The following is a 121,896-nucleotide window of genomic DNA, read 5'->3' as shown; positions in this document are numbered from 1 at the left end:
GATGAAAAGATCCACCTCGGGGTGATTGAACATCTCATAGAGCCACTGGAAAGATGTCATTTGTAATCCATTCCATGGAGATGGGATGGAACCGAGACAAACTGTCCGCAAAGACACTGGAAACGCCCCATACATGGACTGCACGAAGAGAAACCTCGAGAATTCAGAAGACAAGCCATTCAGTGTCCAGCACCACAGGGGATAGGACCAAAGAGGACCACATTGGTCTGTTGAAACCAAGAGCACCGAGCTGCCTGGTGATGGCATTCAGTCCTTTTGGATTCTAGCTAGTTTTGTGTGTGTTATATACAGTATTTTGTTTGAATTGCTATTTGCCATTTTAGTGGTTTTTGAGTCTTGGGCACCCAGCTGTTGTCTGTAAGGTTTCACTGGCTTTCTGGATGCTTTCTCAGTGAAATGGCAGTCATTAGTTTTCTGCTCCTCGCATGAAGGGGGCCAGGTTTCGTCTTTGGTAAAACCAAATGAACTCGTGCAACTAATGTGACTAGAGCAATGTTAGTGAGATAGCTACAGGAAGCCCCCTAGAAGTTTCCCAGGAAATGAAACAGTTTATCTGGCTTTGGAAAACTATAGCATATTGTACATTACACATTGAATACATAATCTAGCTAAAGGTGGCACTTCTTCCTGTAATCAGACTTGAACAGTTTTATTTTAATATGCAAATTCAAACTGCAAGGATGGGTTTCTTATATACTGTATATATCTTGATATAATTGAATAGTCCATCACATAACATAAGGATGGTTATAAACAGAATTAGCACTGTTTTAAAATTATGTACTGATAGAATTCATCAATACATAATAGTTTCCCTTTCAGAACAGGTGTGTTGGCTTTTCTTAGCTCGTCTGTTGCTACTTCCACAAAGTCCCTTAATTTGTTAATCACACTAGTATATTAGGGAAGAAGTTGCTTGTTGCTGTAGTAGGGAGGTATGATGTGGGTAGGAGTCCTCACATAGTGGATGACTGGTAGGAATTAGAGCAACAATAATTTCCACCGAGGTGTGGGTTGCATATATGGTTTAAAACCATCTGTACTGCCACACTCAGAGCCTCAAATCCAACATGCATCCTTTCAGAGCAGTGCCATGAAAGTTGGCCTGGGAATACTGAAAATTTTGGAAGATAATTTAGATCGACATTTTCAGCGTATAATTTTATGCAATCTGACCTTGATGCATAAGCTACAGGTAAGAAGGAGTCCCATATTATTACCCCAGGTGCCTGTAGGTCAATCTGTGCATTTAGAAGCCACTCCAGGATATCATTCGTCTGTTGAGTGAAATGTCCCTTTCCACCTGCAAAATACAAAAATGAATTGACTAAACAAAACTACTGTAAATCAATTTTACAATTCATACAATTCATAATCAAGCAAAATTTTGCTCTAAGCAATGATGAATGGATGATGTTAAGCCCAGGAGACTATCTAGTACCATGTGTGGTGCACAAGTCAATCATTCATAAACGTTATTCAATATGCTAATACAAGAGCAAACAGGTATAAGATGTAGAGTGTCATAGGTATTGGCTTCACCAAGAGACAATGAAGCAAAGGGACATTGGGAAAGCCAGATTTACGATTATTCTAAAGATTGGGATAGTGTACAAGGTGCAGAGTAAATGGAACTATAGTTTGGATAGTAAGGCACAAGTCTTTGTTCTACTGTATTAAATTTCCATGAGTTTCAATCTATGATCAATATGCAACCTAGCCAGAGCTGTTCCCCCCACACCTGTTCTGATGGTAGCAAGAAGACCTCCAGCGGGTGCAGACATTATGGATGACAGGGTAGAAGTTAGCAACAATTTATTTCTCTTTGATGATGGAGACAATACCAAAATGTTTTTTTATTACCATGGAATGAGAAGTGTTAGAAAGATTCCAACGCCATGAAGACAGGGTGGGGGGGGGGGGCTGACAGCTGAGTGGACAGTGCTTTGGATTCGTAGTCCTGAGGTTCCGGGTTCGATCCCCAATGGAGGCAAAAACAAATGGGCAATTTCTTTCACCCTGATGCCCCTGTTACCTAGCAGTAAATAGGTACCTGGGAGTAGACAGCTGCTACGGGCTGCTTCCTGGGGGATGTGTAACCAAATGAGGCCTGGTCACAAGACCGAGCCTCTGGTACATTAAGCCCCGAAATCATCTCAAGATAACCTCAAGACAACACCATAACAAAATGTTGGCATGCGAAAGGTGACTCTAGTAGGTGCACAAAACTGCATAAAGCTCCATCATGAAAATGCTCTTTTCTGGAAGATGACAACACAGGTTTGTTTAGTGTTTCTGAAAACAAAGGACAACAGCCTTGAGCCAGGCCTCGGGGGACAAATACAGAAACCCAAATTTGGTTAAAATATGAAACAGATACAAAGTGGGAGATGGCAGGGCATCTCTTAATGAATACTTTCGCGTCCTACTGCAGTGGAGTAGCAAAGGAACAGAGTAGACTTAGTGGGGGACTTATGGACAAGAAAGTTGGGATGAAGGTAAGGACCTGTACTAATGGCTGAAAAGTGTGAAACTAGTTGATTTGTAACTAATTCTAAGAAGGGGGGAGTCCCCTTCCATTATAACATCAGGCAGTGATGATTTTTCCGGGGTACTCTCTCTCCTACATTTTGCAGGCATACCACTAGGACTTGCTTATGGCTTGCTGCTTGATTTTCTCACTATAAAAGGTTCCATAGAGGATTGTTTTTCCTTCGTTGTAACACTTGTCTGTAGTGAGGCATCACATTGTCATTAAAAAGGTTAATGCAACAGCCTAATACAGCTTGTTATGGGCGAGTCGTTTCAACAAAACTTTGCATTTCTTCCCACAGCCTTCACCACTTCCTAATTGTTGAGGAAGGGACATTCTCTACTGCCGCCTTCTCCCCTGAAGACACTTCCTCAGCTGCCTCTTGTTGCTGCTTCTTGTAGTCATTCTCACATGTGTTTTCTTGGCTTGAACCTTACCATTGACTTTCTTGGGATCAATGGTGATATATATAATAACAAATTTCATGTTCAAATAGCTCAAAATCTGAAAAAAATGCAATTCTTTCCAAAGAATTCAGGCACGATTGTTACTAGGCAGGAGGCACTGGTAAACTGAGGTGCGATCGCTGTGCCACCATGCACTAGGTCGGCTATGCACGTATCAACAAACTCGTTTCCCAAGGCAAAGTTCGTAACCCAATTCAAATTTTCCGAAGTAATTGGCGTAACCTGAAAAGTTTGTAAATAGAGACATTCGTAAGCCGAAGTGTCACTATAGAAATCTAGCACCCTGTGTTCAATTGGAGCCCATCATCGTCCTTGGTGACTACAATTCTGGGCACATAAACTCTGGTAATTCTTGCTTCATATAATAAGAATGGAACCAACTTCTGTTGCTACTAGTCACAATGATGTATAAACTGTGGTATCTAAAGCTTTTCAATGAAGAGTCCAAATGGGAATTTATTTGTATCGAGTGCTTAGTAACTTGAGATCATAATGGTAGTAAAGTATTAGTACTCTTGAGATATAAATCCTCAGTTTGTTGAATTTCACAAGGAAGAGTACAGTTGTTCCCATATACAGTATTGTATTTTCAAATATTTATAATATTAGTAGACTTGATATTGGCCTACAATAGTTTGTCAGCAATTTCACCACCTTTGTGTACTGTACTGTACTCTGTTTTCTTTAATTATAATTTTCAAGGATGGTTACGATAGGCAGAACTGTGGATATAATACTGTAGGTCCGAAAGATAATACTATGAACATGTTATTTGATAAAGGTAGAATTATGGGCATGTCAGTTGCAAGATGTAGCTCTGAAAATGTTAGTAGCACAAGAAAGCATGATGGACATGCTAGTTCACATGTTAATTGTGAAAGAACATCATTAAAAACACGTAGCTTACTAAAGTCATGGCTGACGTATTCTTTGAAGGGATCAGGAAGAGCCCAGACAACAGTGGAACGGGAGGCAAGGTGATGCAATAGGGGCCGCAGCGTGGTCATCACGCTTATGGCTGCCTCATCTATCTGCTGTAGCACAGTCGGCTTATGTTGCATCAGCTGCCATGCACCCGTGTCTGAAAGCAACTTATGAACTTTAACCCAAATCTCAGAGGCAGAGGCCAGGCAGAGCCTGGCCTCTGCTCTCAGTATCTAGTAATATATTAGTGCCTGGGTTGCTATCCCTCTCACTCCTTTCCCCTCTCTCTCTGCTCTCCCAATCTCTCTCTCTCTCTCTTTCCCCTCTGCTCTCCCAATTTCTCTCCCCCCCCCCCCCCCCTCTGCTCTCCCAATCTCTCTCTCTCCCTCTGCTCTCCCAATCTCTCTCTCCCCCTCTGCTCTCCCAATCTCTCTTCCCCTCTGCTCTCCCAATTTCTCTCTCCCCCCCCCTCTGCTCTCCCAATCTCTCTCCCCCTCTGCTCTCCCAATCTCTCTCCCCCTCTGCTCTCCCAATCTCTCTCTCCCTCCCTCTGCTCTCCCAATCTCTCTTTTTCTCTGCTCTATCTGTGTCTTCTCTCCCTCTCTTTTATCTCTATGCACCTGTCTTTCTGTCTCAGAAAATGTAATAGTACTGTAACGAGAATTAATTCATTCATCGTTTTCAAGTAAACCATGTAAATGCACAGTGGGTAAATGGTGGGACTAATCATTAAAAATACAGACAACACATCTGCAGTTTCATTTCAGACTTCATGAAAATCGCATGGGGGCAGCTATAGATGCCGATATTTTGTAATTGGCGATGGCACTTAGGCTGACCCCGACTGACCTACTACACTCCCATACTCCCCATGTTTCATGTTGGAAAGTCGGGAGAGGCTAGCCCCAAGCATCCGGCCTACTTTAGACAGACAAAAACATTCTATTTTACAGATTAAATTTCTTCCAAAGCAGCAGAGTAACAAATGTAACAAATTATTGAAAACTTTTGTTTTAATTAATTTGCTACATTTTGGTAAATTTTATGCATTCTTACTTACAGATTATACTCTTCATCCTGAGTATACAGTTCAGTATTCCATGGCAGTGATCAGTGGAAATTGGGTATAGTTATCTAGTTCCCTGCATGTTCATCTTTTGGCTGACAATGCCTGCCCCTCATATTTCCAGTCCCTGACTAATGTCACACCTGCTCCTCATACTCCCAACCTTTTTTATCATGACAATCATATCTTTTCACTCATAACCACATTTTAGCATTTTACCTCAGACTTTGCTGTACATGTCAACTTTCTTAATTCTTTTAGATTTGATGCTATTATATGGTAAAGATAAAAATAAATTATTTTGTTTATAAGTTGCATGCAACTAAAATGTCAAAATTTAATGTTAAAATAAAAAACACAAAGGTGAAACCCACTTAAAATGATAAGATCAGGTATCTGGTCACTGGGCGCCTCGAGCCAGCGGTGGAGGAGGTCGAGTGCCCCAATCTTAGTCGCCTCCTCCCCGCTGGGGGGTTTCTCTCCCTTGTCAATGAGAGCTGCCCAGTGGAAATCCACGATGAGACCAAATGCCCTAGTGCACTCAATGCGGAAGTCATGCTTGTACTTCTTCCAGTTCTTTAGGCCTTCTTCTCCCAGGAACTTCTCAACAGTGATCACTTCGCCCTAGACAACACACAAACAGCTTTATCAACTAAAGACCTTAACAACATTTTGATTTTCATCTTTTTATTTTATATAATCAATAATATTCCCTCCAACTTGACCTTAATTTAACACATGTTGTACTAAAGGTTGGATTTGACAGCATCCTACACAACAATACAACTTGTATCAAAGAAATTTTGTTAAAAGAAAGCCTTGCTTGTAAAGTAGCTATTACTGTGAATAAGACTTGAAACAGATAACCAGCCATCAATTCCAAAGTTTGATATTACCATGGTTCATCCTGCTGCTGCCACAGTTATGGACTGAGAGATGATAAAGTTTCTAAGGGATAAATATATACTTCCTACTCATAGTAGAACTTAGTAGACTTGGTAAATATATTCTTGTATATACTCAATAATATAACCTATTGACTGGCCAAGTAGTTGATGCAATTCGGTTCCAACATCATCGTTTTGCATGACTTCACTTCAATCTCTTCTTCCCTGTCTTGTTTTGGTTTGCAAGTTGTTGACCCTTATTCGGTTCTTCATGTACAGGCCCAACAGTGCTTATGGCTGTTGAGATTTAGCTCTCTGATAAGCATGACCAACTTTCACAGTAAAATTACAACAAAGAATTAAGAGATAAGATAAAGTTGTTGAGAACAACACAAATACAAAGCTAAAGATAAGGATAGGGGCAAGTGATCAAGACAGAAGGAGATAAAAACAAAATCCTCTATTCTGTGAGTCAGAACTAAACTTACACATCTCCACAGAGAAGCAGCCACAAGCCCAACAAGTCGCAATGTAACACGGAAAACAAAGAGATGCTTTTTAACCCATAGGGTTTAAACCCATGGAATCATTTATCTGTTGAAGATAAAGTTAACCTGTTAAATCTGTTAATCTGTTAAAGATAAAGTTGAAGATAAAGTAAGTTTGGTTAAATGCCAAAACAATAGTTCAGTTTAAAATTCAGCTGGAAAAAATCCTTATAATAAGAAGAGAACTTTTGACAAGCCACTGTCTTCCCGTCCCGGTCAAGCTCACTAGAGGTGGCGTGGTGGCCCTTAGATAAATTCAGGCACGTCAATCAACTGGTGTACAGATTCTCAAGCATTTTGGGACTACTTTTCACACCTACATGTGAAGCTGTAAGTGAAATCTGCCTCCAGCATTAAAATTTTTAGTACTGTATATTGTACATACTTCGAACATCTTTGACTCACTCAGGTACTTAGTTTCTCCATGTTCCCTTATTCATTAATCACCAATTCTTACTAGTGTGTCATTACCAACTCTATTTCCACAATAATTTTGCATGTAAAAAGCATGTCTCTGCTGACTTCAATTTGCAAGTGAATGGAGGTTTAACTACTTTAGTTTCAGCTCTTTAAATCATACCTCTCAGCTCTGGTACGTGTCTGGTGGTATACCTCTGGACTTTCTCTACCTTCGTTTACCGTTTTATGAGATATAGAGTCCTCACTGGTGCTGCATATTCTACTGTAGTAATGGTTTATATGCGATATACAAGGTCCTAAATAACTCCCTATTTAGATAACTAAGGGCAGTTCTTATGTTAGCTAACCTTGTATATGAGGTTGATTATAGCTAAAGTAGATTTCAGGAGACAGGTTCAGTATATTATAAAATTCCAAATACTTTTCTCTATCCAATTTCTGGAGGGTTTCAATTTCCGTTTGGTAACATGTGTCCAGTTTCTTGTTCCTAGAATGTTCCTGGGACTTGAGTTAAACTCTAGTACGCACTGTAACGACCATTCTTTCAATTTGTCAAGGTCATCCTGTAGTTTCTTGCACGCTATCACCCTATCCTCAGAATTGCTGCATCAATTCTGATTGAATTGATTGAACTGCAAACACTGAAAACATGGAATTTGTTCCTTCCGGGAGCTTATCTACATACATCAGGTAGTAAACATGACCTAGTACTGATCCCTGAGGGACCCCACTAGTAATATATCACCACAGCGTCTTTGTTCTCAATGCTACTGTCTTCTGTTGGTTAGGTGCTCTTGTTCACCCCGTCACTCAAGCCCGTTTCATCACCTTTTTCTTTGCTGTAGATTTCCTCCCGATATGTATACAGAACTGCTAGTGTTGGGATTTTGCCTCTGGGCCTATTGGACATTACACGCTAAATTCAAGCTACCGTGAAACGTGGGAAAATTCTCATGTTTTTACAACAGTTTTCCACTCTGATTTCACAAGAATTATGCTTGTATTGGGAAGGTTAGGCAAGTTCGGCAAGATGTGGGGCCTTACCAGATGGGTTGTGATTTTGGGCTGGAGGTGTCGGATGTGGTCGAGAAGCACCTCAACATGTTGCCTCACACGGGAGTCCCCCACGTAGGCAATGTGAGTGGAGCCTACCGTTTCCCGCCGCCTCTGAACACAGATGCGGATATCCTCGTCCCGCAATTCCCGCAAGCGGCATGCCAGGTGAGGCAGCTGACCCTTCGTCTGCTGAAGTCTCCATGTCTGAATAAAGGATACGAAATGACCTTTCGAATGTTGATGCAACATAAGTATATTGATATTGCAGGAACATTATATGCGTGTTTCTGTTGACCTGAGCGAGGGTGGTGGTGGTGAGGGGAGGCACTGACCTGAGCGAGGGTGGTGGTGGTGAGGGGAGGCACTGACCTGAGCGAGGGTGGTGGTGGTGAGGGGAGGCACTAACCTGAGCGAGGGTGGTGGTGGTGAGGGGAGGCACTGACCTGAGCGAGGGTGGTGGTGGTGAGGGGAGGCACTGACCTGAGCGAGGGTGGTGGTGGTGAGGGGAGGCACTGACCTGAGCGAGGGTGGTGGTGGTGAGGGGAGGCACTGACCTGAGCGAGGGTGGTGGTGGTGAGGGGAGGCACTGACCTGAGCGAGGGTGGTGGTGGTGAGGGGAGGCACTGACCTGAGCGAGGGTGGTGGTGGTGTGGGGGGGCACTGACCTGAGCGAGGGTGGTGGTGGTGAGGGGGGGCACTGACCTGAGCGAGGGTGGTGGTGGTGAGGGGAGGCACTGACCTGAGCGAGGGTGGTGGTGGTGAGGGGAGGCACTGACCTGAGCGAGGGTGGTGGTGGTGAGGGGAGGCACTGACCTGAGCGAGGGTATTCATGTAGGTGGTGAGGGGGGGCACTGACCTGAGCGAGGGTATTCATGTAGGTGGTGAGGGGGGGCACTGACCTGAGCGAGGGTATTCATGTAGGTGGTGAGGGGGGGCACTGACCTGAGCGAGGGTATTCATGTAGGTGGTGAGGGGGGGCACTGACCTGAGCGAGGGTATTCATGTAGGTGGAGAGGGGGGGCACTGACCTGAGCGAGGGTATTCATGTAGGTGGAGAGGGGGGGCACTGACCTGAGCGAGGGTATTCATGTAGGTGGAGGGGGGGGGGGCACGGACCTGAGCGAGGGTATTCATGTAGGTGGAAGGGGGGGCACTGACCTGAGCGAGGGTATTCATGTAGGTGGAGGGGGGGGCACTGACCTGAGCGAAGGTGGTGAGGGGAGGCACTGACCTGAGCGAGGGTATTCATGTAGGTGGAGGGGGGGGGGCACGGACCTGAGCGAGGGTATTCATGTAGGTGGAGGGGGGGGCACTGACCTGAGCGAAGGTGGTGAGGGGAGGCACTGACCTGAGCGAGGGTATTCATGTAGGTGGAGGGGGGGGGGGGCACGGACCTGAGCGAGGGTATTCATGTAGGTGGAGGGGGGGGGGGCACTGACCTGAGTGAGTGTGACGTTGGAGTGGTTGAGGCCGGAGCCGTCGGCCACCTCGCGAACCATTGATGGCATCTCGTAACTCACAATCTCATAGAATGTAAAAGGAGCAAACATCTTCATCTTCCTCTTCTTCCTGATCACCCTGACGGCCAACTCCATCATGCTCGACATATTTTCCGCCCTTTCGCCAATTTCAAATATGTCTGTGCATACTCCACCGTCGCCTTCAGGCGATCTGGGGACTGGTTGCATAGTGATGGTTGCACCAATCATGAAGCCAAACGTTGCCAGCGTAACAACAACGATTACGAAGATTCGTTTCGATATTTTCTTGGTAAACTTCATCTGATCATTTGCACATACGCCAGGGAGGAAACACTGCCCCTGTGAAGTAAAACATCCAAGAAAACGTTACGCTCATTTGGCTTTTGTACATATAAAATAGGTCACGAAAATTAAAATGTTGACCAGTTAGTACTGTAGGATCAGTGTGTGTGTGTGTGTGTGTGTGTGTGTTTCATTGAATATGACTGCATATTTCGTGTTGATTATTTTCCAGTTTAAGGCTTCTATCCCTCTAAATAAAGATCTTGTACCTTGGTTTAATCGGAAGAGGATTTCTCCAAATGTCATATTTGTTCAAAGTTGACGAAAAGAACATAAACAAACTGTATAGCGCATTATACTTATTAGAATTTGCACGGCGTTTTGAACCTACAAGTGAGGTAGGACAAGACATGAGGAAACATCTAATTTATAACACTGAAAGTCAGCTGCATACAAAAATTATGTCATAGAAATAAGAGTAGAAGAAAAGTGGAGTGAATGACCAATAAACTATGCATACAAAATTATGTCAGGTGATAGGGTAATGAAAACTTAGGTGACTGTAGTGGACATGGCGTTTTGGGCAGTGACGTCATCGTTGGCGTGTTCGAATTCAGGTCTTGCATATTAATTAGTTCCGAAATCTTTGGACCCCATAGGCAGAATTTAGGTCTTGCATATTTATTAGTTCCGAAATCCTTGGACCTCATAGGCAAAGTCACACAACTAACTATAGATCACAAAACATTCTCCGTCCACTCCTAATTCCTGTAAATAACTGTACAGTGGCCTACCTTGATTTGCGCATCATATTACATTAAGCACTAAATTCTGATATGCAAATATCATAAAATTGTATAAGAACTAAACATAATACAGAACATTCTCATATTCAAATGATACGTTACATAGCCTCCTGGTAATGAGACTATGCAAGATATTAAATATGCATACAGCAGGCCGCCCCAGTAACTTTTTAAGTAATCACTAACTCTCTGTATGCAAATTACCTATGTAAATAAACATAGGCTATTTTAAATTCCTATTATGCCTAACCTCGTCCATAACCTAAGCTTGCCACTAAATTGTGGCATTACATAGTGCCAAATGTAAACATTTCTATAACTAAACAGTCAAAGGTCACTAGTTGATAGGACAAGTCTCATACTTCTGATGATTCAAGTGAATGAATTAGCTAAACATCGAGTAAACATCGATGACATCACGCAACACCGATGGTTAACAATGCTGTTACTCTAACACCTTCATATTTTGTAACACTTTACACTTAACCCACAATAAACATTATTGCTGCAATAAGCATTACAATAGCACTGATACTAAACAATAATTTCAGACGAACACGGCCAAGGTAAACTGCCGCCGTAAACATCGCTACTTGAATATTTTCAAACCCTCTCAAATATATCTAAAACACTAAGCTGACATATACATCTATATATCTATATTATGCATATATATTTTGTATATTACGGTATATATATATATATATATATATATATATATATATATATATATATATATATATAAATATATATATATATATATATATATATATATATATATATATATATATATATATATATATATATATATATATATATATATATATATATATATGACAGTGTCAGACCACGGAGGAGAATTGAAAGAAAATTGAAAGACCTATAAAACCACTCCTTCTGAAGATGTATTAATATACGAAAGTACTTAAAGAAATTCCTCTTTCAATTTTCCTCCGTGGTCTGACACTGTCACATTTTTTAATCACGTGTTTATTTTTCGTGATTTACACACACACATCACACACATATATATATATATATATATATATATATATATATATATATATATATATATATATATATATATATATATATATATATATATATATATGGATGCTGCTTTTTTTATAGGCATCTATGTTAGTGCTAAAGAGTCATCAACGCCAGCAATTAAATAATGTGACGAGAGTCATTCGGCATGTGCTTGGAGTACCTGTGAATAACGTCCAGAAGAACCGTCACCTGCCGTTGGTACTCCCGCCTCACTGGTCTCTCGGGGCCGGGTCTGCCGCGTCCGCGTCTCTGTCTCCGACACTGGTCATGGAGGACATTTTTCTTGTTCCTTTCCTCCTCCTCCAAGTTACCTTCGTTGCGAAAGATACTTTATTTTCGCGCGATATTGTCTTAACTCTAAAATTATTAATGGTGACTGAATATTTTGTTTTAGGAGGATATGACGTCGCTACTTGAAAGCTGGGGTTTTAGAGAGCCTCCCCACGTCAGCAGACCCTCTGGACCCTCTCGTTGCGTAACTCTATATGTGCATCAATTACTGTCATTAGGAAGATTATCAACGCTAATTACGTATTATTGTGATTTTAAAGATATATTTTCATGTCTTATATTTCATTTCTTTACATATTATCCCCTATTCTGGATGTTTTTTACAGTGTATATTTTCGAACAAGTTTCCTGCCCATTAGGATATATGGTAGTTTTATCCTCATCCACGGATATGTGATTTACCTTTAACCCACAGATCGAAGAGAGTGTGAAGACTGCATATGTATTGCAATTGATGAAAGTAAACATGTAACTTATAAAGTACAACTTGCAATTTATGCTGGACCCGGATCATGAAGTCAGGCTGGACCCGACTCATCAAGTCAGGCTGGACCCGACTCATCAAGTCAGGCTGGACCCGACTCATCAAGTCAGACTGGACCCGACTCATCAAGTCAGGCTGGACCCGACTCATCAAGTCAGGCTGGACCCGACTCATCAAGTCAGGCTGGGCCCGACTCATCAAGTCATACCGTTTAATATTTCATCAGCCAAATATTAATTTATGGACACAATAAACACAAGAGGCGAGGCACCCCTCCTTAAGGTATGCCACTTGGAGCCTCTCACAGGAAGGAGCCATTCCCTCTCGCTAGTGTTCTTGCTCAACGTTCATTAAGATCTTGTTGGTCTTTCAGGGAAACCTCGTTGGCCTTTCATTGATATCTCGTTGGTCTTTCATCAAGACCTCGTTGGACTTTCACTGATATCTCGTTGGGTTTTCATTATAACCTCGTTGCTCTTTCGTGAAGATCTCGTTGATCTTTCATTGTGAAATCGTCGATCGTGTGTGTATACTTGCGTCCGTGGATTTGTGTGTGTGCGTGCGCTCTCTAGAGTGCGCGCGTGCGTGACTGAACCTATCCGTGCCAGTGCAATTTCAACTGACAAATGACAAGCAATATATCCGCAACTTATGTTGAGATCCACGACGCTGTTGTTTACTAAGAGGTATATAAATGCTTCGCAAACATCAACAGAGGAGAGCATCAACATTTCCCTCTTGCCAGAGGGAAATGTACGCACTTGTCTCCTCGTTGTATATTGCCAGAGCAGGATCATGTTACCATGGTCCTGCTTAAGTCGACAGCCCGATCAACACTTCCCAGGATATCCAGAGTGGGACATTCAGGTCAACACTCCCCAGGATATCCAGAGTGGGACATCCTCCTAGGCTATCCTCCCGGGAAGCCTCTGATGGCCACTTTAACACAAACTACGCTTCCATCACGAGAGGGAAATAAACATCAATTACTAACGAGGATTTCGAATGAATGAGCAACTATCCCGTCCTTTCAAGTAATAGGTCTTGTTGTTTATTCGTAACCAACGTTACAAATGCAACGTGTTCAGTAACGGCTTACAAATAATAACATTTTCTATGCATCGGATTCGATAGGTTAAGAGGGTTGCTTGGGTACGTGCGTTTCTGATTAGGATGAACGGTTGTAATTTTTACGGAGAGTCAAATCGAGAGAACGAGCTGGTTCACTAGTAGTTACTCTGGGGAATTATTGGAGCACGCAAGAGAGGCTTCGCTTGATATATACTTAAACCCACAGGCAAAATTTTCCTGAGATTTTATTTTGATTATTGGTCTGGCGCCTTGTTTATTGTGCACCCCATGCTTTTTTATCTTTAAGAAAATACAATATAAATCATATATACATAAGTTTTACAAGGCAATACTACATTATAATTCTCAGTGAACAAGTGTTTCATTATCACAGAACATGATCTTTAAAATCCCTGAATGTTATACTTATTTTTCTTTAAATGATTTACAAAAAATGGAGATATATTTACATTAATTTACAAGGGAAATTATTACATTTATATATATTTTATATAATTCTCAGTAAACAAATTTTCCATATCACCACCGAACATGAGCCGTAAACCCCAAATGTTATACCTGATCCTGCCTCGCAAGGATTTCAATATTTTGTCTACTGAGTATACTCATCCTGTAAGGGGGTAGTTTATTGTGCATCCCATACTCATCCTGTAAGGGGTAGTTTATTGTGCTCCCCATACTCATCCTGTAAGGGGTAGTTTATTGTTCACCCCATACTCATCCTGTAAGGGGTAGTTTATTGTGCTCCCCATACTCATCCTGTAAGGGGTAGTTTATTGTGCATCCCATACTCATCCTGTAAGGGGTAGTTTATTGTGCACCCCATACTCATCCTGTAATTGGTAGTTTATTGTTCACCCCATACTCATCCTCTGTAAGGGGTAGGTTATTGTGCGCTTCAACTTATAAATTAACGTGGTTACAGAAGAACTCATATAGAACAGCTCTTAGTTTCCAGAGAGAGAGAGAGAGAGAGAGAGAGAGAGAGAGAGAGGGAGGGGGGGGGAGGGGAGAGAGTGTGAGAGAGAGAGAGAGGGGGGCGGGGAGGGGAGAGAGAGTGAGAGAGGGGTAGAGTGTGGGGAGGGAGAGAGTGAGCCAGGGCGCGGAGCAAGCGCCTGGAGACTCAGTGTGTGTTCAACAGTGGTGATGATAGCCCGTCTCGTCAGTTCGCACACTCACCCCACCAGGTAAGCCGCCTACCTGCTTAATACCCCTGCCCCTGCGGACCCGCCAGGAGAGAAATTGAAATTGAAATTGAAATAAGTTTATTGAGGTAAAATACACACAAAGGGATGAGGTAGCTCAAGCTATTCTCACCCCGTTCAGTACAACGTGTTAATATATACATATACACACATCACAAATAAACACATTACCAAACATTCTGAGAGGTAAAAATATACATTTCCTCCCTCACAAGGAGTATGGTATCAGACGTACACACAAATACTTTTATGACCTAGGTATACTGTATAGCCAGGAGAGCGCCCTTACTCTCTCATTCCTACTTCGCTTTTTACCTCAATTCAGCTTCACTACACTTACCCGACGAGGAATACCTTATAACCAATATCTAATTTTAAGATATATTGTCGTGCTCTTGTGAGTGATTTAACAGTTCTGTATTGCCGCTCCAGTGTCTAGGTTGCAGCGTTTCTGGCAATGTGCGCACCACAATAATTCTATGTTGCATTGAGTGTTGTAGCGAGTAGATTATCCCAATAATATACTCGCTCCAAATGCATTGTTAATATTCCTGTCAACCTTTGGAGATGAATGAGGTGAGGCGTTGCCCAGGCAACACGGTGAGGTGTTGCCCGAGCATATAAGCAGCAGAATAGCAAACATTAACCCACCATTTGGTCACCATTTGGTCCGGGAGACATCTCCCGTCACGCAGGGTGCAGTTGCGCCTCCACAGATCTCCAGTATCATCTTTTGATACTGGTAATGGCTCAAAAGGGCCACCACTTACGGGCTATTCATGCCCGTGCCACCTCTTGGGTGGCTTAATCTTCATCAATCAATCAATCAAACATTAACCAGAGTCTACTTTCAAGTGTGGTCTAGAGCAGACACTTGCGAGATACTGTACCGACGCTCAGTGCGCTCAACTCACACCAAAGTATCACCTGTGTACTTCTGTATATTCGACCAAATATATATATAGTATCTTAGTGTCTGTGTTTATTTGTCACCATACTTTACGTAACAATAGAAACGTTACATTGGTGACCCCAGAGAGTTTCGACGATACCCAGCCACGATGGACTACAACATGGACTCTCACTGGACCTCTGCTGCTACTGTTTGCTGTGATGGAACACTGCCAACACCCTCGCCACAGCTATGATTTTCATCGCGTCCATCTCTGCATTTTCATCTACTACGGCTTGCTGCTCCACGATCGTTACTCACTCATCTGACAGCCTCATCAATGATTACATCATGTTGGATCTACAGCTTGTCCTGCCGACTCTCCGTCGTTGCCAGGGCACTGCTTGTCCTACGCCCACGACAGCTGCTCTGTCATCAGATTCATCTACACGTTCACTGCATTTTGATACTCGGCCGACTCAAGCCCTTTGCGCAGTACAGGACTTACAGCTTGCGTTTCCGACACTTCGTCGCCTTCAGGACAATTCAGCTCTAGATGTGTTTACCTCGTTGTCCTAACTACGTGCCTACATTACCTCCTAATGTCCTGGTGCCCGAGCCCATCCGCCCCGGATCTAAATGCTCCACCAGCGACCCAAGGACGCAACAATTATGCACATTCTTCTTTCCTGCTACACCGAGCTTGTCCACACACTGCCTACATCTTTTGGTACCAGACTACAATTTCCAGTCAACAATGTAGTACTCGGCGTGTACAGTCCTAATCAACCCAAGACGCTACAGCTTCGACACAGAGCAGACAGCAGACTACGACCGCATCGAGCCGCCACGCTCTCGCTTCCCGAGTTCAGACACTCACAATTCTCAATCGAGCCACCACGCTCTCCCACATAGAGCTCCACGACTCCGGCCTCACTCAGCTCTCAGCTGCTCTGCTCCAGGCTTCGTCTCAAACGTCTGCGACACTGCTAAATCCAGAGACACATCCGCCGACTACGCAGTTCACTTTTCGACCACAGTTACCAGCAGCACCGCCACCTACGACAACGGACGATCCTGTACGACCTCCCACCCTACAACCCCAGTTACCAGCCGCACCACAACCTGATCCTACGACGACGGACGATCCTGTGCGACCTCCCACCCTACGACCCCAGTTAGATGACATCAGCGAAGAGGAGGAAGTTAACTTTGATGGTTATGTAACGCGAGCAAGGGCGTACAATTCACCGACCAGCTAAGTTCCTTGATCAAGTATTTTTCCTTTCATCCCCTGGGAGGGGGAGTTCTGTAGCGAGTAGATTATCCCAATAATATACTCGCTCCAAATGCTTTGTTAATATTCCTGTCAACCTTTGGAGATGAATGAGGTGAGGCGTTGCCCGGGCAACACGGTGAGGTGTTGCCCGGGCAGCGAGGAGTCTACTTTCAAGTGTGGTCTAGAGCAGACACTTGCGAGATACTGTGCCAACGCTCAGTGCGCTCAACTCACACCAAAGTATCACCTGTGTACTAATGTATATTCGACCAAATATATATATAGTATCTTAGTGTCTGTGTTTATTTGTCACCATACTTTACGTAACAATAGAACCGTTACAGTTGTGTTTACGCTGGCGAGCGGCGTCCTTACCAACTCCGGATTATGTCTATTACATCACTAAACTTCATTTAATAACTATATGCCTGTTAAATAGAAGATTTTAATTGTTAATAGCATTATATTGTCGTTTTAATATGGAACACGTACACATATGCGAAACGTCTAAAGCTGGTGTCCGAAGTGGTAAAAATATTAGTGTGCGATGTTGTCAATGTACGGAGTGTCTTGTATCCGAGTCCATAGGAATTACCGTTTGTCCTGGCGCCATCTATGTTTTGACAGCAGTACTACTAATGTTCCCACGTTATGTGATGATCGCTAGACGGGTGTTACGGTCAGTTACTCTTCTATATATGTTTATGGACAACGTAGGTGATTTGAGGCAATTTGCGGCCAGAGTGAAATAGTATCCACGCGGTGAGTGATGGAGGAGGATATATACTGCTGTGTACTCGACCAGCGGGTGAGAGGTAAGTTATATCAACAATTATGGGGAATAGATGGGTTATTTTAAGCGTAGAATGTCAGGTAACCGGTAACTACACAGATGGGGTAGTGTTTTTTTAAGTCTTTATTTACTAAAGTGGAACATTACATTATGCCTTTAGCTGAACAAGTCTACTGGTGGGGAAAGTAGACGGGTTTTATGAAAGTATTTTACCTAAATATTTGTATTTGGTTAACTAGTTCAGCCGTTACCAGGGAGGGTGTTCCTTTAATCTAATCTTAAAAATTCTAGCCGGACAAAGTGATTAAATAAAGAAATTGAATAGAACGAAGTGGTTTGCCAGGGTGCTTAACATTTAGTTTAGTTCACTTACTATGCAGCCCATGCTTAAAGAATGCAAGTTTATCATATTGAATTTACCGTAGTTTTACTGCATTTAATATACCGTTTTTACCCTATTTAATTATGTCGGGTAAAGGCCGGTCGTGGAAAGTTCCTAATATATCGAGTTTTAAAGGAAAAGTTTGAGTTAACTTTTAACGCTTAAGTTGGTGACCAATTAGCTTAGTCTATTGTGAGGAAAGTTACTAGAATCTAACATTGCAAGTGCCATTTCTCTACTCTTTTTTGAGAAACATGACTAGATACATGAATCGCATAGTTTTATTACTAAATGTTCATGGATTAGGTTGCATAGTTGAGGAAATGGTGATAAGGTTTGTGATTGTGTACCTTGACTTCAGCAGAGATTTTGATAGTGGCGCAAAATTGATAGGGGCCCAAATCATTGGGAATGCTGACTGAAGTTGAATAGGTCATGGCTATACCAAAGGAAATTAGTATAAATGGGGTTAAGTTGGGAGAAGTGTTGTAAGTAGTGCCTAAAAGCTCTCCTTAGACCTCGGTTATTCGCAAGATTATGGTTTAGACTGCAATAGTTTCAGAATTGGCAAATAAAAAAATAACGATGCCCTATATAGTTTTGAAATGGTTAAGACTACCAGATGCAGTTTAATGCTGACAAATGTAAGGTTTGGGGGCTAGGTAAAGATGAGATAGATGTTGTAGATTGTTAAGAGTGTTAAATTTTTTGCAGGTGGTAAATTCTCCCCGAGCTGGCACTGCTCTCCAGCCTGGGATGTTGATTGGGTAGTCTTCAACTGCCTCCCATCATGGTAGTGAGGTCCTGAGCTGACATGCAGTGAGGAACGTGGAAAGCTTCCTGAATTGGCAAATGGTATGCCTCCCTTTCAAACCAGCAGCTGGCACAAATGTTCCAGCTAACATCAGAATAGTGGATGAAGCCCACACTAAAATGTAAGTGGTACAGTAAATGGACCCCCCTCCCCCCTCCCTTTTGACACACAACAGTTGGGAGGAAGGGGGGGGGGGGAGAAAGTGTGGCTTGTAGTTCTATTGCTACAAATGGGACAAAGATAGTTAGTGTGCCATTTAAAACGTTAACTGTTAAACTGGTGGTACAGGTATGAACCAAGTAACATCGCTATGCAAATAACTTTTTAGTAATATTTACTGTTCACATGACAGGTTGTGGAAGGTCCTGGCAACAGAGCTGCAGGAAAATACTTGCAGATCTACAGTAAGTAGTGTTGTGTACATTCGAATTAGAGGGTAGAAGTTAATTGCTAAAAACCTATTAAATATTAGGGTATGGAAGTCTAGGCTTAGGCTAGTGGGTACCATATCTGCAAGTTTAGTCCTTTCAGGAATGTATTGAATAGAATGGTATGTAGAAATTGACAATTGTAATGTGGGGCATTAGATCTTAAACAGCATAGTTGAGGGTTTTATTAATAATTTTAATGAAATATAAATCTTGTTTAGTTAACATTAAATGTGTTAAATAAGCTTTAATCTATAAATGTATAACACTAAGGGTAATCATGAGTCAAATAAAGTTAATGGCAGGAAAAGTTTTGTTCTAAGTGATGGTATTTTTCCCTTGAAAGTAAAAAAAAAAAAAAATATTCAATGTTTACTTTAGCTTGGTTTTAAATTTATAGTTTTCCAGAATGTAGTTTGGAAAGTCCAGAAGTCCTTCTGTCAGTTGGAAGTTAATTGCAGCAAAGGTTAATCTGAATAGATTTGCATAAAAGTAAAAAAATAGTAATAACTTAAACAATATAGCATTTGCTAAAGATAAATGTAAATTGCCATTGAAGTGCAGTTGTGGATAGTTTCTCAAATGACATTTACTGAAACTTGGCAAATTGATGCCATATATATTTATATTGCTAAATTAGATCTTTACTACTGCTACTAGAATATGTAGGAAAGGTAAATTCCATCTGAATTTGTAAAGTAAAGCAAGATTGGCTTTAAATCTGAAGGTAATTTGACTACATATTTTTCAGGTGAAAGTGATTATGATGCATGGACTGGCTTGGAGTGAGGCTCCTTTACTTTGCAAAAGTGGGTGAGTGAATTTGATGTTTTAGCTATATCAATGACCTAATCTTAATTCTCTTATCTAGTCCATTTATAGGTGTGTAACCATGTCCTACTGTTACAACCCACAGGGGATGATGCAGTTTGTACTGATCCTACCCCATTTCATAAAAGGGGACCAGGCAGTCTTGCAGATTTCCCTGGCTTGGCTTTTTCAGAGCTTTGCTCTACTACCCATCTAATAGATGGACTAGATTTGCATAGGTTTAGGGACCCTTAACAATGGTTACATTGTTAATTCTCACAGGGCTTGTTTGCTGAATGGGTGGATGCATCTAAAACTTTAGTGCCTGGCATGCACTGTAAAGTATATGTACAATGTGTTGATGGCACTAAAGTGGTGGATGTAATTCACCCATTCAGGGAACAAGCTCTGCATGAAAACCAGAGGAAGGGATAGGCCTTGCTGAGCCTATCTTAAAAGATAGGCTGTTAGGATTTTTTGGGCTTATTATTAGGCATTGGTGATAATAAAAGTAGTGTCCCTGTTTAATGTTTATTTTTCTTTTACAGGTGATTGTCTCTGGAGTTGTCTTAGCCTTTTGGATCTTCTGTTCATCTAGGAGCATCTGTCCCACAACCTGAAACAGTAACAAATATTAGATGTATTAAATACTATATGTAAAACTTATTAAATAAAACAATTTTAATGAAACTACTTTATATACCTTATCCTGAAATTATGCTGGAAATTATTGTTTACTACTATTGATGCAATGTTTAAACATCTGAAAAATTTTTTACTTTGAAAATAAATACTTGGTAAAATTTACACCTATTTGTAACTTGTTACATAGGTGCATGCAAAATGCATTGAAAAGATGTAAAAGTTTATGTAAATTGAATAGGTAGTCCACTAACAAATATTGCAAATTATTCTGAAATATTAAAGTGGAAGAAACTTTAGTAAATATTTTAGTTTTCATATTTGAAAGTAAATTTAAAGCTATGCAACACCTAAGCTTTGTACAAATTATGATTAAATTAACTAAAGATCAGTTTAATTTACAAAACATTAGAAAAGTGACAAGCATCTATACAACATGGTTTTCACAAAGTCTTTGGTAACTTCAATTTAATCAAAGCTCTTAAATGATTTGTCTGCCAAACTTCAGATATTCTGAAATATTTTACCTAGATTAAAACTATCATTGTTTGAAAGGGCAAAACAGATTACTGTCAATTAGTTTGACCTAACATCTGCAAGGTCCTGAAGGAATGGAATTTTTGTTGTAAAACTTTGTTTGCTAAAAACAAACCCTGCCTAATGAACCTGCTCATTTTTTTTTAGAAATGGTAATTGCAACATTACCAAAGGCCATTGTTTTAATAGCCAAAGTACCAAATGAAAGACCAAGAAGCAACAAACAGGTACATGGTAGAAAGGACAAAAGAATGGTTACGAGGACCCTTTCATTTGTTAAAGAAATGACTGGGAAAAATGCTGTCATACCACAAGGGGTCTTAACCCTTGTTATATACATCACTGACATTAATCTAAATATTACCAACCACAAAAATTGCTGATAACATGTTATAAAGAATATAATATTGAGGCCTTAATGCAGATCTCTAACTCTACAAATAGTAACAAGACTGGCAATTTCTTAATATAAAACAGAAAAAATCCAAGACCTTGCACGTGAGCCAGAACAATCCATATCACAACTACCACATTAAAATGAAACAACAATGAAGGTAAGGTAATTACCAAAAGAAGGCACCAAAGTGCTAAATATCACCAAGAATGCCAATACGAGAACAAAAACGCACAAGGAGAACGATATCAAAAGTATCCGATTCACCTAGAATTCTATCGAGGGACAAGTGATTTTCTGTGTGTGCCTGAAGTTGGGGCATACGGTCTTGCTTCACCAGCGTACTTCAGGGGTTTTATTTAATACTTGGACTGGCTTCAGTAGGGCCTCCAGACTTTCTGTGGCTTCACAAGTGTCATGTGAATCCCCTGCATAGCAGTGGAACTGCCTTTTCCCTTCACCTTCAATGCCTCTGCACTGGAAGTATACATCTACACCAGCCCAGAAGTCATCAGTCCTGCCACCTCTCCATACCCCCCAGGGCCTGGCACGACTCAGAGGCAAGCCGGGCGCCACTGCTAACTGGCAGTTTGTCCCCACAAACAAGCAGTTAGCCGCCTTCAACTGACAGTGGTATAGCTCAACACAAAGGCACCACCAGCCACAACGAGCAGTTTGCTAGTTGACCAGATGTCCACCTCGTGTTGACACTGGATGAGTCATCACCGCCGGACTATATAAAGAGTGCTGCCTCCCTGGAGAGGCAATCTCTCCCTTAGTGCTCTAGGATCACCTTCGTGTCTCTAACCCGTCGTTCGCTTCCAGCCAACGTCGTGTGACTGATGCCATGGTGGTATGGTAGCTGTCTTCAGAACACCAGTATATCTTCATACTTTTATTCATTGCTTATAGTTTATTTTTTGCATTTAAGGTCATACTAACTTGTTCACCTTTGCATTACATGATAGTCAAGTATTGTCATGTGTTATTTTTGTTCATTACTATTTCACTAAATTGTTTAATTATTTATTTGATAATTTCCTTTGTTTCCACCTGCAACTTACACACTGCAAGGCCAATAGCAGCATTTCTTTCATTTATGTGAGGTAGAGCCATACCATCTTGGTTCAGTATAGCTGTGATACCATAACCCGTCACACAAGATATCCAGTTGTAAGACTTTTACCATCAGTGGTGGTAGAGTATGCAACTGGCAATGCCTTTGTTACAGGTTCGCTTCATCTCACAGCCCCAGTGGATTTTCTCACACATTTGAATACATGAAACAACTTTATTTGATACATTCCAAACCAAAGTACTGTACAGTACAGTAATTATCAAACCATCAAATGTGTGGGATAATCATAGTGCGCTAAATATCACTAACGTCGCCAATACAAGAACAAAAACGCATACGGCGAACAATATCAAAGGTATTGAATTTACCAAGATTTTTATCGAGGGACAATTGACAGTGAGGGATGGTCGGGAAGCAAGACACGTAAGTCCTGGAAGTCAGGACATGTAGAGACAACGGTATGGACAATAAGAAGCAGGGCAGCGCTCCATTAAGTGCCCGTGAGTTAAACGTGTATGACCAATATACAACCTCGCCAGAGCCGTTTCCCACCACCGGTTACGGTGGTAGGAGGAAGGCCACGGGAACACACTACTCTTAAGAGCACGCAGTTTGTTACCAGTAACAAAAGACCAACAACCCTGACAACGGGCAAGAATGGGGAAATGAATAACTGGGTAAAAGTCATAATAAGGAATACCTTTACGGGAGATGGGACAGGTACGGATAGCTTCCTTAGCGGCAGTGTCCGCACGCTCATTTAAGAACACACCAATATGGGTGGGAATCCAGCGAAATTCCACTGTCTTAAATCTACTGGAGATAAGAAACAGCCAATGTTGAATTTCAACTACCAAAGGATGGACTGGATTAAAGGATTCTAGAGCCATGAGGGCACTGCAAGTGTCAACTACAAACACAGAGGAGGATTGACAGTGAGAAAAGAGTTGATGAAGAGCATAGAGAATAGCATAAAGTTCTGCCATGAAGATGCTAGTCTCCGGAGGCAGGAGACACAAAGGTGCAGTCGGGAAAAACAACAGAGTAGCCTACACCGTCTGCAGACTTAAGACCCATTGGTGAAGACGGAAATAGAGTGGAAGTGTGAAGAAAAGTGTTCAAGGAAAAGGTGATTTAGAACTGTAGGAGGGGTAAAAGTTTTAGTCATGTGGGTCAAGGCTTACAGAATTTAGGAACGGGGACCCCTCCATAGGGGCAAAGACGGAATGACACGAGGGGAAATATTGGTAACACAAACTGAAAGAGCATTTTGTAAGAGAGACAACCGTACAGAAAGAGATAGGTGGTGAAGGGGAACAGGAACCACAGGATGGGTAAAGGTCAAGGCATGACATAAGCAAGAGTGAGGGTGCTGTAAGGACCGTGCAAGGTGGAGAAGACAGTAGCGATCATGGCGATCCTGTAGAAACAGGACGCCAGTTTCAACATACAGGCTTAGGGTAGGTGTCGAAGGAAAGGTACCAGAGCTGAGCCGTAACCCAGTATGATGCAGTGTGTCCAGATGGTGAAGGGTAGAAGGAGAAGCAGACGAGTAAACAGGGCCATAATCGAGTTTAGACAGAACGAGAGAGGAATGTAAAGAGAGGAGCAGTGTCGATTAGCTCCCCAAGAAGTATGGGACATGACCTAAAGTTAGTTAAGGGCCTTAGAGCATTCAACTCGGACGTAAAAAATATGGGGCGACAAAGACAAACGAGTGTCAAAGATTAGCCCTAAAAGCTTTAGCAGATTCTTTGTACAAAAGGGGATGACCCCTGTTACCTAACAGTAAATAGGTATCTGGGAGTTAGCTGTTACAGGCTGCTTCCTAGGGGGGTGCGTGTGTGGGAGAAAAAAAAATTTAGTAGTTAACCACTGAACTGCTCTGTCTCCAAATAACACCCTGGTGCACAAGAAATAAATTCTTTCCAAAAATTTTTTTTCTCTTCTTATATTGTTAAAATGCAGAGTCTGATCACGGGGAAACTAAACAAAAAATATTGTATGTGACTTACTTTAGCTGCGATGGAGCTGGGAAGTTGAGCAAATTATGGGCGCTGAGCGTTGGAGCGATGGGGGTCTGTCGGCCCCGCCACCCTGTGCAACGGCAGTTGCTGCGAATAAAATGTTGCGCAATTATTTTGAAGTTTCTCATTCATTTCTTCCTTTTTTTTGCTGTAATATTATTTAAAAGTGTGCAATTTGTGGAATTTATATAATTCAAAGTATAGAACATCGCTATGCTCAAAATTATGGGCCTCATATATGCAACATATTCTACAATCAAACAGTGCTTTTGCTGTTATTACACTATATACACACATTGTATATACCCATCTACGTATGTATTCACCATAACGATCCACTATGTTGGTATGGTGAGCCCAAAAAACATGAGTGAGCTGCCACACCCTGCCAGTCCTCCCTCCCTCCTCCAACACATTACTCGCCAACATTCCTCCTCCCAAAATACTGTTACTGTATTGTGTTTATTACACTATTTACACACGTTATGTATAAGTATGTACATGTTTTATTCATGTACATACGTACATACTTGCCATCTCCTCACCTCTCTCTCTTGCCTACTTAATGCTCTTGCTTCCCTCATCTCATCACAATCGACTTTATAATGGTCCAGGACGGATCGAAATGTCGTCGTCTATTCAATTTCCAGTGTGTGGTTTGGTCAACAATGAAATCTTCATGCAAGATCTTATAAAGAAAACCCCTAGAATGAGTTTTGCAGATATGAAAGAGTTTAAGGTGAGTAGGGGATGGTTTGAGAAATTTTGAAAAAAGACGTGGTATTCATAGTGTTGTGAGGCATGGTGAGGGTGCCAGCTCAGACAAAGTAGGGGCTGAAAGATTTGTTCGTGATTTTAAAGATTTTGTAGATACTGTATTGATGGATATATTCCACAACAAGTGTTTAATTGTGAGGAGACATGACTATTCTGGAAAAAATTGCCGAAGAGGACATACATTACCCAAGAGGAGACGTCACTGCCCGGACACAAGCTAACTTGGGCTAACTTGTGTCAGGATAGGCTAACTCTTGTGCTGTGTGGCGATTTGAAAATTAAACCCTTGCTCGTGTATCATTCCGAAAATCCAAGAGTTTTAAAAAATATATAACGTGCATAAAAACTGTGATGTAGAGTGGTTTGCCCTGCCATCAAAAAATATCTGCAAGACAAAAGTTTGACACTAAAGGGCCTGCTTCTCGACAATGCTCGTGCTCATCCTCCAGACTTGGAGGATGCATTGCTGGGGCCACTTTTTTTTTTTTAGGGATATTCCTGCATGGGCCCTAAGTTTCTGGCTAATGAACCAATGACATGAAGGAGGAGTTTTCAACCTACCTTGTGTTAGGTGTGCAGGGGTCAATAGGCTGAACATAATGTCAGGAGCAAAGGGGGGCGTTTGCCTCTTCAAACACAATTGTGACCATCTTCATCTATTCGAACTATCCTAAATGTTCTCTTCACCTGTCTGACCAAATTGGGTGTCCAGACCACCTTTGAATCTGAAATTGTAAAATTAATAGTGATTTCAGAATATTCAGTCCATTTATACTAACAAAATTATATACAGTATTGTATACTGTAATTTAAATTTTACAGAATGATAAAGGCAATTTAGTAACTGTTAAAATGCACATGGGGGAAATACATGAAAATAGGTTAATATGGTTTGTAAGGTTGATGGGAAATGTTTATTACTTTTATGATTTAAAAGATGTATAGCCCTGATACTCCATCCTGGGTGCATTCCACCAGGTAATGACCACAGCAAAAGTTTTCTACGAGGCTCTATTGTCACACAAACTTTTCACATTTTCAAACTTGATTCATCTTTTTCCCCCTCGTTCCAGGGGTTTTCTTTAAAAGGTCTTCATGCAAATGCCTTGGTTTCTCACAAATGATGGCCTCTGAAATGCTATCACCTGCTAACTCTTTGTTGTGTATCCAAATTAATAAAAACTTTTCAACATCCTCAAGTGTTTGTGTTCTTTGTTTCGGGATTGTTGATATGCCTTTTGCCACTTTAACGCTCATAATGTCCTTTTTCTTAGCAAGTATAGTGCATATTGTTGACATAGATTTGTTGTACTGCCTAGCTAGTTCAACAACCTGTGCACCGTTTTGACGTTTATGAATGCTCTCTTGTTTTTCCTCTATGGTCATTCTCACATGTGTTTTCTTGGCTTGAACCTTACCACTGGCTTTCTTGGGACTCATGGCAAGATATATAATAACAAATTTTATGTTCAAATAGCCAAAAATCCCAAAACAAATGTAATGCTTTACAAAGAATTCAGGCGCGATAGTTACTAGGCAGGAGACACTGGTAAACTGAGGTGCAATCACCATGCCACCACGCGTTAGGTCAGCCCATACGCATATCAACAAACTCATTTCCCGAGGCAAAGTTTGTAACCCGATTCAAATTTTTCGAAGAAATTAGGCTCGCACCCCGAAAAGTTCATAAATATTCATTCGTAAGCCGAGGTGACACCATATATAAGTAAAAAATTAAAATTTTGTAGATACACTGTGCTGTATTGATGGATACATTCCACAACAAGTGTTTAATTGTGAGGAGACATAGCTATTCTGGAAAAAATTGCCGAAGAGGACATACATTACCCAAGAGGAGACGTCACTGCCCGGACACAAGCTAACTTGGGCTAACTTGTGTCAGGATAGGCTAACTCTTGTGCTATGTGTGGCGATTTGAAAATTAAACCCTTGCTCGTGTATCATTCCGAAAACCCAAGAGTTTTAAAAAATATATAACGTGCAGAAAAACTGTGATGTGGAGTGGTTTGCCCTGCCATCAAAAAATATCTGCAAGAGAAAAGTTTGACACTCAAGGTCCTGCTTCTCGACAATGCTCCTGCTCATCCTCCAGACTTGGAGGATGCATTGTTGGAGCCACTTTTTTTTTTTTTTAGGGATATTCCTACATGAGCCCTGAGTTTCTGGCTAATGTACCAATGACATAAAGGAGGAGTTTTCAACCTACCTTGTGTTAGGTGTGCAGAGGTCAATGGTTGAACATAATGTCAGGAGCAAAGGGGGGCGTTTGCCTCTTCGAACACAATTGCGACCATCTTCATCTCTTCGAACTATCTTAAATGCTCTCTTCACCTGTCTGACCAAATTGGGTGTCCAGACCACCTTTGAATCTGAAATTGTAAAATTAATAGCAATTTCAGAATATTCAGTCCATTTATACTAACAAAATTATACATACAGTACAGTATTGTATACTGTAATTGAAATTTTACAGAATGATAAAGGCAATTTAGCAACTTTGTTAAAATGCACATGGGGGAAATACATGAAAATAGGTTAATATTGTTTGTAAGGTTGATGGGAAATGTTTATTACTTTTATGATTTAAAAGATGTATAGCCCTAATACTCCATCCTGGGTGCATTCCTCCAGGTAATGACCACAGCAAAAGTTTTCCACGAGGCTCTATTGTCACACAAACTTTTCACATTTTCAAACTTGATTCATCTTTTTCCCCCCCCCCTCGTTCCAGGGGTTTTCTTTAAAAGGTCTTCATGCAAATGCCTTGGTTTCTCACAAATGATGGCCTCTGAAATGCTATCACCTGCTAACTCCTTGTTGTGTATCCAAATTAATAAAAACTTTTTAACATCCTCAAGTGTTTGTGTTCTTTGTTTCGGGATTGTTGATATGCCTTTTGCCACTTTAATGCTCATAATGTCCTTTTTCTTAGCAAGTATAGTGCATATTGTTGACATAGATTTGTTGTACTGCCTAGCTAGTTCAACAACCTGTGCACCATTTTGATGTTTATGAATGCTCTCTTGTTTTTCCTCTATGGTCATTCTCACATGTGTTTTCTTGGCTTGAACCTTACCACTGGCTTTCTTGGGACTCATGGCAAGATATATCATAACAAATTTTATGTTCAAATAGCCAAAAATCCCAAAACAAATGTAATGCTTTACAAAGAATTCAGGCGCGATACTTACTAGGCAGGAGACACTGGTAAACTGAGGCGCGATCACCATGCCACCACGCGCTAGGTCAGCCCATACGTATATCAACAAACTCCTTTCCCGAGGCAAAGTTTGTAACCCGATTCAAATTTTTCGAAGAAATTAGGCTCGTAACCCGAAAAGTTCATAAATATTCATTCGTAAGCCAAAGTGTCACTATATATAACTAAAAAATTAAACTCAGGATTACTTTCAACCCCCACCCCTTTTGCTCTACTCCATCGCCACCTACCTTCACCCCCCTCTATGATGTACTCTTCCATAGACACCTACCTTTGTCCCCTCCTCCCCTCTACTCCTCCATCATCACCTACCTTCACACCCCCTCCCTTCTCCTCCTCCATCGTCACCTTCCTTTCACCCTCCTCTATGATGTACTCTTCCATAGACACCTACGTTCACTGCATATAATGCTCCCCTCTACTCCTCCATCGTCACCTACTTTCACCCCCCCCTCCGCTCTACTCCTCCAGGGTCGCAGACAATTTCACGAGCGTGAGAACTACGAGTTCTCTAACCACTCTCACACTCCTACTCTCTCACCAGTGAGGGGGAGGGAAGGAGGGAGGAAATGAAGGAAGAAAGGTGGGGGAGAGAGAATAGGCAGGGGGGAGGAGGGCCTAGATACATTTCTTCCATATAGATAGGTAGACTGAGGGAGAGCTGCTTGCCAAGAGCCCTATCAGACAGGCTTCCTCTTCCTCAACCCTCCCTAATATGCCACATCCTGGTCAGGACAACTTGCTCGATTGTTATTCTTGGTGTGACTCGAGAACTGATCTCGAGGCGGGGCATGGGCATGGATTATCTCCCTGGGGCACGCACCTCCCTGCCCCAGCTCTCTCTCTCTCTCACATAATCTATCAAGGGTCTAACATGAGGTCATTGTGCCTACCAGAAGTGTATATGTCCAAGGCTGGCCACCTGTCTGGACCATTCAAATGTATAAACACGTAATTAGTCTATTAAAATTATATATAATGCTACAATTATAAATTAATTTGTTCATGGTCATTCGTTTATCAGTATTTTAATATGAGGTATATATACGCATGTATGTATTCGTTGACGTACACATATATGATTATGTGTATAGAATGATTATGATTATGTGTAATCATATATGATTATATCTAATGGAATGCATTAGTAAGTGATGTGGTGGAGGCTGACTCCATACACAGGTTCAAGTGTAGATATGATAGAGCCCAATAGGCTCAGAAACCTGTACACCTGTTGATTGACGGTTGAGAGGTGGAACTAAAGAGCCAGAGCTCAACCCCAGCAAGCACAATTAGGCGAGTATATGAACGAATGCACATGTACACTTTCAAATGAATTAAGATACCTTGAGATACACAATGACTTAGTTTAAATAGTTTAAACACATTATGGTACTGATTTTGACATGCTGATGTCTGGAAGGGAGAGGGGGTGTGGGGGGTTATTGTCTGAGGTGGAGGACCAGAGGAGAGGGTCAGTGGAAGGATGGTGGCTGGAGGGATGCCATTGTTCTAATGGTTATGAAAACAATTATTGATGGCAGGAATTCAGTGGGTGTGTACTTCACCCGCACCATCACCATACTGTGCCCTGCTACAACCCCCCCCACTCCACCCATGCTGTGCGGGGCGTATTACACATTATGGGATAACCGACTGTCTGTCCATTCCTGTCTGCTCGTTATGCTGCCCTTCCTTTTGAAAATTGTCTGCTTTATCGACTTCCTTCAAGACCACACGTTAGCCTCTTATCACGCCCTCTTACCACTCTCAGGGAGCCAGCTCTTCTATACAATAGTTACCACTCAGTCCCCAAGGTGAAAAGAGTGTCCGGGCATATGACTTGTTACGTGTACTTATTTGCGATTCGTTTGGGCTGTCACGTGTGGTGATTAGTGTTGGGTAAGGCTAGGCCAGGTCAGGTCAGACTAGGCCAGGTCAGACTAGGCTAGGTAAGGCTAGGCCAGGTCAGGTCTGGTCAGGTCTGGCTAGGCCAGGTCAGGCCAGGCCAGGCTAGGCAGGGTGAGAGAAGTAAAGCGGCAGGTACTTACGTTTCCGAGAAAGTAGCGGCGGTAGTATATTGTTGATTTAGATTCGACGACATCCTGAAGCTAGTAGGTGGCGGCCTCATCGCTCTCGAACTTCTTCTTGTTGTAGGGGATACGAGGCACACCCAATATCCCCCTTACATTGATCACATCGCACACTAATATTTTTACTATTTCGGACACCAGATTTGTCTGTTTCGTATATGTATAATTGTTCAATATTAAAACCACAATAGAATGCTCTAAGTACTTTCGTATATTAATACATCTTCAGAAGGAATGGTTCGCTCTGAAGATGTATTAATATAAGAAAGTACTAAAGGAAATTCCTGTTTCAATTCTTCCTCCGTGGTCTGACACTCTTATTATATATTGTATATACTGAGTTATATATACTATGCTTATATAATATATACTGAAATATTGTTACATTTAACGTATGAAACAAAGTATATATCTGTATTTTTAATAAAATATAAAACATTAATATTTATCAACGTATCTCTGTGAATTACATAATTTATCAGTATTGTACAGCCTGTGATCTCCACCTGGCTGGCCACTGATACCTAAGTTCAGATTCAGATTCAGATTCAGATTCAGATGTTTATTCAGGTAAGGTATATACATACAAGTGATGTTACATTAATGGATTGATATATAGATAGAGCTAGTACATACAATGCCTAAAGCCACTATTACGCAATGCGTTTCGGGCAAAGTAGCTTTCATGTGTCCGGACACCGGCGATAGGATTGTATTATTTAACTTTAAAGAGAGAGATATTTCTTGAAATGTTGTCACATTAACGTCTACATCTTCCTTCCTTCTGACATATAGATTTTAAGGTTAATTAGCATATATGGAAATAAATTACACAATTTATAGGCTGGTGTAAAGGGCTTCACACTCTTAGAGCAAGCCATCAAGAAACTGTACAGTATCAAATGCATATATCTTCGCTTTCACTTCAGTTATATTTATGACAAGTATTTAAAGTGTAGCTTATATTTCTGCCTTTCTGTTGACATAGAAAACTTTCGTTTATTACATTATCTAGATAAAATTAGCATTGATCTTCAAAAGGTTGTAGTTGTAACTTCCATTATAAACAACATTATTATTGCAAACAGTAGGAGTTTCAAAGTCTCATTTGTATGGATACCTTCTCATATATAGGTGTTGTCCAGCATGATGACACAAACAAGGCAGCTAAAACTGAATGTGATAAGCCTGAAGTTGAGTGGGATATGGGCATTCCAATCTCTTCTGTCAAAGCCGCAATATTTTAGGAAATTAGGGAAGACAGAAGAGCAGTCACTGACACACAAAAGCCAGAAAGCAAGAGTATAAAGAGCTATGACATGTTTATGTGCCTCTGTAACCTTTTCCACTACCGCCCACAAGATGATATATGGGGTGCATAATTAATGAACAAAACTAAGTAAACATGTTTAGAATCGAGAATTATATGAACGGACAGCATAAAACTTCCACTAGTGTCACAATGACAGTGTGACATTGTAATTGCCAGAATTAGGCTAGGATATCGATATGTATCGCAGGTGGCTGCAGGTAATGAATAGCCCCCAATGGTGAATATTCCAATTGTAAACTATGTGAACAAGAGCTGGGACATACTCACCAACACTATATCTGTGATTGCCCTGTTATAAGTGACTTCAGACCAAATGGTATAAGGTACTTTGAACTCTGTAATTACTTCATACACTTAGGAATATTGGAAGATATTCTTATGCTGTACCCGGATTTTGCTAACGGAGGCTAATAGATCAGCCTTATATTTTATGTTCTCACCTGATTGTTACCTTGAGGTAGGCCCGTAAGTGGTAGTCCTCTTGAACCATTAACAGTATCAATAGATGATACTGGAGATCTGTGGAGGTGCGACTGGACCCTGCGTGACGGGAGATGTATCCCTTGTTTCTTGTGATTGATTGATGAGGATTAAGCCACCCAAAAAGGTAGCACGGGCATGAATAGCCCGTAAGTGGTGTTCTTGTTAGTCACAGTTGATTTTTTTTTATTGAGGCTGGTATTTTATCCCCTGATTCCATGTATAACTAACCATCCTGTGAGATGGGAATATTTAATGAACTTGTAGCTAGTTTTTGATATACACTGTGTAATCTTTCATATAGAATAGGGTAGCAGCACATTACTGTGTATACCTAAGCTTGTTAATAATAAAAAAAAAAAGTTAGTTTCTATCGATAGGGAGAGCGATGGTTCAAAAATCCTTCTTTAAAATATGAATATCTTTCCTATCTCACTAAGATCTAATCTCTGTGATTAAAATGCAAAATTGACTTTGTCACTGCCTTTTTGATAACGTATACAATCATAAGCTTATTTGTGAATCTCTATTAAACAGTAAATCAGAGAGCGTGTAAGGTTCCGTGTTCCATGTCCGAAGAAACAGGGAGATTTTACATAAATACAGTACATGATAGTTTAAGTAGCGAACGCATACCAACAAATAACGATTAGTATCTATAACAAAAATATTGTTCTAGGGAGTTGATTTAACTTCCAACCATGTATTTTTAAATCATCTTTAACGTTTTCTGGCTAGTTATGTTAGATTTGATTAAAAATACGCATTCTACTTGTTAATATCGTTAGATTTGATTAAAAATACGCATTCTACTTGTTAACATCATAAATTAAATTTGCGATAATTTGAGCAGAGAAGTTCGACGACTGGATCACTGTGTACAGAAGGTTGATATGCCAGCAAACACTTTCCAGAGAGCAATATATCTTGGATAAGTCGCTCCACGATATTGTTGCTTGGACCATCGACTTCCTTTGATATTGCATATTTACATCTTATTTTGTTATGAAATGATATTTTTTCAGAGTAAAATTATGTTTTCTCATTTTCTGCATCCAGCATCCACATTATAGTGAGTAAATATACCATATTACTTCATTGCTTCATTGCTTACGTAATGCTAGGAAGGTTTGAGTAGCTTTGGGTCTTTAGTGGACAGAATCTCCAATAGATGGGGCGAGAGTCGCCCCATCTCTCTCGACCGGGCGGGACTCGAAACTTAAATTAAAATTGCTATATCATTGGTCTCCAACATGATATATTTCCTTTGATGCACTCACAATAACGATTATAGCTCTGTCTTTCTGGAGGCATGTAATATTTTAGGCTTTATTAGCGTATCTTTGTTAATTACACAACATATTGGCAAGTGCGTAGGCGTCTGCACTCCATGACCGAAAAGCTACTGAACGCCACTATAAAAACATATATATCTTCACTTGAGCTTTAAATATGTCTAATGTAATGTATTTAAAATAAAGCTTATATTTCTATCTTTCTTAAGACGTGTAAAACATTTGTGTTTATTAACGAATTTACGTAAAATAAACATTCTTCTGAGAGTTGCTCTGTCGCTCAGTCTATGCGGGGGTCGGAGCTCGGCGATTATTAAAATACATGAATCTTCATTATAACTTTAATTATGTCTATGATAAAGTGTTTAAAATGAGCCTTATATTGCTATCTTTCTTGAGGCATATAAAAAAATTACGATTATTTACAAATTTACGTGAAATAAGCATTGTTCTGAGAGAGAGTTGCTCCGTCGATCGATCTGTCCGGAGTCGGAGCTCGGCTATTATAAAAGTACACGTATCTTCGCTTTAAATTTAAATATGCCCATGGTAAGGTATTTAGAACGAAGCTTATATATCTGTCTTTCTTGTGACATATAAAACTCTTACGTTTATTAAGGAATCTGCGTGAAATATGCATGGTTCTGAGATGAATGCTGCGGTTTTCGAGTTTGACGAGCGATGAAAACTGCCACTTTTATACAACTACAAATATCTTCGGTTTTACTTAAAATATTTGTCTGGTAGAGGTTTTACATATAGATCGCGTTTCTGTCTTTCTTCTGACTAATAAATAATTTTGGTTTAATCAGTTATCAAGATGTTTTCAACAATATTCTTTCAGCGTCTCCGTGGTGTAGTGGTAAGACACTCGCCTGGCGTTCCGCGAGCGCTATGTCATGGGTTCGTATCCTGGCCGGGGAGGATTTACTGGGCGCAATTCCTTAACTGTAGCCTCTGTTTAACGCAACAGTAAAATGTGTACTTGGATGAAAAAACGATTCTTCGCGGCAGGGGATCGTATTCCAGGGACCATAGGATTAAGGACTTGCCCGAAACGCTACGCGTACTAGTGGCTGTACAAGAATGTAACAACTCTTGTATATATATATATATAAAAAAGCGTTCGTCTTTTCCAACTTGAGCGACCCTTTTGGAAGCGCGATACTTGGGTTAACCCATCCTATAGTTGGGTCTGTTTCCAACTGGGGTTCGAATATTTACACACTGGCCAGTCGGTTGGGCAGCCGGGTCCCCCTCACGTTTTCTTAGGTGGCCATAGGGCTCTCTTCGCTATTTTGTTTAAAGAGTATTAAAGTATACATACTGTTTTAACAGTGTTGGGTTTTGGTTTTGCGTTTGGTGTAAAGCTTATCAACTACGGGGGAGTTATTAAGGCTATCGTGAGAGCTTAATCTTCCAGCAAATATATGTTCACTTAGTCCTGGACTATACTCTAGCTATATTTGTAAGTGTACAGCTGTTTATTTATATATATAAATACAGTATATATATATTATATATATATATATATATATATATATATATATTATAGTATAGTTTAAGTAGTATAGTGTAGGAAGAGCAGATTTTGTGAGTATACTAACAGTCGTGGATATTTTATTACACTTGTATATGAGTACTGAAGTTAAGTCTTTTGTCTATGTATAGGCCAAGGAACGTTTCACCAATTTTACTATCAATGTTTATATTGTCTATCTGAAGATGCATTTGGTTCAACAATTTGTTTCCAAATATAATGTAGAATGTCTTTTATATGTTTAGTGTGAACTTCTTGCTTGACATCTAAGAGTGAACGTTTTTTAGTTCATTATTTACAATATTATTTAGTGCGTTTGTTGTGGTTTGAAAAACCGAAGGTAGCGTCGTCAGACCAAATGGTGTATGAGATACTTTGTGCTCTAAATAAATATTTTATTCATACACTCACATATTGCTCTTGCAGTAGTCCCTGATGCAGAACATGGTAGCAGTGCATTAATTACTGTGTGTTCCTCAGCTTGTTAATAATAATAAAAGTTCTAAGAGTTCATATATGTTTTTTTCTAATATCAGTTCTATTATCTATTCAAACAACAGTGTGCACAGGATGAATACATAAGGGACAGAGTCTATTCTCTCATTAATCATTTTACTAAATCTGCTTTTACAGTTCATATCATATATACGGTATGAACACAACCCAATGCACTTTGTGGTATAAAAACAAATAAATAAATAAATAATTCTACGTATTATTTGAACTTCGATGGTCAAAGGATTTGAGCATCAAAGGTATAGCGACTTTCCAGCGCCACGGTTGAAAATTAAGACGGCGACCTTGAGAACTATGAGCTGATCACATACAGCTGAGATCGATTGAAGCTCGGCTGCATGGTGGCGTCCGCAGCCCAGCGTAGATTTGGCCTCTGGAATTTCCGATTTGATGAGGATATACGTACACGTTTGACATAGCAAAAATCCCCTGTATTGTATAGTTTTCCGCGATACCCACTGTAGGAAAAGATGAGATTGAGTCTCGACTCAACTCCAGTGTTGGCCAGATTAAACAATGCTTAACATAATCCGCGCGAACGAGGCGCAGTCATGCAGCATGTCATTCTAGCTGTCAGGGCCGCCGAAAGGGGTTGCGTATGGCCGGTGGTGGAGCAGCTGCAGGTGTGTTGATGAATCATATGGGGTCAGTTGACAGCTCGAGCAGGAGTACTGGCAAGAACTGGTTTCGCAGCTAAACACAGCGACCAGTTGTGACAAGGTTGGTGTTGAGGCAGACTTAGTGCTGAATTGAAGGCCTATCTAAGAGTCCATCCCAGTATAGCTTAATAACCAACTATGCAGCGAGTACTTTATTCCAGAAATATAGTTCAGGACTGAAGAAAACTCGAACTCGATAAGTGTGCGAGACTGCAAGCAGGTTACATATCTGGAAGACTTATACTGAACTGGAGTATAAGTTGTTGCCGGGTTTCGTGTAACTATAGGAAGCAAGCGAGTAAATATGAAACGGGGTCTGAGAAGGGCAACCAATTAAGAATTACATGTAATTATATACCCAAATCAGAATTACATGCAATTACATCACAAATCAGAATTACATACACAAACCAGAATTACATGCAATAACAGGATACTGTATATAGAGGTAAGAGTTAACCATGACGGGCTATATTCAGAATCCCTGTTAACAGTATTAATGTTAAAATTTGATTTGTGCAATTGCTCACCACTTTATGTAAGCAACGGGACTATCTGTTGTTGTTTTAGATTCAGCTACTTTGAACAAAGTTTTTCAAGTAACACTGACTATAGTGAGCCCGTCGTACTCACCTCATGTACGTGTGACTAGCAATTGATTCCAGTTTTTAAATATTTGTTCTCATAAATTAAAAATATAGTTAGTAGGATCATATGTTGTTGAGCTGCTGTTTTCTGTTTCCGGAGTAAATCTCTTCTTGTATTCTCACTAGATTATAAATTCCACATTATACATAAAACATAGCCTAAAAAGAGACTTGCCTGTATAAATAGCGTATAAATTCTTGTATTGCAGTGCAGTAACTTGTGTAGTTAAACACGATACACCTGCGTGACAAGCTGTCATGCAGGTGTAATTGTCACGTCATTCCGGTGACACCACGTTGCCTAACTCAATTTACCTGCATGCCTCAATTTATCTATCACTGAACTGCATTATTAGCTAATATCAAACTGTATAAAGAATAAGTATATAATGCTCTGTTTTTTTGTTTAATAAGGTATTTCGGTGCGAGTGCTCACCCAGATTATACAACTGGTGGGAGTGTATGGAAACTGTGAGGTTGTCTGGCCTCGCCCTGCCTTGCACAACCCTTGCGCTCACCAGTCACCCAACACACACCACGGGGAGTGTACGCTTCCGTTCTCTTCTTCCCAAGGTAAATTAAATAACTGTTGAATAATAACTATATTTATGGCAACATATAAGCGGATTGCGCCTTTTGGTATTAACCAAGCGGGTTATTAAAGAGAAGCAAGCAGTGGCGACTGAACTAGTAGTACAGTGGCAATTGTAGACTCGACTTAACCAGGTATATACATTACCTCTCCGATATCCTTATAATAATGATTACATAGTTACCCGAGGACCACTCTCTTCAATGCCCCTCGATGGACACAGGAAGCCGGCGGCTTGCCAAAGGTAATCCATTATTTATCCTGTTCTATCTTCCAGGTCGATATGTATCAACCTAAGTACAACGTTCAAGAAAAAAAAAAATAAACGTCATCCATTATAACTTGAATTAACGAGCATTTGGCCACTGAGGATAGGTTGGTATGAACGCTTGCACGAGATCTCTAATGCCTGGCTTCGAATCCTAGTATTAACGCCTTCAACCCATCCTCGACAAACAAAAAAAAAAAATCGTTATTCCAACCGCTACCCCTATATGTATGAATAGAATCATTAGTATCTGTACGTTGACATGTACGTAAATGCATGCATGTATGTATATATACAATTTTTGCATTATTTTGGCTGCATCTTTCAAACAAAATGTATGACAAAAATTTAACAATTTAGCGCATCTTTCTTAGTATGGGATTCAAGATATCAGTTGTATATTCGCGTGGGTGTAGCGCAGGTGGTGACAAGGTAACATAAAGATAACACAGGTGGTGTTAAGGTGATGCCAAGATAGCAGATAGCACGTGCTGGGCACTCTGCTGTTGGGGGCCATGATAGATAGCAGTGTCTGGAATTTTACCCTTAAACAAGCCAGTACTTAATTACTTGCCTGGGGGGGGGGGGTGGAGTTCCTTAATCACGAACAAATCCACAAGGGCCGAGACGAGGATTCGAACCTGCGTCCGGGAGCTTCCCAGACGCTGCCTTAATCGACTGAGCTACGACATGTTCATTTGATGCATCACGCTATTGTGATTTCTGTGTGTTCCTTAATCATCCTAAGTGTCGCAGAACAATAATTATTCCCAATTTTCAGAATGGCTGCCGGGTCGGACGAGATAGAGCGAGCGTGCGAGGTCAGCCCAGGATGCGAACTAGAGCCAGAAATAGAGATCGAGCCAGCATGCGAGGTTGGGCCAGGATACGAGGCGTTGCCAGTTAGCGAGGTCGGGCCTGACGTTTCGACGGGCGAGGCCGGGCTGGTGGTGGACTTGGCCCTTCTCAAGAAGGGCTTCTCCCCGACCCCTGAAGGCCAGCTCCTCCTGGATGGGTATCTGGACGCCTACACGGAGATGAACAAGTATTACTAACACTTTTGAGTTTGTTGGTGCATGGTTTATGGCATGTGTGTAGGGGGGGCTTCTTGATGGGCCTTAATTTTCATTCTTGAGTAGAAGCGGCAGTAATAATATACTAATTTGAATATTAATAAAAGTAACTTTACACTATATAAATTTTAGTGAGCAATTCAGATACTTGTACGCACATTTTTTTTAACAAATTTGTTCTAACAATGATTAGATGACAAACATAAATGTGACCCGCAAATTGTTGAATTCCAAAGTGTGCCTACAATTGCGCATGCTTCAGTGTATGTTGTTAAAGTAAATAGTTATTTGTTAGCTAAATGGAGAAAATTAGATTCTGTAACAGTAGTAGACATCAACTCACAATCGAGGGACCCGGGTAGGACAAACGGTTGGGTATGATGCCTCTCGCATAATGCATCTGTTAAACTAGCAGTCGGAAAATAGGTACCTGGAAGTTAGGCAATTTTTGTAGTTTGCTTCCTAGGGAAGGTCAGTAATTGACCTAGAGGGGGGGGATGTCGATAAACCAAATTATAGGCTTAAACATTGTAAAAGCCTTAATTACATATAAATAAGGTCTTGATAGGGAGAATACTTAAGATAATAAGTGGCGTTTTTTGTTTTGAACAAGTGTACAACGGTATTTATGCGCCTAACAAAACTATTAAGATACAGTATATTGGTTAACCGCAGTCCACTACCACAGGTAACGGTAGTAAAGCTGTTGCTGGCAACGATTACATTACACTGGAGGATGTTTTGTTGCAGATATAAATACATTGGTCTAATCGAAATGCATCATAATTTTTAATACTTGTGCTTGCAGACCGTTGGAGTGTCTGTAGGTTCTCTTGTCAGACCTAATTATTTGGAGCATTATGGTTTTAACAGGAGGGGAAGAAGGTTGTTCGGTTCAGTTTCATCACATTGTTAAATTTTGAGATTTAGCAGTTTATTTGTAGATCTTATCCATATGAAATATTCTGAACCCTTATCCCGTGCAGCGACCAGGTTATTATAGCTGTTAAGGGAATCTTATTGTATATTGCACGAGAGATTCTCTGGTATTTGAAAAGACCTTGACTAGGAGAGAAATTGTGCTGGTGTAAGAGTTCAGCCAGTGTGTTTAGCCTGACACGAATAGTTTGTATGTACGTATTTTTTCTGCTGCAGTGTGAGCTCTGTTGACTGTTGAACTTTAACCATTTAATATAAAAGTTATGACCTTGTAATATAAACCTACGCCATTATTTAGTGTTGCAGCTTTGAGCGTTGCAGGATTCTTATATTCTTGGTGGTGGGAGTCCCTTTAGTACAAATCGGGTTCGTTTCGCTCGCAATCGTTGCTTCAGAGTTCGAATCCCTGACGGTACAGAAATGGTTGGGCGCGTCTCAAATCACGTAATGCCCCTTTCACCAAGCAGTTCCCAGGAGTAAGTCGGCTTGTTTCCCAGTTTGGTGCCTTCTTTTGATAATAACTTAGTCAGCTTGTTGTGGGACTGCATCCTGGGGAGGGTCAGTAATTCGACCTGGGGGGGGGGGTAGAATTTCGATATAAGTCTAACCTGTATATATACACTGGCTACATGTTCATACACAATGAATTATTATTAATCAATTTATGGTGAGGTGCAGAATACGTAAAATTTAAGGCATGTATATTTAAAAAGTAATTTAAACTTTATATGGTTGGAACCTCTTTACTGTCGGCATACAAAATGAGAGCCATACTCGCTTAACTATTGAAAGCATATCATTTACGCAATGATAAACGAATGTTTTGGTGGATATAAATGACTAGCTGCTTTGTATGGGCCCAATAGGCCTTGCATTTCCTTAAGTCTTGTGTTCACATGTGTTGGTAACAACGTAATGGAAGTAGAGCTAGCAGCAGAGATTGTTTATAATACTGTAATAACAATAATAATTTATTTAGGAAAGTATATGCATAGTTGCAGAGTTACAGTACAAAAATTGTTTGATTTAAAGAGAGGTAGTACATAAAATACCTAAAGCCACTAGTACGCATAGCGTTTCGGGCAAGGTGAGGTGGGGAAAAACTTAGACTAAAACTTAATAGTAATTGAGCTTAAAGTATAAATTGCGTTGAAAGAAAACAAAGATAAAAAAAGGGGGAAACATTGTAGAAAATAGCCAATATAAAAGTTGGTCAACAAACGGCGTTTTTTTTTTTTTTTTTTATAAATAGTAAGACATGGGTTGACATTATGAAGTAAGGTAGGTTACATGGAGTTAATTAGTTAGTACTTAGTTTTTATCTTAAACTGGTTGAGAGAGGTACAATCTTTGACATGATTGGGAAGGTCATTCCACATTCTGGGTCCCTTGATTTGTAGAGCATTCCTAGTTTGTCTTACTCTTGGAATATCATAGGTATTTGTTTCTAGTGTGGTGCCCATGAGTTCTGTTACAACCTTCTAGGAAGCGTTGAAGGTCAGGATTGACATTACAATTCAGAGTTTTAAATATATAGAGTACACAAGAGGATGTGCAGTAACTTGACTGCACAGAACTGTAACAGTTCTGTTACTCGGAAATCCTTAGAACCGTGTCAACAGCCTTAATTCGACTAGAGGCGATAAGAGATGAAAGTTGCTGAAATAATAGTAAATATACTTAACATGGGTACATCAGCATTTATACAGCTACCCGAGGCTAATGCAGGGGGTTTGCAGTGTTTGTGTAAAAAGCTAGCAATGTTAATATTAAAATCCCCATCTCACAGGCGTGTCATACGGGGGCATGAAATCAGTTAATCCGGACTGGCAAACTTTAGATGGATTATGAATATTCTCAAGACAGTGTCGATATAGTATAAAGCTCCAGGTATCTCAAACCGGGTGGTTTGAGATGCCTGGATGTGACTAAGAAAGACTGGATAATTACAGTGAGAATGTACTGTAGTTAGATGACTGAACTAGATAAAAGTAGTAGAATCTGGTAGTTTTGAGAGGTGAATGATGCAAGTAAAAAAAAAAAATTTACAGAATCTTTATGGTTAAAAAGTTTACGAGGAGGACGTTGAAAGGAATATTATACATTAGTTTGTTCTTTAGAGGCGGCCGCCCCATTTTACAGGTGTTCAGAAAGCCGCATAATTCAGAGTAGTAAGACTCCACACCCGTCATGTGGTTGGTCACAGGTGTGATTGGTCCACAAGTAGACCTCTGTATAAAGCTGACAAACGGCGTTAATTGGCGACAACCAAATTTATTCAATCAAAAAGCTTGAAACTTTTCATTATCTTGTCAACAGTTAGACATGAATCAAACTGTCCACGTCAACACAGTTTACATTTTGCTTTTCTCCACCAGATTCTTTCAGATCATGGGTCCACTGTTTCAAGTCGTCTCTACTGATGTTCAGTCCAAAGTAAGTGTTTCCTGTGCTCTCCGGAACACTGTTAGTGTCGCTATTTCGAGAATATTTGTACCAGTAGTGTTAGTCCCACGCTCGCGCGGCTTAGGATATGCGCTAGTTAGTTTAGTTCATTTATTATGCACCCCATACCCATCTCGTGGGCGGTAGTGGAAAGGGTTACAGAGGCACATAATGGGCTCAGGGACTGAACCTCTCAATTGATTTAGCTAAGCAAGTTACAATCTTGATGAGCTAGTTACAAAATTCAATATAAATCGTCACATCATCAGTGGGTTAGAGAGTGACCAAAAGTACAGTTTCTAAATTAAGCAACTGACATGTAGAGAACTAGTGTCATAATTTTTGTCCTGCACACCGCCCCCCATCCAGTGGGCAGCGGTGGATAGGTTACAATCTCTGTTACTATCTACAGTTAGCAAATTGGGAATATTTAGCTAAAATTCTGGTAGCAGGTCATTTTGAATGAAATATTTACATATCTTTGGAACATTTGTTATATAATTCTCTGAATTCACGTATCTTTTTCGCACTCCATCACATAGTGACGGAAGGTGTGCGAATAATTTTGTTGACAGTTTACATTTGGTCATGTCTACATCAGCAGATGATGAATTCCCAGAGATGCTTATGAGTATAAGCCGAGCAGTAGTAACGTCTAGAAGTCTGCTGATCTTATTGGATGATCCATAGACGTGTGTCTCCTCTTTCATGACGGTATGATGATAGATGGAATGACTGGTGTCGATTTCACTTTGCCTCACATCTAAGATTTTGTTGAAGTTCTTAGTGTACTATTGCTCTGACTGCTTATTGGCAATCCAAGGTTATACTCGATTTCTCCTTTAAAGGCAGATTCTTTGGCTAACTCATCAGCTAGACAGTCCATATTTAATTTTACTGTACTGTAGTTGAAATTTCCGTTGCTTGGCATTAGGCTTTACTTATGAGTGGTGAAACTGTAGCTACGCTCCGTCTCCAGCAGGTATGTGTGTGTGTTTATAGTTTTAGCGTCTATAAATGTTGTAGGTAGACGCTGTGCGTGTTTTAGTAAATTGTGGTTTTATGGGAGGGTAAAAGGGACCATCCCCCACTATGCAGCCTCCGTCTCGTGTGGATAAGCAATGGGGTCTCGACCTCCAGTGTTGCTTCGTTTTATTAGTCTCGGTAAAATGTTGATTTGTACCAAGAGTTGCTGGTGCTGCTTCAACAAATGGATGTTTCGCGGGATATGAAGTAAACGCGTTGTTAAATAGGGTTAAATTATAAAAATACCTACTTAACACCAGAAATTGTTGTTTGTACAGAAATGGTTACACAATAGTTAAATTTTAAATGTACGGCAATCGCAAACAGGACTTCGGCATGTTAATTGTAAAGTGTATTTGCGTTAAACACTCGCTTCTCTGCCTGTAATGCATTCTTGTAGCATCTTGTCAGCTTTGTACATGGTCCCCCGTACGCTGACATGCCAGACGGTATGTGTAATGATACACAGGTGTGACCAGGAGCCTCTTAACACAGCACAAGCTGATAAATGTGTTATCAAATTAAGATCTTAACATTTTATTTTATCAGTTTGAGGATGCCGTACTCTTCAAATAAATCTGTGATAAGATTTTCATAATTTCTTGAATGCTGTAAATTGAAAGTGATCGTGGCACTGGAGAAGGATTGGAGCAACCTTTTACTCGTATAATGAAAGTGGATAAAAAATTATGTATAAACTCATGCGGGTCATATGCGTGTTACGGATTAAGAAAAATTACCCCCATTTATAACTTCAGTAACTAATTTTACCCTTTATTCTACTTCGAATTGAAGTAAATATGTGATTACGATTCCACCAAGCGCACATTACACAAGACACGTATGTGTTAGTTTGGTCTGTGAATAATTAAGATTGAAATTCTAACACATAGCCAAGTACAAATTATTACCGCAGCTCTAATTGTATAAACGTTGCTAGACACTAAAGTGTTTAGTAATCTTGCTGCTAACAAATAACAGAACATTGCATAAAGATAAGTGCTTAACCAGTTTTTTTCCTTTATCAAATTTGTTAAAGCAACCAGCTTTAAACTTGGCCGAAGCGCTGAGCATAGAGCTTCATGCACAACAAAATATGCCTTATTATGCATGTGCGTACTGTATATGTATACAAACTAATGTAAGGTTTTAGAGTAACTATATACTTACAATTTACCTGCGGTGACTACATAAAAATCGGGATAATACTGCGGTTCACAATTAAATGGTCCTGGGTTCGTTTCCCGTTTCGGTAGGTTTTGTTGAACCTGATGCCCCTGTTCACCTAGAGGTAAATAGGCACCTGGGAGTCGGGCAACTGTTGTAGGTTGGATCGTGGCATCGGTAAACCAAACAGGCTTGGTTTGGTTTACCGAACCAAACTAAATGGTTTGGTTTACCGAACCAAACTAAATGGTTTGGTTTAAACTAAATGCAGGCTTTGTCCCTGACATGAAAAACCAAACCAACTACTGTAGTTGGCGTTTGAGTGACTGGGTGTGGTGACGTGGTAAGGATGCTGACGTAGCCTGCGCGTTGACTGAGGGTGAAGATTGATTTTTTAAACGTCTATTGGTATGACTTGGGTGTTTTGTGTGTGGGTTGGTGACCTTCCCAGGGTCCTGGGCTGGGTGGTGGTGAGGTTTCAAGGCATTGGTTGGTGTTGTCTTGCATGCATGCACATCCTTCATGCTTCATGCTTCGTGACTACGGTTAGAAACGCTGTCCAGACTTTTGTTTCTTTAACCATAGTTATTTGCTTAAGCCCACGAGCGTGAAGTCTAATATGTTTAAAGGGTTTTGCATTTGTTTGTTCCTGGAAGGTTTCTACCCTCGCGGGATATCATTATCAAGGCACATGCTGTTTCCTGAAGAGATTAGCTCCTTTTGCCCCTAAATTCTCAAAGTTGTAAAAGGAGATGGGCAAGAACTCTTGCGAAGGGGGCTTGGGGGACTAATGAACCCGTTAACTGGTGGTGTTGAAGGTGTGAGAGCAGGCTAGGCCGTCAACCAGTATTACAAGCACATTTTTGGCAAGCGGTAAACTTTAAAATAATTGGAAGTTTTAATTTTATTATATATAAAGTAATAGCCCATAAAGTACAAAGTATTTGCTGCATCTGCTTGATACCTGCTTGACGGTGTTCTGGGAGTTCTTCTACTCCCTAAGCCCGGCCCAAGGCCAGGCTTGACTTGTGAGAGTTTGCCCTGCAGTAATCATCGACTAGTTTTGCGAGAGCGGTTCTAGTTTCACATTAGGATGATTAGGAATAGGTCTGTGGTCAGGTTACAATATATGTATGCAAATTGTGTAATGCTTCTATTATATTAATATTCCTGGGTGTAAGGACACCTCATTGTAAATAAACTTTCTCTTCATAGCATCGCACGGGTAGTCTTGTAATTACTTCTCAACTATCGGTTATTGTTAGTGTGTGTGTATACTGTATATATTTATATTTTAGCTCAATGTGGTTACCCCTTCGCTTCTCCCAGCAAATCTTGTGCACCTAGTTGCTTTTAACGGGGAAAAATGCTTTTGCAATTTCTTTGCCAACTTCCCCAATTTTTTTTGCTTAAATTTGTTATTCGTAAGTAAAAAAAAAAAAATAAAAATCTTCCATGGGTGTATATTGCATCAGTGCTATTTAGTCATGGGTTTATGCTTTTGACTTTGTGGCTGTGTAATTTACGTTGTTGCATTTTTCATACATTTAAATGTCTTGTATCAAACTAGTTCAGAAATGTTAACTTTCATAATAAGCCGGATAAGGTGCAGAGACTAAAACCTGTGAGTGTTGCAGGTGCGGCTGCTGCGGGAGTACTGTAGCGGCGAGGCTGTCGTCCACTACCACACACTCCACTCCATGATCGATTACGAGACCAAACATAATCTACTTACCAGCAAGGCCAAACCCTCAGGAGCCAGGACGCTGCTACGACTACATAGAGCTCTAGGTTGGTTAGTGTTTCAAGTTCACTGTTTCCTGTATTAGAAATATAATGTTGGATAGCGCTAAAATTGTTACATTTTAAATTGACAAATCATGCGTCGTTCCATGCCACATCAGTTTAGATCCATCTAAATGATTAATTTTTCACAACCTAAGACGTAGTACTCTAGTATGTAGTCCGGTCTTCGATCTCGCTGTATATTTGATGTGAAATATGTCAAACAGAACACTCGTGAAACGAGCAGTAAAATAGGTAGCTTGACCCGGTCTTAATACTAGGCTATGAGTAATTTATTTCACCAGTATATACACAGCCAAAGGAAGTGAATGAAAATAGTAGAGCAAACAAGTTATAGGTACACAATAGCATATTCAACCTATATAGATAGATTACAAATGTGACTTCATTCAACAGTCATTTAGAACAAAACGGGTGTGTTACTGTTAAATTTGGCGATATTGTATTTATCTGAATAATAAAATCATGCAGTAAATGCAGCCATTATACTTCACCAGACTGAAGTCATTTTTGTTCATCCTGTGATAGGCTTTATTCACAAATGTGTTTCTGATTTGCCTTCCCATCATAAGCTCAGTGTAACTACCTCATCGCTGTTCCATAACTCGTCGCCTTCCTTTTGCTTAAAGAATAAACATTTCTCCAGATCAGTCTGTTTGTCGAGTTTTATCTGTTATATCTTGCAATTCTTACGTGTACTTAGTCTAGTCAGTTTTTGCATCGTCGGCAAACATCAACGTAAATCATCATACTTGCTCATTAATTTAACAAATTCGAAGCGGTATGGGCCCTAGTACTGATTCTTGTAGTAATTTGCTCGTTACTTGCCTCCCTCCTGGTCTCTCCTATCTTGCTATGACTTTGTTTCCTCTTGGATTTGTATGGTATATCCCCGTTCAGTCCGCTGTCAGTTGTTTCTAAAGTTTGTTCAGTAGGTTCCTGTGTGGAACAAAGGCATACTGGCAATCTAGAATTTGTAATGGGCCCACCCTGCCTGATTTAGCACCTTACGGGGTATAAATGAAGACACAGGCTTGTATCATTGTACCTCCTGTCTATCCCTCTTCTTATAAATACGTTATAAATAAATCCAGAAGTCAGAAGCATTGTAAAGTATTGAAAGACGTTTGCTTGTATCTTGTTGTATTATTTAGCAACCATGGGGTGACGTGCTACGGTTATTGTTGCATTCTTGGACTCCTTCGTTTAGATAACACATTTCCTTTTCATATTCAATTTCGTCGCCTTCTAATTTAATTAAATTACTGTACTTTAAGATTACACACGGTTTTTAACCTGACGTAAGTTTGTTTTATAGTCCCAGATACTTTATCATATGGCTTTTCAGGTTTTCAGATATTCGCTCATTTTTATTTATAAATTTAGATTCTATTGTCCTGCTCTTCTTGTCCCCTTCCAAAGCTCTTGTGAACTTTTATTTCCTGTCCCATATCCTTGTCCTCTTGATGTCATTTGAACTATGTACTCCAATACGAATACAAAGTGTTCATTGGCTCCTTGTAATATTTCCTGAGCTTCGGTCACGCTCTTGCTCACATTTAATAGTGCGTGTTTATGCTTTCCTCGTGACGGTTTGGGTGGGTGGGGAAGGGGGATGAGCATTTAATAAGGCGGTGAGGAGGAGGGAGAAGGATGAAGCCCCACAAAGTCTAAATAAGACCTTGGGACAGTCTTAGCATAGTTTCTATTCCACGCTTGTTTATATTTAATTTAAAATTTAAAACAGTTCTCTTCACTTTAAATGTCCTCCAGTGTTTGTAGTTTCAGGTAGCATAGATTCAATTTTTGTTTAGCCTAGATGCAAAAAATTATCGCAAATGTACCCTTACAAATCTGGAAATAACAACCCTCTTTTTAATTATAAAAAAAATAAGATTGATGGAATTGCTGCATATTCCAGTACATTTCCAATATATATATAGGTCTTTCATACTACTGTATATGCAGTACAGCGTTCTGAAAGATTCCTCGTTTAGGTTTCTAAAAGCTATTCCTGTATCTGCTAGTTTTACATGTGCTGCTATCCTACTGTGTGATTTTTTTTCCCAACTTCCTCAATTTTGCACTTCCTGGATTTGAATTTCAGGAGCTCATGGTCTTGCTCTTGCAGTCTGCTTTGGTTCACCTGCAGAATTTTTGTGCTGTCCTGCGTCTCACCAGTTCGGCATTGACTGGAGGGCGACTTATGAGGGGCCTAACACCAGAAGATGCAATAAATGAAAACTGGTTCGATTTCAATAAAACTTTTTTGTCTAGTTGTATATGAAATTGGGTTAACAACAAGCAAATAAAGTTTAATTGAAATTGAACAACTTTAATTTTTTGGTGTTAGGCCCCTTAAGTTAAATTTTGCTGGTAGTGTGTGTATATCAAAAATATTAAGGGATCCAGTAACGTGAGCCCCCCGTGGGACATCCTGCGTTACCTCCTTCCATCCTGATTCTGCCTCAATGAATTTTTGCTCCCTTCCCATTAGGTAACTCTGCATCTAGCCTAGAATCTGTTCTGTTATTCAAGCTAGGTTCTCAATTTGTCTGAACTGTCTCATTCTAGGTTATCTTGTAAAATGTAGTTAACCCATCCCTCCCCTCTCTTATTTGGTTTTCGTTACTAGATAATAAGAATTATATTTAACGACCTTCCCTTCTTGAATTTGTGCTGTTTCTATGACATGCTGGTCCACCTACATGCACCATATATTTCGATCTTAACTGTACGAGTGAGTATACAGTCGTCATTGAACTTCCATTGCATATTAATCTATTTCGGTAAATTAAATGTAATCTTCTGTTCCCAACGGACTGACACACGCGTTGAGGTTCACTAAAGGTTGCCAAAATATCATGAATGCAGTTATGGGTACTATTGTTCCCCTTCCCATTCCTCATTGATGAGAGATGGCTTAGACTGCCATCATGATGGCTTAGAATGCCGAGGGAACTCCACTGTCCAGAATCAGGTTTTGTCAAGATTTTGTCTACTTAAAATACCTGTTCATCTTTCCTCAACCGTAGTGGCCAAGCTTGAATTTATTAAACAGTTTTAACTTCAAAGTGCTGTGAGGTTGTCGGTAACAATAACCACCTTCGGGTGTGAAGTTCCGAAGCTTGTGAATTGTTCAATAAATACAAACTTAGCCATCGTGATCGAAAAAAAGCTGGATATATTTCGTAGCGAACACGTAATTGTTTATGAATCATGTTGCAGATGTACTCGTTCACCTTGTTCCTTCATGGTACATGTACTAGCCCCCTCTATGCTGCTAAAATTGCTTTAGACAGTTGCACCCCCTGGACCTCTGTCTTGGTAGGGAAAGTGGGGAGGGAGAGATATCCCTTCACTACACCAGTACAATACTTGTTGGAAGTTTCGCCATGGGGCGAAACTTGTAGAAGCTTGTAGAAGTTAAATTTTGTCACCCACATAGATGAGTCCTGCTATACTTTACTTGCACGACCCTACTTTTTTATTCGTTAATGTAATTCGGTGGTGACAATGTTCTCGCGGTTCTGTGTTAAATTTAACTTGGAACGGTTCATCTGCACCTCAATTAAAAGGAAAACATCCCTCTTTTTCTGAGGCGAGGTGTCATGCCTGCACTGCTAGTCAGGAGCCTTCGACCCACTCTCCTTCCAGTGCATGCTCCAGAAGCTTCGTATAGACCTCGACTGAGGTGTTACATTTAACTAGCCCTCTAAAGCCTGCTGGCGGGAATGTACCCCTACGCACCTCCACGTCCCTTCCTGCCCGTCCTTCACGTGCAGTCCCATTCCCTGCTCCAGTTTATAGACAGTTAATTGCCAGTTTACTTTCTAGACAATGTCATTGCCAATTCAGGCCTCTCCGGGCTCTATCTTTATTTTTTGTCGTCCTCTCTGCCTATTAGTCCTCAGATTGTTGGCTACTCCCGTTCCCATACAGTTCATCTTCAGCTGACATTGGTGCTATATGGCACCTTCATTGCGACCACTGTGCCTTCGTTTTCCGGTCAGAAGCGTAAACTAGATCACTTGCCCCTCCCAATTGCCATACAAAATCCCCATTCACGCTTGTACCACACTTTGACTACTGTGCATTCTCCTGGGCTGAGTTCAGCTTGTAAGTTAAATCCCTTTGCATTAACTATTCTAAAATACCATTTCCTTTTAATACATTCACCCATTCTTCAAATGTATAATATCTTCAAATATAAATAAATTCATGCACTACTGCTCGCCTTGTGGACGGGTTGAAATCTGTTGGTGATATTTTCTCGATTGTTTTCTGAAAAAGTTTTATCAGTATTTTCTGAGTTCTATGCAATTTATTTGCATAGAACGATCAATTATTATAGTTAAAGGTATCGACGTTAATATATGATTATTTTAATGTTTTATTGGTTAAACAACATACAAAATATATAGCGGCACATAAGCATGCCCGCACTCTAGCGCTTCATAAGGCCAGGTTTAGTGCTCATGATTTTAACCTGTTCCCTGGGTGGCTTAAACCACTACAATATTAGTGCTAGTATCTACGCCCTAGCCATGGTTACATTAGGTTGAGGTTAGGTTTCATTACATTTGGTTACATTAATATTGTTATTCTAAACAAACGTAACATTTTGAATTAAAAACAATTGAGTATCCGCTAGAATTCCGTTTACAGAAAACGATATTCTTTAGCCCATTTCAAATAGTTCAGCATATACTCTTATATTTTTGAAATGGGCTGAAGAATTTGGTTTTCAGTAAACAGAATTCTAGCCGATACCCCATAGTTTTTGAATATCATACGTTAATATTGTTCCAAAAAACGTAAAGTAACTAAATGTAACCATGGCTAGGGAGTAGATACTAGCACTAATAATGTAGTGGTTGTGAAGTAATTACCTCCAGATTTGGTACACATTAATACATAACCTTAAAAATCATTTTCATTGTGACATTGCAGTAGGAAAGGACAAAATTTAGATTCTCACAAGTATATGAGGCAACTGAAGTGTATGAAGACATTGTGGTAGATATATCTGGAATGCCAGATGTCGGTATCTTGTGTGTTGCCAGTCTGTGGAGCCGGGCGGCTACGTCTATGACTTAGGAAGGCGGTACTCCTAGGGCTTCAGTGGTGGCCGGAAAGTCTTTGGGTACGCACAAAGGAGTGATTGTGTAGAGAGCTAGAAGACAAGCGAATGGGGCATGGCCGTTCTGTTCTGCAAGAGACTAATCGGTTGGACTAGTGGAAGTCATCTGCAGTGGAGCTGACCACACCAACTATGTCCTAGCACACGATGTCTACGTAGAAATGTCCAAGTTCTCCACACTACCACTCCTTTGTGCGTGCCACTAGACTGTTTCCGGCCACCACTGAAACCCTAGGCTTCTATGCCTTCCCAAGTCCTAGAAGTAGCCGCCCGACTCCACACACTGGCAACACACTGAAGATATCGACATCTGGCGTTCCAGATATATCTACCACAATGTCTTCAGACTCGTTCACACACTTCAGTTGCTCCATATACTTGAGAATCTAAATTTTGTTCTTTCCTACTGCAGTCTGTCACAACTACCAGTTCTGTCCCTTAGCATATTCGTTGATATTTTACTTTCTGCTTCCTTACACACCAGTTCAAAATACCTACCCACATTCTTCCATGCCCTCTTCTCCAAATTAGCAAGAATATACTGTACCACAGTATACCATCATATATTCGTTCAAAGTTTCCAAAACTGTCACGGTACGCTTCCCAAAATTTTACGGCTTATTAACTTTTGTACTGCATATATACATCCATGACTATTCGACTTTCCAACGCCGCAAGCTTACATTATAAATTTAAATGGCTAGCTCTTTATTTTTACGTTCAACCCACACTAAGTCAATAGTGCTACTTACACATATCTCGCTCTTTATAACCTTTATTATTAGTGTTAGACTTATCACTGTTTCTGCTACACTTCAGAGTTCGTTACCGAGTTTCTAGTGGTACTGGTGGACCCCACAGAGGAAGGCTCATTCGGACGTAAGGTGTCAGAGCTGTACGGACGCACCCTCGCAAAGTACCACGGCCTGTTGATCAGGAAGACCTTCTCTGGCATCCTCCTCCTCATCCCGAAGAGACAGACTATCATCAATAGAGTAAGAAGTTACATTTGTGTACTGGTAGATCTGACTTTGGTGTTAGCCTGTAAAGAAATCAATAGTAGTTTCACTTTTTTATGTGAATAGCTTAAAACTAGTACATTATCACAAGATGGCTAACTGACAAGTATTGAGTCTTATTGAAGTCGGATCTTTATTGCATAGACTGGGTGTTAAATGATTTTGATCCAGGATAGCCCTAGAATCTATTGCGTGTGCTGAGGGTGTGAAAATGGGTTGTATAAATTCATTGAATGATTAGTTTATCAGTCCTTAAAATATGACGATGAGAATACATTTTAGTGTTATGACTTTCTCTAGGCTCACTAGATAATTCACTAAATTTGTGTAAACTAACTCAACTATATATGTACAAGACACTAGACCAATTTCTCTTTAGGTTCGTATTACCAATGTTTCTCCTCGTATTGTTCCATCCTTGCCCCCGTGGAGGGTTTCCCTTCCCAAGTTTTGTACGTCTGACCCGCATCCCTAAAGCTTTTACCCCTCCCACAGTTCTGGAACACCTCTTCCTTGAGCGCACTACTTCTCGCTCCCACTCCGTTCCCATCTTCACTGATGGGTCTGTCTGCTGACGGTGTGGGCTACTCGGTTGTTTTTCCTGACCCACACTTGTGTGTCGCCTTCCTCCGGAGGCTAGCATCTTCAAAGCAGAACTTTATGCTATTCTCTATGCTCTTCGTCTCCTGCCTTCCAGGTGTCAATCCTCCTTTGTGGTGGTAATTGACTCTCGTAGTGCCCTCATGGCTTTAGGGTCCTTTACTCCGGTCCACCCGGTGGTCATCGAGATTCAACCTTGGCTGTTTCTTATCTCCAGTAAATTTGAGTCGGTTGAGTTTTGCTGGGTTCCCAGCCATGTTGGTGTGTCTTTAAATGAACGTGCAGATGCTGCCGCTAAGGAAGCTATCCGCACTTGTCCGATCTCCCGTAAAGGTATTCCTTATTCCGACTTTTACCCAGTTAATCATGCCTCCATCCTCGCCTGCTGGCAGAGTTGTTGGTCTTCTGTTATTGGTAACAAACTGCGTACTCTTAGAGTCGTGTGTCCCAGTGGCCATCCTCCTACCACCGTAACCGGCGGTGGGGAAACAGCTCTGGCTAGGTTACGTATTGACCATACCCGTTTAACTCACGGTCACTTAATGGAGCGCCGCCCTGCTGCTTATTGTCCAAATTGCATTGTCCCTCTTAGTCTTGCATATCCTTGTTGAATGTCCTGATTTCCAGAACGAGCGTGTCTTGTTTTCCGACCGTCCCTCGCGGTCGCTTGTCCCTCGATAGAATTCTTGGCGACTCTGATACTTTTGATATCGTTCGCCTTGTGTGTTTGTTCTCGTATTGGCATCCTTGGTGATATTTAGCGCCCTCTGATTATCCCGCACATATGATGGTGCTACATAGCCTTCCCGGTTTGGTGCCTTTTGATAATTACTTATTAGACCAATTTTTTTTTTTAATTGAAGTTGCTCCTAAACTTTAAGTCTTTAATACGGCTGCTACGTCCATAGGCCAAGCATATTTTTGGCGCCTAACTTAATCAAAACACGAAGCAACAAACTTAGTGATACCTAAAAATATGCTTTATTCCCCGCCAGAACTTTGAGAAACCACTATAAAACTAAACCAGACTTGAAATTTGTTACCCTCGATATCATAATTAAACTATCATTCAAGAGACTTTGTATTTTGCTTTGCAGTTGGCCAATGGTAACTCAGAAGCGGAGAAGGAAGCGATGGCAGAGATGCCGAGGGTAATCCAGACAATGAAGGACGCTTACAACTTCACCCAGAAACTTTATCAAGATAACGACCTACTTGACCTCCCTTGAAGTAGTGACTGGCTTCATTGTGATAATTAGCTCCGATTAGGGAATTTTACGAATATTTGTAATATTTATTTTGCATTATTTACATGTGAATATATTGTTTATACTAGGATTGTGTACTTTTTGTTCCCGTTGAAATATATTTTACCTACCTAAAATGTTAACAAACATTCGTAGCCTAGTGCACCAAATTTGATATTAACTAACACAGGTCGTTGGCCAGCAAATGTTGCTGCATCACATCATTTAGTAATAATAAAAAGCTCCTGGCCAATAAGTGGATAATTAAGGCTGTCAATCAGGTATATTAACAATGAAAGTCCCTAGCGATCACAGAATCTTGGCATCAAAGTGCCAGAATAAGTGGTGAAATGTATAGGCGAATTGTTAAGGGTTACCATAAGCCTATTGAAATATTTATTGTCTAGCACTACCATAGCTACAACCGTCACTCACCATAACCTGCCACAACTACCACCATCTGTACTATCCTCGCAAAGACTAATCTAGCAGAACTAGTTAGACTTTGTTTACTACAACATGCAATAATACATTTCTAAGCACGGCTAGAGTTTATGCTTTCAAGTGGTACTTTTTCTTGTGGTAGACACTGAAGCGGTAGGGACTGTGAGAAACATCTGTTCGTCAGTGTGACGTACATGGTTGCCAAAGGAATAAAATAATCATGTTAAAATGTATCGAAGCGTCTCCGGGGGTCGGCCGCAGGATGGAATGAAAATGGACCAGGTACTGTAAAATTAAATCCTTGCCTCCATTACCTGTCTTCCTGGCTCTTCCCAGTTCATCGCCATTACCACAAAGCAGTAATTAAAACTACTTAGAAAACTACCTTGGAGGGGTTAACCCTCGACGGCAATTGATCGTCTTGTTTTTCTTGCCGATGAGAGAATAAAGTGCGTTTATTCCTTTTGGGATTGAATATACATCGTTAGGCCATGGAAGGGAACGATCAGGGGAAAGCAGTTGGGTCATGAAGCTTTTCTAAGCTCCATGTGACATGACTGTTAGAGTTGAGGTTGTGAGCGTAACTCAAATTACGCGGTTTGTTTATATTAAGCCAATCTCTAATTGTTTTGGTCTTTGTGTTTCCAGTGCGAAAACATAACATTGGTGCACTAGTGCTAGTAATGGGGTCTTTGACTTAGTGGTTTTCGTCCTTGCAGGGTGTCGTTTACCTGCAGAGAGCGGCCCACCACAACTGTTTCCGGTCTCTTGACCATATGACTGGTTATTAGGGGAGGAGAGGCAGGTGAAAATTACTGGGAACAGGTAGCATTTTATTTTTAGTCTAAAAATGGGAGGTATTAAACATAATTATCCCAACCATTTTGTACTTTAGCGGTAGACGAGCAGGCGCAGTGGTCAAGTACTCTCCCAGTTCTTCGCGAGCGCTTTGGCCTGGGAGGATTGACTGAGCGCCAATCCTTAACTGTAGCCTCTGTTCACCTAGCAGTGAATGGGTACCTGATTATTAAGATTTGGCGGGTTGTATTCCAGGAAAATTTGGATTAAGGACCTTCCCGAAACGCTCTGCGTGCTAGTACTCGCCTAGTTGTACTCACCTAGTTGTACTCCCACAAGCACCTCAACTCCCACATTAGGCAGTGATGTTGTGGAGGCTGACTCCATACGCAGTTTCAAATGTAGATATGATAGAGCCCAGTAGGCTCTGGAATCTACTTGTGGGAGTTGAGCTCTGTGTCCCGCCTCTCGACTGTCAATAAAGTGAAGTGTACAGATTCCAGAGCCTACTGGGCTCTATCATATCTACATTTGAAACTGTATGGAGTCAGCCTCCACCACATCACTGCCTAATGCATTCCACCTGTTAACTACTGACACTGAAAAGTTAGTGGATTTACAAGAATGTAAGAACTCTTCTATAAATACTGTGTGAAGTAGCAAGTGATTTGAATTGGAGCATTAGCGTACTTTTTTGTTTATACTGACAAACGGTGGCAGTTGTGTGTACCAGCGCAGGTTTTATGATGTAAGGCTGAATGGAGCTTCAAGAGTGCTGCTGGACTTGCTGGCTTTTGTCTAAATACTTTTTTTTTATTTAGATGTTTTCGTTAGGTGCGCATGGTGTATTGGGAAGAGGGAGGCTCCATTCTTAATTTTATCTTTTTTTAGATGATCAAAGCACTACCATGGCTTTGATCTATGATCAAAGATCATAGTTTTTGAGAATTCACATTTACGGAAGTTTCTATATTCTGTAGTTTGCGGGTTCTATTGGGCAACAGTTGTATGTGGGAGTTCGTTCATGTGGAACTGATACAGTAAGAATTATAATAACCACGAAAATCTGTACGTGACCAGATTAGTGCTGTGTGGGCAGCTGCCCAATCTTCTCTATTACACAGCTATTTATTGGCAAACATAATTATGGTCATATTGTCTGAGCTAAAGCTAGATGTAGTGAATAGCGGAAGTTGAGTATTTTGATGTCAGCATGGGTCTTATTTTTTGTAACTGAAAATGTGTAATATATTCCCTACAACGGTAGTTTTTTTTCTCTAGTATTTCATCGTACAACAGTTCGTCTCCGGGCGCAACACTTTAAGCAAGACTGGTTCAGTGCTATCTTTGCTCTTGTTACGGTTATTCTGCTTAGCAAAGTGTAGGTCAGGCTGTGGAATCATGTTAAACCCTCAGACGAGACTGCAAGGACCTCCTTACTTTTATTTATTTTCTATATACAGTATATATACAAGAAGGTACATTGGGTTTATGAGAGTACATGTGTTTACATTCTTGTAAAGCCACTAGTACGCACAGCGTTTCGGGCAGGTCCTTAATCTAACAAATACTTTTAAGTAGGTCATTTCTAGCAAAATATATGTTAAAAGGTACATTGTAAAAAAAAATTTGACAAAGATTAGTAGGCACATTGATAGCACATATAAGATGACAGCAATGATTACAATCGTAAAGGTGTATGGCTTAGGTACATATATTGGGGGATTGGGTAGCATAAATATACAATGTGTTCAATATAACAATACTTAATCCTTCCCCCCTCCTCTTGTCACAACTACTAACCCCAAAGTCTCTTCGCCTCAACCAGCAGGGTTGTAAAAGTGTGGCAGCGCCAGGTAGAAACTACTGTTTATCGAAAAAATTGTTTTGTTTAGCTTATTTGTACAAAGATCTTCCTCAGAGCTTCTCGACCAAAACCCAGCTTAAATCTCAGGGTAATCTATGGAATGATCGTTTCCATCATGGCGGTTAGTTCATTGTACAACCCATACTATTTGTGAGCAGTAACGTAAAAATATAAAAAAAGGTAGCAATAAGACCTTAGTGGGAATTTTGTTACCAATTATTAATCCTGACATGGTATATGAAAATCTAGGCTGTGCATGTCTTATCCTCAATGTGCGCAGTTTTCTAATAGCATTAACCATAGCCGCTCTCAAACCTTGCACATCAAACGTTCCTTACAATTGTGCATTAAAGCGAAACTAAGTAAGTTTGACTGAAGTGTTAGCCAATCTTACACCCACTCCCCCCCCTCCTCCCCGGACCTATGAGTGGAGAGGAAGTGGGTGAGTCACGCTGTCAGCCTTGTCCAGGGGTGACCCTCCATGTCACACCACCTGTTGCGGAGGGGGGGGGGGGGGATTATCAAGGGAAAGCGCCAAAGCATTACGACTACATACCACTTGGAAGGGATAAGGATTTGAGATGGGACGGGGGAAAAGGGATGGTGCCCAACCTATTAAACGCCGACCTGCATGAAGCGAGACTGTCGCTCTACCGTCCAGCCCAAGTGTGTGATGGGTGAGGGACAGTGATTGGAAGGTGAAAATAGGGGAAAGTGATGGGATGGAGATTGAGAAATGAGGGTGAGGGGAGACTCACAGCTGACAGGCATAACTGCTGGACGACTACGTTTGCCAAGTCTGCCAAATTGGAAGTACAGAAGCTCCTAATCATAATCTTGCAATGATTAACAAGAAGCCAAATATAACATATAACCATTCGCAGAAAATAGACATTTAAACCCACTGACTAAACAGGAAATACTCGCGATAGTAACCATATTGTACACAAGGTAAGTGCAAAAGAGCGTTTATATCTAAAAGATCTTTGGTAAACTGCTAGTTGAGACGGTAATTACATTTCAATAGTAGTCGCTAAAAGATGAAGGGAAATTTTGATTTTCAACAGTTCCTAAGAGTCATACGTTCTATAATATCCTTGGTAACAGACTTAATACCTTAACATGTCTCATCATTTATCTTTCTGCTCTTATCTTGGAATCCTGAATGATATCTTGTATATACAGTACTATGCAGCCACCCTGGCTTAGCACTTCTTTTGATAATGCTTAAGATGACCAATATCCACAAAAATGAGCAGGTTTCTATCTCCTCGGAAAACAACGTCAGACGCAAAGATGACACCTCATAACTACTAATCCTGCCTCTGGACTGTGAACAGGTAAGTTTGACCTTGCTGAAGCCTTGCAAATAAAAACTAAGGCTATTCCGGTTAATGATTTAAAAAACAAAAAAGATAACGGTAGAATTGCAAACTTGCATTATTCTTCTTGGTTCGGGCGGGACAGCAATGGCTCGGCGCGTTTCCTGTCACCTAATACACCTGTTCATCAAGCAGTAAATGACCCAGGAGTTAGTCGGCTTATGGGGTTGCATCCTGGGGTCAGTAATAGTTTGACCTTGGGAAGATCTCGATATAAGCCTAACCTATATCAATATACACTGGCTGCTTGTCCCCCGACAATTATATACAGCAGATGTGTTTCCACTAATTAACGAGATACGTACACAGAGGTGTTGAAAATATTCTGTACTGATGCGAGTTAAAATGAGTGAGTTGGGTATAAATACCTGTTGTCTCGTACGGGTCCTTAGGCCTTATGCAGTTATTTATAACATGTCCTTACCGCACTGGGGATGGTTGGTCTATTGATACATATCACAATTCTGTCCAATACTGCAATATATGTACGATGGTTCACATCGTTATTGTCAGCACTAGGAAGGAGGAAGGGCTGAACATCTCTGAACTGGTTATTTTAAATTCATTGTATAATGAAACATAAATGATGTCACCTGCCCTTGACAGTAACTCGAGGCTTCGTGAGGCGTGTATACGTCCAGGGAATCCCCAAGGACGGAAGTCACTATGTATGCCCACAACACCTTTTGTTCCCCAGGCGTCATTGTTCAAAATTTCACCTGGCTGTCCTCCTGGACATTTTTGGTTCTAAATTCTTGGATTTTGTTTATTCAGCTCCATAGTGACGTTTGATCAGAGGATTGACAGAGATCTGAAAATTTACGTTTGTTCAGATCTTCATCTAGAGCGCAAACTTTAAAAAGGTACTTAAAGGTGGATCTTTGCCTAGCAATAGTAACATCTAAGACTCTGCTGACCTTATTGGATGCTCCAGAGCTTGAGGCTGTCCTGAATAGTAGCATGATGATATATGGAGTAGATAGTGAAGATGTTACATTGTCTCGGGTCTCTTAAATTTTGCTAGCGTGCTCGGCATATTACTGCCTCCAGGTAACCCAAGTTTATAATCGCACCCAAGTTTATAATCGACTAAGAGAGAGGCATATCTATGGAATACCAGGTAACTTAATAGATGTAGGACCACTTAAATTAGTTTGGGTAAATATAAATAGGATCTCTCTCTCGTATGGGTCAATAGATCTGTAATTTCCATAATACTTATGTTATGACTAATACCATATATCATTATATCCGGAGGCAGCTGGCCTTGTGTACTCTGTATACAAGGTGATGGTATGACCTTATTATAAACGCTGACTCTAGCTCAAGTTATGTACTGCAGTCACATTCACCTTTCATGTAATTTACCTCTCGTTCTTGCACCAATGAAAACACACATCATAGTCTGGCACTAACTAGTTCCTTTGATATTCTTAATGATCACTACCATAATGCACAACGCTCGTCCTGAGTTAAACACTGCATCTATGAAACAAACCACTGAACGTCTGCAAAGGCTGAATCACTTCGCTAAATAAAGTTACCTTTTATTTCGCTAAATAAATAATACCTTTTATCACTATAAAACACAAAATTTTAAACAATGACATTTTTTCCCCGTTAACAAAAGGCATTTTCGTTGTTACAATTGAATGAACTTTTCAACGTTGACGTGTCATTCATCACGTCACGTGACCTTGAAACACGACAGTTACTAACTCTCGGACTCAGGCCCTCGTAACATGGCCGCCTCCCAAATGACCCCAACAGTGAATGTATATAACATAATTAAACACCCTATATGGCGTCGTATTCTGCTCTAACATTACAGCGTTAGGGATGAATTAACTATCTTGAGGTTATCTTGAGATGATTTCGGGGCTTTTTAGTGTCCCCGCGGCACGGTCCTCGACCAGGCCTCCACCCCCAGGAAGCAGCCCGTGACAGCTGACTAACACCCAGGTACCTATTTTACTGCTAGGTAACAGGGGCATAGGGTGAAAGAAACTCTGCCCATTGTTTCTCGCCGGCGCCTGGGATCGAACCCAGGACCACAGGATCACAAGTCCAGTGTGCTGTCCGCTCGGCCGACCGGCGCCGACCAAGCAACTAGGGGATAATTAGGGTGAATGACTACCTAATTTAATGTAACCAGGGGGAAGTCTGTCAGCATTTAACTAGGGTAAATAGCTGCTTGATATCCTGTAACTAGATTGAATACCTCGCAACATGTAACTAGGGTGAAAAAACTGACAGCAACATTTTTTGTATTTTAAATTAGATTTTTTAATAATTTAATTTTAAAACTTCTTGTGCACCACTAACACGCCGTGTACACCACTAACACACCGTGTACATCTTGTCCTATATATAAGCCTGAGGCGCAGCTCCATGAATGGTCTTCCCCAAGAGATCTTGGATATCCCCCGCACTATATATTCACCATCTTACCCTAGTCCATGCAGCAGGTTTGACCCAACCGGTTACCAAACGAGACTGGGTCCCATACACATCCAATTACCTGACGCAGCCGGCTACCAAAAGCTACTTGTAAACAAAACTCCATCGGGTACCAGACGCGGCCGGTTAAAAAGACGCCGCCAGTAACCGGTCCCAACCGGCTATCAACACCCCAAACTGATATATCTGGTTACATTATATAGAGGAAAGCAGCTGACTATGTATGATATATCCCATACAATACAATAAAACTGTGTGTAAGACATAACTGTCGGAACTGTACAAGACTTATACAATTGAACATTATCTCCATATGATCACTGGCGGGATAACTGAACGGCCGCCTCACCGAACAGGTTATCACCCAAGACTTGTTTTAAAAGTAGGTAATGCAACTGGTTTGACTTCTTGGTGTTTTGTAACCATTATTAGTTTGTATCAGTGGCTTCTACTGGAACTTTTTATTTGGAGAAATATACCTGATTTATTTGTGCTTGCCTAGTATTTTGTACGTGGTAATCATGTGTTCGTCTAGCTGTTTGTGGGGGATCGAGCTCAATCTCCTGGGATCCTCTTTTCCTAGGTTGTTCCACTTTATTCAGTGTAAAGACAGCAAGAAAGACTTTATAGTTTCTTATGGTACTATATAGGGGACTAATATATACCATGTATTTGGGTTGGACATGTATATGAGTGGGATTGGGTGGTTATAAATAGGAGCTGCCTCGTATGGGGCAATAGGCCTTCTGCAGTTACTTTTATTCTTGTTATATATATATATATATATATATATATATATATATATATATATATATATATATACATATATATATATATATATATATATATATATATATATATATATATATATATATATATATATATATATATTAGTTATTAGTCTATCCTACAAATGTGTCCCCTTGTCCGACTCGTAGTCATCATCCTAGTTTTGACACGAATTTCGTGTTAATTCATCTAGCCTTTCGTCACTAGTATGATGTCAACCTATGAGCACTCGACGTCAGTCACACTAGTGTCTGGGGATTGCCCTTCCTTATAATGCCACTTCACCCTAATGGAGCTCGCCACATTGTCCACTTGTCTCGATGTCAGTTTTACCATAGTATCAGCTCATTCTAGTGCTAGCTTGTCATAACTTCAATTTATCCTAGTGCTAGCTTGCTGTAGTGTCAATTATTCCTAGCACCAGCTTGTCATGACACCAGCGTGTCATAGTGCAGGCTGGCTACAAAGTCAGCTCATCCTTGTGCCAGGTTGCCCAAATGTTCCTAGTGCGCAAGAGCCAGCTGTTGAGTATCTCGTGACGGCAGGCTGGAGACAGATGCCTGGGCCCTTGAATGCTTCACAGGTGTAAGCCAGGGCCGGAACGTGACTGTATGGGTGACTGGTCAAGCGAATGTCCTCTCGTTGCTAGAGTCCCGCTGCGTACTGCGTGCAGGGGAGCCACTTTACAAAAAACGGCTTCATCATGGGGAAACAATCACTGTCATTGTGTGGGTAATGTAGGTTTAATTGTGTGTATGCTCACTCGCTATTTGTACTCTCAAAGATTTTATTCGTGAATTTCGGGTCACGGACGTATTCAAGAAACACGACGGGCCCCGGGATGGCATCTTGTGGTACTCCAGTAACCACTCCTTTGGACTCTGAAATGAACTCTGTCAATGACACTAATTGGTAGTGTAGTACCTCTTGATCTAGTGTTGAGCTTAAGGCCCGTCAACCTCAGGAGGGTTAAGGGCCACCACAAAAACATACCGACTAACCATCACGATACTTAAGTCCTCAATATAGTCCAGGACTTGAGTAAATGTGTATTTATCTAACGCCTCCTGTCTGTGTCTTCTTATTTTGCCGTTTTCCAACTGTCTGGTAGCTCACCCTCCTTAGTTAATGAATTAAAGATTATTGTAATTTTCTTGCACATTCCTCCACAGGTCTCTTTAATAGCCCTGTTGTTATTACTGCCGTTGTCTCGTCCAGTTCTTCCAGTTGCCTCAACTGACCTTTCTATGTTAGTGTGTCATTAGGTAGTATCTTTACTCAGGTACCCAAAAGCTGCTCACTTTCTATTTCAGAGACATGAAACTGTTTATAAAAGTCCTGCCTTCCCCAATATCATCACTTCATCATTCTCACATAGATTTATAACAGTTTGGGTTGCTATTCACCCATGCATGGTAGCTGAAAGTAGTAGAGGTAGAAAAAGTAGAAGCAGAAAGTGCTGCCACCATCCAATCTAGTTCATTACTTACAAGACAAGGAATGGAACTTGTCTGTACTTTAAGCTGTTATCAAATGTTACTTTAGCATGTATCAATTGGAATCATGCATCTTGTTCCATGCAAGATTCTTTAAGTAAATAAACTCCAGAGTGCTCTACACTCTAGCTTGCAATGTATCATTAAATCCAAGATCTAGAGAACACAAAGTTAGATTAAAAAGTAAGTTAACCAATTATATATATTTAGTATTAACAGTATCAATTCAAACAGTTAAACTTAATGTTCACTATGTCAAGATTAATAAACAATGTGAGTCATCCCACAAGACATTGAGACCACTACGGTTGTCTGCCCCTGATAATCACACACCTGAAGTTTGGAAAACACGGAGTAAGTCACTTTAACGTTCACTCACCAAGGACTGAGACACATGTGGAGAGGGAGGGGGGCTACAGTTGACAGGCAGTCCCCCCGTCCGGCCGACAGCCTGTCTCGGCTGCTGTCTGCTGATCCTATCCTCTGCTCTCGAATGTACAGTTCCATGGGTATTTATGGGGGAGTTGATAGCTAAACTTTGCCCATAAGTAAGGTAGCCTAAGGCTCTCTACCTACCACACCTTAAACAGCGGCTTGTTTGATGGGATCAACCCAGCCAGCCATCTGCAATTATCAGCTTAGCAGAAGCAAGGTCAGTTCACACGACCTGACCCCTGGTCAACTTATAATTAATACTCTAGAGGTGTGACTTTTTAATTGCTAGAGTCAGACAACCTGGCGCTTCTCAAAATCCTGTCTGGCTGACTCATGTTCTATATAAAATATTAAATAAAAGACAACTAAACACCTTTATGGTGTTACGGTGGTGGCAGCGATGGTGGTGGTGGTAGTGGTTGTAAGAATAGTGGTAGTGACCCCACTGAGAGTGAATGTGACCCCGGAGAGAGGGAGAGTGTGAGAGGTTATAACACAGGGCTTCCTTTCTCCATGCAAGATTCCTCATAAAACCTGTTCCTCACCAAGCCTCGATATTCCCCCTTGTACAGTCAGTTCATAATATGTTTCCCCCTTAGTGCACACTAACACGGTGCACGCACTTAGGCCTAAGGTATCTCCTCGTACTTTGTCTGTAGAAATCCTCATGCAAGCTTCCCATACACAACAAAGTGGTTAGATAACAGCCCGAGAGCAACCTGCTCATTGTTATGACTCGCTCTAAATAAAAAGTGAAAAACCTGATCAGGAGGGATATAACGGTGAGGGATGGGTGGAGGCTGGCATGGCTTGGAGGGGCGAGAGGGTGGAGGCTGGCATGGCTTGGAGGGGCGAGAGGGTGGAAGCTGGCATGGCTTGGAGGGGCGAGAGGGTGGAGGCTGGCATGGCTTGGAGGGGCGAGAGGGTGGAGGCTGGCATGGCTTGGAGGGGCGAGAGGGTGGAGGCTGGCATGGCTTGGAGGGGCGAGAGGGTGGAGGCTGGCTTGGCCTAGAGAGGTAAGGACTGTCTATTCCGGGAGTGGTGGGTTAGGGCTACCTAGGACGGGGCTGGGAGGCGTGTGTGGAAGAGGGGGTGGCGGCCTGTTGCCGAGGGTGACCAAGGTTATCAAGTGCAGGTCCCCGCTACACTATATTATGCAGTCTGGCTTACCTGCACCGCGTCTCCCGGCTCCCTCTTAGCGCCGGGGCTCGCTACCCCGGTACTGATCACCGCCCCTCAATTAACCTACTGTCTAATTATAGCGGAGGCGCGGGTGTGTGTTGGGTCGACGGACGATTTGTTGACATTGTCATTGGCTCGTTAACAGAGGGTAGGGGGAAGGAGCTGCCACACCTGCGCTACACTAGTAGTGAGTGGGTGTAGGCGCGGACGGTCCTACACCCACACCCCGGGTATTAAATGATTATTAAAAAACAGTCATTAAAACGTTTCGCTGCTCGCTAGGTTACGTGGCCAGGAGAGACGTCAACTTGGGTTATTTCGTGCTTATTCTGATCATCTTTTATTGTAAACAAATTATTATTTGATAATTTGTTGCTAATTAACACGTTGATTTGAAACTGATACGTTTCCCATAAACTAAATTTATCCTAACCTAATTTGTACCTATCCAAGTCTAGCCTAACACATCCAAATGTAACCTACCTGTTATCTGAACGCGCTACGCGTTCTCGCGACGTCGGTGGAGGTGTGTACACCTGGCGGGCGCCGCTGGATGCAGGATAACGGACCAAGTGCGCGGGCACGTGCTCATACAAGACCTCTAAACATATGATGACACCTCACGCTGGTCCACGGCCTCCTCAGTGCACCTCACGCTGGTCCTGGGCCTCCTCAGCGCATCTCACGCTGGTCCTGGGCCTCCTCAGTGCACCTCACGCTGGTCCACGGCCTCCTCAGCGCACCTCACGCTGGTCCACGGCCTCCTCAGCGCACCTCACGCTGGTACACAGCCTCCTCAGCGCACCTCACGCTGGTCCACGGCCTCCTCAGCGCACCTCACGCTGGTACACAGCCTCCTCAGCGCACTTCACGCTGGTCCACGGCCTCCTCAGCGCACCTCACGCTGGTACACAGCCTCCTCAGCGCACCTCACGCTAGTCCACGGCCTCTCAGAGAACCTCTCGCTCGTTCTCTGCCTCTCAGAGCACCTGGTGGCGTACTTGTCCCTGGATGCTGCCCCCTGGCATATACCATAGAGCTCGGTATAATATCCTCATAGCTACATGCATTGTTACGCACTCTAACCAACCTGTCCTCTCGAATAATGCCTCGAATTTTGACGTCAAAATCCCCAACATATAAAACATGTACTATAAATCGTAGCGACGCGCAAACGTTCACATATTTTATGCGAGGGTCTATCAGGTTAGGTTAGGTAAGGGTCAGGCAATACATGTCCATTTTGTTCGTTGTGGCCACTCCAGAGGACGGGCCGCTCTGACACGTGTGCTGACACTATTATATATTGTTTGACTATTTGCACTGCTGTGTTAACTTTCGTACCATTGTAAAACAGGTCAAAACCAAACCAGATGTTAAGGTGCTACACGCGGCAAATGTCTCTGTCTACCATACTAACCTCCAGCAACATCACATAGCAATGGAACCTACTACAACACCACATAGCAATGGAACCTACTGCATCACCACATAGCAATGGAACCTACTGCATCACCACATAGCAATGGAACCTACTGCAACACCACATAGCAATGGAACCTACTGCAACACTACATAGCAATCCATTGCCTGTTACTACCCTGGGGGCCGATGTGATAAAGGAACAAGGGGCGGGGCACGAACAAGTAAATTTACAGATGTAGAGAGTGGCGGTTTGCAATGTACTACCAACTGTATGCCGTCGTAACCTTCTAGCTTGTTCTGAGAGGACAATACGAAAGTTGTTTAAAGGGTCGGGATCCGAAAAAAATATTCGAAAAATATGAAATATAGTGGAAAATGTTAAACGAATCTTCAACTTACTGCCTTCAGCGTCGTGAAAGTTTCATCCTAATATTTTGGGAAATTGATCTTAGACGAATTTAAAAATAAAAGTGAGAATGCAGTAATAAAATGATGCAAGCACCTGTTCAATGCACAAAGAAGAATAGTAGTAAGGAGGGTCCACAAAGTGGATATGCAGCTGGTGTCTTGCTATCATTGTTGAGTAATACATAATAATCAATAATGAGCAAGTATGTTATCATGTTGTATTTTGTTATATATCTCATAAATATATTGTCTAATCCTAATATCTGTTAGTTCCACCAATGTCCAAATTGTTATTTCTTTTGGAGCACTTTTGTTTTTCTTTAGTTTTTCTTTTTTGTCTCTTGTTTATGGCCACAAGTGGCAGTTGTGACTTATTCTGTTTTGTCGATTTATTTACAGATTTCAAATTACTCTCTTTGTCTCTTTAGGTTGTACTGATGAATGGGGACCAGTTGCAGACCTTATCACTTGTATAAAGTATACTTATTTTCCCTATTAACAAATTAGCCTCATCCCTAATTTTTTTTTTTTGAGCGGTTATTTTTTTTCCGTGACTTCAACGCATATTGACTTTACAACATATTCGAGTACGAAGGCCAAAGCCATGTTTATTAAAACTTCTAAAGAGATTCATATTGTAGAACGACCTTATTCATTGCGAACTGCACTTCAATTTTATCTAAAAAAATAATTTAAAAATTTGAAACCCTTAAAAAAATGAAATTTTCTGTCCGATTCTCACCATTTTCACATAGTATATTCAATCTTCTTTGTTCTAAACATGACGTTGTTCATCAATTCGTGAACCTATAACTTTCGGGGTTATGATTTTTTTCGTCTAAATTAATTGTTTTTACAGTAAGTTATACTCCCACACTTAAATCAAAACACATCAATTGATCAGCATATGTCATTCTTAGAAGATAATGAACATAAGACAAACTGGTGAAAAATGTATATTTTTTGTTTGAGTTTGAGAGTAATAATCAATTTATAAAAATTATTTATTTTTTAATTCGTTTGTTTTTCATGTTACGATGTTGATCCCTTGGGAAAAGTTGGTGCATTTTCCATGAAGATTATGGAGAAAACATATTATAAAGCTTGAGCTAGTTTGAAATTTTCTGATCCCGATCCCTTAAAGGAAAGGAAGCTAGACTTTGGGCTCCCGCGTTAAACGCTATTTATAATTAAGCCCAAATGTAACAAAAGTGAATAAATATTTATACAATAACTTTAATACGGCCACCATAACAAAGTGGGATCATAACACCTGTCTCCCGTCCCGCCCTCCCTGTCTATAATACCGTCCCACCCACCCTGTCTGTAACACCCTCCTACACTCCAGTCCTTGTCCACTGTCGCACCCTGTGTGCTGGACGCACCACGCCCAACTCACTAAGCGCATCACGTACACATGAGCTTAACGAGCACACTAATCTGTTTGCAGGACACGGCACACTAGTTATCATAAATCAAAGGTCTACAGTGATGCATATCCTGTCCTTGTTGGCCCCCCTGACCTTGACGACAATATCTCACCTGTTGGAGCCGGCGCCCGTACGAGAGAATGCTCCTCTTTATCAAGGTAGTACACAGCAAGTGTGTATATATGTGTGTGTGTGTTTGTGTATTATATATATATATATATATATATATATATATATATATATATATATATATATATATATATATATATATATATATATATATATATATATTATATATATATATATATATATATATATATAATTATATAAAGAGGCTGATGCACAAGACAGCACATCTACAGGACCACACAATAATGCCAGTATTTTTGTTCCATTCCCGGAGAAAACCAAGGGAAATTTGCAAGTTTTAGTCAAAACTCTCAAGTATTAAAGATAATGAAGTTCGTGGCTTAAGCAGTGGCGGATGAGGAGCTTGGCACATGCTGGAGCAGCAGGCAGTGGTTCAGAGTCCACTGGCTCCTATTCCCTGGCCAACTCGCGTCCCTAAGTGAACACAACTTCCCAAGCGTTGCTACACACAAAAGACGATCTTGACGCACTCTTGGGTACCGCGTCTCTGACTGGAGGGAAACTGTACCGAGCTACATAAGGCGTGGAGTAAAAGTTTCCCGCGCTACACAAGGCGTTGAGTAATTATATTCTTAGATACTAAGGCGTTATTTTCCATATTGTTCATAAGTCTCTAACATTAAAATTAGAACATTTGTTCTTCGCCACCCACCAAACTACGACAATAAATATTGAAAAAGGCTTCTGAGCACATTAAAGTGAATATTGCCGTTTCTAAGAATGTCTGAAGGAAGACATGTTACCAAAATTCATCTAAAACCACCTTCCTCTTCCTCGTCCCTCCTACAATATCTCACTAGCACATAACACTAAGAACACTCCACTCGTAATAGTTTCAACAACACACTCAATAAAGTCTAGGGGATACAATTCTAGAACATTTTTGGGGGTGATTTAAAGGTAAAGTGCTATGAGATTTTTTGTATTTTGGTGTGATCAGGACAAGAGCTTCCGAAATTACAAATAATAATAATTTCAGAGTAGAGTCATGTAGCATTGAGATTTCTCGAGAGGGGGTGAGGTTGGCACAGTGTCGCCTGGCACCGTTGTCTTTGACCCGCCCATGTTGCGTCGAACCCAATAGCAATTACCAAGAAAAATTAGGTGAAGCGCCTAGCCTCCAACTTCAGGCAGACACGCACACATTTCCATTTATAGATATAGATATTTTACACTAGTATGAAGCCAGAACGCGACCCACTAATCACCGTATAACCGGCTGGACCTCGATAACCAGTGGTCTAATCCTGCTGGTGGCCTTTACAACTGCCCCAGTTTTACCCGGCAGCAAGCAACGACCTCATGAATAATTAGTGTCATTGTTGTGTGTGCTTGTCCTGGAGCACGTGGCGAGTGTCTCGCCTGCACGAGTGAGGTCACTATGGGGTATTCAGCTCAGGTTCATGACGGTATGCGTAACACCGCCGAGTCAAGGACCGACAGGCGGCGCCAAGCCAATCAGGAAGTTCTACATAGCCTTCCCGGCTTGGTGCCTTCTTTTGACAATTACTCACTTAGGGAGCTTGACCCTCGTTCCACCATCACCAGGTACTTTGATCACATCAGCGGAACCCCACGCAATTTTAATTGTGATTCTTGGTAGTGGGAGAAGATCAAGCAATAATTTCCAAGGGAAGTACTGGTAGTACCATGACGTCCTTCATACCCCGTCCCCCCCCCCCAAGGAGCAAGCAATCATTCACGCAACATGCCGGTCTCGTACGAGTCCTCAGAAGAGTGAATCATTATGGTGAGTGTTCCTGACTCACCTGTCCTACTCGTCATAGTCTTGACTCTGGACAAAACTGTGAAGGGCGAAACCTGCACGGTATTAGCACAACTGGTACAAAACGCCTCACAGCGGCCATTGTGTCTAAACTGTGACTCCCCCTCGCTCGCTTCACCGCCGCAGCCAGCAAAAATAAAAAAATAGAACTTTATATTACCTTTCACGTTCAGTTATTTTCTATCAGATGACTGACGAGAGCGCGAAACCTTCGTTCCAGGATGTAACCAGATGAACACTTGACACTGCACGAGAATAGTTTCCAATATCATTTTAAGCAGATGCAAGATGAGTTAAGGTGGTGGAACACGAGAACTGTCCAACAAGTGACTATTAGGATCCTCATCTCGTCGAACTCTAAACAAAGACATGGAGAGTCTAGAGGTGTGTCACCAGACTGGCCCCAGAGCTGAGAGGTATAAGCTATAAACAAAGGAATGAAACTCAAATTTCTTAGGGAAAGAGCTAATATTTGCAATGGTTGGTACAATAACAATGGGACTCGGGTGGAAAGCTAGTATCCAAATGAGCCACAGACATTGAAATGTGTATTGTAATGAGAGTAATCCACATACGGAATGCACTAAGTGAAGAGGTAGACTCAATACACAGATTCAAATAAAGGTTTGACTGCGCAAAAAGCACGGGAACCTGTACACCTTAATTGCATGCTACAAAATGGCTTCAGGAATTGAAAAACGAATTACGAGGAAAGACTAGAGGCGTCAAACATGCCAAAACTATAAGATGGAAGAAAAATAGGTGGGTGATATGATCACCGCTTACAAAATACTAACAGGAATCTACCAAATTGAAAAAAATTATTTCCTGAAACCGAACAAGAGGAAGCAGATTCAAGCTAAGGAAACAAAGGTGCCGAAAAAAATATTAGAAAGTTTTCTTTTGCAAGCAGAGAAACAGAGTGGTAGACGGTTGGAACAAACTAAGTGAGAAGGCGGTGGTGGCCAAAACCGTCAGTAGTTTTAAAGCGATATTCGACAAAGAGTACTGGGAAGACGGGGCACCACGAGCGTAGCTCTCATCCTGTAACTCAGGGTAATCAGGTAATAACCTGTCAACTGAAAGTTGAGTGGCAGGACCAATGAACTTAAATTCAACCTTTAGAAGAGCAAACTGGTAGGTACAACTAGACGAGGTCTAGTTGTACAGGGGTAAGTTGAGATCTTACCCCTGAATCAACTTTGATTCAGTGGTAAGAAAGGAAGCTCGTGTTGACCAGATCACACACTAGAAGGTGAAGGAACGACGACGTACGTTTCGGTCCGTCCTGGACAATTCTCCAGACCACAATCGACTTGAGAATGGTCCAGGACGGACCGAAACGTCGTCGTCCCTTCACCTTCTAGTGTGTGGTCTGGTCAACATTCTTCAGCGACGTTATTGTGACTCATCGCCTGCATAAGGAAGCTCGTTCCAGGAATACGTAGGATATGATACGAAGAAAGTCTGAAGGTGCTGGACCTAGTCAGTCTCAGTCTTTCATGAGACTAAATACTTATAGAACAGGGCATGAAAATATGCTGTATTAGACGGGTTGATGGTTATATTGACGGGTTATATGAGATATGGCTTGGAGGTCGAGAGTTACTGAATCACACGACAGACAGCTAAAAGGCAGGAACCAGGAAATGGAGCTCAATCTTGACAAGCACAGGTGGGAAAAACACGTATACCACACTTCATTGCCGCGGCTGATGTGTTTCCACGTTTCATCAGCACAGCAATTAAATTTCCTGCTACACGTATCGTCACTCACCGCACCGTTGATAACCCACTTGCCTATTTCTTCCTAACAAAGAAAGTTAACCTAAATTACGGAAAGCTAACCTATTCTAAATTACGGAAAGCTAACCTATTCTAAATTACGGAAAGCTAACCTAACCTAAATTACGCAAAGCTAACCTATTGTAAATTACGGAAAGCTAGCCTAACCTAAATTACGGAAAGCTAACCTAACCTAAATTACGGAAAGCTAACCTAACCTAAATTACGGAAAGCTAACCTAACCTAAATTACGGAAAGCTAACCTAACCTAAATTACGGAAAGCTAACCTAACCTAAATTACGGAAAGCTAACCTAACCTAAATTACGGAAAGCTAACCTAACCTAAATTACGGAAAGCTAGCCTAACCTAAATTACAAAAAGCTAACCTAACCTAAATTACGCAAAGCTATCCTATTCTAAATTTCGCAAAGCTAACCTAACCTAAATTTCGCAAAGCTAACCTATTCTAAATTACAGAAAGCTAGCCTAACCTAAATTACAGAAAGCTAGCCTAACCTAAATTACGCCAACTATAGGTAACCTGATCTCAGCCAATTTATCATAACCAAAGCTGACCTACCCCATGGTGACCTGACCTAACCTAACCTACCATAACCTCAGCATCTTGTGCCCCCACATTACGACCCGCCATGGACTATAATCAAGTCCACATTGCGGGTCGCAATGCCACCACATTTTTGCTTCCTGTACAGTGGTCCAAGTATAACATTTGGCGTTTACGGCTCATCTTATGTCATATGACAATTTGCTTTACTGAGAATTATATAAACTATATATAATGCAGTAAATTGACGGAAATATGATCTTTATATTGTATATTCTTTAATAAAGAAACAAAAATAGTACAGTGGTCATTTGTTCCAGCCAAGGTGTCGCAACCCGTCCTCGACTCAAGTCCATTACATCCAGCGTTCAACCCCACAGCCGCATTCATACATTTTTACATGCTGGTCATTCAAAATAGGAATTTTATCGAATATTAATATTATAATATATTAGCATATTGTGCATATATAGGTATAGGTTAGGCGTTTAGGTTCTATTTATGGACATTGCGATTATTTGCATTTGGATTACGTGGGTGAAGCATTTACTGCGTTGTGGTTAGAACAGAATTCGTGAGTGAAGCACTTGTTCCGTTAGTGTTCGAACGAAATTCAGTTGGGTAGTGTGTAAACCGTTGTCACTCAAAAACATGGGGGTTTGGCGGGTGCTTGGAATCACTTTTGGGTCTTCTGGAGGACGGGCTGGGGTGTCGGAACACCGAGGGTGTCGGAGGCCAGCCCGTCCTCAAGACCAAGACCCAAAAGTGATTCCATGTACCCGCCAAACCCCCTGTTTATGAATGAAAAACCGGTTTACACACTACCCAATTGATTTCATTCCAACACTTCCGGAACAAGTGCTTCACTCACGAATTCTGTTCGAACCACAACGCTGTAATGATTCACCCACGTATTACAAATACAAATAATCGCAAACGGAATATAAACACCTATGTCTATATATGAACAATATGCTAATATTAACTTAATTTTGAGAAATTTCCTATTTTGAATGAATAGTATGTTAAAATTTATGAATGCGTCTGTGAGATCGACCGCTGGATGGAATGGACTTAGTCGAGGACGGGTTGCAGAGGCACTCGTAACAAAGACTCCGTGATGCCTAAAGATGTAAGATTAGTAAACTAACACCTTACACACCAACCCATTCAAACAACAAGTGCTAAAGTGCAAATAAGTCGAAGATCTGGAGTATTTAGGGCAAAGGTGCACCAAAATACCACTTTACAATTAATGGTTTAGTGACGTTTGCGGAGGGCGCCAGCATGACTGGGCAGCCCCGGTGTCTGGTCGAGGGCTGGTGACTCCATCACCAGCCCAGTTTCACACAAGGTAACTGAAGACCGCTTTATTATCAGAAACACTTGGGCCAAGTTGTCACGTTCACGTGTATGCGGTGAGCCGCCACACCGGCACCCACACCCACCACACACTGGCGCCCACCCCCACTTGGTATATACCGTTCACGACCTGAAATGTGATAGACACGCTTGATATTCCAAATCAAGCTGAGCTTTGCTACAGGGATATTGGGGTTTAAACGTGTCAACACCTGCACGGGTAGATCTGATCTAATCGAGACAAGGGAAGGCGTGAGGGCGGAGGCGTGGAAGGCGTGAGGGCGGAGGCGTGGAAGGCGTGAGGGCGGAGGCGTGGAAGGCGTGAGGGCGGATGCAGGGAAGGCGTGAGGGCGGATGCAGGGAAGGCGTGAGGGCGGATGCAGGGAAGGCGTGAGGGCGGATGCAGGGAAGGCGTGAGGGCGGATGCAGGGAAGGCGTGAGGGCGGATGCAGGGAAGGCGTGAGGGCGGATGCAGGGAAGGCGTGAGGGCGGATGCAGGGAAGGCGTGAGGGCGGAGGCTGGCCGTCATATTCTCGCCAGCTCCACATGCGGAAGAGAAAGTTGACCGGGTTGACTCACCGCCTGGGTGGTGGTGGCACGAGCCCCACAACAAATCCCCACAGCAACTCCCCACACCAACACAGACAACCCCGAAAAAAAAAATCACACAACCCCCCCTCCCTTACACACCAACCACAACCATACCTACCCCCCCCCCCTCACACACACCAAAAATAAAAATAAATAGAAAACGCAGGAAATTTGAGATACAGTACATAGACAACACTGGACACTGAAATTCGAGTTAAGGGGTGGGGATCACGGGTTCAGAGAGGGGGGGGATGTGAGGGAAGTGTTCGGGTCATAAATTCAGTGAGGGGGTGGTGATGGGGGGTTCTAGGTTCAGTAAGGACTGGTGGGGGTTCTAGGTTCAGTGAGGGGGTGGTAGATTCATGCATCCCCTCGTACTTTCACTACGTAGAACTGTGGGTTAGATTAAGGGTTGAGTGGGAAAATTGTGACGAGAGTTGACGGGTGGACGACGCGGGCAGGTGGCCTTTCCCATACTGAAGAACAATCATGAGGAAAGAACCATTTTACGTGACGCTTCAATACACTAAAACCTAACTTACTTATTTATCCCAAGACAAACTTCTGATACACATTTCTTTGGCATTATCAGATGGTCACAGTGGTTGGGCACCGTTCCTCCCCTCTGTCCTCAAATCCCCTCTTTTCCGTCCTCAAATCCCTTCCAAATGCTATAAACCGGGAGCCCCAAGACCCACAAACAAATCAACATGTGATGTGTAAACAAAATACCTTCTGAGCTCCGAAGCACTGCACAATTGTTTTAAATAATAATAGCTTTGTGTTGTGAAAATTTCGAAGCTCATAAACAAATGTTGGGTGAGGACTTAACTGATTAAAAATGGAGAGTCGAGTGGATCTTCCTCCGGTGGTGGTCCTCACTGTTGTGTTGCTGCTGTCCGCGGCCATGACACCTCCCCCAGCCCGGCCCGGCGGCCACAGTACTAGCCTAAAGCATTTAATTCTTTGTTGTTAAATAGTTTCACTCGCTAAATTGCTTTGTATCACTATTTTAATTAAATGACTCATTTCTCTTCAAGACAAGGCGGCGAACGTTATTAGGTTATGATCAATAGCTGTGACTGTTGTGTGGTCAAATTGCAGAATCAAGGTGGGGTGGGGTTGATAGGTAGTGACGATATATATGTTATTGTGGGTCGGAGTTGTGGTCTTACGGGCTATTCATGCCCTTGCCACCTCTTGGGGGGCTTAATCTTTATCAATCAATCGGAGTTGTGGTAATGCAGCCCGTTCCTTTGATTTGCCACAAATTATAAAATAAAGGCTATTAAAATGCACGAACCCAAACATTTTAATACCCCCCTTAAAGGATATCTTTAGGAACCTAACATCTTACGTATAGAAAATGTGAATATTTGTGAACCGCTACTTTCATAGTACCCTTTATTTTGTATGTTGAGGACGACAGCCTACACAAGGAGGCGCATTAGTCGAGAGAACGGGTGTTGTCAGCGCTCTTAGCCGATAGTTACGTAATAAAATACTGGTTCTCTCGTGTCATTGCCCACTGTCTTGAGCTGGTGGCTGATCTGGCTAGTGAGTCACTGATTAAAGGTGGCTGACGTCTGTGTATTAAGTCACTATCACTAACCACCAAAGACTGGAGTCTGTGTAGTTACAGCACCGCTCCTGTGCCAGGTAAGTCCACTACGGGCTCACCATAGCCCGTGCTACTTGGAGCTTTTGTTCTGAATAGCTGAATCTAAAGCAACAACTATGGAGTCTGTGGGTGCTTAAATATCAACAACTAGTTAACAAAAAAGTTTAACCTTATAACGAGTATTTACTAAACTAGAATTAAATTACCGCAAATATATATTGGAAAGACATTTTATAATATATGTAAAATAAAGCATCGTTATGATAATTTTAGCGGCAACTTAACTTATTAAATATATTTTATGAGGCTTTAATAAATCAGTATTTTTAATTCTCGTCTAATTTTGATAACTGGGCCACACAAGCCTGACGGAGCTGTTTTCCTCGACATTTCGCAATGTGAATGATGTTTTTTTTTTGTAACATGTGCGGTGGGTAAGGTTAAGCTCCTGATATAACTAATTTTATAAGTGCTGTTATCGGAGTCATTTGGTGTGTGTGTGTGTATAAATGTATTTACCTAGCAGTGCTTAGTTAAGTGATGCGAGGACAGAGGTCTAGCTCCAGCCCGTCCTCCTAAGGTTTCCCAACGTCAAGAAAACATTCAGTTTAAAGTGTCCTCTCCTAACCTACCAGAGGACCCAAAACAGAAAACAGGACAGTACGTCACTTTCGCGAGCCGCTTCCATTTTCTAATACGACAGTTTTTAGCCGTATGTAACGCATACGAGTGAAAGGCGACGATCTTTGTAGGAGGACAAGTTGTTAGGGCTTGGCCTACCAGAATAGTTACACCTGTTGCCTTATGATTTGACATTAACACAACACCAAGCCAAACTCCGTGCACCATCTTTGGCCGCATCTCTCTCTACCGTGTTCTTTCTAACCAAACTTTCACTGTTGATATGCCAGTCTCAAGATCACCAACAAAGCCAAAGTGGTTGGGCTTTGTAACCTATATTACCTCATATTAAATTATATCCCTCTCTTTACTCAGGACTTTATATATCCTCATCCTTCCCCGTTTGTTGTAGTTGTTTTAGATTCAGCTACCCGGAACCAAAAGTACCAAGTAGCACGGGCTATGGTGAGCCCGTAGTGGACTTACCCGGCACAGGAGCGGTGCTGTAACTCTCTGGTACATCCTTCCCCCTTGAGTCATCCTCCTTACTTACCAACTCTATGGTCAACTGCTCCTGATCCTTCCCTTGTACCGCCCACTTTCCTCTCCTGACTCACTCTACTCCCACATTCAGCAATCTTCTCTCAAACTTTCAACTAATCTACATAAATCTCAGTCATTCTCAGCTTGAACTCCGTCATCGGCATCAAATTGTACCAACTACATTTGCACCTATTATAGATTATAATTCACAATGTTTGGGACATGAAACTTCCAATATATATACACACACACACTTTAGGTTTGTATCAAATTCTTCCCAAGGTCGAGCTACCGACCTTCCCGGTGAACAGATGCATTAGGTGAGAGGAAACGTGCTCAACCATTTCTCTCAATACCGGGAATTGAACCTGAAATCCCAGATTGTCAGGAAAGAACGAAGCCAACTGAACTTGATCTCCTCCACCCAGTTCCCCCCCCCCACCCCCCCCCCCCCCACACACACACACACACACACACACACACACACACACACACACACCAGGAAGCAGCCCGTAGAAGCTGTCTAACTCCCAGGTACCTATTTAATGCTAGGTAACAGGTGCATCAGGATGAAGGAAACTGCCCATTTGTTTCTCCGCCGACTGCGGGGATCGAACCTCGGTCCCTAGGTCCACGAGTCTAGAGCGCTGTCCACTCAGCCAGCCAGCCCTCCCCCTCACACACACACACATACACACACATGTGTGTGTGTGTTAGAGAGAAATATATGTAGTAGTCATAATAGAGGAAAAATAAATTGGTTAGAAAGGCGGGGTCCAAAAGCTAATAGTTCGATTCTGCAAATACAAATAGTAAATACATACACACACACACACTCACTTAACCCCTTAGAAATATTGACTGGAAGAACAAACAACAACAAGAATCGCATGAGGTCTTCACAATGGATCAGGGAGAAGTAGCTGAAATGAAAGAGGCGCGACTACGGGCTCGCCATAGCCCGTGCTACTTGGGACTTTTTGTTCCAGGTAGCGAATCTTTAATAACAACAGAGAGAGGCGCTATTATGCCAAACATCACTAGTTGGATTTAATAATTCCAGTAGTGTGGTAAGGTGTCCTCTACTGGAACTGGATGTAACAAGGCAGTTGGTCCAGACGGAATCTCTCCGTGGATACTAAAAGAGGGAACAAAAGTACTATGCTTGCCACTCTCAGTGGTATGTCATAGGTCACTGTAAACAGTGGAACCATCAGAAGCTTGGAAGACAGCTAACGGAGTCCCATTGTACAAAAGGCGAGACAGACAGGGAGCACTGTACTACAGGCCAGTGTCCCTAAGATGAGTATCATGAAAAGTGATGGAGAAGATTGTGAGAAAAAGGCTAATAGCACATCCAGAGAGTAGAGACTTTGTAGGACGCCACCAGAACGGGTTCAGAGATATGTAAACCTTGCCTCACGAGTTTAATAGAATTATATATGACTGGGCGACATAAATTAGACAAGGCACAGAAGGGTGGGTAGATTGGATATGTTTGGATTGTTAGAAAGCCTTTGAAACTCTAATAAATTATTGCACAAGTTGGAGAAGCAGTCAGGAAAGGTGCTCAAGGGAGTACCTACGTAAAAGAATATAGTGAGTAAGGAGTGAGATCTCAAAGTGCCTGTGGCGTAGTAGGTAAGTCTCCGTGGCGTCCTCCTGGTCCCCGTGTTAAAGTCTCCGTGGCGTAGTGGTAAGACGCTCGCCTGTCGTTTCGCGAGCGAGTCTATATGTCATAGGCTTTCTCTGAGTCCCTAAAGCCATGTGCACCTTGTAATCACTCTCGCATACTTTCTCTGCTCACATACTTTCTCTACCAGCTGTCTCAATACAAATATCTCATCCGCCTATACACTTTGTACAGTACACTTAATAGGCTTAATTCACGCTTACTTTTCCCTTATATCGGTGAAGAACTAAAGCTTAAAAATAATAATAATAAATAAATTGCTGGTTCTTTGCTCATGAAGGCGACGGAAGATCTGGCCTGGATCTACATTTGTAAGTTTGGACAAGTCTTCGCTACTCCTTATCTCAAGACGCTGCACCATTATGTCCAGAGGTGTACCCTGCATCTCGGGGTGTATACACTGAGAATGTACTGTAGTCCTGGACTGTGTTCAGGACTACAGTAGTCTCTCTGGCTGGTCAGTAAGGTTGGTGTTGGTGGACTCCGAAGCGGCAGAGAGACCTACTCCCTCCCCACTTTGACGATCACATAATTTGCTTCCCGTAATTGACCTCACGGGGCCACAACTCCCTATTTACCAACTGTTTCAAGTCGTTTCATCTGGTGGCAGCAGGAGAGGAAGAGAGAGGAGCGCCATGAAATACCCCTCGCGGACCATCTTAGAACAACATAAGCTAATTCCCGTTCTTGGTGGACAAGTAGTCTGTACTTAGGCTTACCTAGAACCCTCTAAGTCAGCCATTGACCTATCCCAAGAAGCAACCCACAACAGTTGTCTAACCCCCGGATACCTATTAGGTGCTAGGTGAACAGACCCATCAGGTGAAAGGAAACGCGCCCAACAATTTTTGTCCCTAGGGTCAAACCCCTTATCCTTGATTGTGGGTCGAGGACGCAGACCACTGTGCCACCGCACCCATTTCTCTACCGGGGACTACATAACAAATGTTACAGACATAGAGGGCTTTACGGGCTATTCATGCCCGTGCCACCTCTTAGGTAGCTTAATCTTAATCATCAATCACTCAATCAATTCACACACAGCACCGCTCCTGTGCCAGGTAAGTCCACTAAGGGCTCACCATAGCCCTTGCTAATTGCCCGGCTCCTGTGCCAGGTAAGTTACGGGCTCACCATAGCCCGTGCTACTTGGAACTTGTTTAGAACAGCTGAATCTATAACAACAACAACAATCAATCAATGATGGAGGGCTGGCGGCGCAGCAAGCCTAGCAGCCCTGGCGACAGCTGAAGCAACTAACATCAAGTATCATTTTGATCAAATAAAAAGTTGCAGGATCAGGAAAGTTTGTGTCAGTAATTCGACGATTTCTCTCCTATCTCCCCTTACTACTTTCACTTTCCCCCTTTCTCTCCTTTTGTTTGTCACTCTCATATTATCAACGTCATTTCGTCACGGGTAATATTATTATATATTATTATACACGCCCAACTTCATAAACAAATAACAATGAATAAAGTCTCCATACTCAGGCAAGAGGCTTCAGTTACTGCCATAAGAACAGATAATTTTTTTTGTATTTTGTTACAAACTTTAATTTATATTTTAGAAAATGATTCCAGAAGTTATGTGAACGGTAGGCCAATACTTGACGGGTAGGTGGGTCGTGTGGACGGGTAGGTGGGTCGTGTGGACGGGTAGGTGGGTCGTGTGGACGGGTAGGTGGGTCGTGTGGAAGGGTAGGTGGGTCGTACAGTAATGAACATGTAATGACCAACATGTAGTTGCTGCTCCCTCCCTGTCTGCTTGCGAACTATATGCCTATAATAATACACATATATACTACTACTAATAATAATAATAATAATAATAACAATAATAATAATAACAAAAGATAAAACCCCACACTTATGTATTTGTGAAATTTACGTAAAGAATAATAATAATAATATTATTATTATGTCTTGAATGTGTGATTAGGACGAGAATTACACCTCAACGACGAATCGTACGACGAATAGTCGTTGCGGTGTAAGTCGTTGAGATTTAGTCCTTGAGGTGTGATTCTCGTCCCGACCACACACTCAGACCTTGACAAAGCACTCAGGAGAGTGCGAAAGATTTTATGTAATTCTTTACATATATTTCACAAATACATAAATGTGTGGTTTTATCCTGTTATTATGTCTGCGAGAAGACATTCCCGTTACTTAATAATAATAAGACATTACAAATTACATACATGCCCTTCAATGATATACATTACAAATTATATACATAGCCAATAGTATACATGATCAACAATAAACATATAACCACTAGTACACATTATCTTCAACTATAAACATAACCAAGGATATTCATAACCTTCAGTAATATACATAACCAACAATATACACGACCTTCACGGTATACATGAACAAAATATATTTTAAAAATAGTAAATATATTGATCCAAGAGAGAGAGACGTAAAACTCAATGTTCCGAGACAGGAAAGTCAGACGACACGGTGTAAGACAACAATCAAGCAGAGAGAGAGGGGGGACGCGCTCCTTGTATTGTCCGCCATCTTTGTTTACACTTCTTCCTTCAGGCTTGTAGAAAACTTTACAAGTCGGAATATTATTGGTTCATTCTAATTAATTTCCGATTCATTTGTGTCTTTTTGATTCGTTCGCGTTTTTCCTGGTTCGTTCGTGTTAATTCGCGTCTTTCTGAGCCATTAGTTGTTTAAACTGAACAATTCGAGAGGAATCGTGTTCTTGAAGGCTACTTATGCGATGTCTTCATCCCTGTGAGGACAATGTCGAGGTGAAGAGCCATAGCCGGCTTAATGTAGTCTATATAAGTTCAAATACCTGGTGAAAGACTTCCCTGAGTTAGCGAAGCCTCTCCTGAGTTCGCAAAGCCTCTCTCGGGAGTTAGTAAAGCCTCTCTCGGGATTTAGCGAAGCCTGTCTCGTGTTTTAGCGAACGAGTCTCTCTCTCTCTTTCTCTCTCTCTCTTGTGACCCCGATTAAGAATCAGATATCATAATTCATCTAATTTTCCTGTTCCCAGGGCGGTTGCTCACCGGCGTTGGCGGGAACGCTCCATGCTCAGCTGGATAACCAAGTCGACGAGGGCGTAAGCACAGTGTCGTGGGTGACATAGACCCACAAGGACTCACCACACTATAGCGACCTCTGGCTCAACTCTAGCGCAACTCACACCGTGATGACCTCAATACAACATATGTTGACCTGATTAATATGCATATTGGCTTGATTAATAAACATATTGGCTTGATTAATAAACATATTGGCTTGATTAATAAACATATTGGCTTGATTAATAAACATATTGGTTTGATTATTACACATATTGGCGTGATTAATACACATACTGGTTTGATTAATACACATTTTGACTTGATTAATACAAATAATACATTGATTAATACAAATACTGACTTTATTATTACAAATATTCACGTGATTAATTCAAATACTGAATAACAAAATTACTTGATTAATATAAAACTTGACTTGGTTAATTTAAAATTTGACTTGATTAATATAAAATTTGACTTGAATAATACAGCCTTTGACTTCATTGATACAAATATTGACTTGCTTAATACAGATCAATCAAGTAAAAAAAACTCATTCATTAATATAAATATTACCATGAGAAATGCACGGATAGATGAATTTGTGGAAGCCACCTCCATCCACAACTTTAACTAGTCGACAAATAATTCGGACGTCAAAATTATAGCGTTTAGGCTAATTGACGGATAGCATAAAGAGCTTATGTCCCCCTTAGTCACTGATAGCTAAGTACTGATAGGTAAGAGCACACACACACACACACACACACACACACACACACACACACACACACACACACACACACACACACACACACACACACACACACACACATTACGTAAGGGCGGCGGAGAGAGCCTAGTCATGACACCACAGTTTCTCGTGTTAAAGGTTGACATTACCTGCACCCTCGCCCTCCACATCAAGCCAAGCTTAACAGACAGCGTGGCCCGCTCTCCCAGCGTGGCGGAATGTCGTTTTTCACTGTCAAAACTGACAGAACCATATTACGCCTGGATTGTTTGTGGACGTGACAATATTGCGCCTGGAATGTTTGTGGAGAGGACAATATTACGCCTGGATCGTTTGTGGACGAGACAATATTACGCCTGGAATGTTTGTGGACGGGACAATACTACGCCTGGAATGTTTGTGGACAGGACAATATTACGCCTGGATCGTTTGTGGACGAGACAATATTACGCCTGGAATGTTTGTGGACGGGACAATATTAAGCCTGGAATGTTTGTGGACGAGACAATATTACGCCTGGATTGTTTGTGGACAGGACAATATTACGCCTGGATTGTTTGTGGACACGTTTGCTCATTACATTGTCCTGTTTGGATGGTTGACCTAATAATAAACAATTATTTCACAAGAAACAAAATTCTAGATTGTATTCTCTCGTACAGAGATCAACTGTATTCATTATACTGTAGTTCCTACTACTGCTGCTACTACTGACAATAATAATAATAATAATAATAATAATAATAATAATAATAATAATAATAATTATTATTATAATGAAACAATAATTGTTATAATATATCTATATAAACTCGAATGGAGGACAGGCGCGTGGGGCTAGCTGGGCCATTTTTTCACATTAAATACTGTTGAGTACGTGCCCGACATGGTTGGGGTCTGCACCAATCAAACAAGTATGAAAGTATGCAATGTTTGTTTTGATCGACTGTCTTTTGCCAAAGCTAGTTCAATAATTTTAGTCACATAAGTAATAACATGAGCTTATGTGCATTTGGGATATGGGAGTCTAGAGTCACATGAATTTGCAAATGTTAAGTAAACAGCATAAAAGTTAGATAATCGTAAACATCCTAAACTTAATACAAATTTAAAGTATACAGCATAATGTTGCATAATTTTAAATCAAACAGCCAAAAGTAGGATAAATTTATATCAGTCTAAAGTTAGATAAGTTTAAATTAAACATTCTAAATTTAGAAAAAAATAAAAAAAACGGCCTAAAGTTAGACAAATTTAAAGTAAACAACGTAATTTTAGATAAATTTTAACAAAACTGCGTAAAGTTTGACAAATTGGGAAAAAGCAATCTAAAGTTTAACAAATTGAGAGCAAACAATCTAAAAATGTGACAAATTTAATACAAACAGCATAATGTTAGACAAGTTTAAAGAAAACGAGCCAAAATTTAAGTAAATATAAAGGAAAAGCAGCCTAAAATTAAATAAATCCTTAAAAGGGAATCTCGCGCACCACACAATGCACCAACAGAAGCATTTCCAATAAGATTTTCTCTTGACTCAATGACTGATGGAAAGTTAATGTGACAAAAAATTAAAGAAAATTCGCTATTCTTCGGCTTAAAATTTAACTGAACCAAGACGGAGACCTGAGTAGTTTCATTTTGCCTCTTTCTCCAGGATACTGTCAGCATACATCCGGGGCTCGTGTGTATACTCGTATGTTCCGAGATATAACAAACGCGTGTTATAACACACAAACGTGACCTTTAGCACACAGGAAACGTTCGTCACGAAGCGGAGTGACAGTGAACATTTGGGTCAAAATGGTTACACTCAGGGAATCGCGGAGCTGCTGGGGACTTTCTCTTCACAAATGATTAGATAAAGGAATAATTAAAGTATATTGATGATTAATGAGGAGGGAGACGAGACAGAGTATAAATACATTACACACACACATATATTATATATCAACCCGTTCTCGCAAAATCGTAAAGTCAATATTGACTTATTAACTACGTGCATAGGTGATATACTAAACATAATAGATACCCCTAAAAAGATTCATAGAAAACACCGACCTTACCTAACCTTGTTAGTATCTTAAGATAAGCCTCTTATTGCTTCGTAATTACAATTATTACTTAACCTATACCTATTATAGGTTAGGTAATAATTGTAATTACGAAGCAATAAGATGCTTATCTTAAGATACTAACAAGGTTAGGTAAGGTCGGTGTTTTCTATGAATCTTTTTAAGGGTATCTATTATGTTAAGTATGTCACCTATGCACATATTTAATAAGTCAATATTGACTTATTAAATTTGCGAGAACGGGTTGTATATATATATATATATATATATATATATATATATATATATATATATATATATATATATATATATATATATATATATATATAGCGTGTGACACTCCATGCAGTACACGAAAAGAGGAAGAGAAGGAGGAAAAAGAAAGAAAGGACCAACCATGTCATCAGTAACACAGAGCAATGTTTGACTGTATGGTCCCCTGAAGCAGTCGTCTGCTCCTGAACATAGTATTGAGCATCACGCACTCGACAGTCACAGGAGCAGGGAACAACCACTAAACCCTAAGACTCCCCTGGCATGCTGATCAGCCTCTACACCTATACTGCATCCTAGCTTAATCCATCCTTTGTCTTGTAAAAATAATAATAATAATAATAATAATAATAATAATAATAATAATAATAATAATAATAATAATAATAATATTAATAATAATATTAATAATAATATATCAGTGAGGATCCACAAGGTCTTCTCTGAGTACTATTTATTTTCTTCTCCGAGGCTATGGGTCCCTACACTTGCACCAGAGGTGGTGCCCCCTTCTAGGTAAAATATATATATATATATATATATATATATATATATATATATATATATATATATATATATATATATATATATATATATAACACAATCCACACATGAAAATGAAAGCGATGCCGTTTCGATCCGTCCTGGACCATTATTAACTCCAAATACTGTTATAGTACTACTACTACTACTACTAATAATAATAATATTATTATTATTATTGTTGTTTACAAGACAAAGGATGGATTGAGCCAGGGTGCAGTATAGGTGTAGAGGCTGATCAGTATGCCAGGCGAGCCTTAGGGTTCAGTGGTTGTCGACTTCACAACACTATTTTCAGGAGCAGGTGACTGCTTCAGGAAGACCATACAGTCAAACATAATAAGAATAACTACGTTTCTAATCGAAGCCAATCAAGGGTCCACATTCCTTATGTCAGTCAAATCTGACAATACAAAAACAGTTGTTAACAAATCCATCCTCTCCAGTCCTTGTATATACGTAACACCAGATGTAAACAGCTGCCACAGACCTAAACCCCCCCACGTCGAAAGGAACCACATTGGTTAAGGTTATGCATAAAGTGCTGCTTGTTTCAAGCCTGTACAGTGAAGAAAGAAGTATGGATGCAAACGACAAAACAGTAAAGTATACACGTACAGTAAGTGGTATATAATAAATACACCAATAATGATAACAAATCACTTTCTCTCTCGTCTCTCCCCTTTTCACTCCTCCTTTTCCCTTCACCAATACCCGAAGAGGAACTGGAAATCCTCTGGTCAGTTCCAGGATATAAGATCAGACCCTAGCCGGATGTCGTGTTCCAGTACGTTTATTGAGACAATAAAATACATCTCAAAGGGATAGAGTAGCTTAGGCTATTTCTACCCTCCCGGATGTTGTGTTGTGTGGTGGCCGGTACTGGTGCAGGTGGGGTAGGGGGGTCCGTCTGTGGAGGGGGGGGGGTAGATTGGGGAAGGGGGGTGGGTGGGGACACTCAACATCTGCCTGGGACACTTTTTTTTGCATTGGGGGGCCACCGTGGGGAGTAATTTTTGTTATCTTTATTTAAGAAAATACAATATAAATCATATATACATAAGTTTTACAAGGCAATACTACATTATTACTACATTATTACTTAACACTACATTGCAGTCTCCGTGGTGTAGTGGTAAGACACTCGCCTGGCGTTCCGCGAGCGCTATGTCATGGGTTCGTATCCTGGCCGGGGAGGATTTACTGGGTGCAATTCCTTAACTGTAGCCTCTGTTTAACGCAACAGTAAAATGTGTACTTGGATGAAAAAACGATTCTTCGCGGCAGGGGATCGTATTCCAGGGACCATAGGATTAAGGACTTGCCCGAAACGCTACGCGTACTAGTGGCTGTACAAGAATGTAACAACTCTTGTATATATCTCTCAAAAAAAAAAAAAAAAAAAAAAATTATAATTCTCAGTGAACAAGTGTTTCATTATCACAGAACATGATCTTTAAAACCCCTGAATGTTATACTTATTTTTCTTTAAATGATTTACAAAAAATTGGAGATTATATTTACAGTAACTAGGTTAAGGGGGTGGTGTCCCACCTGCGTCCTCTCTTCTGTACCATCGGATTGAAGCTGATCCTGCATACTGTGTTGTTTCTTTCATCTAGTTTTCTCTTTCTACTTCAATTCTCGCTTTTCTCCAATAGCTAAATTAATGTAAATATAATCTCTAAAATTGTAAATCATTTAAAGAAAAATAAGTATAACATTTAAGGGTTTAAAATTCATGCTCTGTGATAATATGAAACACTTGTTTAATGAGAATTATACTACTGTATATGTAATGTAGTACTGCCTTGTAAAATTTATGTATATATGATTTATATTGTATTTTATTAAATAAAGATAACAAAAATAGCTCTAACAGTACTACTCCATTCTCTCTATATGTGATGTTCCTTCCTTATCTTTCCACTTCTATTTCCCCAACTCTTTACTGTCTGTCTCTCGCCTCATTAGTCGGCCCTTATTATATCCTTTCATACATTTGTATAATTCACTTCTTTCACCCCTTACTCTTCGCCTTCTACGGAATGTAAATTAAACTTTCTTAATCTCTCCTGATAAGGAAGGTTGATAATTTTCGGTATTAACTTTGTGTTCCTTTTCTGTACAAAACTAAGATACATAATTACATGAGATGTTTGTTGCTAACGTTTCCTGTTACGAAACCTAGGGTCCTATTTCCCCTCATTTCATACATTAATACATTGATTTTTTAGCCTAAGATCCCTACTCGACACCCATATATTTTTCACATTCACATTTGGCAATTTTAATATTGTCCATTTATATCAGGTAAGTAATATAATTTTCTATGCCTAGAACACTATATTTTTTAGTACAAAATTACATTTGCTAATTTTAAGTCTATTTGAAAAGAAATTCCAAGTCGTCTTGAATCGATTTGGAGTCTTTTTCTGAAGGTGGGTGAAGGATAAGGTGTAGGAAGGTGGAGGGCAGAGTGGGTGGAGGGTGGAACACTGAAACCCCTCCACACACCCACTCCTGGCCACCATGGATCCCCAGTATTTGAGAAATATATACTTTTATTTATAACTCGTATTTATAAATGTATTATATATACTCTAGTCATTGGCTGATGCTACGAAACCGTTCTGATGACCTGAACCAAGCAGCTAATTCCATGACCTGGTCCACATCCCCCTCAAGACCCACCTGGTCGACCCCCTCTCAAGACCCGCAAGATCGATCCCTCTCACCAACAACAAATACTGTCTCTCTCTCTCTGTTCGTACCCTCAGCGTTATTCTACAGTAACCCACAAGAAATCCATTATCGCGATCGCCATAGTACTGTGTGTAACCGGCAAGGCCAGTGTTTTTGTTGTTGCCAGGCGCTTCTTGCGAGGCCTGCCAGGGTTGCGTCACGCAACAAGTTGATTGATGATTGATGAAGATTAAGCCACCCAAAAGGTGGCACGGGCATGAATAGCCCGTAAGTGGTGGCTCTTTTGAGCCATCACCAGTATCAATAGATGATACTGGAGATCTGTGAAGGTGCGACTGCACCCTGCGTGACGGGAGATGTCTCCCGTGAACAAGTTGATGAGTTCGTTATAAAGATTAAGCCACCCAAGAGGTGGCACGGGCATGAATAGCCCGTAAATTTGATGAGCTCGTTATGCTGGAGTAATATACCTGGGGTGGGTTTTGAGAGCTCTTCTACTCCTCCCAAGTCCCGGCCTGGGGCAAGCTTTACTAGTGATAACTTGGTCCTACAGACTTGTTTGGAGTGGCCTGGCGGTGATGGTGATAACATCCAAAATTGGCCAGTACGCCACCAAACAAGGAAGACTTACCTGGCTGCCTCATCCCTCCAGACCCGATAATAACCTCATAAACACTCTAATGACCTCGCTGCGGGCCAGCGGCTGAGGCAACCACCCCTAATTACAATAATGGCGGTAATGAGTGTCCCCTCACACTCAGCACACACACACTCAGGACAAACTTACACCCAGGACACCCAATCGTACACCTCAAGCCATGTGATATCTTAATTCTGATGTCTCCCAAAACTGGAAAGCATCTGTGAGACTGAAAAATATTGGAAACTGAAGGTAATAATTTTCCAGGAGGCTTCTATGGACGAGAAATACAAAGTATAGACTGTTTTATCCCCCCAAAGAATTATTTTTAGTACTAGTGAAGTACAAAAATTGAAACAGCCTAGCCACAGACCTAAGCCAATCTTTCCTAGGCCCAATTAAGCAATCCTAGAGGGAGGAGGAATGACGGAAGGGGGGGGGGGGGGGGATCACCTCATCGTCCGACGTCAAGAAAGTGTCAACATTCACATCCTACTCAAGAAATTAGTTTCATAAATAAATATAACTATCTCCACCATGCAGAACAGCTATACGTACCATCTTCAACCAGAGCTGATGTCTTCATCTAACACACACCTGCCTTCATCTAGGGGTAACACACACCTGCCTTCATCTAGGGGTAACACACACCTGTCTTCATGTAGAGTAAAACAAAAACAAAAACATGAGTTTGGCTCCCCATCGAGGAAGCTCGCCTTGAGGAGCTGTGGAGAGGAAAACAGTATTACCTCAAGGGCCGTGTTTCTTGCGGGCTTACAGATTGTGCAAGGTACCGGAAGCATGGCCCAGTGAGTTGTATGGTAGTCCAGTGGTTCTCAATGATGGGTCTCGTGGGTTTGTATGGTGGTCAAACAGGTTCGGTGTTCAAGTGGGTTTGTATGGTTTATGGGTTGTATGCGGTGATCCCTCTAGTGGGTGTCAGTGGATGCAACTGGTGTTTTGTTGAGTGTGAAAGAGACAGACGCAATAAGCCGTTCTAACGCAAGGTGACCCTTGGATACAATAGTATACAAAAGTTTTACAAAGTTTTTCTCTGCGTCAAAGGTGCGTATTGGTGCCGCCAGCTTCGCCTCGCACGTTCAGATGCACATAATGGCTGACGCTTAACAAGGAGACAATGGAAACTTTCGCAGTTTCTAATCAATGGCATCTAAGGACTGTATTTCTCATGGGTGGAGAACCTCATTGTAATCTTATCAGCAGTCACACCTTACTTTTTTGCCTCGGTGAATCCGTAGTCAGATTCTATCCGGTTTGCTTCACGTACGCCAACACCTGTCTTTCCTGAATATTCAATCAGACACATTCGCCAGTGTGTTGGTGTTCGTTGATTGATCCGACTAGGACCATAGCCGGAGCGCTCCACGAACGTCAACATCAGTCTGGCGATGGTATCTGTTTCCTGGAAATGCTTCCTCTTTCCAATGCTAACACATAGCATCCTGTGTGTACATTGCCTATACATTTTCTTAAATAATAACTCATGATATTTTTCTACAATAACACAGATAATTGACTATATTGGGCTGGTAATTTGGGTTATCTTTACCAGACTCGCGACAATTTGCCTGCTTCTCTGCTGAGCGGTCTATGAAAGTCTTGTTTTCCCGTGAGTAATGCTGCTTTCACTTCTGTAGAAGTACAGTCCACTTAGCTGCCTTTCACAAAACTCATTGTGAACCTTTGTGACACGTTAGTGTGATTCACCCTCTCTTCCACACCTGGCCTCTATGTGTGTGGCTCTCTCCCACTGCCCCCTTCCCTCCACTCCACTTTACGCCTGTCGTTCTCTCTCACCTTGTGGCCGCCTTACATGGCTTATCCTGTGCAAGAATTCAGCAAGAATTTTAGATTTTCTGGAGCCTCCCCTTATCAGGATCCGCTATCAAAATCATAACAAACCCGCGTGAACCTTCAATAGTTTTACGTGTAGTCTGGGGGATGCTTACTGATCGGGGCCGCTGTGTCCACATCACACGGTTTTCACATCCAGGCGCGGGATGAGAGAGATGAGCGAGGGAAGTGTTGCTTGAGGTGATGGAAGAGAGGAGAGACATGACCTTGCAATGCTCGACAGGGACTAAAATTTAAGTAGTTGCGGTTGTTAATCAGTTCAATTGGGAATGTAACATCCACACTGTATCTTGTACTACCCACTTCCCCAATATTAATTCTTAAAATATATCTTCACCAGTGTAATCACCTATCAGTTTATATTGTTATATGTTGATATACAATTTTGCTACAATGTACCTTTTTTTCTTATCTGATATGTTAGATTAAGGACCTGCCTGAAACGCTATGTGTGTAAGTGGCTTTGCAAGAATGTAAAAATACCAATCTTATGTAATCTCACAAACGCATTGTACCTTCTTGTAAATAAAACATTATTTTTATTATCATTATTTCCAGCTGATTTTTTCCTCCCAAAGACCCAACATGGCTTGATGTAAATTATCAGGATACATTGTTAAGTTTGTGTGTCTATATAGCATAAGGAACATGAAAATAAACGGTGACAAGAAATGATCAACCATATTATTATTCTTCATTCCTCACCACGTGTTAGATTATGAAGATGAAGCCATGAAATAATGCCGCATGATGAAGCTATGCAATTAGGCACCGAAATGATGCCCAGCACTGAGGCTACACGATGTCACTTGCACGTAGAATGCCTCTTGATACTATCATCTTATAAAACTACTGCATGCATTTTCTCTTTCTTCAAAGGGTACAAATTTGATGCCATCATAAAGGACACCAAACTGATCATCCTGGAAAGTTTTGGGGTGACAGCGCCTGACTATGGATGTTTGATACTACCAGTACTAGTATGAGGTGAATAATGAACAATAAATGTGTACCTTTGTTGGTATGATCAGGAAGGTCGCTGGTGTTGTCTTGCTGTGATCTCTGGCTTACAACTTACATGTTATGAAGCTATTTGTTTCCGGGTTCAGGACTGTGGAGGTGTTCATCTAATGGGTCAGTAATATACACAAACTCAGCTGAAGGCAACAACAACAACAACCTTCAGCCAATCAACGCGAGGCTTCACGCACGTCAGGAGGCGCGTGGTTTAAAATGGGGCCAGTAAAATGCCAGTTTTTGCCAGCGTTTCGTGACTAATTCAGGTACCCTTTACGACTCAAGGATTAAAAACTATTTTCTAGGATTCTAAGTCATAAGCCAACCCTGCATAACGTCTACGGTTATTCATACTAAGTCATAACTTTGAAGACCTTCCCTAGTACATATCTGACGAACTAATATCGTTAAATATATATATACTGTATTATGAAGGGCTCTCGCCGACTAAACCGTACGAAACATGATGTTTTGCTCTAACAAAGAGCTGATAGAGCCTGTGTTTTCAAGCAAGGCTACCCAACGCATTGTCTGGTCTTGGGGTGTTTATAATAAGCTTGACTGAAATTTTCTTTGATAAAATATCGCTCAAGAATGGACAAGCTGCCATAACAAAATCAAGTTGCAAAAATCTCCACCAGGGGGCAACACGTCTCAATTTTAATAGGAAATTTCGTTTTATAATGCCACGTGTAACTTATAAGTCTCAGGGGCAATGAGACGATGTATTCTGCAGCTGTTCTGTGGATATCTGGTGGAGCTGGCGAGTATTGGTGGTGATGGGAGGCAGCGCACGAGGCTAGTGCATTTCCTGATCAGGAAATAACGTCCCCACCGCCGTTATTGCAGCGTTCTTGTGGTGCAATGCAAGGTCAACAATGTAGTGTGCCAGGCCTGTCCTTTTCTCCACCACACCAGCCGTTATGATGACAGCCGGAGCGGTGAGGCCACACTAACAAGTGGTAAGCCACACTAACGAGTGGTGAGCCACACTAGGGAGTGGTGAGCCACACTAATTTGTACCGCGACGATCTTAGTTAATGATCCGTAGGCGTCCCATCTGCAGGTGTCAAATAGGATGGTTTCCTAGTGCCACCTGGTGCTTGTACCGCCCCTCCCCATTGGTGCGGAGAGGCGTGCATTATGCCACTTCATCAGCAGCGGAAAAACAGATTCGACCACCATCTTCATCACAAGGGCTGCTATCTCCATCACAAAAGCCACCACCTCCAACATAAAAGCCACCACATCCATCACAAAAGCCACCACCTCCAACACAAAAGCCACCACCTCCAACACAAAAGCCACCACCTTCAACACAAAAGCTACCTTTTTCCAATACAAAAGCCACCATCTCCAACAGTCACGGGTGAGTGGGTACCAACATTCTGGCCTCCACTCCAAGATGATGCAATATAAAAATACTTTTTTGTTTAACTTTAAGCATTTGAGTTGGTCATGATTGCTTGTTCCGTTGTTGATGTTGGCTATCGGGATGTGTGTTGATGTTGGTTATCGGGCTGTTTGTTGATGTTGGTTATCGGGCTGTATATTGATGGTTATCGGGCTGTATATTGATGGTTATCAGGCTGTGTATTGATGGTTATCGGGCTGTGTGTTGATGTTGGTTATCGTGCTGTGTATTGATGGTTATCGGGCTGTGTTGAGGCTGATTATGTATCGACTAAGATTGAAACAAAATCTCAAGTCTTCCCAGCTGCCTACGTGAACTTTGTATGTAAATATCTTCAACAGTCAACCGCTCGTAGAAGTTCCCCTCAAGACGCGAAGTGATTGACTTCCGCCAGCGTCTTGAAACTCTGAAGAATAACACAAATAATAATGCGAAATTAAATTTTCTAAATTGATTTCCAAATCAATGACTTTCTGACATTTTAGAAGAATCCTCAAGTTTTTGATTCATGAAAATCAATCAATAAACTCAAGATTATGATGCAGGCTAATATTCCCTCGGAGTGCTCCAGGCTTAAACCGTGAGTCCGGCCACCCGTTCTCAGGCTATGTCCATTCCACCCAGCGGCCGACCCCAAACACGCAATCATAAATTTTAACATGCTGCTCACTCAAAATAGTAATTTTCTTAAATAAAAATTAATATTATTATATATTAAAATATTGTTCAAATTTAGGCGGAGGTTAAATTAGGTTATTTAAATTTGCTTGATACCTGCTTGATGGAGTTCTGGGAGTTCTTGGAGCGGCCCGCTGGCCCACATCCACCACAGCCTGATTGGTTAGGCATAGAAGAAAACAATTTATTTTTTTCATGAAGATGTCCACAGTTGTTCCGGCAATATTTCTTATGCTCGCTGGGAGGATGTTGAACAACCGCGGACCTCTGATGTTTATACAGTGTTCTCTGATTGTGCCTATGGCACCTCTGCTCTTCACTGGGTCTATTCTGCATTTTCTTCCATATCGTTCACTCCAGTATGTTGTTATTTTACTGTGTAGATTTGGTACTTGGCCCTCCAGTATCTTCCATATGTATATTATTTAATATCTCTATCGTCTCGTTGACCAGACCCATGGTCCAGGACGGACCGAAACGTCGTCGTCCCTTCACCTTCTAGTGTGTGGTCTGGTCAACATACTTCAGCCACGTTATTATGACTTCTCGTCTCTATCGTCTCTTCTCTAGTGAGTGCATTTGTAAGTACATTTGTATATTTGTTACGATCTGTTGGGAATTATTTGTATTCGCAGTAGATTGACGAAGTATTTATAAAGTTGCGATTAGAAGAGAGGTCGTCAGCGAAGCAATGTTCAACAAGTGTTTGAACGTCATCAGTCTTGCATAAAGCGGTTTTCATTTATTCACGGGGTTTGGCGGCTGCATGTAGTCACTTTAGGCCCGTGTTGATGAGGACGGGCTGCGGTCCACACTGAATGAGTGTTGCTTCAAACACCGTTACCTCGGGCTCCGTACACGCATGAAAACACTAAATGGTGGAGGGGCAACAGCACTAGCCTACCCTTGGCTCGGCCAGACTGCTCAAGACATCTCGTCGCTACGTTGGACGACATGGAGGCCATGGCTGGTTCTGACCAGTGATGGGCTGGTTCTGACCAGCTAATCACTTCACATGCCTAATACTCTTTCCTTTGTTGCCGATTGGAGCCCACGTCCCCGCTGATTGGAATCCTTCCCTCACCCACTGGAGTCCTTTCTTCGCCGAGATCGAGTACTCGGACCTGATAGTTCATGCTTTCCCATGTAATACCAGAGGACCCACGCGACACGCCCACACCCCATGGCGTGTGGGCGTGGTGCGAGCGACCAGCCCCGGCGCTCTTTTGAGCGTGACGTTACTGCGGAGCCGCTCCGGCCTCTCAGGGGAACAATTCATTGGTGGCGCACAAGGGACAGCGTCCGTTGACCCTTCCGGTGTGTGGCAGGCAACAATGGTGCCGCACTCTTACTGAACACCAGCCTTACACACACACACACACACACACACACACACACACACACACACACACACACACACACACACACACACACACACACACACACAGCGGTATGTGTGCGAGATTCAGAGATACAGTAAGATTCAGCGGTATGCCACCAGACTCGTTTCGGAACTGAGGGGTATCAGCTACGAGGAAAGGCTAAAGGAGCTGAAACTCACGTCCCTGGAAGACAGAAGAGTAAGGGGAGACATGATAACCACCTACAAAATTCTCAGGGGAATTGGCAAGGTGGACAAAGACAAACTCTCTAGCACGGGTGGAACACGAACAAGGGAACACAGGTGGAAACTTAGTACGCAAATGAGCCACATTAGAAAGAATTTTTTTCAGTGTCAGAGTAGTTAGTAAATGGAATGCATTAGGCAGAGATGTGGTGGAGGCTGACTCCATACACAGTTTTAAATGTAGATATGATAGAGCCCAAAAGGCTCAGGAACCTGTATACCAGTTGATTGACAGAGAGACGGGACCAAAGAGCCAAAGCTCAACCACCGCAAGCACAAATAGGTGAGTACACACACACACACACACACACACAGCAGCAGCAACATCGGCCATGTGTAAGAACAGCGGAGGCTCCAGCAACCTGCCCCAGGGTCAACTCCTTCTTCAGATGGACCCGTTCTCTATGTACCCAAGGGGGGGGGGGGGGAGAGGAAGGTGTCTCTCTGGACAAATCATTGTATGGACATGAACAGCTGGAGGAATCATAACTAGACATGTGAGGTGGATATATTCCCTAAGCTTAATGAGCTGAATATAACTACTTCAGCTGTGTAATGAGATATTCCTTCTAAATCGATGTATCCATTAGGTAAAAAGTGTAGCTTTTTTCTGGATACATCAACTGGAAACATCTGCTCTGCATATATCTTGCTACATCTTCTCCGAATGCGTTAGCTAGTTAGATCTCGTTTGGTCGTCTGAACTGGTTTCCGGCCACAGTTCTTCTGGTCAATATTTCTTTTGGAGTTGTGAAATGGGAGCGAGTACAAGGTGACCCTTGACGCTGGAGTATAGTCAAACTGTACACAAAACATTTGGGAAAAGCCCGTTTTCTGATTGTCAAAACCCTACGTATCGTTAAGATTAGGCTGTATTAACGTGGGTTAGGCTGCGTTAGACTCGGTTGGGTTAGGCTAGGTAACCCAACTTACCTACCTGCCTACCAGGTGGGTAAGGTTCAATAGGTTATAAAATCTGTTGGTACATCGTCACATGTGCGATGAATCTTGTTCGGGACCAGATAATGGAACGAGGGTCTTGCCTTATGAACACCGAGAGCTTAACGCCAATTAATATTCATGCCAGGTGTAGCTAACGTCACACGGGATCCGAGACTAGTCTGTGCTTATAAAAACCTTTTTCAAGATAGGACATTGCATAGGCAACTGTGCCTGCTCAAAATTGCATTACAGCGAACAAGGACACATGTCAGAGTTACATATACGGCTCCACAACGGTTCAAGAATAATTGGAGGCCATAAACAGTCTACTTAACAAGCCACAATGTACGACTGAAAACAGGAGATGCTTTTTCCACCCACAAGTGTATAAACCAATGGAACCGCCTACCCGCCGAAGCCGTAAATGCCAAAACTCTGTTAAATTTGAAAGTCCAATTGGAAAAGATCGTCAAGGCAAATGGGGGGGACCTTCGACAAGCCGCCAGTTTCCTGTCCTCGTCGAGGCCACTAGTATTGGTGGCCCTCAGGTAAATTCATGTAAAATACTTCACAGGGTAGCAGTGGGCAGGATGGCAAGTGGCAGTCTAATGCACAAGGAAGAGGCTGTAAATTGATGGACGCTCCGAGAGCAAAAATTTGTGCTGAACTTTATTTAAATCACAGATTGATTGATTATGAAGCGAGGTGGAGCCTGTATACACGAAGTGAGGCGGACCATGTATCCACACCTGTAGGCAGGTGTGCATGAAGACACGAAGATAGATCATGTATACACGAAGTGAGGTAGTGGCAGCCTAACAAAAATTACAATTTAAAAAACAAAAAAGGGCTCAATTTTGGTAATGACTGATTCTCTCTCTTTCAAAAATAATATAGTTTCCAGATATGGTATTTTTGTCTTGTGGCGTGAATACTCTTAGTCAAAACTGAGTTTGAGTTAAGAGGTGGAAATGGTTGTGGTTATAAAGTCTTATAACTTGTGCTTATATCTGAGTGCTTCCCTGCTGGCGCGCCTCAGTTGGTTACCTTGCCTTGTGACGTCACGGGGTATTGCTTTCTCAGCCCTGCTCTTGATGTTGTTTGATTTATTGTTAGTATCAGAGCGTGGTAGTTAGCGTCCTGCTGGGCAGCAGGTTGAATGGCGGTGGGGTGGAGGACAGCAGGTTGAAAGGCCGTAGGATAGAGGGCAGCAGGGTGGCGGGCAAGAGAGTGGAAGGCAGCAAAATGGATGGCAGAGGACTGAGCATGTAATGAGAGAAGACAGTAGTAATGGTAGTGTGTAGTAGTCCCCCCCCCCTCCCACTCCCTCACCCAGGGAAAGGTCAACAAGGTCTTAGGTGCCAGACAATCGACTTGAGAATGGTCCAGGACGGACCGAAACGTCGTCGTCCCTTCAACTTCTAGTGTGTGGTCTGGTCAACATACTTCAGCCACGTTATTGTGACTCATCGCCTGCAAAGGTCAACTCATAACAACAATGGTCATTATAAACATACCCTTCCACCTACCCCCTCCCCTACGGACAAGGTCACAATTGTGACCTACTCTCAGGGTTTCCTTCCCCCCCTTCCTCCCCCCCCTTCCTCCCCCTCCCCCCTCCCCCTCCCCCCTCCCCCTCCCCCCCTCCCCCTCCCCCCATCCCCCTACGACAATAATATTTCCTTGTTTCAGATATTTTATTGTTATTTTGACATATTAACCTTCTTGGAGTGTTTGAAATCTGGAATTGTTATATTATTTCAGGTACGTACTTACCTACCTACCTACCTTTCTACCTACCTGCCTTCCTACCTACCTACCTACCTACCTACCTACCTACCTACCTACCTACCTACCTACCTACCTACCTACCTACCTTCCTACCTACCTACCTACCTGCCTACCTACCTACCTACCTTCCTACCTACCTATCTACCTACCTGCCTTCCTACCTACCTACCTGCCTTCCTACCTACCTACCTACCTACCTACCTACCTACCTACCTACCTACCTACCTACCTACCTACCTACCTGCCTTCCTATCTACCTACCTACCTCCCTATCTACCTACCTACCTACCTACCTACCTACCTACCTACCTACCTACCTACCTACCTACCTACCTACCTACCTACCTACCTGCCTTCCTATCTACCTACCTACCTCCCTATCTACCTACCTACCTACCTACCTGCCTACCAACCAACCTACCTATCTACCTACCTACCTACCTACCTACCTACCTACCTACCTACCTACCTACCTACCTACCTACCTACCTACCTACCTACCGTAAACAAACCCGGCTTCACGATTCTTGGTCGACTGGGAGTTATATGTTAAGTGCCAAGACATGTTGCTCACTTAGTCGGGAAAATACCAAATTGTTTCCTCAATAATGTGGCCTTCAGTCCTGGGGGAGTTTACGGGAGGCAGGTGTGGTGTGGCAGGTGTGTGGAGCCGCGGGTGTGGTGTGGCAGGTGTGTGGGGCCGCGGGTGTGGTGTGGCAGGTGTGGAGCCGCGGGTGTGGTGTGTCAGGTGTGTGGAGCCGACGGTGTGATGTGGCAGATGTGTGGAGCCGTGGGTGTGTGTGTATTTACTATTTGTATCTGCAGAATCGAGCTATTAGCTCTTGGACCCCGCCTTTCTATCCAATTTATTTTCCTCTATTATATCTGCTACATATATTTATCTTACACACACACACACACACACACACACACACACACACACACACACACACACACACACACACACACACACACACACACACACACACACACACGAACACACACACACACATCCTCAGGAAGCAGCCCGTAGCAGCTGTCTAACTCCCAGGTACCTATTTACTGCTAGATGAACAGGCGCATCAGGGTGATAGAAACTACCCATTTGTTTCTGCCTCGGCCGAGAATCGAACCGGGGCCCTTAGGACTACGACTCCCTATACCGCTGTCCACTCAGCCTCGAAGTCCCCCTGTGTGTGTGTGCATATACAACCCGTTCTCGCAAATTTAATAAGTCAATATTGACTTATTAAATATGTGCATAGGTGACATACTTAACATAATAGATACCCTTAAAAAGATTCATAGAAAACACCGACCTTACCTAACCTTGTTAGTATCTTAAGATAAGCATCTTATTGCTTCGTAATTACAATTATTACCTAACCTATAATAGGTATAGGTTAAGTAATAATTGTAAATACGAAGCAATAAGATGCTTATCTTAAGATACTAACAAGGTTAGGTAAGGTTGGTGTTTTCTATGAATCTTTTTAAGGGTATCTATTATGTTTAGTATATCACCTATGCACGTAGTTAATAAGTCAATATTGACTTTACGAATTTGCGAGAACGGGTTGGCATATATGTATAGGACTAACAGCCAACACCCACACAAGGTCTCACAAGACTGAGCCAGGCAGTATAGACGGTATAATATATGTTATACACGGAGATGTTATATAAATATATATATCACAATAACGTGATATATCAAAGAACAAATCCACAAGGGCCTTGATTAGGGTTCGAACCTATCCACAGGGTGTTCACCTTCCCAGCGCGGCAATACTACAGCCTGTGGCTGGCGGGGCCCAGAGTCTACATCCCAACTTACACAACAACTACTCAGAATTTCTCAGGAAACGTTTATGGGTGTTCGTGATCTTGGAAGATCTGTATTCGTAACACTCAATTCGTAAACGTGGTACGAAAACGTGTTGTAAATCCTTAGCAGCGAACACGGATTGCTTGAAAGCATCTTATTTGGAGGACGTTTGATTCACATGTTGCAAAGTTATGAGAGGTTCTGTAACACAATCCATTGCCGACATCTGCAACAATATGTCTGTTAACAGCGGCTTGCAACCTCTGTTAATGCACAGTACACTGCCGCTCACAGGATGAGTATGGGGTGCACAGTACACTACCACTCACAGGATGAGTATGGGGGTGCACAATAGACTACCACTCACAGGAGGAGTATGGGGTGCACAATACACTACCACTCACAGGAGGAGTATGGGGTGCACAATACACTACCGCTCACAGGATGAGTATGGGGGTGCGCAATAGACTGCCACTCTAAAGGCTGAACAAAGAAATCTCTCTCTCTCTCTCTCTCTCTCTCTCTCTCTCTCTCTCTCTCTCTCTCTCTCTCTCTCTCTCTCTCTCTCTCTCTCTCTCTCTCTCAACACTATTTCCCCTACCATCTAACCAATCTTCCGTCAAGTTAGCGTGTTACTGACATTCATATCATGATGGATGTCCTGATTGCTCCTGTACTTTCCAATTGGTCAATTTTGCGGTCTGGTGCATCGCTGGGTCCTTCAGTGCGCAGTGCCTGGAAGGGTGATGGGCACTGAAGCAATACCACCATGCGTGAACAAATCCACAAGGGCCGTGATGAGGATTCGAATCCATGAGCTGGATGTTCCCCAGACGCGTTATGGTCACGTCTAATATGCCAGCAGAAGAGAAGGTTTCAGATCGTGTACCGCGTAGAAATCTCAAACTCACCCCATCTCATATGAAGCCTCAATGATCGCTCTATATTTTTGCCCATCGCGGCGAAGGGGCGAGCAAATATGTAGTAAAAATACATATTTTGGTAAACTTGTAGTAAAGTTGTAGTAACCTAAGCAAACCTAACATAACTTTGCCTAACTTAACACAATCTAACTTTACCTCACATACTCTAACTTAACCTAACCAAATCTAATCTAACCTGACATAATATTGCCTAATCTAACCTGATCTAACCCAACCTAACCTTGCCTCTGTCCTGCTGTCACTAGTACTTGTGTGGGTCTTCCTATTCGATATTCAATTCAAGTTGGAACCTGCGAACACAAATAGGTGACTATTTAGCGTTATATGACAAAGTGTGCTGGGAAGACGGGACACCTCGAGCGTAGCTCTCATCCTGTAACTACACTTAGGTAATTACACACACACACACACACACACACACACACACACACACACACACACACACACACACACACACACACACACACACACACTATAAAACAGTTTTCAGCAGAGCAGTGCTCTCTGCTTATATCAAGTTATCGCCAGTTCCCCATCCTAAGAGGCCAGCGTTGCTTGGCTCCTGTCCACCCTCCCCCTCCTGCCCCCCCTCTTGTCAATCCTTTCACACCCCCTCCCCATGTGACCCCCACACCCCCATACGAGTACCTGTTCCCTACCATTCTTTTCCTAACTCAACCTCCTTCTCCCCCCCCACCACGGCCTCTCTCTGAGACTGCTTGCTCATATTACCAGAAGCGTGTTCCCCAGTGCTTCTGGGAAGCCCTGGACGCACCCCAGTGATGCTGCCTCCTAATTTCGTCCGTTCTCTTCATGTGTCTCTCAAAAATATCAACATTTTAGCCGAACCAGGAACGTACAAACCCAAGCAGCCCACTTAACCTATCGAGTCCGATGTACTGTATTGCAATAGAGGAGATGGTGAAGGGTAGGGCAGGTGGTGAAGGGTAGGGCAAGTGGTGAAGGGTAGGGAAGGTGGTGAAGGGCAGGGAAGGTGGTGAAAGAGAGGGAAGATATTGAAACTCACTAAATCCCTTGTTAGCATTAAAAAAACTCTATAAACAAATAGCGTTTTGTAATTATATAAAATGGAAACCGCAATACCTATTTGCAAAATGGGAGCTAATTCCTTAGCCTTAAATTACAGCCCAAACAACCTGACCTCAATCTTGAACAAAACATCGGAATCGATAATAGCGGATGCAATTCAAAGTCACCTTGATAAACATAATTTGATCGGCAGGTCTCAGTAAGCGACACAGAGGGTTGGGGGCGTTCTTGCTTGACAAATTTACATAGGCTTTCACTGAACTGGTTAAGTGAACCTTAACCATCTATCCACAGACGATAGATGGTTCTTTTCATAGGGTTGCATACAAGAGACCGGTGATAAAGGCGACCGTATTCGCCAAGGGAGAAAAAATATATTTCCAAGATTCGATATATTAACATAAATATAAAGAAATTAAATTAGAGATTGTTTACAAGTGGAGTTCCGCAGGGCCCGGTGTTGGGTCCTGCGTTGAGGGCCAAACCACACGTCAGAAGATGAAGTAACGACGACGTTTCGGTCCGTCCTGGACCATTAAAAAGTTGTATGTGTGTATCTTCATATCTTCAGCCACGTTATTGTGATTCTTCTTCTGCATTTGGGCCCTGCATTGTTCCTAAGTGGAGTCCCACAGGTTGACGTTTGGGGACAAAATTAATTTGTTACTAAGTGTACTAGGAGCCTCCTTGTAGTCAGTCTATGATACATTAAAAGGGATACTTGTTAGCGTTAGCGGTTCAGTGGCTCTAGCTATTGGCACCACATTAGCCACGTATCAAATCTCTGGTGATTCGTCCTTGTAGAATGAGGTGAAAACTATGGCAAGGAGTTTACACAAGGCTGCAGTTGCCTCTTATTTGTTATTATCAATGGTTAGATTTTTTCATCACATCCAAGTGTATTCTTACACAAGTCCAAGAAGACCAAGAAGCCTTGTGGCTTCTTGGTCGACCGAAAAATGGGTAAGAGAACGTGATCTTGACATGACTGATGCTCTTCAAGTCTTGCTAACGTCCCTCAGCACCTAGGGTGAACACAGCAGGCGAGGAGAGACATGACCATGTCGAAGAGGGGTCATACGGGCAGGTCCTCTGACGTGTGAGACCACACAACAAGAGGTCACAGGAGAGGGAAGCAGACTCCAAACATGGCGTTCAGCAGCAGATAAGATTCACCTCAACGGTATAATGACCAATAACTACACCAGCCAAACGAACGTTATGAGGCGGTAGCCAGGAGCTGAAACTCCACTCTACCCCCACAGCTAGGTAAACGTGCCAGTAGGGCAGGTGCTAGGGTGGTGGAGGCGCCGTTGAGGAGTTGGGCAAGAGGTGGCGGAGCAGCGAAGAATTGGCAGTCTGGGGCCGGTGTCTCAACCACTGGTTCCCGGAAACCTTTGAACCATCCCAACACTGGTTCTCATACACCTGAGACCATCCCAATAGTCTTATGAACGCCTCCTCACCCAACACACCCGGCTTGACTTACCTACTTATGTCTCCAGGTGAAGCCTGTGACCCCACCACCTGCCTTATGTAGGCAGGAAAACAAGAGAGGCGGTGTTGGCAGTGGTAAGCTGCTGGGGGCAGCTGGGTGACCCCGGGCAGCTGGGTGACCCCAGGCAGCTGGGTGACCCCGGGCAGCTGGGTGACCCCGGGCAGCTGGGTGACCCCCGGGCAGCTGGGTGACCCCAGGCAGCTGGGTGACCCCCGGGCAGTGAAAGTTGACGACGAGCACCAAACTCCCGCCCAGCGGCCATCTTCTCTTCATGTGGATATTACGTCATCCTGTAAACACAACAACAACAATAATAATAATAATAATAATAATAATAATAATAATAATAATAATAATAATAATAATAATAATAATAATAAAATAATAATATGCAGTCAGTAGGCATAATAACGTGGGTGAAAATTAGACACCCAACTCACACCTGAAAATATAAACACTGGGACGACGTTTCGGTCCATCCAGGACCATTATTAAGTCGTGTCCCTTACTTTCAGGTGTGTATGATCCCTTACTTTCAGGTGTGTGTATGATAGACGCCTAATAACACCAAATTTGGTCGAACTATCGAAGATTAGTTTAACGCCTATTGTAGGAAAATTCTTCGAATCAAAGATTGTAAAAAGTCATTCGTTTACATCATGAAAAAAACATAGATTAACAAAGGCACCACAACATGGATTTACAAACGGCTCGTCGTGTTTACTAAATTTACCCTCTTGTCAAGTATATTTCTAGCAGGTGGCAGTGAATCAGATTACACCATTATATAACGACTTTAGGAAAGATTTTGATGCTGTGTCTCGCGAGAGTTTCTTCGTGAAGTTAAAGGCAGATGGTATTGTTGGAGTTAGCGTTAGTTGGATTAGGGCTTGGTTAGTATAAATGGAGTTAAGTTAGAGTGGGGGAAAGACGGGAGACATCTCCCGTCACGCAGGGTGCAGTCGCACCTCCACAGATCTCCAGTATCAGCTCTTGATACTGGTAATGGCTCAAAAGGGCCACCACTTACGGGCTATTCATGCCCGTGCCACCTTTTGGGTAGTTTAATCTTCATCAATCAGTGGGGGAAAGCGTTGTAAGTGGAGTGCCTCAGGGCTCTGTCCTGGGACCTCTCTTGTTGACCATATATATATATAAATGATTTAGACACGGGATTGAACAACCATATTAACACATTTACTGACCATATGAAACAGAGCGGAAATAACAACAATAATTCAATCAAATATGAAAAAAACGAAAAACAAAACGATAGAAATGAAAGCCGTTGAAGGTCCGCTACATGATTCAGCAGCTTGGGCTGTTTTTTCCTATATTTGAGATGTACAGCAATACTGTTAATTTAAGAGTTTAGTCACAAGCACGAGGGAGAGGCGGGCACTTCCGACTGTCACTCACCTCATTATAATTCACAGCGCGCTGTTGTATAAACAGCGCGGCCATGCTAATTCCCGCCCACTCTCCTCCCCAGGACGCGTATGGGACCATCATTGTAGGAAGAAAACATCACACAGTTTCCGGTTTACTGAGGCAATGAGAAAGGCAATCGTGACCTGCCTTGCCACGTATCCTTGAAGAACATTTGCCAACTATTGCAATTTAATATTGTTTAATGAAACAGGAGAGCTAAGACGAGTCTCTGTGATGGGCTGACTCACAGTGGGAAGGAAACTTTTCACTCTAAGCGAGGGAGCTGCCATGAAATTGTTATTATTTAACCTGTATATAGCATCTTATATCACTATCACACACTGGAATAGGAAAATGTATATATCTTGAATATGCCTGGATTGGAGGTGAAGAAAAGACCCAATATATATGTGTAAGTGTATTAAAAACCCAGTTGACCAGACCACACACTAGAAGGTGAAGGGACGACGACGTTTCGGTCCGTCGTGGACCATTCTCAAGTCGATTGTCAATCACAATCGACTTGAGAATGGTCCAAGACGGACCGAAACGTCGTCGTCCCTTCACCTTCTAGTGTGTGGTCTGGTCAACTTACTTTAGCCACGGTATTGTGACTCATCGCCTGCATTAAAAACCCAGTTTTCGGATATAACCTGCATCCTTTCCCAAGGTACTGTATATACAGTGTTCGTTGTATATAACACCTTGAGAAAGGTTACAGGTAACATCCGAAAATGTTGTTTTTAATACACATATACATATATTGGGTCTTTTTTCTTCACCTTCATTCAAGCATTGCGGCATTGTAGTAAGTTTCTCTATGTGTGAATTCCTATGAATCAGCTAGTTAATTGCTAGTCTGGCGGCGATATAGTTGCAAAACTTTTCATCCGTATTAGAGACCAATGGCCGCGTTCACATACCGTTGTGGGAAGATCAACAGATGGCCGCGTTCACAGACCGTTGTGGGAAGATCAACAGATGACTGCGTTCACAGTCCGCTATGTTAACACTAACGGTCACATTGTTCTTTCCATTGTATTTTATATAATTTTTCACTTTCAAATTAAAAACAGTTAAGGGGTAATAGGTCAGTAAAATAATCCTTAACTTCCCTGTTTAGGAATTCTTCAGAATTTAAAAAAAAATCAGAAGTATCTGATCCCCAGCTGACGTTATCTGAGTGGACACTAAACAGGACCCGAACACTGACCTCTCAAGTCAAGTCTGACAGCTCCACACCTTAAGGGTCCTGTAGTATAGTAGTCTACGTTCCCTACTCACAATCGGGGGCTCCCGGGTCCGATCCACAGGCCAGAAAGGGTTAGGAGCGTTTCCTTTCACCTGTTAGTAAAGAGATCCCCGGGGAGTTAAACTGTTGTGGGTTGCATCCTGGAGAAGGTGAGTAGTTTGGCTTAGTGGGGAACCTTGCTAGACACCTTATAAAGACTAGACCTGTTCCTGACACGGGGAATTATTATTAATTATATCTAACCCCCTCAACCCCAACCAAGCTCGCCAGACCAAAAGTGGAACATTGACAGGTATACTTGAGGTTATCTTGAGATGATTTCGAGGCTTTTTAGTGTCCCCGCGACCCAGTCCTCGACCAGGCCTCCACCCCCAGGAAGCAGCCCGTGACAGCTGATTAACACCCAGGTACCTATTTTAATGCTAGGTAACAGGGGCATAGGGTGAAAGAAACTCTGCCCATTGTTTCTCGCCGGCGCCTGGGATCGAACCTAGGACCACAGGATCACAAGTCCAGCGTGCTGTCCGCTCGGCCGACCGGCTCCCATAGGTAGGCTATAGACTCCCATAGACTCGGCTATACAACCTGCCCAGTATGCTTATGGTGTTATATAACGCATCGTAAATATATTACATAACCGATACATATGAAACTGGGCCCGTTTCGACCCGTCCAGGACCCGTATCATGTGGTGATACAGAGTGAGGGGAAACATTTATAAGGATATCGATATCGTTACCGTATCTTTACAACCCGTTGTCATTTTAGATTCAGCTACTCAGGAAAAAAATCCAAGTAGCACGGGCTATGGTGAGCCCGTAAACCAAGAACCGTTTGTTGTTTTAGATTTAGCTACTCAGAACGAAATGTCCAAGCAGCACGGGCTATGGTGAGCCCGTAACCAAGAACCGACAGAGAATGATGATATTCCACATCCAACCCCGTAACGCGAGACACCACACGCATCACTCAAATATTCCTTTCCTGAACCAATTAAATCACTGCAGACAAAAGAAAACGACTCGTAAACAAATAAATGACAAACTATAAACAAATGTATATGACGCCGAGTACAGAATGGAATGATACCTATATGGCGTTGAAATCTCCAATATTTTTTTAGCGGTGAGATCTCTTGGCGTTCACGTATAGGAAATATATATTATTTAGAAGAGTCATGAATCTATTTATTGGACATCCTCTTGTGTAACCTCAAAGCTGTTCAACCATTTGTTCACATCCTCTAATCAATAAGTGGTCCTGGTGCGAGGAGAAATTCCCTTGAAAGGTGTTCAGCACTGGTGGAAGACCTCATACTGTGCTTGAAATGTATGTGGAAGACCTCATACTGTGCTTGAAATGTATGTGGAAGACCTCATAATGTGCTTGAAATGTATGTGGAAGACCTCATACTGTGCTTGAAATACATGTGGAAGACCTCATACTATGCTTGAAATGTATGTGGAAGACCTCATACTGTGCTTGAAATGTATGTGGAAGACCTCATACTGTGCTTGAAATGTATGTGAAAGACCTCATACTGTGCTTGAAATGTATGTGGAAGACCTCATACTGTGCTTGAAATACATGTGGAAGACCTCATACTATGCTTGAAATACATGTGGAAGACCTCATACTGTGCTTGAAATGTATGTGGAAGACCTCATACTGTGCTTGAAATGTATGTGGAAGACCTCATACTGTGCTTGAAATGTATGTGGAAGACCTCATAATGTGCTTGAAATGCTGCAGATGGCGATGCGAATCATGGAACTGCCAGAATGAACCACGATGACGTCTCTGAAGAAAGACATAACTCTGAAATGTGTGCAGAACCAAATTTTAACATCAAAGTAAAGATAGTTATTAGTTTCTGTTAATGTAGAGTTAGTCCACGATACTGTTAAGACCCTCTGCGGCCAGAGACTGTGTATGGAGTCAGGGGAGGAATCAAAACTGATCAAATCCACAAGGGCCGTGACGAGGATTCGAACCTACGTCTGTGAGCATCCCAGACGCTGCCTTAATCGACTGAGCTACGACATTGTGGATTTCTTCATTGATGCATCACGTTATTGTGACTTCTGTGTGTAATCAAAACTGATCTTTTTTATAAAACATTGTAGCCAGGAAATGGGATTGAACCCGAATCCCTGGGACTCCCCAGAGGAGTTCGATCCCAAGCATGATCTAACTGGATGACGGAACATAAGCAGTCAACGAATTCGTTATAACTACGGGCTCACCATAGCCCGTGCTACTTGGAACTTGTTCCGAGTACCTGAATCTATAACAACAACATACGTTATAACAACACTAAAGAAAACACGAAACAATGGATTCCAGTTGGAAAAGTTTAGATTAAAAAAAGACCTGGGTAAATACAAGTTTAAAAATGGGTTGGTTGATTTCAAGAACAGATTAGCGGTAATATAATGGACGTTGGATTATTTCAAGGGTAGACTGAACTTATCAGTGACCTTGGCTGGGTACGAATAGGACCTGCCGTGTGTGTGGGTCAATACGCCTTCTATAGGTTCCTTTGTTGTTATGTAACAAAGGAATTCATAGGGGAAAAGAATAGGTACAATAAATCACAACAGCACTACATATCTTTGAGAAAATATTGAATCCGTACGTGCGTGTGCCTCAGGAATCTAGAAACGACAGTACGATCCCATTGTACGACTTAACATGTTCTCAAAAGAATCAGCTTCGATCCCCCTGGCGGCGAGAAGAGGAAACCCTGACATCAATCGGGACTCATTGATGACGGTGAGAGAAGTGAACGTTGTAACTCACATGGATGACAATGATGCAATAACCAATGACCGGGGTAAATACTGATTTGGAGGCAGGATTTTGATCTATGGAACAAATTACCGGGTAACATGATAGAAGTGGGACCACTGGATTGTTTCAAGCGTAGGTTAGACATACATATGACAGACTTTGGTTGATTATAAATGGGAACAGCCTCATATGGGCCAATAGGGCTTCTGCAGTTCCTTAATTCTTATATTCTTATGTGGTTAGAAACAGGAAAAGAATATGGATGTCTCACAACGAAATGATTGGAGATATACAAAAAAAAAAAAATTGCGACATGTATATAAACATTAAGTTATCTTTTTGTATGTCTATGTGTGAACATTTTTAATATATATTACCTACATAGAAATAGAAATATAAGTTTTATTTACCCAAATATTAACAGTAATATGTACATTTCTGGAATCCTTGCATAAAATACCTACCTACCTACCTACCTACCTTACCTACCTACCTACCTACCTACCCTACCTACCTACTACCTACCTACCTACCTACCTACCTACCTACCTACCTACCTACCTACCTACCTATGTACCCTCGTCTCTTCTATTTATATCGAAATTAACATTGAAAAGCTCACTTTCATGTGTTCAATCAGGTGTTCAAGCAGGTGTTCACAGGACCTGATACAAGCACACATCTTCAAAGACACACAAGTGTACCTAACACGAGACACAAGCCATTACAACTATATAGCACTTGGAAAGGATCAGGATAAGGATTTGGGATGGGACGGGGAGGAAGAAATGGTGCCCAACCACTTGGACGGTCAGGGGATTGAACGCCGACCTGCATGAAGCGAGACCGTCGCTCTACCGTCCAGCCCAAGTGGAGGACGGGTGGACACCAAGCCCTATCACCAACACGTCACTGGGATATATACCTGGATCCACCCAACACACACACACCTTTACGGGCTCACCATAGCCCGTGCTACCTCTTGGGTGGCTTAATCGTTATCAATCAATCAACACACATCTAATACATCCAAAACAAACGGTTGCAACACCAATGAACCGGTTCTGCTCGACCACACAACCGAACGCTTCACCTTCCCTCTCATCAACAGCGGTTCACTAATTAGTTTATGTTGTAAAAGCCCAAACCGGTTGACACGCATCTCACCCGCTGAGATGCGGGTGAGTCATCCAGAGTCACCCGCTGAGTGATAGTCATCCACAGTCACCCGCTGAGTGATAGTCATCCAGAGTCACCCGCTGAGTGATAGTCATCCACAGTCACCCGCTGAGTGATAGTCATCCACAGTCACCCGCTGAGTGATTGTCATCCACAGTCACCCGCTGAGTGATAGTCATCCAGAGTCACCCGCTGAGTGATAGTCATCCACAGTCACCCGCTGAGTGATAGTCATCCAGAGTCACCCGCTGAGTGATAGTCATCCACAGTCACCCGCTGAGTGATAGTCATCCACAGTCACCCGCTGAGTGATTGTCATCCACAGTCACCCGCTGAGTGATAGTCATCCAGAGTCACCCGCTGAGTGATAGTCATCCACAGTCACCCGCTGAGTGATAGTCAGCCACAGTCACCCGCTGAGTGATAGTCATCCACAGTCACCCGCTGAGTGATAGTCATCCAGAGTCACCCGGTGACACAGGCCGTGACAGGCGTGACCGGCAGTTCCCTCATCTTGACCTTTGCTCTATGACCCGGCAAATTTGTCTTGGAAACCCAATCCATATATCCAATTGGAAATCCAATCCAAGTCGAGTCTTGTAAGCGACACAGAGCACTCCCTCCAAACACACACCGAAACTACGACGTTGGTACAACGTTCGAACAAGTTTTAACACCTCCTAACCAGTTATAACAACCAATATAGCAAGTTGTAACAACGTTCTAATACGTCATAAACACGTTAAACCAAGATGTAACAACTTTATTACAAGTTGTAACAAGCGGAAAATAGAGACAGTTTCGGTTTGTGTTTCCAGGGTAGTGACCAGCGGCAAACAAGAGACGTTGATGAAAACGTCCCAAATCGCGTTTATTGTGCTTTAATTAATCGTATCTATTGAGGCAAACAAAAAGACTAAAAACCAGGAAAAATACTTTATGCATATTTTTAGTTGTAAAAAGTAAAAGGAGAAATCAAATATATAATGATTAAAAAAGTAAAAACAAAGAATCATATTTGTTTTTTTAATATGATTATTATTATTTTTTAACATATAGCCAAAAAAAGGAATCTATTGTGGGTTAAAAAACTAAAGAAAAACTGGAATCCTATGTACTTAGGTTCAAAAAGTGTGTGTGTGTGGGGGGGTGGGGGTAATGGGAGAGATTAGAGAATAAGAAGTGAGTTAGCGTGATAATATTCTTCAGAGCAAGACTTACCATGATAAAGCAAAGTCTGATCTGTGTCAAGAAAGGCTCAGAGCTCTGGTAGCGAAGATCAAGTTTCTCTCACAAAGCTTTAGCGAGGCCGATTTCCTAATACCCCGTTTATCTGAACCAAAAGATAGCCTTATACCGAGTGAGTGGAGCCCGCTGACTGGAGGCTGGGGTGGTGGAGGTCAGGGCGCCTCCATGGTAACACGCGCCTCCAGGGGCCTGGGAGACATGAGTGACGTCCCTGGGGAAGGGAGAGGGAGGCAGGGAAGGGAGAGGAGGGAGGGAGGGAGAGAAGGGAAGGGAGAGGAGGGAGGGAGGGAGAGAAGGGAAGGGAGAGGAGAGAGGGAGGTCAATCCCGACAGCACAAAGGGGCGAATACTGGACATAATAGGAAATGCTGTGAGACACTACCAACGGATTGTTTGGATTAGATTGTCATACGTGGCTCCCTATTCACCACGACAGGTCAGGATCGATAGGCCTTCCTGTGTTGAATATTTCTCCTTTTGTTTGACCTACAATATGCAGCACCGGCCTGGAATCCCCACCTTGTTAAGCATAAAATCAAAATTGAAAAAAATACAAATGTTTGCAACAAGATTAGTGCCAGAGCCATGTGGGTTAAGCTCTGAGGATAAGTTGAGATATCATTAGGGAACCTCTGTCTCTTCCCTGGAGAGAAGAGACAGAGGGGACATGATCGCAATGTACAAGATACTAAGTGGTACTGACAAGGTGGATACCGACAGCCTCTTTAAAGTGTGAGAAAGTAGGACGAGAGGACATAAAGAGAAGCCGGAAACGCAAGAGTCGACGAAATGTAAGATTAAGTTACTCGTACACAGTACGGGTTGTCAACAATACACTAGATCAAGAAGTTCTGAAAGCCACCTCCAGCCACATTTTAAAGCTAAAATCCACAAAGAATTCGAGCGTCATAACTGTTATATAATACCGCGACAACAAAGGCTAGTAGGCGGGGCATTAAGAGCCGAGCCCTCCCTTCTCACTAATCTCTGATAGGCAGGTAGGTACTCAGGCTAGGAACCTGAAGAAGACCGGGCAATCAGTACCAAGACGTTCACCATTTTTACCCGCTGCCCAATCAGATAAGTCACCCAGGTAGCCAACAGGGCAGGGTTCTCCCTCGCCGTAGGTCACCCCTGCTTACCTGACACCCTAATTACTTCCCCAATCTCATGGCCGCTGTCTGCTCGTCTCAAGTCAACTAGGGTACACGTCTACGCATCACGTAACGACTCAATGGTAGATCGACAAGCGTAGTTACTCAAGGAACATAAGAACTAACGGAACTGTAGACAGTCAATTGTCCCACGAGGCAGCTGCTATTGAAACAATCGCAGCGAGTGTTTCAACAGCCTGAAACAATCCATCAATCCCACGCCTGTTACCCGGTAATGAGTTCCACTCAACAACCGCCCAGTATTTTACCCGCTCGATCCCCCAAAAGAGGGGAAGGAGTTGAGAGGAAAGTCCGAGGACAAGTCCAGCACTGCAAAATGAGGCACTATGCGTTGGCACAGTCCGGGAGGAGCACGTCCAGCGTCCCCCTGAACAACAGTGACCTGACCTACAAACGTCCAAAGCTTAATGGGTCGAGTAGATGAACTTGGCCACGTATAAGATAAGATAGTGAGGGAGTAGACCACAGGTGCCCTATTCGCAGATGTCAACAGGCTTCCACAGGTGCACAGACCAGGGTGTCCACAGGTGTCAGACAAACGCCTAATTTTTTATGTAGAATTCATAATTATATATTGACAGGAGAAACAAAGCCGATGGGGTGGATTGCTTCCTCCAGCACTCTGATCCAAGGGTGATCCCATCTGGCACTCTGGTCCAAGGGTGATCTTTTTTGCACCTCGCCATTCAAGGAAAATAAATATACTATTCACCGTCCCCCCCCCTTTTGAACCTTTTCTGGGACCCTTACACTCAACAGCTATAACAACACTGAGAAAATTTCAGGGACCAAAATAGGGTGACAGTTATGGAACCAATTACCGGGTAATTTAACACACGTGGCACCGCTGGATTGTTTCAAGCGTAGGATAGACATGCCTATATCAAATATTTTGGGTGGATATAAAGAGGAGCATCCACGTATGGGTCAAATAGAGACTATCATTGTTATGTTCTAATATTAAATCTTATACCACAAACCAGTTACAATAGGTCTGATCTTGTCTAGGATCAGGATCCAGCAAACATTCACCTATTCCTTTACGAAACCTGTGCATCTTTCATCGTAGCGGCTCTCTTTACATTAATTAAACAGTTTACGAGCTCGAACACTGCTTAAAAAAAGGAGCAACAGCTTCAAGCTCAACATGACAAGGCTGGAGAGTCGACCAGTGTAATCGACCCAAGTAATCTCCTATCCTAGAAAGACCTCCACTTCACAATGTAGCTGGAAAAATCCTCAGGAATAATGAGGGGACCTTCCGCAAACCACAGGCTTCCTGCCCCCCTTCAAGGTCACTACAGATGGTGGCCCTCAGGTACATATCCACACAAAATCTCTAGCACCCTAGTCACAAGGGTGTTCATCTCTAGCACACTGGTCACAAGGGTGTTCATCTCTAGCACCCTGGTCACAAGGGTGTTCATCTCTAGCACCCTGGTCACAAGGGTGTTCATCTCTAGCACCCTGGTCACAAGGGTGTTCATCTCTAGCACCCTGGTTACAAGGGTGATCATCTCTAGCACCCTGGTTACAAGGGTGTTCATCTCTAGCACCCTGGTCACAAGGGTGTTCATCTCTAGCACCCTGGTCACAAGGGTGTTCATCTCTAGCACACTGGTCACAAGGGTGTTCATCTCTAGCACACTGGTCACAAGGGTGTTCATCTCTAGCACACTGGTCACAAGGGTGTTCATCTCTAGCACCCTGGTCACAAGGGTGTTCATCTCTAGCACCCTGGTCACAAGGGTATCTGGGAGCTGAACAGATAAACTGAACAGATCCCATGTTCTAACATAAGTGCATGGGATCAATAATAATAATAATAATAATAATAATAATAATAATAATAATAATAATAATAATAATAATAATAATAATAAAGGATAAACACTTTTTTATCAAAATTTATTATATTTTACCTGCAAAGTACGAGGTACCTCATGCCAACGGCTCTGAATGTTAGGTACATCTGCATTTGTGCAGCTACCTTAGGTTTACAAATATACATCAGAAAAGTCTACGGAAGCTACATTCTGTATTTCGGTGTTTCAGCCCAACTTACATTCTATAAGCAGAATGTACTAACATCTTCCTATCGATACCCATCTTATTCTACCTGTGGCATTTAAAGTTAATTATACCCAATAACGAATGATCAGTTATGGTATTAATTACAACTTTGCTTCTACTTTTTTAACAAAATGGTGTAACTTCGAATTTGAGCACAGTCGACTTTCCACTAAGCTGAAGTTAACTCAGCTTTCACTTAGAGAATCGACAAGTCTTCGAATAATAAAATAGTCAAGCAGAATAATTTAAATGTGCTCAACAGATACAGAATATTGGATTCGATTTCATCAAACAAGTGACCTTAGGAAAAAAAAACGAAATTAGTCATTAGGCTGCGAAACGCAAATCACTATTTATCATAAAATTATGAAGCCCAAAGAAAGTCAAACTTTCTTTGGGCCTCATTATCGTTATTTAAAATTTAATTAATGGTTATTTTAGAACTGTCTTGACAATCGCGTCGATCTTTATGTATTAATTGTCCGTCAGTTCAAGTTTGTTTACATATTCAGCTGGTTTCTTTAAAGTGTATTCTTCTATTTCAGTATGCTCCTCCTATTGTTTGTCTTCGTGGTTCTCGACTCATCTCCACCCACCCGTCTACGTATTCATCTCCCACTTGTCTACTTATTCATCACCACCCACTCGTCTACGTGTTCATCACCCGTTCGTCCACTTATTCATCTCCACCCGCTCGTCCACTTATTCATCTCCACCCGCTCGTCCACTTATTCATCTCCACACGCTCGTCCACTTATTCATCTCCACCCGCTCGTCCACTTATTCATCTCCACCTGCTCGTCACTTATTCATCTCCATCCGCTCGTATTCCAAGTCTCTATAGCAGGAACACCCGTACATACAGCTTCGTTGGAGTGTTCATCCCTACATTATAAGCCGACTTCTTGCCAGTTCTTTGTTCCCAGTTTGGATGCACTGTACCAGGCCGTTCCTCACCCCATAAACTAGTTTTTTTGTTCTGATTTGTTATATCTATAATGTGGAAGGCCTGTGTAGCCTAATGTTGTCTTCAAAGTGGTACTTTATAATGAACTATTTATGTACGCTATGTCCACATACGTTATTAAGTCGGTTGCTGAGAACATGGTAGGCGAACAGACTTATATAGTTAACATGTTTTTTGTTATCCAGCGATTTTTGCATTTAATACTGTGCTGCAAATATCTTACGTATGCTTGGGTAGTAATTTTAGACAGAATCATTATAAAAACCTTTGTATCAGTAATATATCTAAGAGTAGTGCAGGCATCACTAACTTTAATTGATTGTCCCGAAAGAAACCAGCTTGGAACTCAGTTTTTGTGGTGGTATTGTGTCAAAGTGGAGCGAGTTTGGCGTGGACTGTCCCGGTGGCTTCTCAGGGTTGCAACACCGCCGGCCACGATGCCTTCCACCGCCATGGGTCGCCACATTTTAATCGTAAAATACAGCTTCATACCGCTTATTCGATATGAAATAATGATCTTCTTTCGTGGAGGTCTGACTCTCGCGAATGATATGAGTTTTGTTGGTAGGAACGTGTGGAGAAAATGAATGTAAGTTTAAATAATGAAGGGAACCCGCCTCTTACTAAGGGGGAGGGGGAGGGTGGAAGTTGTGTGGCGCATGCGCAGACGAGCTGGCCATGGATTCTGGCGCTATATAAAGGGTTGCTAGACCAAAAGTTGGTATATCAGGTGTCCTCACTCGATCAACGGTATCACCAAATACAGGTAAAACAGTGCTTGCCATATTAACAGTCTCTAAAAATCAAGCAGCAAAATATATATATATATATATCTGAAGATATATTATAAGTTATATACAGTGCGTTTGAAATACAAGTATTGCCACTAAAGTCTATCTTATAATTCGCAAGTAGAGTGAATAATTAGAAAATACGTTCATCTACAACGTGTCTCAAAAAAAGTCAATTTCAAAAGTATATAATTTACACTAACAGTCAAGTATTTGAAATTCATCTGAAAGAGCTGCATATCTATAGATTTCTCGTTCACGTGCTCTAAGACGTTTCTCACCTTTTAAATGAAATATTCAGAATCGATTTGAGAAATGAAATACAAAATTTACTGCGTCGATTCACAAATTTTCTCAACATTGTCAGCAATACATTACAATTATAGATGTCATATATATATATATATATATATATATATATATATATATATATATATATATATATATATATATATATATATATATATACCCCTGAAGGATTCGAACCCGGTCAGCCAGGGCCTCCATGCCCCTTGGTATGTCCAATACTATAACCATTTGACTACACTCTATACTTTATACACTCTATATACACTTTGCAGTCTCCGTGGTGTAGTGGTAAGACACTCGCCTGGCGTTCCGCGAGCGCTATGTCATGGGTTCGTATCCTGGCCGGGGAGGATTTACTGGGCGCAATTCCATAACTGTAGCCTCTGTTTAACGCAACAGTAAAATGTGTTCTTGGATGAAAAAACGATTCTTCGCGGCAGGGGATCGTATTCCAGGGACCATAGGATTAAGGACTTGCCCGAAACGCTACGCGTACTAGTGGCTGTACAAGAATGTAACAACTCTTGTATATATCTCAAAAAAAAAAAAAAAAAAAAATACAAGAGTATTGGAAAGTCGTGTGACTTTTAACCCCAAAACCCGACAGAGCTTGTGACTTGTCGGCACATATTTCATAAAATCACTTCAACATGCTGGGCAACATTTGTGTCTTGTGGCTCTAATATGTTGAAGTGATTTGATGAAATGTCTGTGTCCAAAATAGTCAAGAGTGCTGTCTAGTACTGGGGTTAAAAGTCAAACAACGTTCCAATACTTTTGAACAGTCTGTGGCTGAGTGGTTATAGTATTGGAGAATATATATATATATATATATATATATATATATATATATATATATATATATATATATATATATATATATGCAATTGACGATCACAAAACACTGATCATTTTATGCGGAAAATCCACAGAGAAATATGAAATGAGGTGAACGTTTCGGCTTGTTAAAGCCTTTGTCAACACCAGACTGACTGAGTCAGGTGTTGACAAAGGCTTTAACAAGCCGAAACGTTCACCTCATTTCATATTTCTCAGTGGATTTTCCGCATATATATATATATATATATATATATATATATATATATATATATATATATATATATATATATATATATATATATATATATATATATATATATATAATGTGTGTGTGTGTAAGTGTCGCTTCTCAGTTCAAAACAAGTTATTTATTAACAAGACATTAAGAATTCCCTGCATCTTAAACATTTAGGCAATAATTTTGCTTAATAGTTGTGATTCCGCTTATGTTAGCTGTGACTCCATTAGCCAGGTAGGCTGTGTGGGGGCTACCACCCCCCCCCCTCACTACTCACTGGCAGGTGGTTGAGAGGTTCACTTTGGTAAGTCCCGTCACTTGTGGGATGAGTGACTATACACATTAAAGTTATCGGTCACTGGTTGAGCAACTTTCTACATGGCCGCCTCACATTGCACTTTCCCTCTATTTTTTCCCCACCTGGAGTGATAAGTTTATAACTTTAATTGTCATCGTGACAAATGGCGAGCGCTTTGGCCTGGGTTCGTATCCTGGCCGGGGAGGATTGACTGGGCGCTAATCTTTAGCGTCCGATTAAACGATTGGCGGATCGTATTCCAGGGAAAATTAAGATTAATAACTCTTGTATCGTATCCCTTATTGTGTTAAAACTATCAGTCAGCTCCGGTGAACACAATTCCTATCATGTCTGCGCAGGTCGTGCGTTCTTAACTAAAATATGGTTTTAAAATTGTGTGTATTCCGGAAATGTGCTTCATGAACGTACAATACAATCACGGAAAAAATGTATTAGAATGAGAAACCACTTTTTCCCAATTTTGAGAACACAACAGTAAATCTGGAAAACAATTGGAAAATATTGTCTATTGTTTTCTTTTTGCTTTTAAAGTTTATTGGATTTGTAATATAATTCTTAAATAAATCAGTTTCGTCTTGCCGTAAAAAAATAAATGAACATTGATTGCTAGGTGGTGAACAGAACGACAGGGAAACTGTAACAAAAATGTGTAACAGTAATGATTATTCCAGAACCTATTTTCCAGTACCTATTGCAGGTAGGAACGGTACGGAAGGATTCACTTTACACTGACGTAGACCTTTTACTGATAATTTTATTTTTATCTGAGCCATGAAACATCTTATTCTCACTTGAAGGTAGATGTCGGTGATCGACATGTCGCAACTGACAATAGGGAATAAATGGGTTATTCTCACATGCCAGATGCTGACCAAGACTGATTCTTTGCTGGTCTATCTTCCTCAGCATTTAACCTTCCTGACCATGACTAACATTACCGTATACACTTCAAAAAATGGTCTTCCCGGTTTGGCGCCATCTTGTAATAATTACTTCTAGAACACATTAGTCTCATACCATACATATAAAGAAAGAAGACGTTATTGAAGTCAATTCTATGTGGGCGAGTGAGAATGGACAGATATACAAGGGAGAAGCTAGATGAAGACAAAAATATGAAGTGGGAGGAGAAAAATACATTATGGAGGATAGGCTACGAATGTTACCACAAAAGCTTCCCGTTGCCAGGATCCTCTGCCTGGCCTCAACACTGCTCAATTACTTACCATCTACGATGACTGAGGTCTACGTGATTTTACTGCTTGCAATTCTTTCTAATGTACTTGTCTCTTCCATTTCAGTCATGAAGTGTGTATTGATCGCAAGTATGTTCCTGGCTGTGGCCGTTCTGGCCCAGGAGAATTCCTACATTAGGAAGCTTCCAGCTGATCGGCTCAGAGGTCAGTATCACATTGTCAAATACCCGTGTTTGTGCACTCTTTTTAGTATATAAATTTAATATATACTGTCTCCTAGTACAGTTAGCTATGTTTTCAACTTATAATAAGGGATCCCGGGTTCGATAACCGGGCGGGTCAGAAATGGTTGAGCACGTTTCCTTTCATCTAGTGCCTATGTTCACCTAGCAATAAATAGGTACCCGCGAGTTATGCAACTTTTGTGAGGTTGCATCCTGTATGTTTTCACAGCTAGTCTGATAATCTAAATCATCTAGAATTCAAGTATCCACAGTGAAGTCAGTGATCATAAGGACTTATCAGGGAAAACACTGAGCCATTATGCTACGTCCTTATGATCACTGACGTCACTGTGGATATTTGAATTCTAGATAATCTAGATTATCAGACTGCCAGTGATCACAATATTTTAGTTTGAGAAGAATAACCATATCCGCACCTGTTTGCCGTACAAATAAAAAGCTGCTATTATGACCACACCCAAAAAAAAAACTTTCCTTAGCCCCATTATCTCTACAAACCTTACCGTAATACGACAAAAACATTATTAAGACAAATATATTGTTTCTTCCGTTAGATTTCCCTGGCATGTGCTTCGGGTCAACGATCTGCAAAGTGTTCAATGTAGGTGGTACATGGCCTCTGAGGCCCTTCTGCGGCAACGCCACCTGCGTCCAGGAAGGCGAGCAGCTCTTGGAGGTAGTGCAGGAGTGCGCCAGGGCCAAGCCCAACCCCGACTGCACCGAAAATCCGATCGATCCCAAACAGGAGTTGTTCTTCCCTGCCTGCTGCCCCACATTCACCTGCAAGGAAGGGGCCACCATCGCCTACTACACCCAGGCCGAGAACGAGGATCTCATCAAGCAGGCTCTTGCCGCAGCATCCAGCACCACTCCCGCTCCTGTCGCTGCCCCCGCGAAGTAGTTAGCAGTGTAAGAACATCGTAGTGTGTTAGAAGAACCACACGGCAAGGGAGAGGGATGCAGTTACATATTTCTCCCTCTCAAGTGCACTACAATGTAGTTCAGATATTTCATGCATATCTCCAAATACGTCTTCACCATGTTGTCTTATTGTTTAAGTCATTCACAGCTACAAAATGGCTATTTAGATTAAGATATGTTATTAATGTAACTGCCATGATTTAAAATTGTAGATGGAATGAGTAAACAAGTATCTCCATCACCAAAGGCAGTCTTGAGCTAAACGAGAAGATAGGCCGAGGACGCCTGATATCTCTCGGCTTATGGCTGTCTCCACACTGAATTCCTCTCACCAGTCAGTTGTCTTAAGTATAAATGTGCACAATAACAACTCAAAATCTTAAGTATATTGTGTTAAAAGACAAGATTATATTACCGAAATTGAGTTCAGACGCATAAATACTAATTATTTTTTTTATTTTTTTTATTTACTGCTGATGTCAGCCAGCTGCAATAATTATCATGTTTTGAATTCAAATCAGAACTGTCATAAACATTTAAAAAATAAAGACATCTTCACAGATTATATATATTCATTTCGTCCTTAAAAATGTAAACTCTTTATAACAGAAAATGAATATGCAAAGTTAAATAAAAATATTTCTATATATATATATATATATATATATATATATATATATATATATATATATATATGTCGTACCTAATAGCCAGAACGCACTTATCAGCCTACTATGCAAGGCCCGATTTGCCTAATAAGCCAAGTTTTAATGAATTAA

At 41.7% G+C, this 121,896-nt stretch overlaps 3 protein-coding genes and 2 long non-coding RNA genes across 7 annotated transcripts; 3 read left to right on the top strand and 2 right to left on the bottom strand.

Moving 5' to 3' along the window:
* Positions 1 to 953: 953 nt before the first annotated feature.
* LOC123762114 (uncharacterized) lies at positions 954 to 12,517 on the bottom strand. Its single transcript, XM_069335719.1, has 7 exons — positions 12,320 to 12,517; positions 9,362 to 9,742; positions 7,911 to 8,126; positions 5,386 to 5,635; positions 3,929 to 4,102; positions 1,242 to 1,324; positions 954 to 1,135 (listed from the first exon to the last, which is right to left on the bottom strand). Exons 1-7 carry the CDS (start codon positions 12,515 to 12,517, stop codon positions 1,073 to 1,075), a joined length of 1,365 nt encoding a protein of 454 aa, XP_069191820.1. The 3' UTR covers positions 954 to 1,072.
* Positions 12,518 to 14,489: 1,972 nt separating this feature from the next.
* LOC123762113 (uncharacterized) lies at positions 14,490 to 20,704 on the top strand. Of its 2 annotated transcripts, none has more exons than XR_011230312.1 (5): positions 14,490 to 14,598; positions 18,677 to 18,897; positions 19,129 to 19,180; positions 19,956 to 20,017; positions 20,563 to 20,704. It is a non-coding gene; the product is annotated as an uncharacterized lncRNA (long non-coding RNA). The 2 variants fall into 2 exon arrangements; XR_011230313.1 differs by lacking the exon at positions 14,490 to 14,598 and adding an exon at positions 17,474 to 17,602.
* On the bottom strand, positions 20,532 to 31,104 carry LOC138371114 (uncharacterized). Its single transcript, XR_011230311.1, has 5 exons — positions 30,762 to 31,104; positions 27,697 to 27,859; positions 26,031 to 26,194; positions 24,681 to 24,779; positions 20,532 to 20,630 (listed from the first exon to the last, which is right to left on the bottom strand). It is a non-coding gene; the product is annotated as an uncharacterized lncRNA (long non-coding RNA).
* A 6,585-nt stretch (positions 31,105 to 37,689) lies between these two features.
* On the top strand, positions 37,690 to 54,689 carry LOC123762112 (ceramide-1-phosphate transfer protein). Of its 2 annotated transcripts, none has more exons than XM_045748432.2 (6): positions 37,690 to 37,846; positions 38,915 to 39,178; positions 42,524 to 42,581; positions 46,421 to 46,574; positions 52,552 to 52,727; positions 54,449 to 54,689. In XM_045748432.2, the coding sequence occupies exons 2-6, from the start codon at positions 38,916 to 38,918 to the stop codon at positions 54,578 to 54,580; spliced, it is 783 nt and encodes a 260-aa protein (XP_045604388.1). In that variant the 5' UTR covers positions 37,690 to 37,846; position 38,915; the 3' UTR covers positions 54,581 to 54,689. The 2 variants fall into 2 exon arrangements, with proteins under 2 accessions (XP_045604388.1, XP_069192010.1); XM_069335909.1 differs by lacking the exon at positions 37,690 to 37,846 and adding an exon at positions 37,982 to 38,109.
* Positions 54,690 to 116,933: 62,244 nt separating this feature from the next.
* Positions 116,934 to 121,679, top strand: LOC123762111 (uncharacterized). Its single transcript, XM_045748431.2, has 3 exons — positions 116,934 to 117,024; positions 120,057 to 120,155; positions 120,751 to 121,679. Exons 2-3 carry the CDS (start codon positions 120,059 to 120,061, stop codon positions 121,095 to 121,097), a joined length of 444 nt encoding a protein of 147 aa, XP_045604387.1. The 5' UTR covers positions 116,934 to 117,024; positions 120,057 to 120,058; the 3' UTR covers positions 121,098 to 121,679.
* Positions 121,680 to 121,896: the final 217 nt, after the last annotated feature.

This window comes from Procambarus clarkii, chromosome 34 (assembly GCF_040958095.1).
Source record: "Procambarus clarkii isolate CNS0578487 chromosome 34, FALCON_Pclarkii_2.0, whole genome shotgun sequence".
NCBI classification, from domain to species: Eukaryota; Metazoa; Arthropoda; class Malacostraca; order Decapoda; family Cambaridae; genus Procambarus; species Procambarus clarkii.
Note: the sequence above shows the minus strand (reverse complement) of the source record. Positions and strands in the feature narration are given on the sequence as shown.

Excerpts from the sequence above, each read along its gene's own strand:
- LOC123762114 (XM_069335719.1), bottom strand. The coding sequence starts at position 12,517 with ATGAGTCGGGCCCAGCCTGACTTGATGAGTCGGGTCCAGCCTGACTTG. Across the intron at positions 8,127-9,361 it reads CCAACGTCACACTCACTCAG|ACATGGAGACTTCAGCAGAC; the intron begins GTCAGTGCCCCC and ends TCCTTTATTCAG. Across the intron at positions 5,636-7,910 it reads CCAAAATCACAACCCATCTG|GGCGAAGTGATCACTGTTGA; the intron begins GTAAGGCCCCAC and ends TGTGTTGTCTAG.
- LOC123762112 (XM_069335909.1), top strand. The coding sequence starts at position 38,069 with ATGCCCCTCGATGGACACAGGAAGCCGGCGGCTTGCCAAAG. Across the intron at positions 42,582-46,420 it reads CTACTGATGTTCAGTCCAAA|GTGCGGCTGCTGCGGGAGTA; the intron begins GTAAGTGTTTCC and ends TGAGTGTTGCAG. Across the intron at positions 52,728-54,448 it reads GACAGACTATCATCAATAGA|TTGGCCAATGGTAACTCAGA; the intron begins GTAAGAAGTTAC and ends TTTGCTTTGCAG.
- LOC123762111 (XM_045748431.2), top strand. The coding sequence starts at position 120,059 with ATGAAGTGTGTATTGATCGCAAGTATGTTCCTGGCTGTGGCCGTTCTG. Across the intron at positions 120,156-120,750 it reads TCCAGCTGATCGGCTCAGAG|ATTTCCCTGGCATGTGCTTC; the intron begins GTCAGTATCACA and ends TTCTTCCGTTAG.